The sequence below is a fragment of the Labrus mixtus genome, chromosome 16, assembly GCF_963584025.1.
Source record: "Labrus mixtus chromosome 16, fLabMix1.1, whole genome shotgun sequence".
NCBI lineage: Eukaryota > Metazoa > Chordata > Actinopteri > Labriformes > Labridae > Labrus > Labrus mixtus.
Genome location: NC_083627.1, coordinates 21,054,913 through 21,195,442, shown reverse-complemented (window position 1 = coordinate 21,195,442; position 140,530 = coordinate 21,054,913). Strand labels below are relative to the sequence as shown.

The 140,530-nt window shown below is 40.1% G+C and overlaps 10 protein-coding genes and 1 long non-coding RNA gene across 17 annotated transcripts in view; 4 read left to right on the top strand and 7 right to left on the bottom strand.

Annotated features, from left to right (window-relative positions):
• rps27.1 (ribosomal protein S27, isoform 1) overlaps positions 1-772 on the bottom strand; it is a 2,830-nt gene extending 2,058 nt beyond the window's left edge. Inside the window, exon 1 of the mRNA XM_061059094.1 lies at positions 642-772. Within this exon, the coding sequence (XP_060915077.1) occupies positions 642-647 (6 nt within the window). The 5' untranslated portion in view covers positions 648-772. The remainder of the gene's footprint in view (positions 1-641) is intronic.
• A 789-nt stretch (positions 773-1,561) lies between these two features.
• Positions 1,562-6,901, bottom strand: lrrc71 (leucine rich repeat containing 71). The gene is made up of 16 exons (XM_061060305.1): positions 6,723-6,901; positions 6,191-6,229; positions 5,980-6,114; positions 5,509-5,616; positions 5,288-5,363; positions 5,112-5,186; positions 4,909-4,977; positions 3,980-4,139; positions 3,818-3,901; positions 3,621-3,695; positions 3,383-3,478; positions 3,236-3,299; positions 3,088-3,161; positions 2,796-2,898; positions 1,991-2,094; positions 1,562-1,764 (listed from the first exon to the last, which is right to left on the bottom strand). Exons 1-16 carry the CDS (start codon positions 6,790-6,792, stop codon positions 1,645-1,647), a joined length of 1,452 nt encoding a protein of 483 aa, XP_060916288.1. The 5' UTR covers positions 6,793-6,901; the 3' UTR covers positions 1,562-1,644.
• A 747-nt stretch (positions 6,902-7,648) lies between these two features.
• ash1l (ash1 (absent, small, or homeotic)-like (Drosophila)) lies at positions 7,649-39,893 on the bottom strand. Of its 2 annotated transcripts, XM_061060283.1 has the most exons (27): positions 39,752-39,893; positions 38,712-38,809; positions 34,827-35,617; positions 29,427-33,834; positions 25,207-25,876; positions 24,867-25,040; positions 24,652-24,746; positions 23,846-23,919; positions 23,640-23,685; positions 23,286-23,394; positions 22,740-22,946; positions 22,457-22,603; positions 18,450-18,558; positions 18,149-18,298; positions 17,652-17,719; positions 17,172-17,338; positions 16,796-16,948; positions 16,572-16,626; positions 15,924-16,056; positions 14,055-14,330; positions 13,566-13,652; positions 13,347-13,437; positions 12,948-13,086; positions 12,626-12,798; positions 12,333-12,499; positions 11,248-11,731; positions 7,649-10,149 (listed from the first exon to the last, which is right to left on the bottom strand). In XM_061060283.1, exons 3-27 carry the CDS (start codon positions 35,421-35,423, stop codon positions 10,058-10,060), a joined length of 8,871 nt encoding a protein of 2,956 aa, XP_060916266.1. In that variant the 5' UTR covers positions 35,424-35,617; positions 38,712-38,809; positions 39,752-39,893; the 3' UTR covers positions 7,649-10,057. The 2 variants fall into 2 exon arrangements, with proteins under 2 accessions (XP_060916266.1, XP_060916267.1); XM_061060284.1 differs by lacking the exon at positions 39,752-39,893 and having other exon boundaries at positions 11,275-11,731.
• On the bottom strand, positions 27,878-29,420 carry LOC132991500 (uncharacterized). Its single transcript, XR_009676194.1, has 2 exons — positions 28,541-29,420; positions 27,878-28,026 (listed from the first exon to the last, which is right to left on the bottom strand). It is a non-coding gene; the product is annotated as an uncharacterized LOC132991500 (long non-coding RNA).
• A 1,163-nt stretch (positions 39,894-41,056) lies between the features above and the next one.
• On the bottom strand, positions 41,057-47,904 carry rnf115b (ring finger protein 115b). Its single transcript, XM_061059120.1, has 9 exons — positions 47,748-47,904; positions 46,445-46,503; positions 46,225-46,285; positions 45,924-46,135; positions 44,628-44,696; positions 44,451-44,529; positions 44,112-44,205; positions 42,357-42,472; positions 41,057-42,197 (listed from the first exon to the last, which is right to left on the bottom strand). Exons 1-9 carry the CDS (start codon positions 47,823-47,825, stop codon positions 42,075-42,077), a joined length of 891 nt encoding a protein of 296 aa, XP_060915103.1. The 5' UTR covers positions 47,826-47,904; the 3' UTR covers positions 41,057-42,074.
• Positions 47,905-48,837: 933 nt separating this feature from the next.
• scamp3 (secretory carrier membrane protein 3) lies at positions 48,838-59,252 on the bottom strand. Its single transcript, XM_061059119.1, has 9 exons — positions 58,778-59,252; positions 58,349-58,438; positions 56,639-56,752; positions 55,939-56,059; positions 55,723-55,851; positions 53,654-53,813; positions 52,246-52,347; positions 51,947-52,064; positions 48,838-49,835 (listed from the first exon to the last, which is right to left on the bottom strand). The coding sequence occupies exons 1-9, from the start codon at positions 58,829-58,831 to the stop codon at positions 49,674-49,676; spliced, it is 1,050 nt and encodes a 349-aa protein (XP_060915102.1). The 5' UTR covers positions 58,832-59,252; the 3' UTR covers positions 48,838-49,673.
• A 6,382-nt stretch (positions 59,253-65,634) lies between these two features.
• Positions 65,635-70,171, bottom strand: crabp2b (cellular retinoic acid binding protein 2, b). Its single transcript, XM_061060154.1, has 4 exons — positions 69,998-70,171; positions 67,520-67,698; positions 67,078-67,194; positions 65,635-65,966 (listed from the first exon to the last, which is right to left on the bottom strand). Exons 1-4 carry the CDS (start codon positions 70,077-70,079, stop codon positions 65,916-65,918), a joined length of 429 nt encoding a protein of 142 aa, XP_060916137.1. The 5' UTR covers positions 70,080-70,171; the 3' UTR covers positions 65,635-65,915.
• Positions 70,172-73,202: 3,031 nt separating this feature from the next.
• On the top strand, positions 73,203-76,128 carry mrps21 (mitochondrial ribosomal protein S21). Its single transcript, XM_061060082.1, has 2 exons — positions 73,203-73,354; positions 75,555-76,128. Exons 1-2 carry the CDS (start codon positions 73,272-73,274, stop codon positions 75,733-75,735), a joined length of 264 nt encoding a protein of 87 aa, XP_060916065.1. The 5' UTR covers positions 73,203-73,271; the 3' UTR covers positions 75,736-76,128.
• A 6,986-nt stretch (positions 76,129-83,114) lies between these two features.
• On the top strand, positions 83,115-88,879 carry ciarta (circadian associated repressor of transcription a). The gene is made up of 6 exons (XM_061059531.1): positions 83,115-83,339; positions 85,091-85,438; positions 85,551-85,626; positions 85,757-85,835; positions 85,958-86,111; positions 86,528-88,879. The coding sequence occupies exons 2-6, from the start codon at positions 85,091-85,093 to the stop codon at positions 86,906-86,908; spliced, it is 1,038 nt and encodes a 345-aa protein (XP_060915514.1). The 5' UTR covers positions 83,115-83,339; the 3' UTR covers positions 86,909-88,879.
• Positions 88,880-89,646: 767 nt separating this feature from the next.
• On the top strand, positions 89,647-103,113 carry rprd2a (regulation of nuclear pre-mRNA domain containing 2a). The gene is made up of 10 exons (XM_061060364.1): positions 89,647-90,130; positions 95,169-95,298; positions 95,489-95,640; positions 97,115-97,167; positions 97,272-97,398; positions 97,528-97,703; positions 98,187-98,529; positions 99,864-100,064; positions 100,248-100,412; positions 100,499-103,113. Exons 1-10 carry the CDS (start codon positions 89,965-89,967, stop codon positions 102,190-102,192), a joined length of 3,207 nt encoding a protein of 1,068 aa, XP_060916347.1. The 5' UTR covers positions 89,647-89,964; the 3' UTR covers positions 102,193-103,113.
• Positions 103,114-109,091: 5,978 nt separating this feature from the next.
• celf3a (cugbp, Elav-like family member 3a) lies at positions 109,092-139,786 on the top strand. Of its 6 annotated transcripts, none has more exons than XR_009676199.1 (15): positions 109,095-109,537; positions 110,438-110,590; positions 113,525-113,607; positions 126,396-126,444; positions 128,437-128,565; positions 130,284-130,363; positions 131,282-131,425; positions 132,514-132,658; positions 133,896-134,045; positions 134,287-134,346; positions 135,187-135,291; positions 136,033-136,176; positions 136,277-136,409; positions 136,856-136,952; positions 138,904-139,786. XR_009676199.1 is itself a non-coding variant. In XM_061060367.1 (15 exons), exons 3-14 carry the CDS (start codon positions 110,446-110,448, stop codon positions 136,402-136,404), a joined length of 1,362 nt encoding a protein of 453 aa, XP_060916350.1. In that variant the 5' UTR covers positions 109,097-109,352; positions 109,429-109,537; positions 110,438-110,445; the 3' UTR covers positions 136,405-136,409; positions 138,904-139,786. The 6 variants fall into 6 exon arrangements, 5 of the variants coding, with proteins under 5 accessions (XP_060916353.1, XP_060916349.1, XP_060916351.1 ...); XM_061060367.1 differs by lacking the exon at positions 136,856-136,952 and having other exon boundaries at positions 109,097-109,352; positions 109,429-109,537; XM_061060370.1 differs by lacking the exon at positions 136,856-136,952 and having other exon boundaries at positions 109,092-109,537; positions 133,959-134,045.
• Positions 139,787-140,530: the final 744 nt, after the last annotated feature.

Below are 140,530 nucleotides of genomic sequence, written 5' to 3'. Positions count from 1 at the left end.
TCTGCTATTTTAGAGCTTGAAGAACACCACCCAAAAAAAACACTTTTTTAAAAGAAATGCAAACAATTAGGTCAAATGCTGCATAAGGACGAGGGATCACGAAATTATATTTCTCAGTCTGTGTTGCTGGTGGAAGCTATCATGAGCACAAAGCAGTAATATATATATATACACATATATATGCGTGTCTGTTAAATATCTTAATTTTGATGATTCTGTGAAACGAGTCGTCCAGGCTTCAGGCCTACATACCCGGATTGAGTAACTACGCATTTCCATACATCAGCGTGGACTGATCAAACATTTAGAGATTAGTAGTAATGAAACCTGGTCACCTAACTAACAACATTAAAGAAGAGGACATTATGAGCGGTAATCCTAAATTTCAGGGTTATCCGCCGCTGAACTGGCTCCATGTTTGCGGTGTGCGCGCAGCCATCTTGTGTCACAATGCGCTCGCAATGCTCTCAAATGTGCACAATTATTTTGAGTCAAACTGTGACCGAAACCAAACGTAAACATCTAAAACCGACACAGGTTGAATCGCTAACTTCTCGCGTAAATACTGAGCCGCTTGTGAGCTCTCAAAGACTCAATTTAACGGTTAAAATGTGATTGTACATAGGCCTCTCGATACTCACTGGCATGTTGGCGAGGAAATAGCCGCTGCCGAAAAGGAGGCATTACCGGAAGCGAGGGGTTCATATCGGTTGTTCCTTTGAGCACGAACCGGACGTGACGATTTGTAGAAAGCCTGGCAGCCATCTTGGTAAGGTCAAAACTACTATTCCCTTCATCTAGCACACTGAACAAGTGTCGAAATATACACAATAACTACCATTATAATATATATATATATATATATATATATATATATATAGATATAATTTGCAATATTTTTCACATGGTTTGTCAAATGATGCATTCGTGTGTTTTGAAATAGATTTTGTTCAATGTAAAGCCTGACTCTTTCTTATGTTTTGCTCCAATAAACCACTTAGTGTAAGAAATGTGGGACGAAATTCATATTTATTATGAATTCTACTACTACTATTCACCTGAAGTCAATATTAGGCATCAGTAGTCTGAATATGAAAAATGATATGATACTTGGGTATCATCCAAAGTCATGGTCAGTATAAGTATGACAGGAATTTCCTTCTTTGTGCTTCCATTATTTCAGTGCAGCCTTCGCAAAAAACCCAGTTGAAATATGGAGAGGAAAAAGACAATTATTTTGACTCATAATTGATTAACAATTTTTAAAATGTAATTAACCATTTGAAAGAATAATCAGCCAATGTTCACTGTCACAACTGTGAAATATGATGGACATGTTCAATGTAGATGGAGTATTTTGAGCTGATTCAGTCTTCGTCCTTAATTTAAATTCTCATCATGAGTGAAAAGAAGAAATTAGAAAATGTCCTGGAAACAGGTTGTAATAATTAAAAAAAGAACAACGCATCTGGACTTTAATGTGTCCTCCTGTTCAGTGACTGATCTGTTATGTACCATAAGACTTTCAGTGTTTACAACTCCCTTTAATTGTGTTGCAAAAACGGAGACAGAGAAAAAAGTGAATGTATGTTTTTTATAATTTATAGTAGAAATCTGTAAAGGCAGAGGTACATTCTCTGAGCACTAGGCCTCCTGTCCCTCCTCTTCTGTCTGCTCAGAGTTGCTTTTTTCAAGTGGATCTGCAAGTTTCATTAGTTCCTTTATCTTCACATAACACTCTGAGTGTGGTGGGAAGGTGTTTCTCTGAAAGCGAGATCAGAAACATCTTATTTTACATCTCCTTTTCCCCCGCAACTTTATTATCCCATAGATTTAATTAAGCACTGATATATCTGCAGTATGATAAGTAGGTAATAACATTTATATTATAACATTTAAAGGAAACCAAACACAACAGATAAATACAAACTACACATGTTGTGTATGTTATAAAGTGAACTATGTGTGCAGATGCCCCACACAATCTCACCTGCAGACAGAGACGAAGCAGACCTCTGCCTCCTCCTGTTCCTACACTTTGCATCTGCAGTGACTTTAGAACCAAAGGCAGCCACTTCTCTGTGATTCTGTTTCCTGCACAAACACACACCATATAACCATTTTAATTTGAATCTTTACTGGTTATTTAAAGGTTTTGTTCATTCATTTTGTCCGGAGTTGATCAGCAGTTTGTAACAACTTGTTCAAAGTAAAAGAAAATAATCTGGTTTTAATTAATGTAATGCAACATGTAAAACAAACCTCCCAATTTGAACTTCCTATAATAACTAATGACAGTTAAAGAAAAGCACACTATAACATGTACATCGGTTTTAAGTGTGCAATAAATATGTATTATAAAGTGTCCTTACATCATGAACATGTTGAAAATATTTCTACTACCACAATGTCTGTTCTGGAAATACATTGATGTTTAAGGTTTGGGTTGCCCTCTCAAACTCTGATGGAGTCACCAAAGTTCCCAGTGCTGGAAGAACTCATATATTTATCTTAGTGCAATAGTACACAAATAACAACAGGGAATTGTAATTAACACCTAATTTAAGGAAATCAATATTTTGAAATGAATATTTTTGGATATCAAATAACATTTCAAATATATTATTATATAAACAGAATACTTGTGTTCTTTTAAAACATTTATATGTTAAGTCTTTTATCACCAACACTGTCAGTTAACTGTGGTTGAAAATCCCACCCAATACATTTTAATACAAAATACCAAATAGTTCTTAAATTCTCTTTGTTGCTGTCAAACATGTCCAGTTACTGACCTGCCAGGTTGAGGGAGATAAGAGTCGTGTTTCCAGGCAGAATAAGCTCTCCATCCCTGTACTGCGCTGAATGATCCAGCAGGGGGTTCACTGTCTCCTCCACCTACATGAATCAGAGTCATTCAGAACTACATTCTTTGTTTAACCACTAACATGAAACTGCATCAAACAAACCTCAGTCAGGCTAGTACTCGAGTTAAAAGAAAAAAAACGAAACAAACTTAAAGTTAAAGGAGATTTTGAAGTTGTTATGGTACACATAGATTGAGGAGATGAATTATGTCTCTGGTACCTCCTGTACAGGAAGTTGTTTCTCTTTCCCCCCAAGCTTGCCGCCTTTATTTTGAGTCACCTTCACATCAGCTGCTGTGTAGATGTAAGGAGACATAAATAAATAAAAGATCCTGTCTCAAATAAGTTAATAGAACAGAAGTCATTACATTTCTTGTTGGACTTTGGGTTCTCTTTGGTGGCCGCTGGTTTCTCGACTTTTTTGTTGGTCTCCTGCAACGAAACAACAGACTCCATCATATGAGTTACGACTTGGTTTCACTTTTGTTGCCCATTTCAGTTTTCTGGTACGATACCTTCTTTTTGCCTTTGCTGCTGCTCAGTGAGGAGCTGCTGGGATCTGAGGGAAGTTGGTCAGCAGGCGATTGGTCAGAATCGGCCGCAATAGATGACTGCAAAAAGAAAGAGAGAGGATCCAAAATGTTCAATGTTTTAATCTATCGTAGGGGAACGTGTGAAGCTTTTAAAATTAAGAGCATCTTTTTATAAAAAAAAATGTAATATCCAGGCTTAGGATGTATTTTAAACACTTACAGACTGCGCTCTCTCCAGAAGTAGCTTCCTCCTCTCCATGACTTCTTCATGAGTTAGAGCAAAATCGCCTAATGTCTGTCAATGGAAGGATTGGAGGATTGTTAAATAACACATTTTAATGAATTAAGAAGAATATAATACACTTTTTTAGATGCATTCTCTCCCAGTTTCAAATCTAAAATGTAAAAAAAATAAACCTGGGCCAGAGGAGCAGCTCCTGCATCTCCTATCTGGTTGTTTGACAGTGAGAGGAAGAGCAGAGCCCGGTTCAGACGCAGACCCTGAGAGACAAAGACAACACCTAAACAATCATGACAGGAACACACAGGGAGGAATATGGAGTCAGGCTTGTGTTGTACCTGTGCGATATGTGCAGCACCTTCATCGCCGATAGAATTAAAGGACAGATTTAATGATAGGAGGTTCCTGTTGGCAGATCTGGTTGTTGAGAGAGCCGCTCCGATCAGACGAGCGCCCTCGTCTCCTATACTGTTATTTCTGAGGGACAAGTGAGTCAGGCTGGAACAAAGAGAAGACAAAAAAGGTTAATTTTAATAAGATGTGTTGTTGATTTTTTAAAGATGTATTTTTGAGGCTTTTGGGGCCTTTATTAGAGAAGGGTTAATGGTCAGAACTCAGGGACAGAGAGAGAGGGGAATGACATGCAGGAAAGGAACCACAGGTCAGATCTGAGTCTGGGCCGCTCACTTTGGAGGACTTTAGCCTCGGTACATGTGACAGGTACACTAACCTAACCACTAGGCTACTGGTGCCCCATTTCTTCAACATTCTTTATTGGCATAAATACAATAGAGATAATATTGCCAAGTGATAATTACATGAAAAGGAAAACAAAACAAACTACAAAAACGGAAGTAAAAAGTTGTTTGTGTTATGTGATTGTGTGTGTGTGTGTGTGTGTTTGTATGTTAAAAAAATGATAATGTGTGTGTCTGAAGTTTGTGTGTGCGTATGTGTGCATGCATCTTATCATACGGTTCTTTTGTTTGTCTTTGGGTCAGCATATGTGAGAGCGTATTCATTTCTTGTGAGTGTGTGTGTGTGTGTGTGTTCAGGTTCCACTTGCTTGACTCAGGTCACGACTACAGGTGATACATTTAGCAGCTATACTCTCACATTTTGGCTTTTATGCTGGTGACTATGGGAGTTTCTCCTTTTCTCTTATGTTTTTGGATTCAGGACAGTTTTATTGTCAACAAAACTATTGATTCTCTGGTATTTAGGGATGATGTGAGGTAGTGTAGTACTAGTGTAGGCTTCGTCTCACAGGCTGTCTTCAGAGAGAAGAAGGTGGTAGCTCTGCTCTGGAAGAGGGTTGCCCTCCAATGTTACAAAACTGAAACACAGAGGAAGAGAAAAGTCAGTAATGCTCCATTGTAATGTTGAACATACTTTGGTGTCACTTTCTCTGCAACTCTTGAACATTTTCTCTACAAAACAAAGACTTGACAGAAAGCAGAATCCTCTCACCTGAGGTTGGAGCACAGTGGTATTGTGTTTATCAGGGACATTACTGTTTGATCTGTCAGTCCAGCCTGCCAAAAGCTGCAACACATAGAGCGTGAAGACACAAACAAGAAGAAAACAGTGACACCAGAACACTGCTGTTACAAAAGTGCACCTCTGTCTGTCAGCTGTGTACTCACTGAAGGCTCTGCAGTCTGCTAAAGGAGGGAAGTATCTTCTGTAGCACCCTGGCAATCTGCTCATCTACCTTCCATCCTGTGTTTGTTTTTGTGTATGTATATATATATATGACAGATTTGAACATTTAATGCTCAGCAAATAAATTAGAATGTGAAAGAGAAGAATGTGAAATCAGACACAAACATGGCTGTGTATATTTGTCTGGGGTGTTTTTTCTTACCAGAAATCTTCAAGTTTTTGGTGCTGTGGGAGTCTGCATTCTCCGTCTCTATTTGGAGGCGGGGCTTAGACCAGCAAGGTGCAGCACTGATCTGTGACTGGCTGACCTCTGGGACAAGATCGAGCCATTATAAAAAATACAATTACTACACATTCTGACTCACTGTAGATTGATCTCAGTATTTTCTTAATGAACCTAATGTGTCTACCCAGATTTTTAGATTTAGTTTTATTAATATATTTTCAAACGACTCATTCAAATGCCTTTATGTACAAAAAAAAATCAGTACCAAGGTACTTTAGATTAGTCATGAACTAACGTCCACCTCTGTCAGTTTACAACATCAAGTCTGTCATTGAAAATAAACACTCGAAAAAGGTATCCTTTGTTTACAGGATAGAGCATGACGTAAGTGTGTGTCTGCTTGTCCTCTTTGTAAAGCTGTAAAGATCAGGATCAGCTTTCTTTTACCCATGTCCTCTCCTTCGTTTTCTGTGTAGGTGGAACCGTGTTGCTTGGTGTTGACAGCTGGGATGTCCTTTATGTCCAGAAGAGCACAAAGACGAGGAAAGTCTATCTGCACATTCCCAGAGCAGTGATATTCATCTGAAGGATAGCAGGGTTTAAATCATTCTCTGTAACTCGTATCTATTACCACAGGCAGCATGATCATGTTACTTACCGAAGGTCAGAGTGGGCAATTTTTCATTTGGAGTCTGTCCTAAAAACAAAAAGATAGGCTATAGAGTTTATACCAACTAAAGATTTAATTAGTGTGAACACTTGTGAAAATAATTGATGATTGAGGTTGATACCTAATCCCTGACATCTAAAAGGTACTTCAACTACAAGAAGACTCTGTTTTCACTGTTCCCTGTCCCTGTTCAGTTTTTATTATTCAGAATAAAACATCTGTATCAAATGAATGGTTTATCCATTTCATTACCTTATTGTAACAGTGGCCACACTTCTGCTTCATAATTAGGCCTATTTATTTAAAAGACCACAGTTTACATTTTTACTTAGGCTACTCAATTGATAAAGGAAGTATATATTCAATTTCTTAATAACAAATTAATCTTAAATTTGTATTTTAAGTTATCATAGTTTGTTTAAAACAGTTTTATCCAAAAAGCTAACGTTAGCATAAAAATAGTGAAGGGAAGGGCTATCAGTTAATAAAAGACTAAATCTAATAAAACTCTGTATCTAACCTGTGTTTCTCGAGGCTTCATCCTCAGAATGCGCTTTCTCTGTTTTCTCTTTTTGTTTCTTTCTCGACATTGTTGTTCTTTAAAGCCGAAATAATAACTTGTCTAGACTTATATGAGCCACTGTACTGACTTCCGTCTAAGCGTCACTAGCGTTACTATGGAAACCAACTCACGTTAGGTTCATTTCTTACTACGGATCTTCTCGCTTTGTTTGATAAAATAATTATAATAAGATATACACATTTTCAGAAATGTTTATAATGTAATTTGACCGTTAGATTGCTAGCAGTTAAAAAAAAGCACATTAATGATAGCATGCCATTTCGCTAAAATCCCACTTGATCTCGCGAGAGTTTGCAAGACACTGTTGAGCGCAAATTACTGAGAAGTTCATGATTCTGAGATTAAGGTGACTCAAGAAAGTGTATAATCAATTGATTATCTTTCATGTTAACTGGTCTGAATGAGAAGAAGACTGTTTCTTTATGTTTGTATGATCTATAAGAAGCCGAGACTCAAGGAAATGTAAGTAACAAAGGGGGCTGTGTGGTTGTGGAGGTTTATGATTTCATTGCAGAAAAATACAGCCTACAACTTTAAAAGTTTGTTTCCGAAAAAAATGAAATGTTGTGAATAAAACAATTATTTTTAACATCCATTCTTCTTCTACAGAAACAGACTTCTAGGCGATTATCTGTCCATTAAATATGTTTCAAATAGTGACATTAAACTGTGAAAATTTTGTGCAATTTTCTTCGTTTTTGAAAGCCTTCAATAGGTGTAATTTGTTCCCCTTTTCCTTGATTTAAAAACATATTGTCATAACTCCACTACCACCTTTGTTTAAGCAAATAATGGTACTAAAATCATTTCAGTGAGCACAAATCAGGCTTATTTTAGAAATATTGAAAGCATAACACCATGAATTGTATTCACAATAATGTAGTGCTTTTTATTAAAAAAACAAACAAAAAACAAAAAAAACAAATATAAAACAAAAAAGTAAAAACCAACAGCATCATTTTCATGACTTAAGAATCATAATTACAAACTTTAAACGAGTGGAAGAAGTTTTTTTTTGACAAACTGTACACATCACAAAACGTCCGCCAGTCTGCCATTTACAATGCTTGCATCTTATTTTGTGATTGTCTAAAAATAACTAAACAAATCACACAAAAACACACAAATACAAGTACAAGCATCATACAATGACTGCTATCACAAAACGGAACCATTTCCTATTTGAAAGAAAAAACAAAAATAATAACATGATATTGGGCTGACAGCTTAAATTCTGCTTCTTTCGCTGTTTAAAAATATCATAACATTTTTATGTTGGTTTGTTTTTTTAGTGTTCAACACTTTGCAGCAAAAAACAAGGAGTACATTTCTCCTTTAAAAGTTATATTATTAACAATATTCAGTGACAAAAGGTGTCGTTGCTGAGTCACTGTCATGTCCAGATGCCTTCTGTGTCCGTTTGACATTCTTCTCGCTCATGCAGTTCATAAATGAATTTCATTTATAGGCAACCAAAAACTCAGCTTAAGTTTTTATGTCATCAGGACAGTTAAGGTGAGATTTTAAAGACATTAAAAAAATCAGTTTCCTCCGAGCTTAAGTGTCTTCATTATAATAATACAAACGGAAGAAATTACAATATTATCATTATTATAATAATCATAATACATTTAGGGCTGAGTCCTGTACAGTACAATAAAAAACAAAATCCATTTTTCAAGATATTGCTTTTGGAGACACTCCTCAATGTAAAGTGTGTATATTTACATAACTTGGCACTGTACAGATTCCTGTGCCCCCCCCCCCAATCCCACCCCCCTCCCCGTTCTTCTTCTCTCCCTCTGTCAGTGTCACATCCTTGTCTCTTTTCTTCTCTGTCAGTTTGCTGCACTGGGACATTGCAGGCTGTCCCTTTTAAGCAGAGGCATTTGGGGAAAAAAAACTAACAAGAAATCTCATCAAATATCACAATTCTTTTTTAAAACATTCTCCATGGCAACAAGGAACATAGTCTAAGACAAAAAAGCGATCTTCCCCTCCCATTATACAGTATACACCCCCCACCCGTCTCACAGAATATAAGAAAATATGACCATCACGATACATTTCATGTTAAGTATTGTTTTCCATAGTTTTCTTAAAACTGTTAATTGCCATCGAGCCCTTGATTTTTTTTTTCGATTTTTGTTTTTAAAAAGGTATATCTTCAAGAAATCTGGCAGACACACAATAAGTGTGAGAGCACACACTCGCACACAAGGCAGTCAGGAGAGCGCGGCTGTGTAAGGCGTTACAGTTAAAGCCGCTGTCCCCACCTCTGCACGCCTGATTTAGTTAAGCTGGTGAATCAAGTTACTTCAAAAAAGAGGGGCGAAGCTGACTGCCTCACGAGAAGAAAAAAAAAAAATCAAAATAAAACCTCAACAAGACACTTTGACTGACAAAAGCGCACACTTTATCTTCCCTCCCCTCCCTTTACTCTAAAAAAACAAACACACCCCAAAGTCCTCGTCTGTTCCTACATGATTTACTACAGTATAACAGGGAAAAGAAAAGATAGACTTTTTAACTTGCTTTTTTTCAGACTGCATCATCATCCAATACTGAGAGTGTTAGTGTGTTTTCATTATAGATACATTACACAGAGCGTCACAATATCCATGGTACCAAAGTGCAGTTCATCGCCCTCGTTCTCTCTCTCTCTAATGAGCAGCATCTGAGCACACTGCTCAACTTGCATTTCTCCTATGCCATCCCCCCCACCCCCCCCCCCCTGCGGTCTCTCGGTGCAGCTCTTCTCTCATCTCATATATATTTTGTCATTGCAGCTAGGTCCCACTAGGGGGAGCAGTTCTCCAGCATTCACATCCCTACTGACTGAAACCTCCAGTCCCTATTCAGTACCACTTGTTTAATTTCTGTTGCTTGCTAGTGGAATTCATCTGCCCATGTCTTTAATATTCAATGTATTTAAGTGCATGGGTTATTTCTCCTATGTTCATTAAAAAACAGGTTTTGCATCATACTTCTTAAATAAGCAAAAAGTCTGGGTCAGCTCTCGTCTAGTGCTCCTTGAGAACTCTTAAAAGCTGAAATTGCCATGGAGTCAGCACTTCCAAACCCCCTCCACCCTCTCAGAGTTGAGATGATAGTCTTGGAAGAGGTGAACTGGAAGAGGCCCCCAGGGATACATTGTGGTCCTAAATGGTCGGATAACCCACAATGCTTGTTTCCCTTCTTGCTGTCTCTCCACTTTCTGCCCCTCGCTCATAAAACAGAAAGGCAATGTGCTTGACAGGCACTCAGGGATGTTATTTTCTGCCCACGAAATCCCCGAATCCCAGCGTCCGTCGCCGTAGTCGCCGCCCTGCGCCCTCCTCCAGGAGATACGTGACGTCTATGGCTGTTCAAAGAAAAAAAAAAGGCGACACGGAGGAAGTGTTAGGAGCTTAGACGACAGCAGCTGACAGAAAATATGATATCAAAGAGAGTCAATGTAAAGTTTGCCAAAGGCTTTCATCATGACTTAAACCTTGGAGTGTTGAAAAAATGAAACGTCCTACGGGTGTGTTCAGGAGTCACTGTCGGCAGCCAATTGTAGTCAAATCATCCCAAGTTTTTTAATACTACTTCTTTTTTTTTTTTAAGTAGTAATTCAGAATTAAAAATTCTAATTTGATGCGTCATGGGTCATGCTTTATTGTAAACATCACCTCAGCAATTCCTGCAGCTGCTTTACTCTTGGAAGGTTTTTACACGTTAAGGATAAGGCTTGCATGAGTCTACAGTTTTGGTGACCAACACAAATATTCTAAAGAAGAAAGATCAAACACAGCAATGTGTAGTCTGTTTCTCTAATATACTTTTTATACAAAACAAGCTCGGTCATTTCCCTGTACAGCTGGGGGTCGTTTTAATTATTTTTTAAAACTTTACTCAATAGGATGTGAACAGTGTAGTTGCCTGGGACTACTTTCAGCAGTGGATGAATACACTCATGTAGTACTTAGACTGAGCAGAATACTGAACATGGGATTGTCTGTAGGCAGTGCCGATGTTAATCATGAAGAAGGTGCAACACTGTTGTTCTTTTATGTGTTTTGATCGTTGCTTTTTGGCCACAAACTGGAGGTTAAATTCACTGACATAAGCTTCTGAGTGTTGGTGTTAAAAGTTGGTCTACATTTAGATACTTTTGGTTACAGTGTCACAGACTGCAGGAGTGAAACAACAGACTGTAACACTGCGTGGGAGGAAGTGACTTGTACAATGGAGCAGATCTCCCAACTGAAGATCCCATCTGTTGGACTCACAGTGAGAACAATGAGGACAAAATCTGACATGCAGATTGTTCTTCCTCTTTATTCTGTTTAACTTTCAGTTTCTTGCTCTAACGTGAAGAAAACACATAATAGTGCAAAATGGTGAAATCAAACATGTTTAAATGGTGTGTCAAAGCAAGTGATATGAATGTTATCCCTTTGTTTATCTGTTGACCTACCCCCCTGCTTTGTTCCCGGTCCCTCACCATTCTTGCCCGGGGTTCTGTGCAGCAGATCTAGCAGGATTTTGTTGAGCCGCTCCCTCTGGGCCTCCCTCCTTCCCAGCACCGGGTGGTGCAGTGGCGAGGAGGCAGAGGAAGACGGGAGCTCGAGCATCTCTCCTATCCTCTCTGTTGAACTCTCCTCCAGCTCCTTTCGCTCCTCAGTGTCCCGCCCTTCCTCCTCGTCATCCTCCTCCTCGTCTTCATCCTCGTCTTCCTCCCCTTCCTGTTCCGCTCTTCTGGGCTTGACAGGCAGAAGTTCAGGATCCTCTGGCGCCCCGTCCATGTCATCCTCCACTCCTCTCCCGTCTTCTCCCTCGGGAGGGAAGTCATCACCCCGTTCGCAGGAAGAGCCGTCGTCATCGCAGCCTCCTTTGGGTCGTTCGCTCTTCCAGGCAGAGCGGCCGCCGTTCCTCTTGTAGTTGTCAGGAACATAGTGAGGCTGCAAAAATGACAAAATCAGACTTGAGCACGAGCAGTGTTCACAAGTATTCATTATGGTTTCAAACATTCAGTATTTGGAAATGGAAAATAATATCAGAGCGGTACAATAAAGTCTTTAGTCAAGTTTCTGTGTTCATCTTTATACACCAAGTCATTCAACAAACAAAACTTCACTCAACTTTGAGAAAACCACTGAATAAACTGAATAATAAAACACTTCTTGAAGCTATATAGGTTAAAAGAAATGTCTTGAAGTAAGGAAAGCTAACATCACTCTTAAGCATGTTAGCACTGCATTAGGCATAGTAAGCCACAAAAATACACAGTTGCTAACACCTTTGACTAAAATCCTAAAACTGTACATTGGATTTGGTTTGAAACAGCAATAACAAGTTGTGTTAGGTCTCTCATTTGTTTCTGGTCAGCCCCACCTTCTTGCCTGGATACTGTGTGCAAGATCAGGAGCTGAGAATAAATGTGCTCTGGGCTGTAATATTAACCTTCACGCTTAAAATATCTTTCTCTGTTTATAAATCAGTAATAGATCCCCAGAGTGGCACCCCCCCCCAATGTCCTGTCAGGTCCCCCATCGCTCTCACCGAGAAGTCCCTCTTGGGCGCGAGCCGCTTGGGAAAGTGGTTGAAGGCATATGGCTTGGTGCACACTGGGTAGCGGTTACGGTGGATCTTGTAGAACAGGTGAGCTGACTTGTCCAAGCGGTAATCACAGATGTATACATCCTGCTCCTTTACGTTCTTAGGCCGTCCTGCAGGGAGAACACACTTTGTATTAGCCAGCTGAACTGTGATGATATCTTGTATCAGCGGTGTCCTCCTGAATATTTCACATGTACACTCATCCATCCGAGTTTACAAAATATGCCTCCCCTCACCCTTGCAGTAAGTGTAGAGATCGAGGACACAGCAGGTTGCCACCACTGCCTCCAGCGGGATGATCTCGTAGAGCGGCATGCGGAATAACTCATTCTGGTAGAAGCGCCGTGATGGAGAGTGATGCGTCTCATGAGGACGGAAGTAGTGGTGACCAAAGGCAAACCTCTCACCCCTTCAGAGTTTCAGTGGATACAGAGGAGGGCAGGAAATCAAACAAAATGCAACACAATGAGCAATAATAACAATTATGATCCACAAGGCGTTTATAAAACATTCTAGAGTGAATCTGGTTATTTCAAAAACAACCCTTGATTAACATACTTTTCATTCTTCCAGAGTTTCTCAATTCGGAAGATGTCGAGTTTGTCTCTGTTGATGTGAGACAAGAGACGGTACGACTGTCTGATAGGCTGGCCCTCAGGTGATCGTCTGCTGTCTCTCATTAGATACACACAGTCACCTGCACACGAGGAAACACAATGGAAACATTGAACACATTTACAAGAAGCTGATGGCTTGATAGAAAAGTCTTCTGACAGGTTGAGTATTATGGGAACACTTCTTTCCCTGAGTTTGGAAAGGTTCAGAAAATGGAGTGAGACACATAAGTGATACTTGAATTGAAAATCCAGCCTTCAAAGAAAAAGATCATATAGGTCGAGAGGTTAAAAGATAGCTAATTAGGTCAAGTCTTTAAAGGGGAGAAGAGATTTTGGTTACCTTGATGTAGCAGCAGTTCATCTCTGAGTAGGCAGATGTAGTAGATGGAGCCAGCCTGGGCGTAGCTAGGCTGGGGGATCATGGGAACTTCCTGTAGCAACACATCAAATGTGGGTGAGATTAGATGGAAGGGGTTGGCGATAATTAAAACCAAACACTTAGTGAAATGAAACCTAACTGTACGAGTACAGAAAAATGTTCAAAAGGGGACAGACGTACCGTGTCGACGGGCCGAGGGTCACACTGCTCACACAGGTAGTGCTCTACTTCTGTCTCCAGCCGCATGCAGTCAAAGTGCTGCCACACCTACAATGACATAAACAATTGTTGATTCAGAAAAAAAGCGAGAGCACACACAAAAAAACGAAGGAACATCAAAAAGTCGAGACGAGCAGCAATGTTCTGGGTCTGTTTTACAAGCGCAAACACAATAGTAACCATCTCCTCTATTCACTACTGTGGAGGTTTAAATCAATATTCCTCCTTGTTTTCTTTGTCTAAAAATACACACAAAGGAATGCTCTACACTCTGCTTGACAAAGCACTGCTTAGTTGGGTGAAGTCTCAAGAGAAAGTGCTCACTAAAACAGCTGTAAGCTATCAGCCTGTGGTGGAAACGGCATCTTTTTTTCCTTAGGAAAGTAAAAATGCATCTTCTTCACCTCCTTTGTCATTGTTGTTTCTGTATTTTATCAGTCTGCTTCTTACCATGCACTTTTCACACTGGATCATCAGGCCTTCATCCTTGTACATTCCACAGATGCAACGGATGACATCGTCGTCTTTGTCATGGGAGCCAGGCCCTCCTGCTCCGTGGTGGTGGTGGCCGTGGTCCCGGTCCAGCGAGTCCGAGCTGTCGGCCTCGCTGGCTGTTTCACCAACGATCTCATCAATCTGGACTGCAGCTTCGTGACGAGCACTGTAGTAGGCTTTCCGCAGCCGACACACGTCCCTGCCTACTGATGACTTCCTGCCATAATATTTCTGAAGGGGGAAAGAAGGACGGTTGTTAATGCAGCAGCATTGTTATTTTGCCAAAAACAATCAAGTACAATCAAGGACAAAAACACCTAAAAAACAAGGAGACAAAGAAGACTGTATACAAAAGCAGACTGATGCACATTTGACCCCAGATTTAAACCTGCATCACTCAGTTACTCAGTGAAGACTGACAGACACTGACAGAGAGATTTCATCAACTGCCCTTCAGTTGGAAATGCCACAGCCCCAACTTCAACAATAACCCACACTCCCTTCACACTCTTTCCTTCGTCTGGTATGAAGGGTCTTGGGAGCAGAGTCTGAATCTAATTAAGACATCCACTTCAAACTCCATTGACTGGAAGAGTAAGCTGCTCTGAGAGGTTTCAAGTGCCACTTGTTAAAACTGCTAAGCTATACAGATGTAAATCAAAGGAGCCTGCAACATGCTCGCAGAGGATCAGCAGTCACTGAGTTTCATCCCACTTTAAAGGTGATTGCATGTAAGATGGGGAAAGAGGTTCTAAGAAACAAGGATCCAACATTAGAGACTCACATGTGCCCCTTTAATCAGTCTTATCTAATAATAGAGACCAAATCAAACTGGTCTCCCTAATAACTTTTTACATGAATCTGACAGGCAGAGTTTGATAACATTTAGTTTAGTTTGAAGATCTAAACCTGTGTTTAAACCAGGGGAAACACAGACTAAATGTCCTGTCATGTATAATAGTACCAGTTATTAAAAAAGGCTTTGTGATGCCTGTAAGACAGCACAATTACAATGTGTGTCACTCCACTAATGAAGGACAACAATCTGTATGACTTTTAATAATATCATGAAGGGTTGATAGGTGTAAACAAAACAGAGAAAGATGAAGGTAGAAGAAGAACTAGGGTTGCAGCGGGTCAAGGAAACTGGCAACTGGACATAATAAGACAATTTTTCCTTAAACTGACTTGGGATAGTTTTGTTAATTTTGTGAAGCAATTAAATGGGCTACAATTAGACTGATGAGTATTCAGCAGATTAACATGTTTTGACTGACAACCTTCTAATTATTGTGCAAATGGAATCTCCACCCCATCATGCCCCCCCTTTTGTAAGTCTGTGTGTGTCTCTTTATCTCTTGTCCTGTCTATTGTCTGTATGCTTGTTGTCCTTGTGTTTGTTTGTACTCTCTTATGCTTTCTTCTGGACTTTTATTATTATTTTATTTTATATTAGTTTCTTTTGTTTTACAGTTCGAATGCAGGGTTTTGGTACGTTCCTTCAAACACCACTAATGTTCACACTCATTTCTGTATCTACCTACTATGGATGTTTTGGTTCAAATGGGCTGTTGTGCCATCTAATTGCAATGTGAACATGCATCCAAGAAAAATCAATAAAAATAATTTTGAAATTTTTCCTTAAACCAAGAGAAATGTTTAAAAGTATTAGTTCATGGTTTGGGTCCTAAGTTCAGGCATAGGTCCGATACTTTCTGGAACTTAATTGACTCAAAGAGAGTGAATTGTTCAGTTTTTGGTCACAGGTTGCTAAAGTCCATTCTTAGTTAACAGCAAGGGATCATTAATGGGACATCCACCTACCTCAGCATTGCGAAATACTTTGAGCATGTCAGCGTCGAACGCTTCAACAGTCTTGTAGTGGCCGGTGAGGATTTGCTTCTCGATGGTGCTCAGGTCCAGAGGGTCGGACACCTTCTCATAGTACTGGCTGTTTCTGAGAGCACACAAACACAGCAGGATTAGTCAGCATAGCTAGCTTGAATAAACACTTGATGCTTATGAATCCACGACTATATAGCATCAGGCCACCCCTGGTACTAAAGAAGGGAGACAACACAGAAGTGCAAAAAAACTGCAGTACTTCTGCTCCACCTCTTCACCTGTTACTAGGTTGACCTAAAGTTAGGTTGAGACAGCATTTATAAAGTGGCCATCGCCATCATTTAGCTTTAAAACTAATCTCCAGTGTAGATATTAAGGGGTTCCAGGTGGAAAATGTTAGTCAATGTAGCCAAATGAAAAAAGGAGTTGTTATTGTTTTGACACAAAGTGGTTACTATCAATACACGGGCTGTCACGGCTCAGAAGTGAAGCACAAGATAAAACTGTTACACGATGTGGGTGCTGTACACTGATTGACCAGATAACACCGTGACACTGTTGTCTGGAAAACAGTCGAAACATTATGAATGAACCAGGAAATGCAGGACAGGTGTTACACACTCTTACCTCTTCCTTGACGGGAGGTTCACCAGTGGAGCAGCAAGTGTCTGTCCAGCCGAATCTGAGGTCAGACACAATAAAAACATTCCTGTCATTGTTGCTCAATCAAATGTGATATTATCACAGAGGCACTGACAGACCTCTGTTAGAGATCAGACTGGAGGTCTTACAGAATATTACAGAGAATAGAGGGGGAAATCTACAACATATTTCTCTGCGTAGACACTCACCCTTGTAGCTGGTGATCATGTCACAAATCTCCTTGAAGATGTGTGCGAGCCGAGCAGTGCGTGTGACTTCTGTGTTTTCCTCAGCAGCGGCGAGTCTCCGTGTGCGAACTGACCGGGACGTCTGCAGGGCCGAGAACTGTGTCAGGAACACGTCTGGAAACGAGGAACAAGCAATTATAAATCACATTTTCAAAGGATTTCATTTTAAAACATAAAACAAATATGTTACATACAAAGCAAATAGTTTACAGCTACACTGATCAAAAACACAATCTCAACAGTTCATTCATTGGGACCTGGCTAACATGACATACTTTACAGTCTTTCATGCTTTACTTATCTTCTCTTCTCTTCCCGCCTCAGCCCGTGAACTCACCTGACTTAATGTTGCCGTCGTCTCGGATGACTCCTCCCCAGCGTGTGTATATGGAGAGGCTGCTGGCGTCCCGCTCTCGCTCGCCCTCTCTCTTCAGCAGCTCCTGTTTCTCCCTCATCTTCTCCCAGTTCCTCAGGAGAAACACTCGGTGCTTCAGCACAAAGTTCCTGATGATAGAGGTGGAAGGAGAGGTGTATGAAAAAAAAAGTGTATGTGTGAAAAACTTGACCTCACACTCAAAATGTGTTTGTGTTGCTTTTTATACATTTGTTTTCCTTGTTTTAAGCGTAATGTCAGTCTCTATCTTTCTGTGAATAGTTCTTGGGACAACGTGTAACACTGAGAGCAAATAAGAAAATGGAATCAATTTCTAAAACCTTCAAATACACTGTCAGTAAAGCTGATGCAGTGCATTATTTTCCTGTTTAAAGTTTGCGAGAATGATGTACTTTGTGTTGATTAGAGTGTGTTTGTATTTACCTCTCCCTGTTGGACATGGGCTTCATGAGATGAGGGTAAAACTTGTTGCTGTCACTCGACTCTTCCTCCTGAGGATGAAGACATTTGTTAAAGGCGGGACATAAATTAAGAACAACTTCTGGGTAATCACCTGTGTGTTATTATTACCAGGTAAAAGCCTTCTTCTACAGATTGAAACTTGAAAACATGTTATCTGCTTAAAGGTATTCCACATTACTTTTTTAGGCACCTTGTGGCCCACTTAGAGTACCTCTGAGACACAGAAATTTCCATGCCCTACATAGACGCTGCACCTGATATTCAATAAGCCACAGCCAGACTTGGTCAAAACTTTATTTATCCAGGCCACAGCTTCAGCTAGATGACAATAAACTCGACTTTACAATACAAAACATTTAAAGCAAAACAGCACCAAGGACTCATTCTCCGAGGCAAACTTTCTACACTACTTAACATTTCAAGGTTTTTTTGGCAAGAGAAGGTTCTTTGTCACTCACTCGTTTCTTGAGTTGGTGTTTCGACTTCCTCTTCTCCTTTAGTCGACCCAGCCGCCGAGTCCCTCCCGTCTTCGGAGGCAGGCCGTTAATACGCTGGCTCTTCCCTCCGATGATTCCCCTGCAGCTCTCGGAGCCACACTTACACACTTGCTGTACAAAGTAGAGGAGAGAAAGTGCAGTCGGTTATAAAGGAGATATTGACCTTAGAAAAATGGAAGCAGCTGCAGAGATAACTCTTCAAATGAAATATTCAAAGTGCTATTCAATGAGGAGGTCAGAAGTGATGGTGATGGTGCTTCACCTGCTCTTCTGTGTTGAAGGAATGGAAGTTGTAGTCGTAGGTGAGCTCGGTGCCGCTGCTGATTTCCTTGAGAGCAAAGAGACCGATTCTGTACACGCCATTCACAGACCTAAGAGGGGGAAGTCACAGGGAAGTCAAGTAAGTAGGTGTGATATTCACATTAAATATTATGTCTTTCATTATAAAACATGTTATTCTTTATAAAGATGTCAAACTGAAGCTACTAAACAGGAAAGTTAACAGATATTTCTAAAGATAGGGTCCTATTTGGTTGAATATCCTGTAAAAGTTTAAGTGTCAGCCATGATATCTTTCCTTTGTTATCTCCTTAAGCAAAGGATACACTGGACCATCCTTAAGAGAGGAGAAGAGAAGAAACTTCAGACAATTTCTACTTCCTTTAAATGGACACACCTCTTGGCCTTTCATGAAAACAAGCGATTAGCCATCTTCACCGAATTAAACAATAACTTTTATTTAACCAAGCGTTTGATACATGTGGATACATTCGAGACGAGAGAAGGGGAAGAAGAATGGAAATATTTTAAACATAGCAACCTGCACTCACACTAGGCCCAGTTGCCCTGTACTGTGCCAAAGCACGATTGTCTAAGAGTTTTTTACGCTCCTTTGGCTGAGTTAGTTAAACAACATGGCAAACTGCGCATCAGGGGATAGATGCGCTCTTTGTAGTCCATTGTTGGTAGATTGTAGTTTTTACACAGCAGACCCACTTTACATCTGTAACAGCCACCTGGTGTAAGTGCAGTCCAATTCCCTTATCACCATGTTGTCATTTCCTATTTCTCTTTTTCACACTTTTCCTTGACCCTGTGTGTTTTGATCAATGTCAAAGAAAAGTGGAGCAGAAAGGACTTTTCTACCATACACCTAGGAGTGTTTCCACCTTTCAGTGATGTCACTGCATCTTACAGTCTGATGAATGTTTAAGATCATAAAAAAACGTGGTAAGTTACTTGAAAGGGAATACAAATAAAGCTGCTCTTTAAAGGTGCACTATGGAGTTTTGGTATAGAAATGTAAAAGTTAGAGAAATTTACAGATACTGTGCATGTGTTCATAACTATATACACAAACTGTCCTCGGAGGAAAATTTTGTCCCTGTAACACTGTTTGAAGATAAAATGCTACACGAGAAGTTATGGAGGGGGGTCCGCAACAGTGAAATTGTAACTCTCCTGGTAGCTTTAAAGCTCTAAGCAGTGTTCAGGGACCCATTTTTTCCTTTGAATAAAGTTTGTGTATTTAGTTCAGAAAATATAGCAAATAATTGCTTCTCTTTTCCAACTTTCTCTTCCGAATCTACATAGTGCACCTTTAAGATGTATTACCTGTGTTTAAATGTGACAATCACCAGAATGAACAAGTGTGAATTTATTTCAAGGCCAGGTAAGTGAAACATGTTTATAATTTGTTATTCAACATTTAAAAATGTTTCTGTAAGACGATTAGAAGTAAATGTCAAAGAGGAAAACTCTCCCTGTTCTAACTCGTTGTCAGTACTTTTCCTCCCCTCTCCACACAAAGCAGCGCTCCAGCTTTTCGCCAGTCTTCCGAGAATAAAGCGTTCTTTTCTGTTAGCCGGCCGCTTGATAATTTATTCCTTCTATAGGGGTAAAAAGCTGGTTCAGCGCATTGTCTTCAACCACTACAGCTGTATCTAAGGCCCGGCTGCATGTAATCTCTCTTCTGTGACAAGATGGATGACTCGTCAGGCTTTGTGCTGAAAATCCTCCATCCTTTTGGAGTCTTTTATTTCAGCACAGCCGCTCTACTTTACACACATACACACGCGCGTGCGATTACACACCCACGTACTGTCCAGTTCCCTGGATCATGAGCTGGTCTCTGCCGGAAGTCAGGTGACAATTTGATAGTCCTCTCTTTTTGAGATCTTTGCTGTCCTTTTGAGGGTTTCGTTGTTGTGACACATGATGCAGATTCCCTGTCTAGAGGTACAAACACATCTAAAAAGGAAAATAAGTCTGTTTCCAGTTTTGAAAAAAAAGTCAGTCACAGCCAATGCCAGCTCAGGCTAAATCTCCCGTTGCACTGGATTTAGACATGCTGTGAGAACAAGCCCCCTGGAAACCAGTGAATTGTTTTGGCGTGGTGCAAGGCCTTTAAGCCATTTAGGTCTCTGAACACTGGCAGGACTGACTGAGGTGATCTCATCAGATTACCACCACACAACCACATTAAGGAGGTTGGGGTTTGGACACCGAGCTTTCTAATTTACAATGAAGTACACCTGCTACATGTGTCCCTTTTAGAGCTTGTGTGAGATACCCAAACTAGGGCAACATAATACTGCTGAACATACTCTGAGACTACTTATCCCTAACTTGTGTTTAAGTGGCTCATAAAAAAACATTTCTAAATAAAACCATATACAATCAAGGCCCAGTTTACAGGCATTAAAGTAAACATACAGTGGTTTATAGCTCAAAGATAATAATGTGTGGTAACTTATATTATTACCCCTGTTATGTGATAAAAATGAGCAAGCAGTCAGAAATAAAGCAGCTACAGCTGCAGGACTTTTTCTGGCTATATTTGAATCCTAAATTATTCTCTGCTACAAAATCTGTCTCTATTTTCTTGTACTTCCATTATGCTTAGTCTGCCTCTTACAGAGTAAGACATTAGCCAGCCCACCCCTATCATCAGGCTCACAAACAGATAGCAATTAGCTGAAACCATTTCGGTAATAGGCTAGTATTTTCCAGTTCGTTAACCATAAATGACGGAAGGATTTAGAAAACAAAATACAGAATTATCAAGGTGGAACATTTTCCAATCAGCTTCTCCCACTCTCCTCTCACAACAACCCAACAAGACTCCCAGCTTCACGTGTTTAAAACTGTCTGCCTTTTTAATAAACTCTGAATGTCAAAGTACCCGATAGACTTTAAAGGCTCCCTGAGGAGATTTTAGAGGACACAGATGCACGAGAGCAAATGCAAATGATAAAATAAACTGTCCTACCAATTGTGTAACAGTACTCCACTAAACTACAGGGGGCAGTAACACCACAGTGTGCTGCAATGAAGCAACAAAGATGAGACTGAAAAAGACTGCTAGCTAGTAAACATGAATATTAACAACTCTTAAGTCTAAGCGTTATATGATCCTCAATTAGAGATGACTTTTTGTCTGCTACAGCTCATCTATCGCCTCTTGAAATCACTCAGCATTTAACAACACGACCAATCACAACTTGCATGAAGTTACTATGTACTAAAAGATGCACACACATCTGTTACAGATCACAAGAGCCACAGATTTTTACAAAACCACCATTAGCTTTGCTGCTAAAGTCTTCTTCTCATTTAACTTAGAAACAGCACAGACACATGTCCTTCTGGGCAACTTGATGTGAAATAAACAAGCCACCAAACCAAAGTTCACATCAGAAAAGTGCCCTGCAAACATCTACTTGTCGGTTACATAGCTCGTTACAACCATGTATTATTACCCGCAAATTAGGGATCATGGGTCATGATTTTCAAACAGTAATTAATTTATACAAAATATTTTTGAAGAGTTAATGTGACTATTATGTCATCTATCTGCGACTGGATGTAATGTTATACTACCATCTGACAGTGGCTGTTGGTGAGAAGTATTTGCTATTTGCCATTGAGTAACAAAAGAAGAAGAAAGCATTGGTGAAAGATGCCATAAATGGATTTTCTAATGTGCAAGCATAATGGAGTCAAACCTCAAGGACACACAATGTGTTTTGATGAGTGACACTAATTTTGTTACTTTGTTTATATAAAACTCCACAGGGCACTTTCAAATGTGACACTCTTCTCTTACTCTACTCCTAATTGAGCCTGGCCCAATTATCCGCCCCCTTACAACTTTGTGGAAACTGCTCATGCCCGTGCCTGAGAGGGCTTAGCCAAATCTGGGCTTTGGTGAAAACCCAGAAGCCACACACAAGACATTAGGAGGTTTAAAGCTGCCGTGACACCCACCACTTCTGCATCTCACAGTTGGGCTCGCAGCTGTGGTTTATGAAGCGTGCCTCATTGCCCATTCGGTAGCTGTCAATCACCATGCCGCTATCCAGGTTCAGACAGTACTGGCCACTGTGGGAGAAGTACTGCTCCATCATACGACTCCTGAAACGTCACAGAGGAGAGAGGTGGAACATTAATTTTTATATCTGGATCACATCTTGAACTGAGGAAGTGAAACAGGAGTATTATTCTAAATGACTGACAGCTGAAATCTTATTTTGGTATGTTTCTGACTCACCTAAACTCCTGTTCGCTGACCACCTCTCCCAGGTACTCAATGATGAATTGTCCAGAGCGAAGTGATTCTTTGGTGCGGATACCCCAGCCCTTGCCCTCAGCACGGAAACGCTCCAGACACTGGACCCACTCATGTCTCTGGATGTGCTGGTTGTCACACAGATCAGAACATGGGCAGGTGCTGGGAGAGCACTCCGCAAAACTCATCCTTGGGGAACAGGCAATTAATAAAATGTAAGTTGAGGCTGCAATCCTTTTGTCCTGACTCTATCTAACTTATCTTACACATTTATTTTATCACTAAATGAACAAAAACCATTGACATATATACAAGCCTGAACCTAAATACCTGGGTTTAAGTATCAAGAGAGTATACTACACTGGAGAAACCTGTTTCATTTTTTTTTCTTCTTCTTTTATTGTATGTATGCTGTTGTTTTTTGTTGATGTAAAGCACTTTGTGACCTTTGTCTGCGAAAAGCGCTATATAAATAAACTTTATTATTATTATTATTTAAAGACAATATATGCAGGCATTTGCTTTTACCTATTCAGGCAATCATCCAGGCAGCCTTTTTCAGTCTGGTCCTCACGAGGTCTACAGCTGCATGTAGTTGTTTCATAACCAGAGAGGGGCTTTACATCCACATAGACATCTGTGACACAAATGGGGGATTACCATTTAACATTTCGTTATCCACACTATTATGAAGTGTGACTAGCTGTGAAGGCATTAGCTGCTTTTTGTTTCTCTTTTATATCAAATCTAACAGACAAAAAAAAATAATGCAAGCAACAAAGACAACCACAGCAGTGCAAACCAAGACATGAAAGCACATGAACTGATCAGGCCATAAATTACATTCTGGCTGCGTCACTGGAACAAATACTGGATACTTACTCGATCTGATCTTTTTATAAAGAGGGACATCAGGCCTCTTGTAAAGCTGAAACACAAAAAGACAATAGTTTACATAAAGGGTTTTAAGGACATATAAAAAAAAGCCTAACCTCCAATGTGGCTGTACCTTGCAGAGGACTTCTCAGTAACTTAGAGCGAGCATGAAAAAACTCTCAAAGCTCTTAGTGGTCAATATGATTAATCACCTGATCGTGTTTCCACAGCCATAAGATGTCGTAAGGCAACTGGAAGTCAATGCGCTTCTGTCTCAGGTACTTCCCTTTAAAATAAAGGAAACAGAGGAAATGAGGGTAAGATTAATAAACTTCAAAACATATACCTAAAAAAGAAAGAGGGTACTTTTTGACCAAATACATAAACTTTTTATATATGATGTATCTAAATGAGTCACATGATCTAAGTTTGAGTCCTCAATGACGCATTTTGTGTTTACCTGCTTATAGAAGCTGAACGTAGAAGCCTTTGGTAACTTTCTAGTTCTTAGAAAAATAGTTGATGAGTAAAGCCTTTCATTTGGCCGAAGTTAAAAGAGCGTTTGTGGCTTTTACTTTGAGATGTCATATAGAAACTTGGGGTTGCCAACATTTTCTGCACTGCACATTTCAACACTTATATTACTAATCACTTCAAAGAATTTACAAGAAAAGGCGTCATGATACTGTTTAATAGCTGTAGAGAGTTTATTTTGTTCCTGCTGCTACTCAGTGCTTTGACCCTGCTGCAGCTGCTGCAGCAAGCATCACTTTCAGATAAGTATTGTAGCTTTTGTAACATGTTTTTTTGTAAGCAAAGCAATGGGCAGGTCAGTGTTCATGTCATATGATGAATGTGTAACCAATCTATGCCAGAACTTTGCAACACCGACAGCAGAATCATAACCAATGATCATAACTTATAAGAGCAAAGGAGCTGGTTGATAAATGAGGTTGTGATTACATGTTTGAAAATAGAAGGTACAAAAAAAAAAAAGTAATTGAATTTTACGACTCACCGACATGTATAGGAGCTGGAAACAATCCATGCTCGTGCTCCCCTGGTATGTATTCAAGCTTCTCTTTCTTTAGCTGCAGAAGCTGACTCCGGGGGCTACAAAGGGTTTGAAATGGTTAAATGCTAATACAAGCACAACCACTAAACTGAGTGTTGTACATTGATATCTGAAGTTAACAATTATGAGGGGGGAAAAAAAAATAATGATTGACTTACTCTTCAGTCTTGTACACATCGGAGTAAAGTCCTGCTTTCTGAAACTTCTTCTTTGGGGGTCTGGCTGGTCTCTTCTCCCGTTGGGTGGTTATGGGCATAGGTGGAGCTTCTTCCCTGGAGGCGGTGACTGGAAGTTCAGGGGAACAGGGGGCATCTGGCTTGCTTTCCGTTGACCTAAAATAAGATCCATGATTTGGTTTCTTGTGGTGATTTTACTACATAACTTTTCCTTTATATATCAGTAGCGACTTTAAACATTCCTGTGAATCTTGGTGTCAGACAGCCAAGATTTTTGCTGTATAAAGACTAAAACACAATAGTGGGATAAAAACTTGCTTACCCATGAAATTGCTGGAGCTCGTCCGGGGTAAGCCAGCTGATTCCTGTCCCTGTTTTGGACCTTGCCACCTGGCTGCCCAGGATCTCCTCCCTGTCCGGCAGTCTCTCCTCAGGCTCTACTACTTCCCCGTCCTCTTCCTCCTCTTCCTCCTCTTCTTCTTCTTCCCCATCATTCTCCCAGTGCTTCCTCTTCTGACCTTTTTTACGCTGTCCCTGGACCACCGCCTCTATAGCATCAGTCACAGTGTCCCCCTCCCACCCTCTGCCCCCTGCTGGCTGCTCTCCCACTCTGTCTTTGTGCCGGTTCTGATTCAACTCAGGCACTGGGGGTGGGGATGGCGGCGGGGAGGGTAACGGATGTTTCCTGGGACGTCCCGGGCCCCTCTTTTTCACCATGTTGTTTCCTGTGCGAGCCTGCCTCTGCAGCTTTTTGGCACGCAGGATTTTGTTGACGTGGTGCAGGCTGTGTTTGGAAGGCTGTGCCCGATGGGAGTGGTGAGACAGGGAGGCATCCAGGCAATAGTCCTGTGAAGGGGAGAGGCAGGAGGAGGCAGAGTTGTGGGAGTGAAACAGGGAAGGTTGGTGATGGTGCTGCTGCCGATGATGCAGAGACCCTTCAGGCCCTTCAGGGGTTGAGAGTGCAACACCTCTTGTCTGGATACCTGAGGGCCCTGGTGAAAGAAACAGAAAATAAATGTCTCTAATGTAACATTAAGTATGATTTCTTGCATTTATAAGTTGCATTGCAAAAGAGACAGTTGACACAGCCAACGATCAGTAAACTTTGTGACACTCTCCTGTAATTTAACAAAGTGATGAAAGTGAACACTGTACACCGATATTTATTCATTAACAATAACAATTTGACCCTCAGTTTGGGTGTAAGAAAATATCAGTAGTACCATCTGTGTCAAATTGTTATTGTCTTGGTGTCTTGTCTTGGACATGTGACTGCAGGAGCTGGGGATTTAACCTCCAACCTGACCACTGAGCACAGTGACCCCCAATTCACAGCATCTAAGTGGGAAAATTAAGCTAATTATGTGACTAATCAAGGAGAACAACCATTGCCTGACATTTTCCTGTTCCATATTCCTGTTGTAAGTGAATTGCTTGTGCAAGGTGGGTTATCATGCATGGTGTGCAAACACTGATTACATAACAGTAGTCTCGAAACACAAGTTTCATTTTCATTTGTAGAATGAACAAAACAAATATTCTGGCACTCTTTTTTATGTTACACTTCATCCTCAGCTTTCTTTGCAGTCCCTTTTACCTCTGCATCACCCTCTACAAATACTCTTCTGTCAGTGTGTCTATCTACTTCCATCACTCCTCACTTGTCTTGTGAGGCAGCCCAGTCCCCACCCTTGGCCTCCTCTACCTTAATGGTTCTGTCTGCGACCGCTGGGTGACCCCATGTCCTGAGCTCTAATCCTGGATTACCCTGCTGTTGTTTGAACTGCATCACACTGTGTCAATTGGGACCTTACAGCCTCCCATCACACTTACTTGCTTGCAAATACACAAGAGTGGTGCGATAGATTTAAGTCAGAAATTCCAAATTACCAGTCAGATACATCATCAGGATCGCCCCATGAAGTAAGAACTACAGACTGGGAAATTCAGAGGAACTTCAGTTGTTGGAGCTGAAAACCAATATGGCTGCTATGTGCATCAACATTACATTTTAAGCTGTACACTAGAGTGTTTATAAGCAACTTATGTCTGGCTCGCACTGCAACATCACACACTTTAGGAAAATCCTAACAGCATAACATGCTCACACTACAAGATATGAAAATCTTGGCACATCACATACTACAGGATTTCCTTAAGATTATCGTGCCTGACAGAGTAACGCACCATCTCACATGACCTCATGTTAACAATGGAGCCGGTGGTTAAATGTGCAATTATAATGCTTTGTGCAGAGAGGAAAACCCATAAAATAATAATAATAAAATAATTTTGGGTGAAGAAATGTCTGGGGAGACGCGGACAACATGGGTTGTATATTCTTCAATGAGAGTTCGAGGTACGATTGTAACTGTGGGCATTACAGTTGTCAAGTGCACCTGTGTGAGTTGCCTCCTACCGCCGGTCGCTAATACTACACTTATTACTGTCCTCCCTCGTCTCGCTCGGTGATTATAGTCACACGCGATTGTCGGGAAGGAAGAATTAGATCTCAAATCGCCCCGATTACTCTGCAGTCAGAGCCAGGCTTAATCTTGTTTGTGTAATTAAATCAATCACAGCAATAGTATAGTGCAAGTTCTATCTGTGGTCATGATGTCACTGTTACTTAATCAGAATCAGAATCTGGGTTTATTGCCAAGTACATTTACACATACAAGGAATTGGACTTGGTGTATTGGTGCTAAACAATTAACAAGGAAATAAAGCAGATTACTGGGAAAACTATCACCTAGTGTGTTGTTATCGCCTGCCTGGTATTAGTTTACAGCACAAAGGTATTCCTGGAGGCGTCCATGTTTCTTGCTCGACTGGGAAATCTGACTTCCAAGGTAATTGGAACGTACCATAGGTACTAAGGTTGTCAAGAGTATCAGAACTGATCATTTTTAAGATATCATGTGCTTGAAATGATTCTCTCAATATATTTTTCATTCAGTAATATCCAAAATAAAGAAGCTTGAAAAAACAGATCTACTTTCAGATTTTTATTCAAAAACTGCCACGTGGAGGCAAAGCAGCAGTTGTTGACAAACCTACAACAAAGCTGTGATGCAGAGAACTGCAAGTCAATTCTGATTGTTACAGCGATTATGTTCATGGAACACTTTAACATGCCACACTTCCATACAACCCGGCAGGGAAGTGACAGATTTCTTTGTATTCAGCCAAAGCCACACTTCATCCTGCCCGCATTGTGTGGCATTTCTGTTTTTCTAGGAGCTACCCTTCTGGTAGCTTTGAAACACTGCCCAATTATTGACAACCAGTAACGTCCCAATCGGACAAATAAAATAAATAAATAGAGAGAATAGACTACTAAAGGGTCACAAGCTATGACTGAGATGTATTGTTTCAGTTTGAGTCAAAACGTAATTTTTTAAGGATATTCTTATTAGGTAGTATATTTTTTAAGTAGTATTCTCTTCACATACACACCTGACCTACCGCTGCTTACACAAACACAAACACACACACACAAATGCAAATAATTTTTAGCAAGGGAGATTCACTTACTTTGAAAACTCAAGAACATTTCGGAGGCCCTTTACATCAGCAACATGGACAGGCCTAGGCCTCACCATTGTGAGCTTTTGAGGGAAATGTCTACTAAATATAGCATGCTAACAAAACACTCCAACCTCTTGGCTCTTGCAGGAATGCAATATCAAATGTGGCAAACAGCAGCCATGCACACTCACACAGGAGCCAGTTTAAATCAGAGCACGTTTCGTTTTTGTTTTTTTTGCCATGCCCGTAACCACTAGTAAGAGCTACCAAATGTCAGACGAAGTGTGCACAGGGGATGTCATCAAGAGGGTTTTTTTTCACTAGAATAAGTAGTCTGTCAGAGAATATATGAGTTAGTTAAAATGAAAGTACAGATTATTTCCATTGCTGTTTGATCCAACCACAACTGATGTGTGCATGGTTCCAGTTGTAACCACGTCACCATCTCTCAGTTCTATAAAGGATTTTCAACAAGCTTCACTGTGCAGAGATCAAACAAGATTTCAGAGCCCCCCTGCTGTGCCACATGGCCATGTCTAAAAGAGTTATTGCCAAAATATGCAGTCCTGGAATCAGCGCTGGATCTAATTGATTGCACACTGTGCCAGTTTCACCAAAAACTGTGCCGAGCCATAAAGCTCATCTGACAACAGCCAATCAAATTCAGGCACACAACTGTTGATACGGCTACATCTGAACTATTTTTGGAAAATGAATTTGGTCCACAATTGACTCCCTAGCCTTTGACAATGCTCAATTTGATTTGTGTCGAAAGAGTTTCCGTTCTAAAAGATCCAGCATATAAAGCTTCATATATGCTTTGAGATAAAATGCAATGAATTGAATGCCAAAGAAGAATCAACGCAAATAGCTCAATGCTGCAATTGTTACTGGTCACAATAATGTCTTAATTTCCATGGGAATATTCCCTTTATACCAATGGATGATCTGATGTAGGCAGCCCTTTTACACAGATTGATTTTAAATGTTACTTGAACAAATTGAACTTGCCTAACTCTCTCCTTTCTGCTGATGTTGAGCGGTCCTTCCTCATTGGCCGGTCTATGCGGGAGAAGCTGGAACTCTCTGCAACCACCTCGGTCTTTCTGCCCCTGCCCCCCTTCGGCGTAGTGCGGGTTAGAGCAGAGGCAAAGAGATTTGTAAGATTGGGAGAATCATGCGCTCCAGGCTCGACATCGTCCGTTGGTGTGAGGGGCTCCTCGTCCTCGCTGTCTGAGCAACCTGCTGGGTCTTCAGCCCTTCCATCTGAGAAGGGACCCTGGCCTGGTGCAACATGACCCCGTGAAAGTTTAGAGTAGTCTGCTTTAGAGCCGCCCATCCTGAACCACGACTCTACTGGGTGGTGGCCTTTGGAGCTGCTGCCCAGTGCGAGTCTGGAGGGGCCTAGGCAGGACATGGAGCTTTCTTTGCGCTTGTACCTTTCTGCAGATGAGGACGAGGAAGAAGAAGGGGAGTTGGCAGAAGTTGTAGCAGGTTGCTTGCTGGCACTGGGGCTGGAGTTGTCTCGTCCAAAGCGGCATCGCTGTAAAGATTCTGCCATTCCTAAACTGCCAACTCTCTCTCCTTTCCCTGTTGCTCCACTTTCAGGAATCCCTGCTCCAGCCCGGCTCCCTGATCCTCCTCTTGCCGTTTCCTCCCTGTCCTCCTGGGCGCAACGCTCTCTGTGTTTGTGTCTGTGTTTGTGTTTGTGGTGCCAATTGAAGGACAGCTCAGAGGACATTGGCGGGAACAGGACAGGAGACCTTCCTCCTCCTAGGTACTCCTGCCTGAGCAGCTTGTGTTTTTTCTTGTGAAATTTGGAAGGGTTCAGCAGGAGATGTGAGGGGTGATGATGATGCATGTAGGATGTTGGGGGAGGAGGGGGGAAAGAGGGCGAGTGGTGAGAGTGGTGGGAAGGGGCTGTATGAGGAGCCTGGTGGTGTGGGTGGGGATACATAGCGCTTGCTGGGGGAAAGCCTCTGTAATAGCCCAACCCCAGGGGCCCAGAGGAGTAGGGAACGCTGTAGGATGGGTGGTAGAAACCTCCGCTTGAGAGAGGAAATCCAAGCCCAGGTACAAAGGGAACCTCTGACATAGAGTCCCTCAGTTTGGGAGGCCTCCCACGTTTCTTCTTCATGTCTGGTTTACGAACATAGTGCAAGGGGTCACAGGAGTATGCAGGATGCGAGTAGAAGCTGCCAAAGTTAACCCTGAAGATGGTAGGAAGGAGGTCCCTGTGTAAATAATGATGTGGAGGAGGTCCACCTGCGCCTCCTAGACCACCACTGGCCCTGCTCCCGACCCCCGGCCCTCTACTTGTTCCTGCCGCCATGCCTATTCCACCACTGAGCCGGTGTCCGATGGTTCGGTGTGCTATCCGTATTTCACTCAGTCTCACAACAATCTCATCCAGCTCTGCGAGGAAGTCTGGGTCAAGCCGTCGAGAACGCAGCTGCAAGTACTTCTTCTTACGTTTTCTTTTCTGTCTCTTTAGTTTGTCGTAGCCGGGGCACCCGTGGCTGCGACGTTTACACTTGTGCTTATGTTTCTCCTTGTGTCCTGTTAAGGAGGAGGAGGGGGCTGCTGGGTGAGGTCTCCGGGGATCAGGGGACGACCTTACCCCGTGAGGTGACGGAGAGGGAGAGGGATGTTCCATGAGCACAGCCGAGTGTCGCCGCCTGCCTCTGGAATTGAGGCCCACCCCCGGGCCCATGGTTGAACCCATGACCCCTGGCATTAATAATCCACTGCCCACTCCATGTGGCATCCCGATTCCACCTAATCCACCTGCCCCTCCTGCTTTCTCGCCCCGATCAGAGGTGCTGTTGTTGTCCGTTCCTATTCCACTGTCGCTTGGCACCGTCTCCTCACTGTGTGACTCACTGACTGGTGACGGAGTGGCTTCTTTTAGCTCGCTGAGGGGGGCAGGGGAGGTGGGATGGAGCGGCCTGGGAGGGGAAAGCTTATGATAATGGTAGTGCTGCCTGTAATGGTGGTGATGATGATGATATCCACGGCAAGATGACTTTTTCTGGGAAGCTGCTGAAGCCATAGATGATGAGCTCAGCCCTTGGTTGCGTGGATTAGGGGCTGAGAAGGTTGGGGGAGGAAAGGAGAACGTGCTGTGGCCATGATGGGGGTTAGAATAGTGAGAGTGACCTGCAAAGTGCACAGAGCCGGGCTCCACAAAGCTGGCATCGCTGATGGGACTGTGGCCTCCACTTGACTGTGAGAGGGAGGGGGAGGGAAAGACCTCTGAAGAGGAGAGCTGGTGCTGATGATGCTGGGACTGTAAATGATGGTGATGGAGGGGGGAAGTGGCGTTTGGGGATAAGAAGGGGTCTGGTGGTGGGGTTGAAGCATTCGACAATTTTGGTTTACGGCCCCTCCTTTTCCCCATATATATTGTGCCCTTTTTACTGACGTTAATTTGTGGCCCTAGTTTTCCCCCAAAAGAAGCAGCCAGGGATGATAATGACTGGGTCGCAGCTTCTGCAGAGCCAACGACCCCGCTGGTGACACTTTTAGGGGGTTCCTCTGTTCTTGGGCCTAACAATATTTGACTGAGAATGCGCTTCCGTTTTACACTCTTCATCTTGTTGATCTTGCCTATTATAGTTTTCATGATGAGCTGCCCGTTTCCTTTGTTGCGGAATCGTTTATCTCCCATGTCCCCCGCCTCAGGAGCTAACGTGGGAGGCTGACCCTCCTGGGGCAAGGTAGGAGGAAGGCGCTTCGGGCGTCCACGCTTTCTAGGCATTGGTTTAGGGGGGTTGAGGTCCACCTCTGGGTGAAGAACGGGTGGGTCCTGTTCTTCTTTGGACTTCAGCAAAGATGAAAAGACCCTTGAGGGAGCAAGCTTGTTAGGGAGGCACCCACGGGCTGGCGCGTCAAGTGTTGGCATTTTAGACTTTGGCCTTCCCCGTTTCCTAGGCTGGGGTGGAAAGAGCTGTGACGCTGTACTTTGTGGCACAGGATTTAGTTTGACCTTATTTGGATTTGGAGGCCTGCCCACAGGTCGTTTCACTGGCGGCGACTGGACTTCTAAGCTTGAAGATAAAGGCAATATGGTATTGCTCTGCTCGAAGGGATTGTGTTGATCTGTTCTTTGACTCTGTGCCCTGTTCATGAAACGGGACCAGCGGGGTTTCCTACCCCTACGTTTTTTAAGGGGTTTGCTGTCCTGCTCTTCCGGAGAGTCTACAGAGGAATCAGGAGAATCATCTCTTAGAGGCGTTTGTGGGCCCTCTTCACCATCTAGCTCCGGTGAAGACGCTCTTTGTCTTACAGATTCAGGGGAACTGCTATTCCGACCAGGACGACTTCCATCCAGATTGGGACTGCGCTTACTCGGACTAGAGCTCTTCCCCCTTTCTCCTCGCAGTGACTGGTTACTGGCCCCCTTGTCTTTTCCTTCAGACTTTCCTGATCCTGTTGGAGGGGGGGACTTGGTTAAGTCTCGGGGGCTGTCTCTGTCCTGCTCCACCTCACTTGCGCTGCTTTCCTCTGCCAAAGGTGGACTCTCTCGTGCGTGATGCCCTTGTGAGGGAACAGGGGAGCCCAGGTGACTCAATGCACTCGCCGTCCTCTGCTCAGCTGAGGCGGTGGAAGAGGACAAAATGGGACATAGCGGTGAAGATGAGGTATGGGGTGGGCAGTGAGCTGTACGTGACTGTGTCTTTGAAATGCCACTGTTGCTGTTGTCACTGCTGCTGTCCTTTGACATGGCTGAAAGGCGGTTGTTGCCAAAGGCGAGTGCGGGGCTGCTGCTGCGACTACTGCTGTTGCTGTTGTTTAAGTTGTTAGTGCTGCTGCTACTACTAGCTTTCCCTGACCCTTCTGTTTCCTCCTTTCTCAGCGGTGTCAGAGTTGGTGAATTTTCCATAACACTGTCTTTGTTCCTAGAACCATAGGGCCGACCGGGTGGTCGCGAAACAGGAGGTGGAGGAGAAAGGTGTACCATTCTCGAATATGTGTTTCTATTGGCCATAGCCCTGTCTCGTTGCTTGGCTGTGGGGGCCATAAAACCAGAGCTTGGGATAGGAGGAGTTGAGTCCATCTTTCCAGATTTGGCTGGCTTGGGGGTCTTTGATGGTGGACATGTTGCTATGAGTTGAGCTAATTTCTCAGTGACTGTGGGTGCTCCCCAATTTTGAACACCTTTGTCCTTGTCTCTCTGACTATCAGTGCTGAAGGTGTATTGAGGAGGTTTCACACCATCAAAGCTGGGTTCCTGTGACACAGGTAGTGGTGGGGAAGTTGTCCGGGGGTTGGGTTGTGAAGCTGATGTTTTCTTCCCAGAAGAATGTGATTTGCTGTCTGGTGGAGGGCGGTGAAGGTTTAGGGGCCTCTCAGATGTGTTTGTGGATGCTTTTGTGTCTGGCTTTGCGTCAGACTTGCTATCCGTCTTTGGTGGACCCTAGTAAAAGAAAAAAAGAAAGACAAATTCTTAAAAAGAAGTCATAGGAGGTATCCACAAAACAGTATTTATTATTACCTATGTTTATCCCATCCATGAAATCTACTTTTTTTTTTTTTTTTTTACAATTAATTGATGATTTTGTTTTCTGCAAAGTTTCAGGAAGTTGTAACAAATACTTTTCATTGAGATAGAAAAGCAGCAAGTTTATACACATCTAGGTAGCTTGAACCTGCAAGTGTTTGCCATTTTTGAGTGATTATCACCTAAACAATAATCAAAGTATTTTGGGATTACATTACTTTCAATTAGTTGACTTATTCATTAATTGTATTACATCTTATTCTGAATCTCATTCCGTTTTGTCTTTAACATATTTTTTTTATTTGCTGGAGTCCACTGATATTAAGACCAATGTGAGAATGAGACAGACTAGCAGCTTTAGAGCTAATGCTACTAAAACTAAAAGCAAAATCCTAACCTCAAGACCCAGTGCTAAAACAACAAACAATTAATCAGAAATAGGTTTTTATTTCCCTTTTATAAACTGCAATTCATCAATGGGATTCTGTGTCCAATGCTTCCTCTCTGCCATACCCATAGGGGAAGTTACATTCGACTCAATAACACTTCAGATCAGGGTCAGATTGGGGACAGAGAGGGAGAGCTAGAGAGAGAGGGAGGTCGTGCAAGGGAGGGGGGAGAGGACATGGCCAGGCAGAGACAGAGGACAGACGACATACACGGTGTGAGATTGGAGGGGGCGGTGCATGATGAATAGAGACAGGCCAACAGCGGACACAAAGACTAAAGAACAATTTATGCTTTGCTCTTTATACGTGCAATAATATGGTGATTACTATGGTTACGTTGTCATGGGCCATTGCTTTACGGATGACTGACTATAAAACTATTTAAGGAAGTATGGTTAATGTACTGAGGTATGTACACAATGTCAAAATAAATAAATTGTTGATGATTTCCCTCCTTACCTTTTTTGCTGGAACGTTCCCATTCACTTGTGATGTGGTTGTAGTGCTGGTTGGAGTGGGAGCAGGAGGGGGTGGAGTTGGAGCTTTAGCAGAGGGGGTTGATGATGAAGATGATGGGGCTGGTTTGCTGACACTTGCACTCTTCTCCTTCTCTTTTTCCCTGCTCTGTATTGCACTCTGGCTTTGACTGCCCGGCCCGTCCCCTGACGCTCCTGCACGGTTTCCACGAGAACCGCCTCCTCCGCGCCCCGTATGCCTCACGGTGGCCTTGAAGTTTGGTCGGCACACGTAATTCTCCAAGATCTTTGGGGGCTTCTTCATGCGTTTTGCTTGAAGGCCAATCTTAAGCTTTACATTGCCCTCGGACAGGCTGCTCTCTTTGATGGAGAAATGGGACTGGTCACTACCTGCACCTCCTGGCCCACTAGCTCCTGCACCTGCAGAGACTGCGGTCGCTCCCTCCTTTTCTCTGTCCCTCTTCTTCTCCTCCTCATCTTCTTTCTTTCCCCCACCTCCCTCCTTCTCTCTCTCCCCTGTTTGGGCACCTGAGAGAAGAGGGGGTGGAGTTGCAGTCCCTCCTTGGATCTTGGTATCCATCAGGAATTTAGGGGGTGAGCAGGTTTACTGGGTAGGGGATGTTGTGGTTAACAGGCAGAGTTTTTGTAAGGGGATGGGTTGGGGAGAAGGGGGGGAAAGGGGAAGGGGGATAACAGTTAGGGTGAAGCTCTCCTTGACTGGGGATGGCTTCTCTCCCTTCCTCGGCAGTCCAGCCCTCTTTCTCCGTCCTTCAACTGTCCGAGTAAAAAGAGAAAAGAGAAAGAAGGGAGGAGAGAGCAAAACAATTCCACATTAGTCACCTTCAAACACAACATCAACCACACACTGACAGTTTTGAACAGTGCAATGCAACCAAGAAGTATAAAAATGTCTTTAAGTGAATGATGTTGGAAAGCAGACGGGGGTCAACAATTTTTATCATCTGTTTGGATAGAGGCTGTCCTTCATTCTGTCTGGGTGACTTTTTATGGTTTGTTCGTCCTAACAGGCTATAACAATGTGTGACCTATTTACACAGCGAAGGATCCTCTACCTGAGAAATGTAACCTTAGGCTCAAGGACTCTGAATTGTCCACCAAAGAACTACAAAGCCCTTAAAGTGCAGAATCAATAGTTAATCCCACAGTGCTGCCACATCCTTCTGAGGTGTTACGAGATAAGATGCCAAATGAGCAATCCCTTAAACTCCCTCATTAGCTGCAGTGAAAATGGATGCATGAGATAGAGTCCGACTTCTCATCCCTACGTTAGCACAGCAGCAGCAGAGAGCTGCATGTTTCTTAATTGTGCTCCTTAGAGGACAGAACAATTCAATGAAGTTGTCCACAGCTCCCAATGGCCACTGAGTGATTTAATGCGGATTCGCCCCCAAGCAGGTGCTTTCTCCGGGTGAAGTCATTTGGAGGCAATTCAGAACTGTGACCTCAGCACATTGGGCCCTCTGGGACTAGACAGAGGATCCGACTGCCTTTCCCAGCCTTCGCCAGCAGCAACTGCGAGTGAGTGATAGAGCGTCAACGTGCCGGCGGTTTCTCTGCGCCCTACATTAACAGAGAGCACTAAAGGAGCTACTTAATGGAGCCTCTGGAAAGTCATGCAAGTCGTCACATCAGCTAAGTGTCAGACGCAGAGAAAAAAAAACTGAATCAGCCCTACACAGAGTCTTAGACCATGTTTGTTTTGGATTATGACTCTGGAAAACAGTAGTAGAGATTTTTTTTTGTTGAACCACACAGTAAATGCAGCCTGACTTTTGGAGTCTGGCTTGTAGCTCCCCCACGCCCTCTTCTCCATGTTTTCTTCAATTACTCACTCCATTTCGCCTCAAAACTGTAGACTCCCCCTCGCTACACATACCACACTCACATCACACCTCCCTCTTTTCTTTAACACTCCATCAATTTCTGTGTGCTTTCACCGATTTCTTAGAGCTTTTCCGTCCTCTTCCTGTCTCTATTTTGCAAACTTGGACAGCCGTAGTAACAGCACACAAACTAAAGTCACCGTGTTCCTGCTCTAATCCAAAACACATTTCACCCACCGCCACCCTCCTAACTGTTCCCTGTGCCCTTCTCCCACAGTGACAAATGTTGCCCTCATTCCTTTATACTAAACACTCACAGATATACCAGCCGCTTCCGCTTGCCTAACAGCAGCTATGCCAAAAATAAGCAACTGTAGTACCTTACACTGTGGGTGCTGCTGACACAAGTCTAGAGAAAAACCTCCTGCCGTGTCAAAACAATCCTCTCACCCAGGACATTTACTGGCACATGTTGTCTTCAAATGATCTGATAATCTGTCGAATAACGGAAAGAAAGTCATACTGAGAGACTTTAATAGGAGCGCTACTAGAGTTAAAGACACATATCAGTCATGCCTGTCTGATGGTAGCTTTTACTTTAAGAGTAATACTTTATGTTAACATACATTGCTTTTGGTTATGTTAAATAAATGTTAGATTATTACAATATGCCTCAAAAGATTACTCTCTGCTTTACAGTGATGCAACATCATCTGTGTTTTTCTTTAACGTGTTCCATACTGTAAACTTTTACTAAATCATTTTGCGACATCTCACAGGATCCGGCACAAATTGTACAGCTCTTTTCATGAACTAGTATCTATACTGATATTTTTCTTTTGAATCTGTGCTATTCACTTTATTCTTTGTGTTTTAACAGTAGGGGTTCTAATGTTTACTTTGTTTCCTACTTTTTAGTATATTTATATTATTACCATATATGCACAAAACACACTATACACAGATTCCTTGTATGTGTTAACCTTCTGGTAAATAACCCCTGATTTGAAAATTCTGAACACTAGGAGTTTAGACGGTTATAAACAGGAATAACAAATGTCGAATGTGAAACAGAGAATCAATAATCAATATCAGGCCAAGGAGCTAAGAAATGGCAGAGCAGGCAGGAACGTAGTAAACAACTTCCCGCGCCCCCTCCCATGTCTTATCCCTTACTCCCTCCCTCCTTTCACTCCCTCCTCACTTTTGCACACGTTGTTCATAACTGCTGATTTCCCCTTGGCCATAGCAATAGTATCCAACCCGCCCACCCCCCACTTATTCACATGAGGGCTGGCGTCTGCCCTCAGAGCGCCGTGTCATTTCCAGGGCTTTTACTCCATCGGCATTAGTTTAGAAGGGGTGGGGGGGAGGGGGGTGCCAAATTCCTTTACTACTACCATTAGTTTGTGTGGTCTAACAGAGAAAGTGCACAAACCTCATGACAGACTTTAACGAAGGGGACAGTATTAATGTGTGAACCTCGTAGGTCAACGAATTGCAGCAGAAGGCTTCAAATACATGGGAGCAGAATGACAGGTGTCAGACCAGCAGCACTGTGTGCATTCTTTAGGAGTCCAGGAAACTTAGCCGTAATCCAATGTACAATTTGCATAGACAATCTCAATTAAGTACACATGCCCTTGTGTTAAGCAAAAACAGTGGTTGACCAGCGGAACAGACATAATAACGCTGTCTGCTTCCCGTTTAGTCAACACTGCCTCTCAAGGGGAATAACACGCGAGTCTGTGAACGCATCACCTTCATTTTCACTTTTAAATTCACCCCTGATTAGTCATGTTTACGGTCTGAAACGATAGAAGCCCCGGCCTTCAGAGACTTGCTTTTTGTAGTTTCTAAAGGGGGGATGCAATGCATGCAACCGAGTAATGATTTGCAAACATATACTCATGCGTAAACATCTACAGGGTCGACCAAACAGCAACAGGGAGCAGACTGTGGTGAATCTACACTGATGTCAACAGCAACAATACTACAATCTACTTTAAATCATATTCACTCACCTCTGTGATTGTCCAGAAACGGTGATCACATTATTCCGCCGTGTCCTCCCTTCGTGAGTATCAACGTGGTGGCCACATTGTTTTTTATCTTCCAAGCACTGAATTGCGAAAACCAAAACATGGGGGAAAGTGTCAGATTCGGACTATGTTACATTAGGACCTAGATTCAAAGTGTATGCCGTTTTATTACGCGATAATCTGCAATATGTCAATTTTATTCGATTGCACAACAAACGTATTATCGGTCATAACAAGGTAATAATCAAACAAATCAGTGCCAATGCACACGGAGCTATTGACCGCCAACTATGTGTGATTGTTGCAACATTTAATACACAAACTTGTGACAGTGTAAGTTGTGTGCAAGCATGCTCAGCATACCAAAACACGTTTTTTTACGTATGACATGCTAGTAAAAGGTGAGGTTGTACAGTAATGACACTTAATACAACCCAATGCACTGAGAAATGCTTGTGTTTATTTTGTAAGAAGCTAGTAGCTACCACCCGTCCAATAACACACAGCTTCTGCTAACGTTACATTTTGTATCAGCGGCTAACCTAGCCATCTATCAGAAGCCTTATTTATCCCTGCAAAGCTTTAACTTATACTGTATTTAGGTAGTAAAATAGTAGTAAATACGCACAGCTTTCAAACACTTTGTGTAGACTAAGTGAATATATGACACAACCCTGTGTAAAGTGATGAACATAATCTTACATCTCCGTAGACACTCGTGTTACTACATCTCAGCTACAGCGGCTAACGATGTACAAGCTAAGTCAGCTAAATCAGAAAAATAAAATCCAACGTTGGTTCAAATGCAAAAGGCACAATGTATATAAACTAAATTCACACGCAAAAAAATAAAAATATGGCGAGTTATATTCCAGTGGCATAAAATATCAGATGCAGCGCCGTGTAGGTTATTAAAAAAAACACTAACTGTCAACAAAATGGCGGCTGCGTTGAATCAACAGAGACCCCGAAATGGATCTCCCTCTATTTCTTCTTCGGTGGTAAAAATCCTTTTTCCTTACAGCGAGTGGTATCCGTAATATCTCCCGAGATGCTCCGAAATCCTTCCCGACACACCGTTAGCTGGGCCTGGATGTGTCAGCACGGGCCTCTCTCGTTAATCGGGCCTCCATGTCTGCTCAGCCCCGTATCGCTACTGTGTCAGTACAACACGGGGAGAGGAGGGGGGGAGGCGGGGGAGGGAGGGGAGGACGGACCGAGGAGGAGGGCGGAAGAAGGGAGAGGATGAGAGGAGAGCAGAGAGGAGAGCAAATGTCGGTTTTTGAAATAAAAAGTCTTTGAAATAAAAAGAGTCTGTGTTTCTTTATATGACTATTTTCAGTTGCCATTGACAACCGTGTTTCAGGCGGGTCCGGGAGTGTGTTCACTGTCAACTGTCAACACGGCGATGCTGCGTTCAGCTGCTACGAAGAACAGCGTCAACATAACGTTAGGATAAGGAAACAGTACAGACAAGCATCCACAACCCTATAAATAAATAATCCTGGGTAACACTTTATAATAACCATCATCTATAAAGGGTAAATACATAGTTAATTAACCATTAGTTCATAGTTATTTACTGTTAACAAACAATGAAATTATAGTTAATAGTGTTTGCTTTATAAACCAATTATTGATCATTGATAAAATATTAATTATCTATCTAAAAAATATTTATAGATGCTTTACAAAGTATAATAAGGGATTATAATCTTCAATTCCAACTTTATAATAACCATCTTAATAATGCTAATAGACGCTTTATAAAATATTTACAAGCCACGAACAAATAATAAATAAATAATAAAGTGTTACCTAATCCTGTTATCTTAAATGATAAAATTTACATTATAATAGTTAGGCTAGGCTTCTGTAGCTATCCTTGTTTTGTTTGCAGATTAATTTGGACTGTCTGCTTTTTGTGATGCGTTTTTGGATGTTATTTGGATGTTGTCTATTCTATTTTGAAAGCTGTGTTTCTTCATTTGTTCTTATTTAGTTGGGAATGTTTTATATTAAAGAATTGGATAGCCTACTGTTTTTAACACCATGTGCTATAATCCATATTGGTTTAATTAGACTAAATAAATCAGTCGACAAGCGTTCACTTAATTAACATTTAAAGGAAACATGGATTGATGTAGGTAATTCATCTCAAACAATTGCAGAAATGTGATTCAGCAAAAAGATAAGGCCTATAGGTATTCCAGGTGACAGCTTATATACTATAATAAGCAATCAGTGCCTTTTTGCATATAGGCTGTCAGTGTATTTTGGACTTGATGTTGGTGAAAATGAAAACATGCAATCTGAAGGTGGGAAAATATTTGATAAAAGTCATTGCATAGCTTTATTGAAATCTTCAATGCATTTGATGTTTTTTAGAGGCAAAATATGTTCTTGGTAAAGTTTAAAAGCCTGACACTTTCTATTCTATTAGGGCTACAACAGCTTACATAGCCTAAATATAGCTCAAATTTATTAATTGCCAATAGTAGGCTATTCATAAAATGTCAGAATTAGAAGAAAACAAATTCTCCAGCTTGCTTGTGTCCGACCACAAATCCCAAACTGTCAAAAAAAATCCTTTTAGGATGGTATAAAGCATAAAAAGGCAGCAGACAATTTTCTATCGGTGTGTATTTCATTCTGACGGGATTAGCCTATATTTTACTGAACTGTACATTTTCTGCATATACTGACAATTATTCTGTTACAATGGAAGAACTGTAATCTAACAAACCGTTACAACAGTGCTGACTGCAATATGTGAAAATGTGCACAGAAAAGCTTCAAATATGTACTCACTGAAACAAAAGTGTAGTGTGAACCCCACTTATTAACCTATTGGTATGTAGACCAATACAAATATATGTGAAGAATATATAGGCCTCAGAGATAAAGGAGGTGTAGAGGTCAAGGATCACAGGGTAAGCCTTCTATAAGCTTTCAATAAAGAGGAAAATAAAAAGACCACAAAATATACTGCTTTAAGAATTTCCTTTTACCAAGAACCTTAATGCATAACTGTGTATCTCCATCATTTAGAAAACCACTGGCAGCTCAGTGCTGAGTAGTAAGTGACATCAAAGTCAGTCATTCAGACATCCACCTTTGAAGCAGTGTAGCGAGAAGGGCACTACACCTCCATCGTGCCGAGGGGCTTCTATGTGTTAGTTAGAAAATGAACATACTGGATGAGTAAACATAAAGGTCCTCAGCAGAGAATGGAGTAAGAGTCGCAGCAGCAAATGATAACTGATGCATGATATGCGTTTAATTCAAAAGCAGTCTCTGTGTCTCTTGAAAAGCGTGAAGGAGGTAGAGGTGTAGGCCCTTTTCTTAGCTCGCCTGCCTCTCCTGTTGCTCTGTCCGGATGAAGCGGGCGTCTTGGGGTTCTGATGTGGGCGGGAGGCTGTTGTCGACACCGTCAAGGCTTTTACGGCACACTGGGCAGGTATCATGCTGTGACAAAGAGAGACAATGTATTGATTTGAAGTCAAAAGCTAACGGCATTGAAAGTTGAAGCTCAGCTAACAAAAGGTTTCTGTGTCTCTGTGAGTGTGACATGTCAAATCCAATGTGCGTACAAAACCTTTATCCACATCCACGCCTCATCCTCACCTGCTCCAGCCAAGGCACTATACATTCACTGTGGAAGATATGGAGGCAGGGAAGCTTCCTGACAGATTCCCCCAATAAGTACTCCTCCCTACACACCGGACACTCCAGTCTGCAGTCTGAAAAAACACAAACAGGTGAAACAAGACGATTCAGAAAACACATTCATGAAATGCACAATGAGTCATTACTTCTGATTTCTGAAGGCATGTTGAAGTTTTTAACTCAATTCTTTATTCAATATCAAAACATGTATTAAATTCTTAGATTGAGGAGAGAAGAATACATATTTCCTGTCTGTATGTATTGTGCTATCATTTCTGTCTTTTTAGCTGGTCTTTAGTCACCAGGAGCAACATGATTTACTGACACATGCTCCTAAATATGCAGGTCTCCTCTTTGCAATAAGGAGGAGAAAATAAAGACATAAGTGGAGGGATTACAAAGGGGAAGTAGAAGAGATGGGAAGCAGAGTTAAGAGCAGGAGGGGCATGATAATGGGTATAAGTAAAGGGGAAAATGAAATATAAACTAAAAGAAAACAAAATGTATGCTGGTTAAAAACTGAAACTGAAAAGGAAAGCATACAAATCATTGTTTGTAACTCGAAAAAAATGTATAATAACATATTGATTCGAATTTTGAGAACTAAAGGCAGTTTTATCCAACCTCTCGCCAGAGAAGTTTGGGGTTTGTTCTGCTATTGGACTCCAAAGAAAAATAACCTAATTCACTCGGTTCTCTCATGATTACAAGCGAACTCCTGCACACTCTCTAACTTACAAAAATACATTTATTGGCAATGTTTCAGCAAACTTAACTGCTGTTGGTCCTAAAGCTACAAGCAGAATGTTTCGACACAACTTAAATAGTTATTTCTAATTTGAGTCTCCCCTCTGACAAGACAAATAGCCAATCATAGTATAGGCTTATCAGATGTACAGCGTGGCCCTGGCCACCCCTGGCTCTGCCCCTGGTTCAACCCAAGACTATGTGATTTCAGGCGCTACAGTTGAAGAACCGGACGCCACAAAAAAGTCCAGCTTGTGGGACAAAATAAGAATCTTAGCTCTGCTAATCAAAGTAAACCATGTTATGATGTGAAATGAACAAAAGATTCCTCCCTGGAACAGTGGATGAATCAAACCAAAATCCCAAACAAACCTAACTGCTGTTGGCCTTAAATCCTGAGTTCAGTTTGACAGGATTTCTATCTAGTGACAGAGACAGCAAACAGAGACAGTACAGACTAAGTGACTGCAACGTGATATGATGAACATGATGAAATATACCAAAGAACTAGTTGACAGTAAAAAGGTACTACAGAGGAACATGAAGAATATTTAGCTACACAATGTGTGGTGACTAGTGGTGACGAGAGAACACACATGAATACATATGGATACACATGTCGCTGTTGTCCTTTCCATTTATTGTCCAATTACTTGATTAAATTGTGTTTTACAACCTTGTCTTAATTGTTCTTTATGAAACATCCCTGCCAATAAAGCCAGTATATCAAATTAAGAAAGAGGAGAGGGAAAGGTTGAAGGAGGGGAGGAAAAATATGAGGAGGAAGACGAGGAAATATGTGAGGAAGGAAGACGAGTAAAGGTAAGAACAACAGAGGAGGAGCCGGCACATCTCCCCAACCAATAAGAGAGGAGGATATAAGGAGGAATGAAAAGGTTGAGCAACACAAAATCAAAGCAAAAAAATGATCACGTGACGTGGTGTTTGCAATGCTGTGAACACTACCTGTCTGTTCCTGAGAGATGCAAACTGTTGGCAGGGATGAGATCATGTTCTTCTCTGCAGGAGGGGGGCCAGAGTTCTCCAACTGTCCTAATAACTGAGTGAAGAACAAAACAGTGTGATAAATATGTAAAGAAATTAGGAAACACATGGGCAGTGAAACAAGAGAGTTTCATGTTGACATAGAGAGATGTGGATGTGAAAACAGACTGAAAAAGGAGATGTAGAAGTAGTTATTCTTCAAAGAGGGCTGAGAGAGGGGGAAGAAGAAGAAGAAGACACCATGCTCCAACTTATCATGAGGCCATATGCAAACAAACCAGCACCTCTGATGTCACTGACCTCTGTGATGACAGCATCCAGACCTCCCTGACCCCATGCATAATCTCCAGGGTTTCCATACAACTGCAGCATACTGGATCTGAGAGAAGAACAGGAAGAGAGAGAGAGGTTGGCACAGAGCTATAAAAGAAATCAAAAGTCAATGATGCAAATCAAAAAAAGTAAAAAGGCGTTTACAGGGCAGCTGGTGCAGCACCCGGGTTTCCGTTGTTGGCAAACAGGCCAGACAAGAACTGCTGCACGATCCTGTGGAAGGACAGAGAAGGAAGAGAGCAGAGATTCTCCGCTTTAGTGAGCTTTCACAGCAGTGAATTGAGTTGTTTAAATTCATGCCGTGCCTTTTTGATTATTATGGAGTTAGTGAATCAAATGATACATACAGCTGTTCTACTCAAAATAACAAAAGCATACAACTGATCACGAGTGTCAAACAGCTTAAAGGGAATCTGAAGAGGACGAGTCCCATGATCACTTTCATAATTTAAGTTTTTCTTATTAAATTACTACACTAGGGATACTTCAATTTGGAAACTTGATGGATTTATATTATGCAATAACTGTATAACCATGTTGCCATGTCACAAAGTAACTCAATTTGAGCATGGGAAAAGTCATTCAGGTGAAAAATATGCATATATATTTTTTACACACATTGATGATAACAACCACTCAACACCAATTGATTTTACTTTTAGTTTAAGATTACAACCCATAAACCTCAGACTTGGCAGCTGCTTTGTCCCGACTACTACTACTGGAAAAGTTAGAGTCACGACCTCAGCTGGAATCACATTTTTCCAATAAAGACCAATTTGTCAAGAAATATGTTTAAAGGACACGCATAATAGTTTTCTTTTACTGCATGTTGTTAAATCAACAATAAGTTTATTAAATTATGTTACATTCTTCTTCAACATCAGTTCTGATGGAGCTGACATTGTCATCCAAAAACACTAACCTTTAGCAGTCAAGATACAAACTTGCTTAGCAAACATACTCTAAGTTTAAAATACATCACAAAGAATTTTGAAAATGTCTGTGGTATTTTTGTTAACGGTTTATAATAAATAGGTACTAATAAATGAGAAAATACCTAACCTAACCTCTTGTCCTCTTTTCATGCACCTTCATAAATGCCCTGGCACTTGTAGGCTATAAATATACTATATAGATACATAAAGGTTTTGAACTGAATGTAGAAAAACGTTTTTTATGGTGTAATCTAACCACGTTGAATGAACTTTTATAGACTCTGATAAATGTGTTAAAAATAATCAATCCGATGTTTCTGTTTGCAGTGAAATCATGAAGCTGATGTGTATCTACTGGTATGTTTGTTGGTGTTAGTTTCTCAGTCCACCTTTTATCTCCATGCACTTTCTCACAAGACATGAACATTAGAAATGTATAACACTTTACACTGTGAGAGTTCAGCACACACTGGTGATGTTTCTGTGTACCATGTCCACACACCCTTCCACTGCAGGCCTCTGTTCAGGCCTGGACGGCCTCTCCTGCTCAGGCGGGGAGGAAAACTCTTGTTCTGTGGCCTCGACAGCACCGGGCATAGCTTGAGACGGACAGCTCTGACCTGCAGATATATGGTCGCCGTCCACTGGGTCTGACTCTGAAGAGGGCGGATTTGACAGCAGAGCCGAGCGCTCCATAAACAGCAGCTGCCATAACTTTGGAGAGCGAGCACAGAAAAATATGTCAAACAAAACGCCTGTCAAAGACGAGTGTGTCTATTAAAACGCCATGTTCAAGGACATACCTCTGAGAACAACGAGGAGTTTGAAACTTCGCTTGAGGATGACGCACTGTCCTGCAGGAGACTAGACAGCAAATTAAACAAATCTGTGTTACTGTCAAAGGAGAAAAATGAGAAAACATCATTAAAGACTGAAACTTTTCAGACTTGCTTACAGTGTAATCATACATTTAAATGCCTTTGAGTAAAAAACATTCATATAAACACCAAAGCTGAGTCCTACCTGGAGTCTTCTGCCACCTCCTCGATGAAGCCCGAGTCACATGTGGAGCACACTAAATCCTTTAAGAGAAAAAAACAAATGCCTTTCCAAAAGAATGTGGACACTTGGATGCTAAAGTGTTATACCACCACTGCTGCTGCTGCCTCTATTATTCTAGAAATATTTGTATTACATGTTATACCTGGCACATGACTTATTTATTTTTGCAGTTTTCATTAACAGTTATGATGTGTACTGTAGGAGAAAATGTAGGCTATAATAAGCGACAAAAGATGCAAACTTTCTGTTTTCTGGAACTGCTCTTAACCCCGAGGTCAACAGGATGCACATGCTGTCACTTTAAAAGGGAGAAAAGTTTTTTTAACCGTCTCCACAAAACCATTTTCCAACCAAAAAGAGATAGCCTAGATCAATCACACAAGAACAGTCAAATGCTAACAGAAATAAGAGATGCATCATAGTGTCAAAATGGTAAAGCTAATTGTTATTACAATGTCCAAGGACAGGTTTGATTCCATCAAGGGACCTCTGTCTTTTCATCCTGTTCCTCCACATCATTTATTGTGAAATTAATCACACACAAAAAGGGTAGCAACCAAAGGTATTTGCACATTAAAGTATTTTATGTTAAGTCATTACAGCACAGCTTCATCCAGTCTTTCTCTTTCCCTCATATAAACTCACTCGGTGTCACTATCACGCACATGCAAACACACGTGCGCTTTGCCCCCATCATAACAACGTCGGTGCGTAATCGTGCCAAGAAAAGCGTCAGCTGCGCAACTAATGCAATCACAACAAATTGACCAACAACAAAATCAGTTAACGTGAAAGACTAAAGAGACACACGAGAAAGCATTTGTTCACAGCACCTATTTGCGGCTGTGTGGCATGCAACAGTTTAGTGAGCCCTCTGTGTGCGGCTGCTGGTGAATGTGGTGACGCCCAGACAGACCCTTTTACGTCTCTCACACGCAGTTGACAGTAGACAACTGGACACTAAGTCGCCTGCAGTGGTGCTTCTAAATATGGCAACGTGAATCGCCAGATTTGACTCTCTCTCTCTCTGATATGAGATCTTTGCTCGTGCTTTACGCACAAAACCACCACCAACATTTGGACATTTGGATACTTAACTGATCCCAGTATGTTTGATTTTAGAACAAACTGTTAAAAATCACTATGTTTAACTTCTTTGAGAAATAAGGGAGCTCTGAACATGTAATCACACACCCCCCTGGCCGCGTGGATGATCCCCACAGCAGCATGTGTGGAATAAAAACACACTCTTAAAATGACTCACCGGGAGTTTGGGGTTAGTTTCACATTTACAGCAGTGACAGAAAAACCGGTGTTGTGGTGTGTCCGCAGCCTCCGCCATCTTCACGGTGCAGCGCAGTGCCTGACGTATCTACAGCAGCCCATAAAAGTCTCACACGGTCTTTGTGCGGGTCAGAGGAGTCCCGCAGGGTTAGGTGCCCTGCACAAAACAAGCCTAATTGCAAATGGAAAATACACATCATCGATGTGCAGGCAACACACTCCGTACATTATCGTCTTATTAGATAAAAGATTGTATATTTTCAGACTGATGCTTTACCTGTTGATTCAGGAGCAGACTTGCTTTGGTCACTGCTTAAAATATAATGCTGTAAAAAAGAACCCAACCCACAACTCAAAGAAGGAACAAGTTGTGAAATGATGAAATAGAGGATGTAGTTCACTTCAAGTTTGTACGATGTCACCAGAGAATGAAAATATCTAAGAGGCTTTTTCCAGTACAAATGTATTGATTACACGGGAACCTCGTCCACCTTAGAGCAGAAAACAACCAAACGGTTTCCTAGCAACGCTACAATGTTTGTCTGTCTACTAGTTTAAGATAGGGTTTTACTTTTATGTTAACATTTCTTGAGTGACTTCGACAAATACGACTCACATGTAATCTAGACCTAGAAATATCCGGTTTTGGTGTACTATTTAATATTTTGCAATACATTTACAAATGAAAAGAACCATGTTAAAGCTTTAAATAGGCCTACCTACAAAAAAAATTAAAATGGCAAAAAAAAAAAAAGATTAAAAAAAAGACTGCCATTTACCTCCAAACCACGGGGGGCAGAATTTTACTACAAAGTTGTTCAGCTTTACCAAAAATCTACCGATAGAAGAATGAAATGTACAAGAGAATTTATAACGTAATTTAGGCTATATATCAAATCACACCAGAAACAGAAAATATGTCTGGACTTCTAAAAGTTTGACTCTTTTTTAACAGGATACACAGAAATAAAGTAATCCAGCTGAACCATTTCATGTCAGTTTTTCTAAATTTAATTTACAAGGTGATCATTAAATCACCATGTAAATTAAATAAACTGTAGCAGACTGTGTACGCATGACAATATATTTTATTAAAACCAAGACAGTGACATGTAATAATCATAAGAACCACAACAAACACCAACAGAACAGTGACAGATTGTAAACCAAGCAACAAATGTTCAGAATCTTTACAGTATGAGCGGTTTTGGCAACAATGTAAATTGGCATTCTCATTGCAAATAATAATAATAATAATAATAATAATAATAATAATAACAGAACAACTTGTTAGTTTTTACATTAAAGCAACAATGAAAACAAGTGAAGCTGCTCAGCTACAGATCAAATATTAGAATGGCAACATTTCAGTGCTCAGCTTTATACTTTGTCTCAAACAAGAATCCTCAAAAACAAAAACAAATGTACAGTGGAGTTTTTTTTTTTTTTTAAACGAGGAACATCTAACCAGGCTTCCCCCCCCAACTTGGCACACAGCTGTTTTTCATACAAAAAAAGAAGCATTTTCCCTGCATTCACTGACACAAACTGCGCAACACTTAACACAGCTTCAGCATCCTTTTGTTTTCACCTTCCAGTTTTCTGTTGATGTTTTTCTTTTTCTTTAATCTAACTTGTTTTACCTCCTGATTTTAGTTACCTCATGGTCTGGCAATGCTTGTCCTGTACACCTTTAGAAATTAGACAACCCCACCTCTGTCTCATGCACGTGCCCTGAAGTTCTTCTGCTCCAGGGGTAATTAAGGTTCCCCCACCATCAAACTCTAATCAGCTGTTGGGTAAATGGATACCAAGGTCATCCTCTATCAAGCTGAGAGGGCCCTCCTCTTCCTCTTCCTCCTCCTCCTCCTCTTCTTCTTACCCTACCAACCCCTCTCCGTCTTTTCTATCGAGGTGCGGTGAAGGCCCCCTGTGCAGCGCTGGTGGCGGCGGTGGTGGCGGCGGTGGTGGCGGCCTGGCGCACAGCCTGATTGGACATGACTCCGGTGGCAAACTCAGCCTGGGCCTTCTGGAAACTGGCGTCGGTCTGCCTATAAAGACTGTGGACCTGAAGAGAGGAAGAGCAGAGGGAGCTGACACCTGATACACGCAGACGTTCTTCATCATATCAATCACACTGAGCTGCTGAAAAGGATACGCAGAACACGATAGCTTGGCGTTTGTTATCTACAGAACGCTTTGTGGCAGGTGGACCACCAGGGCACCTGGGACTCGCTGGAATACAGCTCAACAAGTCCTTCTTCCCCTCACTTTCTCCGACCTCCTGGATCATGTCACTGTATCTCTTAATTGTCGTCCATTCATTATTAGCTGTGTTGAAAACATCTTAAAGCACAGTGCTCATAAATATTTCAGTAAATTGACTTAGACCTTCTGTACATGTCCCTGACTGATTCTTCAAAACAAATCATTACTTTAGCTGGATTAACAACAACGATACATTTTTCTCATACTTTTGAGAACTATGCCAAGGTAAACAACTAATCTCCAAAGTAGCATACCTTTGATCAGACATGTTAAAGCTCCTGTGAGGAGTTTTCCATCAGTTGTAAAACAGACTGAAGTGAATATTGCTGCATCTTAATGAGCTACAACAGCAAAAGTACCATAAGGAAGAAGATTGACTTTGATTTTTTTCTCTCCCTAAATCGGTATCGGCCCTAAAAAAAAACCTCATATCGGTTAGGCCCTAATTGAATGTGCTGCCTTTTCTACTTTCTTGTAAGTCTTTTTGTGGTCGTGCACCATCCCTTTATAGAGCACGAAGGTTTGACCTCAGTGACCCTAAAAAGTGTCCTCCCTGTCAGAACATCACTGAAGCAGAAGTATAATTAACACTACATATTTACATGGTGATGTTTTTAATTTCATATTCAAACTGGTTGTAAGATTCCTAAGTATGCTAGCAGATCACTTTGGCAAGGAAACACCTTACCGTGGTTCATGTGCCTGTGAGAAGTTTCATAATCAGCTCAAGCTTTGTAGTAATTAGTCACCAAAGTATAAAATATGATGAAAAACTCATGTAGACCAACAGGCTTTAATTAAAGAGAAGTATGGCTTTCAACAAGCTAAACTTCAGCATTTTAGATCAAACAGCCAGAAAGCTAAAGGGCGGATGTGTTCAGGATTTAAAGATCATTTCACTGAGCTGCACAAGGTGAAACAACTCCATATTTATATGTCATACAGGTTTTTGTATCTTGCTTGGTCATAAGAAAATATTGAATAGGACACAGAAGGCTCAGGGAAACTTTTCTTAAAAAAAAAAAAAAAGTGTGATATAAAAAGAAGCACAGATTTGATGGGTTCAGCTTTTCATGACCATCATAAATCAGGTGCAAACCATCTTTAAAGAGGACATATTAACGTCCCTCTCCACCTTTTCAAACAGTCCCCTGTGGTCTAAGTGAAACATCTGTGCTGTGCTTTGTTCAAAATATAACATGAATCAAGCACCAGAGGAGGTTTGTGACCCTGTATAAACCAGCTCTCTCTGAACGCTCCGTTTTGGTGTGTGTGTCTCTTTAAATGCAATGAACACCCCCCCCCCCCCCTGAGTTTTCCCCGTAGACATCACTCCTCTGTAGAGAGAATAAAAATGGCGGACCTGAGCAAAAGTTTTGTTCTAGGCTGGGGGTGGAGTCCATGGGTGGAGATATCAGGGGAGGGGATTTTTTTTTACCAGAATCCCACTGTGACATCACAAGGAGAGCACATTTGAAACAGAGCATTTTACTCTGTGTTGTAAGACTTATGCAGACCACAAACAAAGGACTGGATGGGTTTATTTCACATGTTGTGGGTCAGTAGACTCTCAGGTTACCAAATATATGTTCAGAAACACTGTAGAAGAGGATTTTTTATAATATGTCCCCTTAAAGACAAACCTGCACACTGTAGTCATTGTGTTTATGGGGATATAAATATAACCAAAGTAAGACTAAAGTCAGGAAGCTAGTGAGTATTCAATTTCACCAAACTAATCTCAAACTTTGTCCTATTTCTTAGTTATATTCTTTGGGATTTCTGTCTTTATAGTACCACTCTCCTGTGTATCAGTTAATACAGGTATCATACATCTGACAGCTTGTTAAAAATACTACATTCATTTGTTTTTTATTAGAAATATTGTAAATCATTTAATGAGTTTTTTACCTTCTTCAGCATGAAAACACCGATGGCGGCTTGGGCCGTAAACAGGACAGCATTCATCATCATGATGGCACCGACGGGAACGCTGGTCTTCAGAGCAGCCAGACTCACAATCCATCCACTAATGAGGGAGACAGAGACAGAGGTTTAAAAACACTGTGTGAACGCTGGCTGCTGTGCGTTTATCTTTTCTCTGCAGGTACGATAACCTCATACAGATATGCTAATGAAGGTTTTGAACATAAATACTCTGAACTGGGATGAGTAATGCTGCACAGGGACAGTTTAAGTATTGGTCCTACCTGAAACCCCATCCAGGGATCCCGATGGTCATGATGACGTAGGTCACCACTTGGGCAAAGAAAACGAAGAAGAAGACAAAGAAATTGAAGGAGCTGTCACTCCTAGAAGGGAAGAGAGAAAATAATATTCATGAGCAAAACAAAGCAACAACTTGATGCTATGAATGAATATATGTTTGTTAATATCACTCTTCTCTGTTACGTTTACTTTTAAGTTTATCATCAACTCTTTTTTCTCCAGACATATATATAGATATATTTACAAACTTAAAATTCAGCAGTGTGACCATCAATCAATCACTCTTTATTCATCTAGAACCAATTCATTCAACATCTCAAGGAGGAAAAAAGAGCAGGTCTAGACCTCACTCTTTATTATATTCCAAACTTCAGACTGCTGTTTCAAGGAGCCATATTTACATCCCTGTGATGTATCGTCTTCAATATGAATGTCACAGAGGCGTAATGAGGGGCTGTAGTGATCCCCCCTCTGTATCGTCACAGAGGCGTTACAGGGGCGAGACAGGATCAGCTGAGTCAGCAGGGGAGCGCAGCGCTGTGTGTGTGCATGTCTGACTGTGTGTGTATGTGGAGCTCCCGCTGTGCCGAAACACGGTATGAACTCACCGACTGGGACACATATTACGATATCCCGGAAACAATATGAAAGTAAAAAGACGTAAGGATGGCTGAGCTTAGCTACGGAGCTGTCTCTGAAACGCAATCTGAAAAGGGCTTTTGCTAACTTGAAGTAATTTAAATATATCCACTTAACACATGACTAGACTGAAGCTGTAATTTCACAATAACTTCAAATATATGTATATATATATATATATATATATATATATATATATATATATATATGTTGGTTAATTTTACAGGGACAGATGCAGTGTACATGGAGAATTGAACAACAAGTCTCCTATGCACTGCCCCACAGCATCTATAGCTAATGCTTTCCAAGGCCTGTCCCTGAAAGCCTTCAATATAAAATATAAATAAAATATAGAGAGAGCTAATCTGTGTTACATTTGGTTGACAGTTATAAGAAGTTTAAAGACTTACCAGCATGCACATAAACAGATACTAACCCCACACAAATTTATAAACATATAATGAAAATATCCAAATACACATATCCTTGTATAAACATAATCAAAATTGTGGCAAATCCATGATTTTACAACCCATTATTTGCACAAGGCAACAGCCTTCTTTTCTCTCTGATCCACATCCCTTGTTTCTTAATTCCACTTCCTCTCCTCTCTTATCAGTTTTAGTTCCTTTTTAATCAGGAACAGAGTTTCTGGCTCCAACCGTCTATTTATCAGGTGAAACACACACATAAATTGATTCCCTTTCCATCTTCACATTCAACGTGCTTAAAACAAAGTAGTACACACACCTGAAGGCTTTGTACACAGGTCTGTACCAACAGACAAAGGAGCAGGGGGTGAAGAGGAGGGCCCAGAGGATGGCGAGGCCCAGGCCGACACCGCCTGAGGGGTCCACGCAGAACATGGCCAGGGAGGAGATCAGGTTGAGGAGCAGTGTGCAGGTGCAGACTGGATTTCAAAATAAAGGATCAAAGGAAGAAACAGAGTGAAAAACGCTGTTAAGGGATCATTCTACTGAAGAGCACTGCAGGGATTTGAACACAAATCAAACCCACGGTTTCCTCCTCTAAAGAAAAAGCCAACTTGTCAGACCTTTTGCTGATGCAATATTACGCTAATTATTACTTCCTGCTGCTGCAGTCAGAGTTCGCTCTTTTGGTTTTCCCTTGTTCCAGTCAAAATACGTTTTTAAAAACTAGTATGCTCAATTCATTTTTTTCTGATAAATGTTATAATAAATGTATAAACTTTCATTCGTAACAGTTATAAAAGGACTGAAATATGACGGCCCCAGACCAGGGGTCTAGGACTGCTGCCGGGAGTGTTCTGCTCTAATTTGACAAAGAAGGAGTATAATAACCATTGAGCTTTATTTACTTTTGCAGATGGACAATTATCTAAGTAGCTCATAAATGTGTAACCAGCAGCATCAGCAACTTTTAAGATACAGACATTTTAAATAATAATGTTAAGTAGAATACTGAGGGGGGCAAAAGTGCATTTGTTCTATTTTCTCTTTCTCACTGTGCTCATTTTCTGCTAACTTGCAGGTTTTCTTTCTCTTCCTTATTCTCTCTCTTTCACCAACACTTTCAAAATAAGTATGGTTTATTTAAAGCTAAAGTAGGCAACATTAGCCCTTTTCACAATCGTGTCATAACTAAGCTCAGCCATCCGTCATCACGTCTTTGTTGAAACATATTGATTCCCTGACGGCGTAATGTTGGTGTCTCAGTCTATGAATTCACATTGCGTTGTGCCGTTATGGTACACACACACACACACACGCACACGCACACACACACACGCTCCTCTGCTGACTCAGCTGATCCCGTCTCGCCTCTGTAACGCCTGTTACTACCTCTAAAGACAGTAAAAAGGGAGGATCACTTCGTCCCCACATTTTGAGTCCACAACTTTTAGATTAAAGGTGAAGCGTCACAGGGACCTAAATATCATGGCTAGAAACAGAAGTCTGAATAGGGCTATTATTTTGTTTTGTTTCATTGCATGATCAAAATCTGCAATATTATACTGAAATGTTCCTTTAAATAAATGTGTGTCTGATCTGTCTGTGAGCACCAACCGCTTTGTAATTAGGTTTTTTTCTTTTTTTTTTAAATCATCCTGTCTGAATCAAACAACCAATCAGGCATCCCTCTCCGTCTCTGGTGCTGAAACTACAGCGGCACCACCTGTCGCTACTTTGGTAATTTTAAGGGATACATATTGATCAGCAAGTCCCACATACTACATAGAGCAGATAAGTTACATTGACAGCAATTCGCTGGCGTGCTTTGTGCATCATTTGGTGGGCGGGGCTTAGCGTAGTGATATGAGGTAGCAGAGAGAGGCGTTTACAACTGGAATGCTCATGTTGCTTACTACCACTTCCAATCATATTAGAGCCTGGACTTACGCTTGTAAACATGAATGTAAACTCAAACAAGATTTATCTTAACCCCCCCTAACTTTTATCCAGCACGTAACTGACAGAGTGTGGAGAACTTAGTTTGAACAATTTGAGCTGGCTCTGGAGTAAGAACCCCGGTGGACGACAGCTGAATCAACTGATTCCAGTTTGCTCTTGGTGAAGTCGCCCACCTCGCAGTGAAGTGTCAGAGTCTTTGTACAAACATTCTCGCTTGTTCTCAGTTACAAGACCCCTGCCTTCCACTAATAAAACTTAAATGTTAACAGGTGTAGATTTTAGAGTCAGTATATGCAGAACAGAGTATCTTTACTGAAGCCGTGAGAGAGCTTTTACATCTTTTACTTACGTTACATGACAGTGGTTTTGCCACAATAATTCTGGGAATTCACGCCACAGCAGTTAGTAAGAGTAACAGGAACTCACACATCCAGAAGTAGTACATGAGGCTGACGATGCGCTGGAAGCGCTGCGTGATCTCTACATTGATGTCCTGGTAGAAACATGGGCCCACAGGGCAGAACGCTGGCAGCGGGGGCCAGTTATTCTGACGGGCTGATGAAGAGAGGAACAAAGAAAATGTCACAAGCAGTAATCTCTTTAATGACCTCTAATCATTTATTTGACTCCTCCTTTTCTTACAGGCTCCGGGCCCCAGGCTGTGTGACTCCAGCTCCCTCTCTCTCCTCTCCAGCTCCCGGGCCTTCTTCTCCAGCTCCTCCTGCTTCCTCAGGAGCTCCGCCGTGGTTGCATTCACTGCAGTCTTAACACAATAAGACAGAAAGGTAAATGATGCATCAAGAGTCACGACCGCATGTTACGTTTCAAAGGGGGGTTGAATGGGACTATGTTAAGGACCTGCTGTCAGAAGAGGGTCACAGAGGAGATGCTTTCAAGGTACATTTCAAGGAATTTATGTTTGCAGTGTTATCTTGGTGATGCTTCTAGAGAACAAATATCTATTTTTTTTTAAATAAAATCAAGTAAAAAATCCGACTGATGAAGATCTGCCCATCTCTGTGACAGTCCTTAATAACTCATTTAAATAGAGTGCTTTCCTGTTGACAGTTTGGGACTTTTTTTTTTAGGTCACCAGCTGTACACAGTGAAACTAAGAGGGTTTATTTATTCTAATATACATAAAAACACTTTCTATTACACTGAAAGACAGAGCTTGTACTCTTTATAATTAAAAATGTTAAGATCCAAAAAGAGTGAGTACAATCCTATTGTTCTGCTCCCAGCTGTCACTGTATGTACTGATATCAATGTCAGAAGATGAGATTTGATAAAAGGTGCAGCAGCTATTTTTATTTTTTGGATAATTCAGAGGTGGAGTTACCTGGGAGGTGTAGGAGCCATAGTTGCGGGGCTCCGTGGGTGTTGTCCTGCTGGGTGGGGTCTGTGCAGGTACAGACGGAGCAGAGGGAGAGGTGGCTTCATACGGTGGTGGAGGCTGGAAGATATGTAGTTAAGAGAAGCAAACATCATACTTCAGATCTTGCTGTTCAGAGCTTTGGATACACTGTGTTGTGTGTATAAGTATAGTGTATATTAAGTGTTATAAAAATAAAGCTGAGTTGAGTTAATCTAGCGTCAAATTGGGAATCGTCTCATAGAAAGCCGTGCTAATGAAAGGGATAACGCAACTGCTTACAGTTACAGTTTTTTATATTGATGAATAAATGAAGCTTGTGTGTTGCATGACGCCTGTGTTTGGTCACTTAAAGTCCAAGTCTGAGTCTAGTTCCTGTTTCTACTTTATTTGCTGATTGCCAAAACCGACAGCAAACCGCCCATGACAGGGTCTATAACTTAGGCCCAAGCTGTTTCCTAGCAACACAAAACTCTACAAACTAAAACTTGAGGTGTAGCAACACAAACATTTCTTCTTTTGTGTGTGTTTGATTGATTCCTACTTTCATGGCAATTTGTGTGATAGCTCAAACTTTCCTTCTCTGTCTTCAACTGATGGTTAGAATGAAAAAAAACTCTCAGTGGACTTTTTTAAAATGACCACAGTACAAAACAAGCCACGATAATCAGGATGTTTACATCAGAGAGGAAATATTTCTCATCTAATTTCATGTCATTGATGATTTAATCTTGGCTCATTCCAGACATGTGAATTAATTAGGGATGCACCAATGCATCGGTTTAACATCATCTGATATCAGTCCTGTAGATTACGTCAATATATATCGAGTTTTATCACTTTCATTTTGGCAAACTAGTATACCTGACTGCTGTTTCAGAGAAGATGTATTTTATTTGGCAGATGAAGTCCCCTGCTGGACAAACTCTGACCTGCTTTACATCTCAAACATGAGAGAAAATGTTGGCAGTGTGGGACTCTTACACCAAAAGAAGTAATGAAAAAAAAACATGGTGTCGGCACAGCAATCAGCTCAATTATTATTTTAAACATCGGCGATCTTGATATTCAGTCAGGGCTTCACTGGAATGAATGCCATGATGTGTATTTTTTTTAAATGATTCCAATAACAAGAGATAGATGATGTGAGAAGACATTACAAAACACTCTGATGTGATCTTTATCTAGAACACACTTAACAGCTTAATATCTCATTTGTTTGTAATTAAGTCAACAACAAACATTTTACAATATTTTTTAACACCTCCTTGTATTTGTTATCCGTTTATTTGAATTCTTTCATTTAAAAAAAAAAAAGCTGACTCTGGAGACAGACAATAATAATTCAAGTAACTGCTTTAAAATAAAGGCAAAGCTGCAAACTGTTGCATCAAACAATGGCTCAATTTCACTGAGATTGTGAGAGATGTGCTTATATCTTGTATATTTCTGAATTAATTTGTATAAATTAAAACGTCCAAAGCAAAGTTAGGCTCTTTTCAGACATACAATTTATCTTATAAGGGGAGTGGATGATCAATGCATGTCTATGGACCGTCCTCTTATGTCTCTTAAAGTAAAACATGCCCGGATTAGCAGATTTTTTTTAAATAATTTGTCAAGTACTTAATCATCTATCTCCCCTTGTATTACTGAAATGATTGAAATACTGCTCACCCCGGTTGTTGTAGTATTATTATCAAATGGGTTATACAGGTCCAGTGTGGCATATCCTGTGTTGCTGCTGTGTTGAGTCACTGCAGGATCCTATAACACACACACACACACACACACACACACACACACACACACACACACACACACACACACACACACACACACACACACACAAAGAGTTATTGATTTAATCAGCACAGTAATAACTTCGACTTGCTGTTACATTCATTCTAAAAACTCGGTTTCTTCTCTACCATTCTCTGTTGACAGAAGCTACAAGTGGGGACAGATCAGAGAGGCCCCTCAAACGTCACATGAGCGACAACACGCCTGATATTACACGGAGCCACAATCCATGGTTTTCATCCATTAAAGGCACCATGACGGTCTGCTCTGACACGGCTAATGGAAGCTGCATAGCTCACCCACCTGGAAAGGGTTGTGGTCTTCCATCGGCTCTGGAAAGCTTGTGTATTTTGACATATCGATGGCTGGTCGTTCAGGGGGAAATGGCTAACGTCATGTAGCCACCACTTTCTGCTAACGTAAACCGGTTGTCACGGTGAGAATAAAAGCAGCTGTCGGCGCTCGTCGGGGAGATCAAAGTGCTGCGTTTGTTGTATTTTCTAAATGTGAAGGGCGGGCGGTGAAGTCTGTTTATCTAGTCAACTAGCTTCCCGCCCCTCCGATGAGCATCTCTCTCGCAGTAATAAAAAATAAACGCAGCCAGGTTGATGATTGTATTCCTCTCCAGTCTTTGGCTGTGCAGGGGTTTTGGATGGAGGCTATACGTTTTTGTCGCCGGTTGGGAGAGCGGCTCCGTTATTTTCTCGAGCAGGAAAAACAACCGAGGTACAGGAAGTGTCGAGCAGAAGATCCCAGGTCATGTGACTGCTGCTGCGGCAGAGAGGCACGTGGGAATATGATGAGTACAAGGGGGCGGGGCTGACAGTGTGGTCCTTCAGCCTCCCTTAATGTCTTCATAATATACATCATCCACCGGGGATGATGATAAAACCAACAGAAAGGCTGTAAGACTGCAGTTCCGTTAATGACCACTAGAGGCAAAGAGCGAGTCAGTCAGTCCCCATGTACTATAAAATTCCATATTTACATAACTAATGAACATGTTATATCATGGTCCATGAAATTGTATTTATCAATAAAGCAATTTTTTCCTTTGTAAAGAAACTGACTGAGTCTTTTTTTTAAATAACTCAAATATGCATTCACGTTTTATTGCATCCTGTAATTTTTTCAGAATTAATATAAAAAAGTATTTAATGTCTTATTTTTGCTCTTTGTGCTGTTTTTTTTTAAATATCTTGTATGTAAGGCCTTAGATCTTTTACTTTGAAATATTGCCTTTTGGATATTTTATTTTAGGCCTAATAGTTTGTCTTACTCGCGGTGCATTGTTGTGTTAGCATGCTAATGCTAGCGATCTTTATTATGCTCGTATCTTCACACTGCATGTAAATTTACCTGAAATGAGTGTGATCTAGAAACACAGTTAAGCAGTGAGTACAGTATGTTATTCTTCTTTTCTCTAGTCCCTCAATTAAACAACTTTTATACGTGAGGGGAGGAGTCAGCCGGCCGTCCGGGCGATGTAAACAAACTGAAGATAGGACTCTGAAAACTCTGAAAACATAACAGACAGTGGGACTCGGGTGTTACACCCATTGTAGACAGTCATGACTCACAGAGTTATTTTCAGAGGATATACTTGATTTATATTGCATTTAAATGTGAAAAATCGCATATTAAGACTTTAATGTTATATTTATTTTAAGCTCTAAATCTTTTTAATGTTCTGCTCCTAATTGTGTAAAGAACTTTGAATTGCTCTATGTATGAATGGCGCATTATAAATAAACTTGCTTTGCCTTGCCTTACCTAAAGTAATGCAAACGTTACAAGAATGACAAGTGGTGGGTGTTGATAGCTGTCACCTAATATAACTTGCCATTTCTTTTTTGTGTCTTTTGGAAACGTTTTTTGGTCAAAATGTCAGATCAAGTTTGATGTGTAGTTTGGTTGAATGTAGCCTACATTTAATGTAGATCATTTAATTTAGTCACTGGTTTAGCTCAATCGGTAGAGTAGATTGGATTACATAAGATGTTTATTGCGATTTGCACAGGTACAGGACAGTAGATTTTAGTGCATATCTCCTTGAGTCAGCTCTACAAAAAAAGTTAAAGTATAATAATAGAAGAAAAAAAAAAGACAAGAGATTCTGAAGTCCAGAAAAGAAGTTAAGAAAAAAGTATTTTTCCTCTCCATAGACAGTGATTTTCTGTATGAAGACTCATCATTCCCTGTGATTCGGCCAAGGATGCTGTAGTGGTCATATTTGATGATAATGATGTTACTGTCCTGGGTTGAGACACAGTTGTATTTGTGCAGGGAACAGCGTTTTTGACTGGAGGCAGAAGCCCTGCAGGGTTCCTGTGCTGACTGTGAGCTCAGTAAAGACCCTGTTTACCATCCTCACCATCTGTGGACTGTCTATCAGGAAGTCCAAGATCCAGCTACAGGTGGGTGTCAGTACTCTAATCTTCTGCACGCTCCAGGTGTTTCATTGTGGAGTGCCAGGGCCACCGCATCGCCCACTGATCTGTTGGGGGCGGTGGGCAAACACATGTAGGGGGTCCACAGTGTCCCACAGAGTTGATGGAGTGCAGAACCAGCTTCTCCAGCTTCTCCAGACACTTCCTGGCTACTGATGTGAATACAACTGGCCTGAAGCAACTCATTTTGGTTGTGTTTGAATTTATAGGTACCAGTACTATAACAGATTATTTAGAGGTGAGTGCGTTGAAGCTGTTGAAGATGTCTGTGTACACCTCTGCCAGTTGTTATGACTCTCTGTGCCACTTCATCAGAGTCTGTAGCCTTGCAGGGGTTCACCTTCTTCAAAGCTGGGCTGGCGACCTGCATTCTTCCCCATGTAGTGCAGTCTCCTCTGGATTACAGTGGGACTTTAAAGTGTTGTCACTGTTCTGTCTGTAGAATCTGGCATATAATCTGCATATTGGCAGGATGGAGTCACAGACTTCAGACCTGCTTGTATTAGGCCTACTCCTGATTGCATTTCCTGCCACATGTTGTTGTCCATGAGCAGCTTTCTAGTTTTTGTGAGTATGTCCTTTTATGCAGCTCTGATGGACTTTTATAGTTCATACCAGGCATGCCTTTATACTTTGTGATGTCCCCTGACTTGAAACCTGGTAGAGTAGGTGTCCATAATACAGAGAACACAGCCTTTGTTGCACTGGTCACAGGTTTCGACTCCTGGTCATGTCACAATATGATGCATGTCATACCCCACTCTCTCTTTACATTGTCTTAAAAAGATTCCCCGTTTCCGTCCAGTAGATGTCCCTCTTGTGCCTTAGAGGAATAAATACATTTCACTTCTCTGGTCTCAGCTGACTGTGATTTTTAGGACAAATGTGGGATTTGAGCCTCAGGTAGCTGTTACGTTTTTGGATCTCAGGTAACAGAAAGGAAAGCTTTTTGAATTGAATAGGCTTCTTTAATACCTCTTTATAGTCATCTTTACATTTAATTATAGTTGCTCAATGCTATTTTCATTGAACATGTTGCTTTACCAACAACAGTTATAGATATAGAGAGTGTAGATTGATGCTCTAATTGTTTTTCTGTCATTGTTTGTTTGTTTGGTCAATTTAGTTTTCTCTCATATAATAAGGCATCTTGTGTAAATGTTGAGCATCATTCCACCTTCAGTTTATGTGCTAAATGCCATTGTACAATCCACCCAGATCTCCTTTCAGTCTGATCTTCTGTAAGTCACATGGGGTCACATGGGTGAGAGGAGTCATATGATTACATTAAAGGCATAGGTTGGAGTGTCAGTCACGCACACATACAGTTCACATACAGCCCTAATCACACATATCATGTAAATTCCCATGTTACTTTATGATCTGAACTTCATACATACAGACTGCCTATTCATGCATAACTAGGCACATGTAAAGTGATAGCCTAATTGATATAAGGAAATTGGGGTTGACATTAACAAAACTGGATTTTATGAGGTAAGTGTTCAGGCCAATTGATCAACTCTTTATTAAAGCTGTATGATGTTTAAGCTAAGTGAAACATTCAAGCCCAGGGCTTCACTTTTTTCTTCTTTACAGTTTCAGCACTTTGTCAAGATGTAATGCTCCATGTGTTTTCTGCATCATTTTAAAATCTTTGTTTTCTTTTCTTTTCTTTTTTACAAAGTATAGACTGACATAATTTTTTGTTAAATTATGGAGTATTTAAAACAGAGCTCATAATGTGTTTGTACAATGTTTGACTGCACTCAGTTAGTAAAAATCAAGCAAACTTGGCATTGGTTACTTCATAACATCAGCTGATAAAGTAAAGCTTACCAATTTACCAGCCACAGCCAGATCAGACCCAGGAGTAAGAATGAGTTTGCTATCTGTTTTTTATCTAATTCCGTCTTATTCATCTTCCTGTTCTGTGTAAAATGTGTGATCCATCTAAATACAATGTTTTGCCTCGTAACCATTTGTCAGCACAAGCAACCAAGCAAATGTTACTTAATAAAACCAGAGTCCACTCAAAGGATTGAAGGCCCTGTTGATGTTGACCTTAGCTTTCCACTGACATCCTTCACCTTCCTTTTTGACCAGAACTACTTTACCAGATGAAACATTTTGCTTTTTGTTGGAATTTATGTTTAAGAGGATGCTAGGTGTTTATTGATGCAAGGTAATATTGCACACATTATTTTTCCCTCAGGGAAAACATACCTCGATTCTTTAGAAAATTAGTCCAGGCCGTTATGAGCAACTAAGAAGGATTGTAAATGTAAGTCTCATTTCCAGTTTATATTAAAATTTGCTTTGTTTAATTGTTGTAAAGACAGCACAAGCTCATAAGTTGTGTCATCTAACTGAACTGGCACACAGCATTTGATTTGTTAAGCCTATGTGCCTGGGAAGCATCGTTGTTTTCAGTCTGACTCCTGTGACTCATCATTTCCTTGTCATAATATGTTCGGATGGCCCGGGTTCAAATATTGGTGCCTGCAGGTCCTAAAACCAAAGCATTCCTCAATCAATTGAGCAACGCAGGCCTGCCTCAGGAATGAGTTGGCATAAACATTGTGTATGTTCAAAGTGACCCAGCTAAAAAGCAGGGTGCGGCTAGTTTGGACTTGCTCCTATGGGGCTAACAGCCATCAGTCAAAGGAATCATTTGTTCCATGCCAATTTTCTTACTGAGCAAATAGCAAGGAACTTTCCTTCTCCTCCAGAGTGCAATTAAAGCACTGTGGTTGTGATGAGAGCTTACACAATGATACTGGTTTTCACTGAGGCCATTGAAAATACTTTCTGCCTGTGAGACATAAACGCAACATGAGTGGCTGACACTGACTTATTGCTCATCAAAAGTGAAAATAACATGAACAGACATACTGTAACCTACTTAAGTCCTGACTGTATGATACGTTGTTGTGGATTAAACCTCCAATATATTTAAGAGTTTTCAATGGCATAGAGAACTTTTGTTTAAATACTCCTCCTACACTCTGGGTTATTTTAAATTCCATACCATTTAAATATTTCTCAAATATCTGCTAGCTATAGTTTCTAGCTCAGCACATTCAGTGAGCTTGCTGTTTGAGCTAGCTAGCAAATGAGTAAACTAGCTCAATTACTTCGTCCCTTCTTATTAAACCATTACTCGAGCTATAGCTTATCATGACCCCTCACAAAGAGAGAGGTTTGTCGCTTCATGTAACATTTTAGATGAGTTGTTTGCACATCCACCAAAGATTCTCAAAAATAAGTGGTGTTAAAATTAACAAACATTTGAACACATAAAAAAAAATCAAGATATTTTGTATTACAAGTTCCTAACTAGCGACACATTGGCCAACGTAAACAGCAAAGTGTTGCTAATGTTGCTAACACCTCTGTAACTTTGAAGGTATCATGATTTGGCTGTGAGTGTTTTCATGGATATTGATTTCCATTTACAGTGTCTAAACATGCTACTTTTGAGATAACCAAGCTTGCTAACTAGCTCATCTGTATGCTTTAAGGAGAAGGGACAAAATATCTGAGCTAGTTCACTCATAAGCTAGCTAGCTCAACTAGTAAGCTCAGTTTGAATATGTTGAACTGAAACATTACAGAAATAATTAGTCATTGTTTTTTCAAATTTTCTACTTGTTGGTCCAAATAGGCTACTAAAATAAAGCTGGAGATCAACAAAAGATCTGTAAAAAAAACAACAACCATGTATTTGTATTTAATCAGAATGTAATTAAAATGTTGAGTACAGAACTTGTGCAACTTGAGTACTTCCTTCACCGCTAATGCAGAAACACACAATTACCCACAGGGGTTATTGAGAACATTCATTCTTCAGGAGGCCATTCCTCCCTCTGCTCGCTCAGCTCAGTGTGCATAAAGTGGGACACACTTCACAGAGGCGCTTGTCTGAAAACTGTTTGAAAAAACCTGGAAAAACCATCACTGCCTGTGAACCGTTGCAGCACTCTTCTCAGGAAGTGCCAAGAGACCCTGAAGGTCTATTTTTCACAGCAAGATGAAGTCTTAACCATGCGGCTGAGTTTGAGTTTCTGTAAAAGATACAATACAAAGACCCTGAATACTCATTTTTAAGCTAACGGTGCTTTCTTTGTCTTCAAATTTCAAGTCTGTTTGTATATTTTGTTTGCTCCCACTTTGTTGAAGAGTGGGGTTTTGAGAGGCAACAGCTGCAAATCTCTCAGCACACTGTAAGCAGAGGAAGCCACTAAACACTTTGTACCTGGGTGCAAAGCCAAAGAAAAAGGGTGGGGGATTTTTTTTATTGAGCTCATTCTGTAAGTAGGTACAGCTGGAACTGGGAGCATGCAAAGTGTAACCTCTCTCGACGCTATGAAATCTATGAAATCATTTTCTCATGACCACCCCTCTTTCGTTTTTTTTTCCCTTTCCACTCCCTGTTTCCCTTTCATCTTTGCCAAACGTCTCTTAAAGCAGAGTTTGTGGAATAGGAATTGCCTTCTGGGGTTTTTGAACTTATTGACATCTTGTTAAAAAACAAAAAGCACACAGAGGAAAAAGTATGGATTGCAAGGAGAAACGGAGGGAGGAAAGGGTGGGGAATAATCTGGAGAATAAGAACGACACGGTGATGTAAAGTGATATGCTGATGGATGACAAGGGAAAGGGAGGAGACAACTTTCAACACGAGTGAAGGAATCAGCAAACATTGAATTCATATAAAACAGTTTATTAACATCTGGGAAAGGGTCTAGACACTGCAATACAGCTTTTTTAAAAAAGGAATGTGTGAAATTTATCTATGATACATAAAAAAGTCGGAGCAGCTTTGGTGTTTCAAAAGCAACCTCGTACATTTGAAGCCTTTAACACAGTGTACTGTGCGAGTGAGCTCTGACCAACATCTGACTGGAGAAGAAAACAAAAGGAGTTAATGTAAACCATGCATGAGGCACAAAACCGGAGGATTGTGAGAGAGACTTGAGGACATTTCCTCATTCCCTTCCATAAACTCTGGTGCAGACAACATCGCCAGCAGTCATTGTCTGAAAGAAAACATCAACAAGGAAAAGAGTTTCAACATTTGGTACCATTTTGCATTAAGGTACGAATTATAAATGACTTGTATTTCATCACAAATGGAATATGTTACTATTTATGAAAGAATGTACTGATGCTTAGTAATGATAACGAATGATTAAGAACTTTCATATAGTTGTAAATGAAGGGAGTTTTTGTTGCCCAGTTTGATACTCTGACAACTTTAAGACTTGTTGATTCACATGTTCGCTGTTTAGATGTTCAGGAAGTTATTCAAAATCTGCTGATACACATAGCTCTCTCTTACAATATAAGTAGATGGAGAAACGTCTTTTTTGTTCATAACCTGACAAGTCAGGAAATTGTATTTTCACTTTTTTTGGCTTCTTGGTCATTCTAGCTTTGTAGCTTGGCACACTTTCCCAGTGGCTTGGTAAATGCTGGAAAGGGGAGCCAAAATGGTGGCTCTGCAGCCAACAGTTAAATTACATTTCCAATGTTCCCAATATTTTCAACGAAGTATTAACGTTGGGAAGATGTGACCTTTTTTTCCTCAACTTGGCCGTTTGTAATTTTGGTCTTCAAACATGAAATGAATGCAACTTTTTTTTTCTGATGATCACTTTAATTGAAGCCTCACAATATTTTGGTTGACAGGTGAACTTTTGGTTTAATGATAATCAGCAAACTAGCATGAAACAGCAACTGCCTCTTCAATCTCCATTAAAAATTATGATTATTTCCAGAAAAAAATATCAAGAAAATGTTTTTTTTTAGAACTTGGGATGCTAAAGAACTTAGGATGCTACTTATTGTTTTGTGTTTTAGTAAAAAGGCTGATTGGTGTTGTTGATTTAAGGTCTTCATTATGCATCCATCATACATCTTTGTTGTAGCAGTGGCAGCGGTTTGATGCTTTAGGTGGGTTTACTCCTGGTTACCTAAAAGTTTTGCTAAAATATGGCTCATAAATGACCAATGTAAAGTATTCTTTACCAAACCTTAAAGATATATAACGCTAATTAAATAGTTCTCAAACCATCACAGCTTTACTCCTTTCTTTAAATAGTATTCATTCTCCTAAAGCCTTATTGGTGCTGTTTGCTTAATATTTACCAGTATCAGTTCTCCATCGTTGGTCAGCTCTCGGGTCCATGATGTCTTTGGCCCCTCCCCTTTCTGTACTGTCTGTTCGCAGCTGATCTTTGTGTCTGTTTCCCACGTAGGAACACTCTGCGGAGATTATATAAGAACAACATTAATAATGGACACAATTTAAGTGCTTTGAATTTTTTGTGAAGTTTGGGTTTCATCATAACTGGTACTCTTTGTGCTCTTCGTGTCAGAACACTTTATGGACCTGTCAGAAACGATGTCCTTCACCACTCGCTCAGCATGAACAAATGAAGAACAGATCCGTGCATTATTACCAGAACCGACTCTGGAGGTTCACTGAAATTATTTCCACATGCCAGTTATGCTGTCCTTGGCCAAGCTGGTATGCTGCATCTATTATCATTACATAGGAATGTTATATGAGAAGTTCAGGGCTGTGTACCGTGCAAGGACGTCCATCCACTGTGGTCTCACTGAAGGACTGACCCACAGTGAAGGAGACGTGGGTGGTGCGGACGCTGGTGGACGTTTTGATGGAGAGACTCTCATCCTGTTGGGTGATTTCCACCGCTGGGCTGGACGCTGCTGCTACTGCAATCTTTCTCAGGAAGACATTCACACCTGTTCACACACAAACAGAGGTCATAAATAACACATTAAAGAAACATACCAATGATTCTGAAAGTTATAGCTCAAGATTAAACAAAACAGAATTTATTATTAAAACTCACAAAGGTCAGACCCTTCAGTCAGTGACTTCTGAGCACAATAAGATAAGATAATAAGCACATATTTTAACTTGTTGTTCTTGCTCAATGGCATGTCTCTTAACGGTGTTCATGTTTTAAATATCTTGTTTTTAACTTTGTAAAGCACTTTGAATTCCTTTATGTATGAATAATGCTCTTGAATGAACTTCAATTGCCTTTGCCTGCCAAGCCACTTACCGAGCTCTCCTGCCAGCAAACTTCTTCCAAGAACACTCCATCCCTCCCAAGCCCAAGACCCCCACCAGCTACCTCTGCACCACCTCTTGCCAGCTTTCTTAAAACACATTTTTGACACCTAAACTGTTTTAATCTGCATCACATGCAGCTGCAGGCAGGGAATGTTTAAAATGTGTTACCTTTCTTTGCATTCTATAAAACTATGGCATACGATCTATGAGTGTCAAAAATCATACAGCAGCCCTTATAAAAACAAGTCACAATCAAGTTCATGTCACCCTTTCTACAATGTGCATGTTGAAGTTCCCATAACAAAGATGGGAATGCAGCCTCAGAGTATTCAGAGCAGGCTGTGCTGCTGCATTCCCAAACAATAAAAACTTAGATTTGATTTAAATGTGATTAATTTATTTGCTTAATGACTACGCATGCTGACATCTTTTTGCAATTAAAACTTTAAGCAAGGAAGTCAATCTACAAAAATGTTCAGCATGGTATGTTTCAGAAAGTGGTTGCATTAATAAGAACATGAGTTACATGAGTTACAACATGCAAAACCACCGGTATGTTACTTCAAACCACTAATTACTGTTCTAGTGTTTAACACATCGTTCAACCCGAGTTAAAACTCCCCTCATCATTGGCTCAAGTTAAATGTCCATTGAAGCCGGTTGATGCCTCTTAACACACATGTAATTTAAGCCTGAACAAAAAAGTTAATGATGACGTCAGAGCTGCATTTTGAAATCATTTGAATACAAACTTTGCAAAAGCCAAACAAAACGAACATTGAAAACTTTCTGTGGTTGCTTTGTTTTTGGACATATTTTGTTTTTCTTTGTAGTCTGAAGTAGTTGTGTGTCTCTTTGTTGTTGTTTAATGAATCTGTGAATTGGTGGTATTTTATGTTTATTTCCTTTGTAGTTATTTAATTGACTCCCCCAAGAAACCCTGTATAGACTGTACAGGGTTATAATGATGTGTTAAGTGGTTTAAAGAATGAAAAGCTTATGTTAACTCCTATTTGCTGGATGATTAGAAATGAGATGGTTTATAAATACATACCAATTTTATCTGCCTATTGACCTTTCAGTTTGTGCCCTTAATTCATGTAAGCTTGACAGACTCAATAAGATCAAGACCACCTACAAATCGGATTAAGCTCTGACCATATTTGCTCATAGAGTCTTACCAGCAGAGGCAACACACACACGTACACACACACACGTACACACACACACACACGTACACACACACGTACACACACAGAGCCATAGCCTGGATTGGAGAGGCCCAGGGAAGTGGAGGAAAGTCAGCCTCAGAGCCGGCTGGCTGCTGGGGCCCATGTCGAGGCTTAGTTCCGTTTACACTGGCTCTAATTACAACCGCATGAGGAGGACCCTGCTTCAGATGAGTCTAATCTAACATTCCTCCACAGGCTATTTGTCTTCAGATTTTTTATGGATGCCACTGGCTGCCCCTCACCTGACCTCCCTCTTTTCCTGCTCTCTCTCACTCTTATACAACCTCTTATAGCTTAGCAAGTCCCTCTACCCCCCCTCTGGAACATAGACAAACAAGGCAGGGGCAGACCAATTAAACCACACAGAGCCACTTCAGACCACTTTGGTTCTCCAGTAGACCTCAAAGCCAAGTGGATTTCCGGCTGACAATGCCACTCTGAGTCTGAAAACATGATTGACAGGTCTTTGTGCAGCTGATGCTTCCCCTTCCTCCCTTTTTTTGTTCAGTGCATTTTAACAGTGTGGCTTGATAATTATGTATCTGTAAAGTTGCTTTCAAATTAAAGGTTTTTGCATGAAAATGTTGAAAAAAGGTAGAAAAAATGGGATGCATCCCTGTACTGTTGGGAAACTTTTTTTGCACTGAAAAAAAACAACTTTTTTTTTTTTTACATTTTCAGTATACATTTAAAAAAAATGTATCTATCAATACATGCATCTATTTCTTACCCAGTGCTTTCAAAAGTTCCTCGAAATTTACCGAAGACTTCATCGTCCATTTTCCTGAGAAATCTGTGATTTTCTTCTCCATCTTGATGCTCCTTCTTGCAGAGGTGACACTTTTGCAGACTGGAAGTGGTCTCTATCAGTTTCCGAGCGTCTGTCCGCCTCAGTTCGTTCACCGGTTTGAAGCCGTCTCCCCTGCCAGCATCAGTGCCTGCTGTGATTGGCTGATAGCTCGTCTGGACCTGATGAGAGCCAGCCAATCCCGAGGCTGGTAGCAGAGAGGGACTTTCCCCCCCTGATTCCGACTGTAGCCTCCACCTCTGTCAGCATGGTGAAAGATTTAGATACGAGCTGGAAAATGTGCTTCCAGTAAGAGCTTTGGTTTTGCTCGGATATACTTAGTAAACGTGCTAATTGTTTGTTTTTTTTAGGTTGGTGTTAGGCTATTAGACTCAATTATTTATCAGGAAGTTCAGAAGTCACGATGGGCTACAGGTTGCCTTATCAATAAAAACATGAATTTATAACAATTGTACTTTTTTCCATTAATCCCAACCTCAGGCAAAATCTGTGAAACCAGATATCAGGGTAACTTTTCATCACCAGGGTGGGGAAGGGTGTGTGTGTGTGTGTGTGTGTGTGTGTGTGTGTGTGTGTGGGGGGGGGGGGGGGGGGGGGGGGGGGGGGTTGCTGCAGGCAACCATGCAGGGCAGGGTCGTCATCGTTTTCATTCTGATATTAAACATTTTGAGAGATGAGACACGTGAGGGAAGTTTAACCATCGCAATGCTACAGTATGTTATCATGTTCATTCATCCAGCACAGACTCCTCATGTCTTCTCGGAATTATTTTTCTGGATTTTAAGTCACATGGTTACAGCCCTTTAGGTCTTCTTTCTGTTGTAAACACAGAAATAAGACACCACTAACCTGCACAGAAACGTCAACAACCTCTTTACCTTAAACATTTGAGGACTAACACTATAGTATCTCTCATCTCTCTCATCTTCAAACACACACACACACACACACACACACACACACACACACACACACACTCGGCCAAGATTATGTCATCAAGTCTGGATCACAAGGGATGCCTCTGGAAACATGATGCAGTGCATTCAGCCAACAAAAGGAGCCATGATGTTATCAGTGCTGGTTGTCTCGGCATTCCTCCCTGTGGCACCATCAGTACTGTACCCTATAGGGTTTCAGCAACATGGGAATAATCCCCATTGGGTACTTTATAAAGAGTACGCTCATATAAAAGCACTTTTGAATGCTAATTAGACATACCATAGAGGCTAGTATTCACCGCTGAGTGACCTCAGACTGAGACGTGCAGAGGACATATGTGGCTCAGGGATGAGAAGAAGAAGAGGAGAATGGACCTGATGAAAACACAACACCGGAAACCACTGTCCCATAGTTATCACAACGGATGTGGTTTCATAAATCTGTGGTTGCCCTGAAGGCTATCTCCCTTTGTAAAAACTAGGCTTGCTGCTGATCCCTGTAATGCAGAAACCCGGGTTAGGGTTAAACAAGTAGAAGAGAGAAAGAGGAAACAATTTACAATGTTTGAGAGTGTCATTTATTTCCATGTCCACCCAAGAAATATGTGATATAAATCTAACAGATAAATAGGAGGTAGTTATGCACACATCACTTAGATTCAGGGCAGTGCAAAATCAGCAGACTTAAGAAGAAGATAAGCCTGCACACTTGTTCAAACGCCAGAAAGAGTTTTAATTGATCACAACGTTTCGACCAGAGGTCTTCTTCAGGTGACCATTTTTGAACAAAGGAGGGGGGACCACACCCATATATATGTCAAAACCAATAGGTTGATAGGCCCTATGTGGTCAAACATTCAACACATCTATAATGATCACCTTTCAAATATAACATCAGGAAAATTACACAAAAAACATACAAAGGCAAAATATATATTGTCATAACCTTATTTACCACTAATAGAAAATATGTTGTATAAAAACATCAACAAAGACAAATCCAAAAACCATACAGCATTAATATGTGAAGAGCAGTAAACACATCTGATTTGTTTTTATTACAGATGTTCATAATGATTACATGTTCTCATTTTGTAATTTTAGATTCATTTTGATATATTCAGATGTGCGGACAAGTTTTAACAACATACTGTACGTATAGTGATGATTTAAAGCAATCATCACCATCCAGACTACTCCTGTTATCTCAACAATTTAAGATGTAAGTCTAACAGAAGATTAATAATAAAAGGAGCAAAAGTAAAAACTAATAAAAAGGTTAAAATAAAAAATAAAGCCTACAGCAACTTTATATGTTAACGTTTTTTCACAATTTAAGAATCATTACTGAGTTTGGATTTACTTTTTAAATATGTATTTGAAGACTTCACCCACAATCAATCTGATGATGGTTTAAATGTTGCCAGGATTACATTCAGTGAACATACAAGTGTCACATTTGATTTGGAGTATATATTTTGATATATAGGATAAACTTCATCCAGTGAAACACCATGTTGAAAAGAATTGCTGAATAAAGCGCCACCTAGCGTTAAGTTGTAACTTCTCCTGCTTTAGGGACTTTATGAAGGCAGTAATGTTTTTAGATTCGGCCTCAGTTTTAGAATAGAAAAATGAAATTGGAGAGACAGGCCAGACCTTATTGTTGAATTAGTATATCTATTGTATAAAATCGAACAGGCTGGAGGATTAGTGGGGTTTTCTGTGTCTGGGATGCCATTACTTTTCAATTCAGAATAGTGTAAAAACAAAGATATGCTACAGTATTTGGGCAAAGGAAGAAGGCACAATGTAGCCTAATAATGACAAGACTGAGTTTAGGACACTGTGGCTTTGCTTGTGATCTGGCAAAGATAGGAAAATACGAGGATGGACTATGCAGAACCGTAAAACATGTGCAAAGGGTTGTAACCTGGTTGTAACCTATTCACGGAGGAAAAATAATAAATATACATTGCTGTGTCTTTCATTAAATTACAGACAATAACACTGGAACATATACTAAATTCGTCTGAGCATCAGTCACAGATTGCGCAAGTAGTCCTGGACTTTATATCTTCGATAGGAATCATTTTCTCATTATTTCAATTATTTAGATATTTTAAAACAATACCATATATCAACTGAGGAGGCAGCAGTGTGCCGCAAAGCATGTAGTCTGACGGAAATACAAAAGAAGAAGAAGCAGAAGCTACTGTTTCCAACCGGACAGTTATAGAGCAGACACCGGTCTCATCATGTCGAGGCACCTTCGCTTCATCGCAAGAACTGTGATGGTCCAGGACGGCAACGTTGATGCGGCGTACAAGACTTTGAACAGGTGAAAACACTTTTTCAGATAAAACATAACGTACGTTCACCGTCATCCAGAAAATGATAACCTAACATTAGCTACGTTAACGTTAGCCTTCCGCTCAATGTCACAGAGCTGCGGCTGCGCAGTGTCACCTTACAGCACAGCCTGAAGATAAACCAGATAAACGCTTTATTTTCTTATGTTTATGTTTTGTGGTTTTATGGTTTTATGGTTTATTTAGTTGAATCCAAAGCTAGAAGCGTTTGAATTTAATGAAGTGGTGTGACTATCTGGACGTTTATTTTTCCCCACAGGCCCCATAGGCTGTCCGACTAAGACATTATTCATAATAATGTTGTTATTATGAACAGTTCTTTCCTCATCCGTTTACCTTCTTGTTTTTTTAACTGCCTTTTTTACGTGTGTACTTCTTACTTTATTGTAAGTGTAAAACACAGACTGTAAATATCATAATATATATATAATATAAGGTGTTAACCTTGTATAATGCATCCATGGTGTTAACCCTCACACTGGTTCTCAACTGGTGGGTCACAGAGCTGTTATCAGGGGGTTAACAATGTGTGCCAATGTTTGTTTTACCTTTCTTTGATCTCTCCTAAGGTTCTGCATTCTAATTGGTTGATTTTGATTAGTTGAAAATAACATTTGGGTCCTGATTAGGGACCGGTATCGTTAGGATTTTATCGATACCTGTATCAACACCAGTTTAACTCATCGATAGTCTTATTGATACGACTCTTCATTATTTGGTGCAAACACTAAACACATGACATGAAAGATGTCTAATGTAACACATCAAATATATAACTAGAAATCTGACAAAAACAAGGGATTTGTTTATGTTTTTGTTTCAAGGAAACATTTTTAAATATTACTGTATTTTAAGTTGAAACACGATGGAAAAACAGATTATGCCTTTTTCAATGCACTCCCCAGACGGTTTAAGTAACGTCAGAAACTCTGAAGGTAGCATATGGACTCTTGTGGTTATACATGGTTTTATCATTTCATTAGGCCTTTAATGTGTAAAAGTCTACAGTGTTCTCTGTGATGCTTCTCGCAGTACGTCCAAGCTTTTCTATCATGCAGTAAAACGCTGATATGTTAAAGTAAGAGCAGTATTTTACTGAGATCAAACACATCATGGTGCTGATTATTAATTTGATAATAGGATATCAACACACATTGCTCTCCCACAGTTTTAGAGAGAGAGAGACAGAGGGAGAGGAGCGCATTCATGCATGTGGAGCAGACGCCACGTGGAAAAACGGTCATTTTATCCTGATGTTAAGCTGTAGGTAACAACCCTCAGGTATCACTGAAGTTAATGAACAGAGTCTCTCACAGTGACAAAACACAGTGACAGCTTTCGCTTATGACCGATCTTCCCCCGGCTGAAGAGGCGTTGTCAGAATCATGATTCACTGATGTGTTAATTAATCATCAGGCACATACCATACATGTGTAGCGTGTTAGGAAAACGTTTTTTAGGCACATCGTGCATGGCACGGGTCACATTGTGCCACAGGTGTTTCTGGTGTTTTCTGAAGCAGACTGTAGTGACGACAAGCGTCTCTGTGCAGAATACTACATTTCCTTTTCTTTCCTGTAATTATTTTGCAACAGACACTGATGTACGTCGCTTTGGATAAAAGCGTCTGCTAAGTGAATTGTAGAATTGTAGACAGAGACACAGACATCCTTCTGATGCTCGTATATTTAATTTGATTTCAAACAGAGGCACGTGCCCCTAAAATGCACAGGAAAAGCGAGCTGCAGCTTGATAATAAACGTGAGTTTTGGGCTGACAGCCAGCACTTATGGAAAGCCTTTCATTAAATAAGATTTACGGATTTGGGTAGCCATCCCTATTCCCAAGTTTCCATGAAGGCGTTGGTCCTGAGGCTATACCAGTTGAGAACCAGGGCTTTATTGTACACATTAATGTCTGTAGAGTAACTTCAGATTTTGATGCAGCCTTCTGCCGGTGCATTGTTTTTCAACTTGTGGTGAATTTTGAAACCCTTTGTAAAGATTTGCAATCTTTCACATCTTGTAATGAGCTTTAAATATATAATGTTTTAACCTATCAATAATTCAGAAGTTGAGACTAGCAGCTCCTCCGTTTGTTCTGCCTCATTTAGCCTATTCCTTTATTACAGTTTTTTTTGTAATATAACCAATGTCTAACTATCTCCAGGATTCTAACTCAAGATGGAATTATTGAAACAGTGAAGCGCAAGCGCTACTTCGAGAAGCCCTGCCGAGAACAACAGCGGAAGAACTTTGAGAACTGCAGGCGGATTTACCACACGGAAATGGCCAGAAAAATAGCCTTCATCTCGAGGACAAACAGAGAGGATCCATGGCTCGGCAACTAGGAAAATAAAGGTGGCGTGATGAAAGAGGAGGATATCAGTTGACTGGGTGTGACGGGGACCAGCATGTGGAAGACACAATCAAGATCAACACCATGTCACTGTCACACATAAACGGACTGGGAGAAGAGGCTTTAATGCTGCTCCATTGTTTCACATTCAATGGAAGTAAATCTGCCTTTATTGGCCTGTCAACGTTGGACAATGTGAATTTTCCTTTCTATAACATATGGCAGGAGAAGAGCAGTGCTTGCAATATGTTATAGACACTATTTGTACTTTTTCATGGTTGTAATAAGCAGGTTAATTAAAACTTGTCTGGCATTTTGTGTATGAATCTTCCTTAACGGATTGCCAATGGAAAGCTAATAAATTTGAGACAATATCTAAACCTTACATGTTGAAAAGGTATTTATTATAGGTAAACTTATAAACACAGATGTTTTTAATGTGCAGCCTGAAGAGATGGCTTGTCTACATACAAGTTTAAGAAGTATTTAGATTTTATGGGTGTCAAACTCACATTAGGTCGGGGGCTGGATTTGTTCAAATGAGACCTGTGGGCTGCACTATTTTTGCCAACATTACTATGACTCAACACATGGATATATATATATATATAAATATATGTATATAGGCTGCTGGCTGATTACTTTATTTTATTTAATATAGGGTACTTGTAACGATCAGTGAGCACATTTACACATGAAAATGTAAAATTGCATTATGCAGAACAACAACAAATCTGATCACGTCAAGCAGAAATCATTGTGTTATTCTTGCAACATATTTTCATTTTCATTTTACCTTTATTTATTCTCGAGAAATCATTGAGGGCAAGCCCTCATTTACAATGACGTCGAGAGTACAATTAAAACGAATAAGAGACAACAAAGACAAAATACATAGATTATAAGACCAGAAGAATAAGCAGTAAGCAGGTAACTACAGTTAATAACATTTACACTCATGAGTACAGTGAGCTGTGATCAAGTTTTTAAATTGACCCATGGTAACCATTGTATTGAGTTTTAATGTGTTTTGTATTGTGTTCCAGGTGTGTGCAGCACAAAAGGTGAAGGATGTTTTCCCAAAGTTTGTTTTTACATGTGGAACCGTTAACATTAGCCAGTCACTTGATCGAGTCTGATACTGATTATCAGCCAAGATTAATAAAGAAGTGATGTATGCTGGTAGATTACCTGCAAGTGATTTATAAATAAATAGCAGCCAATGCCGTTCACGTCTAACTGTTAGTGAGGGCCAACCATCTTTATCGTACAGGATGCAATGATGAGTGGAATATTTGTCACCAGTGATAAATCTGAGGGCGGAGTGATAAACTGTGTCTAATGATTTTAGGGTGGAGGCAGAAGCATGTCTATAAATGACATCCCCGTAGTCCAGAACAGACAGGAAGATGGCTTCAATTATTCGCTTTCTACTCACTAAGGGGAAGTTCACTTTGTTTCTGTACAAGTATCCAATTTTCTGTCGTAGTTTAGTGGATAATGTATCGATGTGAAATTTAAATGAAAGGGATTGATCCAACCAGATGCCAAGATATTTATAATGAGGTACTCTTTCAATATTGTGACCTTCCAGAGTTGTTATATGCAAGTCATTGTCTGTGGTATTTCTGGCTCGTGTAAAGAGCATGTATTTAGTTTTGTCTGCATTCAGTAATTATTTTAACTCAAGGAGTGCATTTTGTAATTTGTGAAGTGCTTCTTGTAAAGTTTCCATTGCTAAATGTGCAGTCTCAGCAAAACAATACAAAACTGTGTCGTCAGCGTAGAGATGGGCCTTACAATTTGTAAATACAGAAGCAATATTATTAATATAGATCGTGAACAGCACAGGAACCAATACAGAACCTTGTGGAACCCCTTTTGATAGTGGTAAGTATTCAGAGCGATCAGATTGTACAGTCACACATTTCAATCTATTAGACAGATAATTCTGGAACCATTTAAATGAGGAGTTGTCAAAACCAACATCATGTAGCCTCTGCAGGAGTATGGTGTGATCAACAGTGTCAAACGCTTTAGTTAAATCAACAAAGAGGGCAGCACAGTAGTTCCCTTGATCAACAGCAGATACAATATTATTTATGACAAAGGTAATTGCTGATGTGGTGCTGTGTTTTTTTCTGAACCCAGACTGGTGAGGACTTAATACAGAATTTCTTGAAAGGAATGATTTTAGTTGATTGTTGACTAATGTCTCCAGGATTTTAGAGAGGCTGGACAGTTTGGAGATCGGCCGGTAGTTGTTGAGTTTGTTTTTGTCGCCGCCCTTATGCAGAGGGACAATATGTGCTGACTTCCAAACCTGAGGGACAACTCCAGTGGTGATTGAAAGATTAAAAATATAGGAAATTTGTTCCTTGATTAGAGGGGCACAGAGTTTTAAAAATACGGCTCTAGATTATCTTCTCCCCTTGCTTTCTTAATATCTATAGAGTGGAGAGCCTCCATTACAGCAGAGGAAGTGAAGGCCTGTATAGTAAATTTAGGGGAATGGTTGTGGGAAGTAGGAATATGAGCCAGCGGCCGGATATTAACAGTGTTTCCAGAGTACAATGTTTCAAACTGACTCCCAGAAGCAACAAAATGGAGGTTAAAAGCACGGCAAATATCTGAAGTTTTATTTGTTTAGCCTTCATTTAAAATAACATAAGAAGGGAGCGATGGGAAGGATTTATTTTTGTTTATATTCACTGCTTTCCAGAATTTTGATGGGTTTGAAGAGCAACTAGAAATCAACTCCTGGTGACAAGAGGTTTTAGCTTTTCTCAGTGAATTTGTGCATTTATTTCTGAGTTGTCTGAATAAAAGCCAATGGGCTGCTGTGCCTGTCTTTCTTGCTAATATGCCCAGGCTTTGTCCCTTTCCTTTAAGAGTAATGATAATTCAGTGGAGAACCATGGGCTTGATCTATCTTTAACCCTTAACTTTTTAAAAGGTGCATGCTTGTCAAATATTCAAGTGCATGATCCACATCAGGTATTTCAGATGTTTGACATATATTACTGTTCACAATGTCATTAAAAAACACCTGTTCATTAAAATTTCTGAGATTTCTCTTGAGTACAATCCTGGGCTTAGATTTTGCTAGTCTAGCACTCCTTATACATGCCAGAGGACAATGGTCACTGATGTCTAGGGAGAAGACCCCAGAGGCTGTAATTTTGTCCCTTCTATTGGTAAAAATTAGATCAATCAATGTTGATTTTGAGGGATCTTTCAAATTAGGTCGAGTTGGTTCAGTTATGATCTGTGATAGATTTAGACTGTCACACATCTCCTTTAAGCTCAATGAATCATTTGACAACCAATTTAAATTAAAATCACCCAAAACCAGGATTTCTGAAGTACTGAACTGAGAAAACATTTCTGTTAATTGATTAATAGCACTGGGATTAGCTGATGGTGGTCTATATACACCTAGCACAGTCAATGATCTGTTACAAGAGATTTGAATTTGTAGAGCAATACATTCAAACGAGTGAGGTATAGATACGGTATTTAAAACAGTAGCAGATATAAAGTCCTTTACATGTATAGCCACGCCACCTCTATGTATAACCATGTCCCTCTCTGTCTTTTCTGTACAAGTTGTAATTATTTATTGCAACTTCCGAATCATGGATACTCTTTTTAAGCCAAGTTTCTGTCAGCACAAGGATATCTGGGTCAGTTTGTGATACAAGAGTTTTCAGATGATCTAATTTAAACTGAGCACAAAGACTTCTCATATTTAAATGCATAAAACCTAAGCCATTTCTTGACTTAAAAGTCTGTGGGTTAAATAAAACTTGCTCAGAGTCACAGGAGGGCCCACTAGCAGATGGCAATGGTTTCGATTTAATTAGAACTAAGTTATCCTGGTTACAAAAACTTGTGCAGGGGAGGAACTGGCGGTGCTTACGGACACTGGTGATGAGTACAGGGATGCTAAATACTGGAGCAGAGAGTGGAAATGGAGAGCAGAGGGTGTTGATAATAGAGCTCACCTGAGAATCTAGATCCTGCCTAATTTCAGTGAAAAGAAGTGGCTTCATACACCAGTAGATGGAGCTAGGGAGCCATCTGGACGATGCCAGTGGTAAGGAGAGAGAGTTCCGGTCACTAGTGTCCAGGTGTGCAGAAGGGTTAATTCATTTTGATATAAAAAAGTTATATTTCAAATGTAAATGTTTTTTGGCATTCACTATGGATATGAAGAATGATTGGCCATTATAGAAATCTGATTGGTCACCCCAAAATCCTGAACTACCATTAGCTGTTTGCCTTGTCAGGGGGGCGGGACTTGCTGTATTACAACAGGCTGTTTAAAGCTTTCTGCTCGTTTTAAAGTAGCCTACTTCATTTTGGTAATACTTTAAATAGTGACTCTGAACACGTCTTTTTTTCAATACTGAAAATAATTAAGTGAAGAAGATTTGAATACTGCTTCCCTTTTTAAATGTTAAACTATACACTGTTATTTAACATGTGTTTAATACTTAAATGTAAGTATTGAAAGTGGATATTATAACCCTTTCTATCTCCATTGATCATGGGTGTGTGTGTGCGTGCACATGTCAGTGGCCCAGTATAAAGGTCTGGCTCCGCCACTGATTACAAGTGGACCTCTGCGTGACCGAACAGCCTGTGTGTTATCTCGTGTTCGGATCACAACAAAATGTTCTGTTCTTTACAGTCCAAAGATCTGGTTTTAAAGGCGCAGCAGTATTTTCAAGGGATGTCACGCTGAACCTTTTTTTTTTGTGATCACCAGAACAATTTCTCCTCTGGGTAAAGTAAAAATAAACCATCTGTACATAGAATCAGTTCATGTTAATTTGACATTCTTGTTTTTACTATAACCAGGGGTTGAGTCACTCATGAGATACCCGTTGCACTCTAATAGTCTGCATGTGAGGAGCCTGTCCGTGTCGTTTAGCAAGTTTTCTTATCCGCTCTAGCGCCCCCTTGTGCTCACCAGAAAGTAAGCATTGTTAATATCAGCCAAACTTTCATTTCACACGATCAAGACAAGAGACTGTGAAAAGTGTGGACAGAACTGAAGGTGTTCAGCTGTGTGCCTGTGTCCCATTTCTTTGATCAAATGTTGGCAACTTGTAAGCAAATAAAACAAAAGAAATACAGCCCCGCCCCCTTCCATCTTTCTACAAAGTAGACTAGTTGTTCTGTGACACCCCCTCTGTTTTTGGACAGCCTGTTCTCTGGGATTACGTAATGCAGGAGCAGCTCGTCTCTTTTATGATGTTACTCCCTGTTGGCAAGATAGTTCAAATTGCCACGTTGAATTTATTCATATTACCCTCTTTCTCTTTTTTTTAACAAGATGGGTGAATTTTTTTAATGCAATGTAATTGATAAAAAATGCATATAAATAAGTAGGCTATATGTTTTAAATTTCACCCTTCTCCAAAAAGTGTCTCGTGAGCCGGATTAAAGCTGCTGTTGGCCCGCGGGCCGCACTTTTGACACCCCCGTGGCTGCTGTTGTTGTTCTCATTCTGGACACTCCCACGATCCAGTCACGTCTCCTGCGTACATCTGTCAAACAAGCCTGCAGCTTCACCACTGGGAGCGGTAAAGTGTGCGCACAGGGAAAGTTAAACGTCACACCACCTGCCTGACTCACTTGTACGTGAGGTCACTCAGTCATGTCGATTGTCTGCGCTGTGGCTTGAAAGGAAAAATGGAGCAGTATCATTATTTACACTGAAAGTCACTGACTGTCCCACTCTATTTATTTCGCCTGTTAAGAATCAGTTCCTTTACTTCCAACTTCTTTAACCCAAATAGCATTGGAACATATTGGCTGCTGCTCTTGCTTTGTTGCGGTGACATGATTTGGATCTAAAAAAAAACTTTCACCTAAATAAATTCATAGAATTTTTTTTTTTTCAATAGCTCAATTGTGGCTTAAACCCCTACTTCATAAATAATATAGTATACCATAAAGGAAACTTACTTGCAGCTTGCTAAGCCAAAGCCCCTTCTCAAAAGCTGTCATGCAAGTTAATCATATTTACATATAGCACCAGCCTAAAGATGTTGCACTGTTCATAGTTCTATACAGCTGTTGGTATGTTTGCCTCTGTTTCCATGGGCCATTTAAGCTGATAATATTTATTTCATTGTGATGACATAACTAAATGTTGCTACAAAGACTTGGCACACACTATCAGTGCTAATAATAGTTACATTTTAACACTAAACTGTCGTTTTAACTATAATTAGCCCAAGTTTCAGTCTTGAACAATGTATGATAAGCTGCCTGCAGCGGACTCTCCCTCACACGTTTGGCTGCATGCTTTGTTTCATGTCATGCAAACAACTGATACAGCTTCGACAGTTCATGTGTTTTACTTGACACCATAAAAACCTTCATTTTGTTTTTGATTCAGCTTATCATTAGTTTACAAATCCTCCTAAAACAGCACGACATCGCATATAACAGCTGACTTTTGCAAGCATCAAACCAAGTCACGCTTCAGTGTAAAGCAATCTTATGTAACTACAACATGTGTCCAAATTCCTCTGTGGCCCTATAGGCCTATGATGCCATGTTTCATCATCTAATGCTAATCTGTCTTCTCTATACTGGCCTCGACATGAATAACAAAGAAACTTGAAGTCCTGGAACACATTCAAAGACAAGCCTTTCTTTTGGCTTGATTCACTGAAACCTGACCAAACTTGAGACCCACAGCCATGTGAGTCCGGACTTATTTATTTATTTATTTTAGCTTTGTGCATCAGATAGCCTTTAAGCACGTTATTACACGATGTCAATGCAAGCAGGATGATCATATGGTCAAAGGGGTATGACCAGGGGGTCTATACAAATAGTTAGGTAGTAGTACATGTGTGATATATTTTTACTGTAAAAAGATATTTTGCACTTTGTTACAACCCAAATAATTGTCCACTTCACATATATCTGCGTTTATATACTATCCTCTATTATCAGATAATATGAGTACTTCTTCTTTTTAGTCGTTGTAGATAATATAAACTAAACGTGATTAAGCAGAATTGAGAATAGAAACTAACGAGCTCTGCCACGCATAAACATGTCCTCTGAAGTACTGGCTGATAAAGCAGGACAAATGTATCCCAATTTACATACAAAAAATGTTGTGCACATGCTGTCAGCCCCGTGCTGCTCGTCCTGTTTAGCACACACAGCCACACAGACCACACCACCTACACGTGCCGCTGTTACAGGTGAGGAGGGATCTACGCATATACCAGCCAATCAGCGACGAGAATGCTGCTGATTGGTCAAAGCTGTAAGCCAACGGGAAACGATTGAATGTCCTCGCAGCCAATAGCAGCGCGACAGTGTTTCAACACGTGTAGAGTGAGTCGGGTACTTTTCTAACAGGTTGTACGTAGCTGCACGTAAACAAGAACAGAGGCAGAGCAGACACACAGAGAGGACTGAGAGAGGACTGGATAACAGACCTGTGAATACAAGTCTCTTCTTTGGTACTAAACACTGAAAACGTGAGATACCTGACTCCTGTCCGTGGCTTGTTGTTTTTATCTCGTTTGGACAATTTTATTCTGCTTCTTCTAAAAGGTAAGAGCTCCGTCTACGCACATTTTCTGTTCGTCTTTTTTCTTTTTGCAACAGTTGGCAGTTTTTCTAATCTTGTCAGTAAGAAATTATTCTGTGTTTATTATTATAGTACTGCCTAATAACCTCAGTGGCAACTTTTAGGCACAACTTCTAGTCAGTTAGGCTATAATAAACATTATATTTTTATTTTTGTATTTATAGTGTGTGTGTGTGTGTGTGTGTGTGTGTGTGTGTGTGTGTGTGTGTGTGTGTGTGTGTGTGTGTGTAGGCTTAAGCGCATTTCAAGACACATAAGGACACTGTACAACAATCAACATTTAAAAAAACAACGATGGATAAAATCAGCATACAATAAAAGAAATGAAATGTAGGACAGTGTAATTGCAGTTACAATAGAGTATAACATAACAGTATGAATATAACACATTGTGAGTTACATTATATAACATACAGTACATATTGTATCATTGGTAATAGTGTTAATAATATTGTGTATGGAATAGCAGTTGTTACAGATGATCAGAATATCAGATATTGTCATTGTACAGTATCATGTGAAAGTGTATATATTCGTGGAGGTACTGCAAATTTAAACAATATATTCAGAATAAGTGCAAATCTAAAGGTGCATATCGATAACCTGTTAGTTCCTATTATTGCTTCAGAAAAAGCTTTTATGAAATCGAGAATAAAAAGATGTTTCTATGAAGCATAACTGCAATTGGTGCTTTGGTCCATAAATAATAAAAGTTGTATGTATGTATGATACAACAGTGTCTGTAAAACTATAGGAATCATGAAAGAGAAGATAAAAACAAGATGTGTTATTCATTCAAAAGAGAGGCAACGGGATTGTTATGTTGAGGTAACAGCAGATGAACACAAATATGTCCTTAGACGACTCAAAGGCTTTCCCTGTGTCTGGTCTGGACCGGTGAGTCCATGTGCACAGAGGTGACACACCTACTTTGTGGCACAGCCTGAGCTGACTTGTATACTCGTGGAGGAGAGAGCAAAGCAGGTCTTTGTTTGCTTTCTGACTTTGTGATAATAATTCAACCTCTATTATGTGTTAAGTATTTAATCTGGTTTATTTTTCTTTCGTGCTGACTCTTGGTTAAGACATTGCTCACAGTTTTTGGCATAGACATTGCTCACAGTTTTTGGCATCATGAGAGTGTGCTTTGGCTCTCTTTGCTGGTTATTGAGTTTGGTTTGAGTATGGATATTTTTAGATGTATGAAACTATATAGGAATAGATTACATGTCTGTCTACTGAAGTTCAGAAAAAAAAGACAACACTAATGAGAAAAAGGAAAAAAAAAACATTAGACATGTAACAATAAATACCAATTATTGGGAGAGAGTTTTTTTTTTAAGGCAATTGCAACATATATGAAAAATCAATATCTGCTTAGTCTAAAAATAATGTTGCTGAAAATCTTTTGCACTCGTCATGTGATCTGTGTTTCAACATCTTCTATAAAGCAGCAACACTTGTATTCACAAATATTTGTTGAAGCATGGTGACCTTTCACATTGCACTAAATGTTTTCAGAAAAATAAAACAGGCGTGGAACAAAAATGAATTTGAACTCTTTGCTTAGACACCAACACATGTCTCCAACGAATACTTTTTCTATATTTTGAACTCCATTTGATTTCAATGCCATAACGCTTCCTGATTGATTTTGCTGTACTCCTTCAATTTTCAACTCATGGAATTTTGTTTTGTCTCCCTTTCTCCACAGATGAATTCACTGAGCTGTTCTTCCAAATGGCCATCCCATGACTCACTCCCTTCCAACTCGAGCTTTCTCCACAGTGAGAGCGAGCAGACCGAGGATGAAGCTGACGTCTTCTCAGAGGGAGAGGGGGACAGTTTAAGAACGAGAAAGTCCCCCTCAGGGGATGAGGAAATCTCCCTTTCTAGAAGTTACATTGATTTCCCAGCTCATTCAGACCACCTGAGGTCCAGGAGCGACCAATCCAAACACTGCAGTGACAAAACTAAACTTCCCGGCTCTGTGTCGTCTCCAGTTGTTGCCATGTTTGGATCCTCTTCAGCGACACCAGGGGACTTGGCCTTCGCGCAGAAAGTGAGCACCCACAAACTGATTACTAGATGTGTTTTAAAAAAAATATATATTTGACAACAAAATTGAAGGTCATTTAAAGTATTAAAACAAGTCTTTCTCCTTACTTCCTCAGTGTGCAGATCTGCACAGGTTTATCCATCCTTTGCTTGAACTTCTACACAGACTAAAGGCTGGCAAATTTGACAAAGGTGAGTCATTGAAAAGATTGAAACTCTATTAGCACCTCATCTCAAGTTTAAGTGCATCCAATCCTGTAGTTAATACAATATGAGTACCTATTTGGCTTCATATTTGTTTGTTATATTTCAATTTTGGCAGGTTTATCCAGTTTCCAACAGAGTGTTGCCATGGACAGATTACAGAAGATCCTTGGAATACTACAGAGGCCTGAAATGGGGTAAGTCATTCACAAATAGCAAGCGTTGCATTTTCACGCCTCTGGGAAAGGGGATGTTGCTATTAGAAAACAAAAGAACGCATTTTCAGTGTTTCATGCTTATTCTTTTTTTTTTTTTACAGTGAGAAGCACCTCCACAATCTGCTTCAGATAGAGATGATGCTAAAGATTTGGTTCCCTCATGTGGCATTTCGTTCCCTCCATGCACCAATCCAGACCACCACTCCAAGACTCCCACAGCGCTGGCGCAAAAACCAGCTCCACATTCCTGTTAAGGTGAGCTTAGCATACTGAAGATCAGTATTTATATAGCAACCTTCATACAAGGAGAGTGGTTCAACAAAAGGACAAAGGGATGCATAAGAATAAGATATGTTAAAGTAACAATTACTCATGCCTGATGTTGAATACATATTTTAAGTCCAGAGGGGTGGCAAGGGCCCCCCCTAGAAATCTGATTGGCCACCTCAAAAATAAAGTGTGATTGGCTATTCACCCTGTCAGAGGCGGGACATTTGTTAAAAACCAACCATTAGGTTTTTTTAAATCATGTAGCATATTTTCTTTTGTTTGTAGTTTAAATTGTAAATAAATGCGCGTTGCACAAAGCTGTTTACAAGAGCGTTAGAGGTTTTAAGTTAATACCTTGGTTTGTCATGGCTGTTAATGTAGGTTTTACTTTTCCATTCCAGAAGAGAAAGATGACCTGGTATGACTCTGACTGCTCTGGCACAGTCCCAAACAAGTATAAGCTCCACCGATATGGAAGCTATGGAAGCTGCCAGGCTGTGACTCCACTCAACACCATTTCCACACCCTTACCTGGATTGACTAAAATACTGAAAACTCCAGCAGCAGAAGTAACACACGTACCGGCTGTAAACAGACGCACAGCTGGACACCAGTTCACAGACATTGGCACTTTAATAAGGCGGTCATATTTTTGTAGCAAGATAGAAAGTGAGGATCTGAGAACGCCTGAGATTTTTCTGCACTCCTCTTGTGGCAGTCCAGCAGCACAGGACAGCTCAGTCTCCACAAGCAACAACTTTTCTTTATCTTACTCACCTTAGCTGGCCTTAGCTGAATCCCCTAGCACATGGCGGTGCGGCAGCATGCCAGCAGAGGGTGTGCTTGATTGCATAAGCATAAAGCTATGAAAAGAGAGCCAGTCTGTATTGGCTGTAAGGCATGAGACAGCGTAACAAGAGAAACAAAGTGAGACATTTGTTCACCCCTAAATATCCAGTGTCTGTTTTTCATCACATTGGAGCTATTGCACTATATTTACAGAAATTGTATGCTTGTCTTTAAGAGTATAATTTTTTTACACTTTGACCATGTTAAAGGATGTTGAATATACGTAACACATAATGTGTTAAAGCTCCTGTGCTCCGTTTTTATTTTTCACATCATCCCAAACAGTAAAAACAGGATTCAGTTTGTAATCCATGTTTATGCTTTAAAATGACCTGACCTGGTTATATCTCCTTACATTTGAGCTCTTTATTTTCTTTTTAACATATGTTTGGTTTGGTTTTACATGGTGCTCTGACAACTTGTAATTGGCATTATCCCTCATTTTCTCCCATTTGTAGTCTTAACAACGGCTAGATGAATGGAGAAAATAATTGGCAGCTTAATATAGTCAAATTATTGTTAGTTTAGCCCAAATTCTCATGACCACAGACGATTGAAGTGAATTAAGTAATGTTCAAATTGCGTCCAAACACCTAACTGCAGCATATAGTAGAGCAAAGGCATGCTGCAGCTGCTGATATGTGCCAAACAAACCATTTTGCTTGACCAAGTATCAAGAGCACCTTACATCACTCACATATTCCTTTGTATGTGAATAAGAATAGATGTACTTTCACTTAATATTAAAAGAAAACAAAGTGCTGCACAGGAGAATCAACAAGTATCATGATAGTTGATGGGATGCTTGGCTTGATGTTGATATGTCAGTTACCTTGTTAGCTAGACATGAGTGAACTTGTTTTGGGCAAAAAGGGTTAAAAATGTAACATTTCATTATGCACATGAGGTTGTTTTTTTTTAAATAAATGTATCATGGGTACAATATATTTAATCCTTTGTGGATTGGAAAAGATGTATTTGAACTTTGGATGACATGATGAGGAAATGTTACACATTTTGGTCAAATTAGTGTTTTTAAATATCTTTTGAGGTGCTTTACAGCAACTTGAATTAGAGGCAAAATTGTCATTGAATTCCACTAATTTGAACTTTTATGTTTTTGACTCTGGATGGAATTTCGGTTAAATGCATAAAAAGTAATTTAAGCTTACGATCAGGCTTATTGTTTTCACTAAAAGCTCCAAATGCTGTGTATCGTTATGAGGGTAAGAACGTCTTCTTTGTCCCTTTGAAAATAGTTTTCCATCACTGTCATGCGGTTTCAAAAGTTATATCACTCAGTGCTTTGTTATTTATAATGACATAAGCAATATCATGGAGATTTGGTTAACAGATCATTTCCGTTCCTGAACACATTGTTTCCTTTCTAATGGCATTTGTACGATATTATGTCAATCTTTAAAATCAGATATCATTCATATTGAATGGTGTTTTATTTCTGGTTTGTCACCAGTCAGCCTTACACAATCTTAAAAAACAAGTACAATACTTCTCCAACAGTGGTAAAATCATCTCAACATGTCATCAAACCAAATGTGCCATTGTTTAGATTCGCTTAGGCCTCACCATTAGTCATTTCTATGGGCCCTGAGATGTGTTAATTAAATTAAAATTCTAAGGAACAACGATGTGGTTTAGTGTTGTTTCTGTGTATAATATGCAGAATCCTATAGTACAGGTTTTGCTGTGCTGGGTTACATATTTTTTATTTGTAAAATACAAAAACAAGGTGAAAGTTGAGAAAATGTATTGTACGTTTGAGTTTTTATTATGAAGTTTCTTTTATTTAAAAAGTTCTTTCTTTCTGATACATTGTTGTCATTATTTGTTATTGACTGATAAAGCACATTTTTATGGATTAAAAAAATGACGTGAACACCTAATATGATGAATGTTTCTTGATTTCTGCTGAAAAACACTGAAAGTCCAAACTGATCCATAGTAGGCCTGTTTATTAAAAAGAAAAATCTGCCTTTAGTCTTAAAGGATGTGTTTATTCATCTATTACCAACTCAAGATTTCAATATATTTTATCCCCCTAACATCAGCTGAAGCTCTTATTTACCAATTATTATGGCAGAAAGCAGTTCTATGATGCAAAATGTAAAGTCTAGGTTATCATTTACTTTTTCTAAAATTAGTTAATTGATGCATTATAATTAAACTCTTGAAAGTGTAATTATTTGTGTGGTGCACAGGCTCCATGAGACAGATAAGTCCAATTTTTAAAGAATACTGTGGACCCCTTTCCTTACACTACATTTCTTTGACAGCTATAAGTTACCTTCTTATTTTCAAATTAAGGTTTTTCCCTACAGGAAATAATTATTATCTCATTACTTAGGATGTCTGAGTTTTAACAAAAACCTCCTGAAGCATTGAGTAAGCTACTAAATGTCTCATATCATGAATCAGTAACAATTTGTTGGTTCCTGGATACAATTGAAAAGCAGTATTTTATGAGTGTTTGTGTCTGAACGTTTGATATCGTTACTCTAATCAAATATTTTATATTAGCTTCCCCACTGCTGCACTTATTGAACCAGAAGTAGTTCCCCTGCGTTTCCTGCAGCAGGGGGCGTTGATAATTGTCAATAGCTTCCGTGACGCTAGGTGGCGCCCTATTCACTTGAAGTTTGCGGAAGTGCCCTTCATCGCGGCAACAAGCAGCGAGTAAACAGTCCCACTGAATGTTCTGATAAATTGTCAGGATGTCGCTAGACGCCGAGTTTCAGCCTTGAATGTTTCATGATTTTTACCATTTAGTGTGACTCGGGAGTTCACGTTAGATACTATACAGACGCAGAAAGTGTTGAAAAAAGCTTTAAGAAAATTTAAACAGTACAATGGCAGCTGAACGCTATGGTACCTGTGCTACGTTAAGATGATATGCTAAGCTAAGTGCTAGCAGCGGCTACATTCATTTCTTCTTCTGGGATGATAGAGCGCAGCGCGAGCTCCTTCGGACATGGCTGCAGGAGCTTCCGGCGGCTCGTTCGAGTCCACTATGGACCGGAGGTTCCGATCTGTCACAAACACGATGGATTCAATTCAAGGACTGTCAACGTGGTGCATCGAGAACAAGAAGTACCACAGCCTGATTGTACGACACTGGATAAAGTGTGTGAAGAAATGTAAGTAACCGTAACACGTCGTAAAGTGACAGGTGCTGCTTACGCTGCTGTCTAAAGTGTGATATGTTACACTGTTTAATATCGCTGCATGTTTAAAACAAAACGTGCACTCATCCTAAGTAAGGACATAGCTATCCAATAGTGTGTTGATATTAAATAATCCATGGTAAATAGAGACGTACTGTGCTTTCATGTGAGATTACGTCTCGTCTGAGGAAATAATGTAAATGAGTGCTCCAAGGTTTGCTGAGAAAACAAACTAACTTTCCCTGCTGTAAAGTTTTCGTTAAAGCGATTTTTAACACCCCAGTCCCAATTCCCATTTGTTTGATTTGTATTTTGGTGTTTTGATTATTGCACATTTGTTTAGGACATGTACCCTCAAGTCCCTTAAGTATGGTATCAACTGGGAGCTGCGCTATTATATTATCTTTTAGAAGGGCTCTTTGTTCAACTTTAATTTTACTCCTTTATTATTGTTGTTCTATATTGAAAAAAAGAAATGGATATGGCAGTATAAAAGTACAAGTTGGTTTCTGAATGTCCATGCTGTTTGATGAAAACAGAAGTTAAAGCACTCTTTTATTCTGGTTATTCTGTTCATTAAACTACTCAATTATGTGTTGTATTATTCTCACTCGACTTTTTAGGATGTTAAACAAGTAGTTAAGATATACTCACCTTTGAAATCAATGTAAAGTTGCTCTGTTTTAGTTTATGTTGTAAAGTTTTTTTTTACAGTAAATGAGTTTTGATTCCAGGTCTGTTCATCAGGAACAAAGTCAACCTGATATCATATTTAATGCTTACCGTCTGTTGCTGCCTGTCTTGACAGACATGAAAATCCATGAACTGGGCTTAATTTTGTCTTGGTCTACTCAAATATAAAGACTTGAGCATGGGAATGACCTTTTAGACCTCTTTCCACATTAGGCAGAAATACAGCATTTAAAACAAATTAGCTGCAAAGAAAACATGGCTTAATTACAGTTAATCTAGACTGGCCTTGTACCTTCAATGTAAATGAAAACATTGCTTTTTTTATATTTTCAGATTGTAGCGAATGGCATTTGCAATATGGTTTTTAATTAACCTAAAATGCTTTTTTTTCTGTAAAGTTAAGACAATAGAAAAAATACTGTAATTACTAATAAATCCTTTAATTAAAAAAAACCTCCATGTTATTTTGAAACCGAATATCCAAACCTCAGTTTAGGACCTTGTGTGACATTCACATGAGCTTGAGTTTAGTCTTTATTTCTGCTGTTGTTTGGCTTTGTGTTGAAGCTTTGTGTTCTTCTGAGTGTGAGCAGAGAGCGAGAGAAAGGTGATGGCAATGCCCTTTCTTTCACTGCTCTCAGTGTGTAAATGTGAACAACAGGTTGTGCTTCTTAGTCCACGGTTGCAGTGCGCTTTTCTTCGATGTTGTCCACATGTTTTGCCTCAGTTACGGAGCTGTTGAGTTTATTTCCCAACTGAGAAATGCATTATGTGAGCCTTTGCCACAAGAATTGACTTGTGACTTGAAAATGTTAGAGTTTACTGTTAGGATGTCGTAAACTTCCTGACCCCTGACCTTTTATGAGGCCTAGTCCAGTGGTAATCATTGTCTGTAATCATTGAGGAATTCACTGCACAGCGGTGAAAATAAAAAATACTGTAAAAGATAGAATAACTTAGATTACTTGATTGATGACAATCAGCAGCATATGGTCTTATGAGTTTTATACAACACCTTTATTATAAACATTAATCTATAATACGTGTAAAGAAATATGTCATTAATTGTAAATCAAAAATGGTGTTAAGTAAATTGTAAAGGGCATTGACAATATTTTAAAATGTTTTGTTTTCAGTTGCTCAAAATGTGTGAAAAAGAAAAAAAGCTAAATTTTTCTGTCTCTCTGTAATCCAAACATCTTAGAAATAAAAAAAAATATTAGAAATAATAACTGTTAAGACATCACCTTTGCCCTGGACTCTGATGGATCACTATTGTTAGACTAAGATATTGAAGAAAGTATTTGACAGTGTATCAATAATGATCATAATACTTAACATGTATAGCACTTTTCAATACAGGTAACAAAGTGCCTCACAGCAATAAAAACTATCAAGCAATGGAGGCGCCAATAGCCTAGTGATGAGTGCATGCGCCAATGTATGGAGGCTATAGTCCTCCAAGCGGGCGGCCCGGGTTTGAATCCGACCTATGGCTTCTTCTTGCTGGTCATTATTCCCTCACTCTCTGATTTCTGACTCTATCCACTTATCTATCACAAAATAAAGGTGAAATAAACATCAAAAAGGAATAAAAGAAAACTTTCATTTGGAGGGATCTTATAGACTCAATCAATTATGTACATTGTTTTTACAATAGCTATATCTCTGGTATTTTTAAATTGTATTATGTTTATCCTATCCAACTTTTATAGATTTTAATTGACTAATTCCTACATACCGGTATTTGATTGTTTCCTACTGTATTAACTTTTATTTTTATTACTGTCTTTCCTGTTTTAGTCTTTTTGGATTTTATCTGTTGTCTTCAGTGTCTATCTTCTATTTCCTGTCTGTTCTTTTGTGAAGCACTTTGGGATGTTATGTATGAAAAGTGCTTTATAAGTGAAGTGGAGTTGTAGTTAAAAGCAAACCAGAAATAAAAGCAAACAGACAGGAAGAATTACAGATCAATCAAAATAAAAACTAATATAAGATAAAGTCACAGGGGAAACGTTTTTGTGTGATTAGAGAATTAAAACGAGCGACTGACTCGTTTGAATTCTGATCTCCTCTGACAGCTCTTCCAAAGTTTGGGGTCCTGTCCCCTTTAGTTTTCAGCCAGCAGAGCTCCAGAGGATGTCAGACAGCGACCTGGCTCATGGGGGATAAAAGCTCAGAAATGTATTATTATTACCTAAACTTTTAAAATTTACAATACAGCATCACACGTCAGTTTTCAAGTGTTTCATATCACGGTTAGCGTCTTAGATTATTTTTGACCATGGGACGTTTATGATGACATTTGGATAAATAAACAGAGCAGCGATTAGTTATTTTATCTAGTGTTTTGCTGCATGGGTTAGCGGACACGTCGACGTTTCTTTTTGGCTTAACTAAAGATGTCTTTGTTTTTGAGTAGTGAATATCTGTCAGGTGTCTTTCAGGTGTCGGTTTTAAAGAAATCAAAATAACTTATTAACTCCTTTTCTTCCATAACTACTCATTCTTAAAGCTTGATTTATTGTCAGTCAATGCAGAATACTTTGTTTTTATGTAAGATAACTTTTGTTTCTAATGTTTCTCAGTTTTTGTTGTTCCCAAATCAATTTCCTTGTTCTTTTGCACACACACATTGTTACTGTCAAGGTCGGCTGGTTGATTTTGGTTTTACAGTCAGACTGTGAGAAAGTTGAGCTTTTATCAGATCTCCGAGGCGGCTAGGCCTCACTTTTCACTGCCTCTTTCAGCTGTTTGTATTGTTTGTTAAATTGAATTTCAGTTAGCTCAAATGTTGTTTACTGATTATACCAGTTTGATTTTCAAAAATCACAAACTGAAACAACTGAAACATAAATTCAATACACAAACAAAACCATCAGTTTGCCTTGCAATAACAATGATTCTGTGAATACTTTCAGATTCACGGATGGTATGATTTCCTCAGAGACTTTCTTTTATAGGTTTACCGGTTTGTAATGCAACCTTACAAAGAGCTCTTTGTTTTGTTGTTGTGTTTGTTCCTCTGATTAGAGGACTGTCCTCTAACATCCTTCACAGCTGTGAAATTGAATCTGTTGTTTCTGAAGATATGTTGTGTCACACTTTGGTGGCATTTAAAATACATATAACCCCTCAACATATGTGAATGTATTATTATATTTCTATCACTCTTATATTTGACCACCTTTCACTGTTTGCTTGTTCTGATATCTTTCTCTGTATTTTACTGTATAAATAATCCTGTTAAATAGGAGTTATTTTGGGATGGTTAGTACACTTTGTTACTTTGTGGAGAGTTTCTATAGATCCATAAGTTGGTTCAAAATGTTTGGTGTGAATCGTAGTTATGTTTTCTTTGATATGATATTGATATCATGAATCATTGAGAAGTTTAATTTAAGAAAGGGTGATTTAAGTAAAATATCAACAATAGCATTGATTTGGTATCCATGGACATTGGTATCAAAAGTATTTAAATTAAACTACTCGTTTCTATGTGTGTGAAAAAATGTATGTGTGTGTAACGTGATTAAAGCTCTCTGTTGTTGTCATAAAAAATATGTGTATGTGACATAGTCTGATGTTTGACCAAAATTCATACAACTAATGTCCACTGAACAAATGAAACAGTCCGTCAGGTCAAATGCCCATTGAATGTGTTACACACTGATCAGTAACTACTGTGTTAAAGAAAGTGAATTATTTTATACATCGAAGTTTGACTAACAGTAACCTTTGTTGCTTCTTCCCTTAAATATCATAAAAATTGCATTTTGGGCTGCTTAAAAAATCACATTTGTAATGAAGGTTAGAAGCTTAGAAGAACACAATCAGTTACATCACAAAAATAATTAACTCATTGCTCTGTTACCAGATATATAAACCCTAACCTGAGGTTGTCAAAATGTTCGATACTTAAATACATTTTGATGCTATGTGTTTTATAACAATACAACAGCCTTTATTTTAACAATCGGTAGTATTGAACAGTACCAACGCTTTAAAAAACTTTGAATCATACTAACTATATTTCTTAAAAGGTAACAACATTGTAACCTTATTTTCTGAATGTTGACAGTGTGCAGGAGTGTGCCTGCAAGTTCTTTATATTAAAACCAAGAAAATCCTGTATATATGGTGGCTAGGACTTCAAGTTTTGTTACTATGATAAATCAGGTATTCTTCCTAGAATCGTATTAAGTTTTAAAATCTGGTGACTACCCCACATCAAACTATTGAAACCACCGATCCTTTTTCCTTTTTCATTTGGAGCCAACTGTGTCTAACATAACTGTCTCTGTCTCTCCTCTTCCAGCCGACCCCTCACAGAGGCTCAATCTTATTTACCTGGCTAACGATGTCATTCAGAATTGTAAAAGGAAAAACGCCATCGTTTATCGCACCGCATTTGCTGAGGTGCTTCGGGACGCCTTCTTGCTTGTCAAGTAAGTATTTAGATCGTATAGTGTTTGTATGTTTAATACAAAACTAGAGATGCTTTAGTTTGACTTTCATCCATTGTTTCCCCGTCTGGCCTTTATTCATTTCTCTAACATATAAATAAGCAAATGTCATGACAACCCCAACATAAATAACTCCTGTCTCTTACTGTGTCATCCTCTCTCCTTTCTGCAGCTATGAAGGTGACCCTAAGGTAATTAAATCAGTGGAGAGGATACTGTCCATCTGGGAAGAGAGGGGAGTGTATTCGGGGACACTCATCACCGAGCTGAGGAGTAGTTTAGTCAAAGAAGAGTCTCCTCCTGAGACGCCCGTGGAGCAGAAAAGTAAGTGTAATAACTAATTTCATTTCTCGCTTGCTTTTTTGACATTTTTACGAACACACTTGCAAGTTCAATGACAGTCCAGAGGAGAGCAGACTTTGTTTTCTGTCTGAGCAAGGTGACATTTCATTTCAGCTTTGTTTTTTGCTGTCCTGTCTGAGGACATGAGAGATTAACTTTCTCAGTAAAAATGACCCCGGTGGGGTTTTATGGATGGATGAAAATGCAAAGATGGAGTTGTGCTTCAAGTTTGTAGTAGTGATTTAGTAGTAGTGATGATGATCAGCTGGGAATGCTGGAAATTTAGTTTAAACCTGTGATGAAAAACAACAAGAGCTTGACCCATACTGGGATTCTTGTCACTAATACAGATACAGATTTATGAGAATTTTTAATCTGTACTGAAAAAATACCCCTTTATGTAGTTTATTCACCATTTTACACTATTATGAATATGCAAAAATATACTTGATTAATACATTTGTAACATTATTATATGTTGTCAACCAAACCCCTACCTGCAAACTGCTGGATAAACCATGACACCAATTCTAAATCTAAATGTTTCCCTGTAGGCACAATTTAGCAAACATATTCACTTATACTAGTATATCATTTATTTATTTATTTATTTAGGGCTTTTTTTGCCTTTATTAGACACATCTGGAGAGAGACAGGAAATGTAGGCAGGAGAGAGGTGGGTACACATGCCTCAAAGGGTCCAGACCAGGAGTCGGACCTGTGCCAGATGTGTTGAGGACTGTATCCTCTGAATATGGGGCGCCTGCTCCACCAACTGAGCTAAAGAAGCACCTCAGTTTGTCTTCATAATGAAATAATATTGAGAAATAGATATATGGGGCAGGCTTTTGAAAATAAACAACTTTTATAATAACTAAAGTGAACTTTGACCATTGAAACTGAACCTTTAAATCCAGGACAGTCGCTCACTTTGGGTCCATGACATGAAAACATGATACACTAGATCAAGAATCAAGCAATCAGAAACTCAAAAAATATATATTTTACATTTTTACACTTTCTTAAAACACAAACTCAGTGTTTCGCTGTTAGCATGTTGCATTCAGGGGTGCTCAGACAATGAGAGATGCATTCAGGTGCGCTCAGAAATGGGAGTTGCAGGAACAAAAACTAAGAGGGACAGACCGTTACAAGTTGAAATAATTGTTCAGTCGTTATATTGACTGCAGTCATTAAAAGAAAACACATGAACACTATTATTCCTGTAAGTATCTGGGGCGCTGTCCGACTCCCCCCCCCCCCCCCAGGGCTCTAAACCTAAAGTCTGTTGTTGGTTTATTAGCTCCTATTATTAATTAACCAATGTTTCATTATTCACATGTTTGAAAATGTCTTACATTTTGATTGAATGTACTTGGTTTCCCTAATACTGAATGCTGTGTGTGTTGATATGAACCATATTAATGTGTTCTATCATTTCTCTTGTATTTTAAAGCTCCAGTTGATTCAAAAGCAGATCTACGGTCCAAAGTTGTTGCTGAGTTTGTGGTAAGCTGAACTGATCTCTACTTAGCAGATCTTTTCTATATTATTGTGTGAGTCTGATTTTCATACGTGCCTGACACTGTGGCTGACTGCTCTCTCTGCTTTAGCCCCAGGCACTCCTAGACCAGCTGTCCAAGTACAAGAGATCTGTGGAGGATGTCGACCTAAGAGAGAAACAGCTGGCAGCTATGAGGGTTGACATCTGCAGTACTGAGGCCCTCAGAAAACTCAAAGGTGCCTTCTGAAGTCGTCTTTGGCTGTCTGTCCCACAGCAACATGCATATCCTCCTGGCTTCCACATCAGCATTGTGCTTTCTCTTTCTCGCCTCTAAAGTCAACCTTTCATGATGTTTTTTCTTGCAGACAAAGCCGGAGGAAAGAAGTTCTCCAAGGACTTTGAGGAGGGGAGTGCGCAACTGCAGGAGTTCGTAAAGTTCCTTGAGAACGAGAGTAAAACAGGTCCTCCTCTCTTAGAGGCTCTCAGCAACGCAGATATCTTCTACGAGATGCAGTACAAGGAGGTCAAGATTGTTGCTAATGTGAGTCAACTTCATCGTCTGCCCACAACATGCAGAGAACCACCTTGATAGGGTTGTGAAGATTACGAAAAATAATGTGTCATCAGCGCATTTTTTGATATTAGTGTAAGCTTTGAAATGGACTTGAAGCCACATATTCTAATGTATATTAGACATACATACTAACATACATAAGTTAAACATATTAACTGGGAAATTATACTGAAGGGCAGAATGAAAGAAGTTATCTTTAACATATTCTAAAAACGAAAATTCTACTTTTATATTTGTGGCAAGACTTTGAAAAGTATTTTTATTTCCTTTTTAAAGCTGTGTGGTTTTTCTTTGTTCCCACTTGTGTGTTTATAATATATTTCTGTTTAACTTGCTTACTCTTTACTCTTCAAATAAGCGGATGTGTTTTTGATTTAATTTCATACTGCCCATGAAATCATTTTTATTTAGTTTTAATCATTATTTTCTGATATCTCCTCTCCTCTAAAGGCCTACCAGACGTTTGCAAACCGGGTGTCCCAACTGAAGCGTAAGCTGGACGCCCTGAAGACCAACTTACCAGACCTAGACGAGTCACCAATCCCTTCACCCTCTGCAGACGCCCCATCTCCAACGGGCTCAGAGTCACCTTTTCATGGCATGGAATTGGCTCAACCCGATCCAGATCTCGACGGCTCTGCTATGGATGACGAGGCGGAGCCACCAGCCCCGAGCCCCCTGTCCTCACCTGGAGGATCCCCCAGGCAGATGGAGACCCTCGGGGAGAGTGACAAACTGGAAGTGGAGGATATGGAGCTCTCTGAAGAAGAAATGGAGAGCGGAGGGATTATAGGTGAGAGTGCTATTTGTGGTTATTTCTACTGACGCACGGCATGAAAAATGATGCAGAAACGTCCAAGATAATGAAACTGAGAAATGCCACCAAAAATAGGAGCACAAAGGCAATGAATCGTGCACAGAATCTCTCCTACCATCGCTTTCATATGTCAAGCATCCAAGACCATCCAAGCATTTCTTCCTATCTATTAGCTAGCCAATTTAGCTGGAACGCTTTACTCCACCCACATATTCATCAAATTAAAATTAGATGTATCTTCTTAACAGCCAAATATCTGCCAGTTTACAGATTCTTTATTTTTGGTAAACTTTTTTATTGGCTACAACAACATTTGCTTATTTGATCTCTGTTAGATATCTCTCTTTACGGGATGAGTGAAAATATGACCTTTTCCCAGGCGTTACATGTGCATAAATATGTTAATAAGATATGTAAAATGTTGTTACTTTTGCTCTACTCATATATTCAACAGTATGTAGCTGAAACCAGACATTGTGTTGATTGTTTTGGACATTTTATATAAACTACAGACAATTAAAGGGATAGTTTATTTTGTTGAAGTGGGGTTGTCTGAGGTATTTGTCAATAGTAACTGAACCACCCACAGTACATAATGGCATGGAAGCTAGGCAATACATCTCTGCAGACAGGGCCGCTTGTACCTCCCAATGTAGCTCATTTTTAGCAAGTCTGACATAAATAAATACCAATGTTGGTTTAAATGTACAGTATACTATATTAAAAAAAAATATTGGCTTTATTTTAGCATCAGAGCGCTACTTTGTTTGCAAATGTTTGAGATGAAACACATACATGTTCCTCCGCCCGTGAGGGTCATTTTCCTGTCGGTTAGACATTGACTATTGACAAGTACCTCATACAATCTCACTTCCAAAAAAACAGAACTATCTCTGGAATAGAGAAAATAAGCATCAGATTCTTAGTTACTTTATTGAAACAGCATGCATAATATCTTAAAGCCAGTATCAGTCAGTATGAAAACATCAGTGTTTTTTCTTGGCAATTGTTTGTAAAGGTTTCTGGGAAGAAAATGATTATTTTCTACAGGTAACCTGCATAATTTAGTGTTTCGCAGAAAGCTTATCGACTGTGTCACTGTTTTTTGGCAGCGTATTCCCCTCCATTAATTTTATTGGCAGTGACTCCTCTGGTCCCATAAATAATCTGCTTGTAGAAAAACAAGGGCGACATTAATTCTGTTGTGTAATATCGAATATGAAATAACTTAATTCGTCTTGTTTTATTACATAAAGGGCTAAAACTGAAAGCGTCCACATTGTCTTTCTCTGTCATGTTTTTCTTCTCAGTCGAAGAGCAAATTGAGCACCCGACCCACCCAGAGGTGTCTCCTCCTGTCCCTGTGAAAACAGAGCCATCAGTGGTAACAGAGCAGCCCTTCTCACAGGCCCCGCCTCCCGTAGCAGCTCCCACATCGGCCTTGGAGAGTGTCGACCTGGGTAAAATCGGCTCCATCCTCAACAGTTTAAGCTCAGTCATGAAGAGCTCAGGTGAGTGAGTTTTGAAATGATCTGTAATAAAATTTGACTCAATAATTTAATTTGACTTTTGTTGTTCAAACTCCAACAACACTTTGTCCCTTGATCAAAAATGTACCTAAACTCCCAGCATCCTCCTGTAACAGGTTTATGGTTATTTACTATAAGATGTGAGTATCCTTGTTTGTTTCACAGGACCATTAGTGGAAAGTCCTCCTGCAGCTGTGAAGAGCACACCTGCTGCCTTTGTGGCTCCCCAGGAGGCCAGTTCACTTGCAAACCTCCTCTCCAAGGTGGATGTTAGCCCTGCTGATATCCTCGGTGCTCTCGCAAAAGTGCAGGGCAAAGGCGGCATTGAGGGTGAGAATATAATATAAACCTTTAATGAAAATAATCTCTATTACATATCATACGTTTATTGATTTTTCTCCCTTTTATTTATTTAGGGATCACTTCAGTTCTGAGCAGCCCGGCTGCAAATGTCTCCTCAGACTCCTCCAGTACAGGCAAGATTCTTCCCTCCCCCCCTCCCTCATCCACATCTACATCAGCAGCAGCCACTCAGAGCCCGTCTCTCTACTCTGTTGCATCCATGCCTTCTTCACTCAGCTCCACCATACAGCAGAGCACAAGCTCCCAAGCAACCCCTCAGGCTGCAAACCCGGCCTCTGCCCTGGTCCAGGCTCTCCACAGAGACATGGACTTAATCACAGAGCCAGAACTGTCCTCTTCTTCTCAGAGCTTAGAGTCTAAAATCCACAGCTTCCTTCAGGGGAACTCTGCTTTCAGTACATTTGATCTGGGGCTTCCTTCACAGCCGGTGCAGGCAGGGGATAACCTCAGCCCAGTACCTGGGCCAGACACCCAGGAAGGGACCCCGGTGCGTGACGAGGGCGGAGGCACCCCAACTCAAGATGAAATCATGGACAAGCCTGCGACGGCCCCGTTCTCTTCCGGCACAACGCAATCATCATCTGTCGGAGAAACTTTTGAAACAGCTTCTATTGTGTACCAGAACAGCAGTCAGCAGAACCCCAACCCTTCACAACAGCAGGCTCACCTGCAGCCAGGTGTGGCTCAGAATGGACAGGTCTACCAGCCATACCAATATGGCAAACAGGAGTTGTCAGGGCACGGGATTACTGCACCTATTGCACATTACCAGCAGATTTCTGGAGGATCAGTGCCTGGAGAAAGAGCCCCAGGCGGTGCCAGCAGCACACACACAGTCGACGGCTTTCAGGCGGTGAATGAGAGGAGTTGGTACGGGGACATTTACCCCAAGGGAATCTCTCAACAACCTGGAGGCTACAATCTAGCGATGCCTGGAGAGAACCAGACATCATCACTCTATCCCTACCAAGCAGGGGCAAATCAGAAACCTCCAGAAGTCCAGCAGGGTTCAGCTACATCCTCTGGTTTCTTCACAAGCCCCCTCCCTCCTGTCCCAAAGCTCCCTCCTATTCTTCATGGCCTTGACACCTCCAATGCCGCGACAAACAGCTCAATGATTCCCATTGAGCAGCAGCAGCGGATGCCCCTCCCGGACACGGCAGAGATGATGCGACCCAGAGCAGACAGCGTCATCAGTGGGATGGTGGTCCACGACCATCAACACAAATCCCTGTTTCATCCAGACGATCCGCCATATGATCGAGATCATCCTCGCCCTCCTCACCCTGACGACCTGCGCTACCACGAGGACCCTTGCTATCAGGAAGCTCCTTTCTTTCAAGACGACCCTTACCACCACCCAGAAGATCCATATTACAGGCCGGGCAGCCCTCCACGCCACTACCCAAGAGTCCAAGGCCGCCTCGATCCCCCCCTCTCACCCTCAGAGGATCCTTACTACGCCCACGAGTACCAACACCACAGCCCCCAACCCCCCCACTACACTCCGAGAAGACCACCTCCACCTCATCATCTCGAGATCCGTCATCCTGGTCAGCACCATCCACATCGGCCTCCCCACCCAGCACACCATCCTCGCCCGAGAGGCCCGCCACGCCCGCCGTTCCCCGGATTCCAACGTGGCCCCGATCCGAGGTTAAGAGGCAAACGTCCAGGTCCGAGGGGAGGGGGTCCAGCTGGTCCAATGTTCCTCCCAAAAAGACCCTTTCTGCCCCCGAGGTACTGACGGGACTCGTAGCTTTGAGCTTTTCAAGTCACTGTGGACATCAGGACAGCAGGGAGAGGAACTCTGTGTCCAACTGATGAGAGTGGAGAAACGGAGGTGGGCCTTGGCAGACAATGAAATCCAAGCTACCAGAAGAGAAATGGAGAAGAACAAAAGGATGTTCAGAAAGTTGAGGAGCACGAGAGACAACATGCGGAGGTGTTAAAGAAACCGGAGGTTCTGAGAGAGCTGCTGAGCCGAAGAAAGAAGACAGAAGATGAAAGAAAATAAGAGGTGGATATATATATATATATAATTCACTTTTTGTGTTATTTGCTCTAGTGTGAAGCATTGCATTAAATATGTGAATGAGATACAGTTCGACACAGGTCAAAGTGCGTGTGTGCATGCGGTCAAGTTTAAGTCAACAGGTTCGAGAATTTGACTTTGAAGATTATTTTTGCTAAGAGTAACAAAAAGAATGTAGTCGATGCAACCTTCCTGCTGTTATTTTAGTTTCTCCGTGAGCAGTTTTTACTGCTTTTCTTCCACATCAGCAGTATCTCAGTAACTCCTGCTAAAAACATCGATTTGCTTTCTCACTTTGAGTCGCAAGAACGGAGTGTATGTCATAGACTTTATGTTCCGAGGTAGCATATTTTATGGTAATTAATTTCACTGTTCCAACTTCCGAATGTGATACATGTGAAGCGATGCTCTCTTGTTAGTGCGCAGTGTTCCTCCGGCGATAGTTTTCCGTCTCGTTAAAGTTCCTTGAAGCGGAGCGGCACAATTCAAAAAGGAAGGGAGAGGTGTGAGAGTCATTTTTTTCAGCCTCCCAACACCGCCGCAGAAGAAGTGCATTTTTTTGGAGGGGATGAAGAAACTCGTCTTCAGTTTCGTTTTACTTGTACTGTCTAATAAAATCTGAGTTTGAAAATGTGTGTGTTGTTTTTCTCTTTCCTCTGATCACATTAGAACTAGCGCCCTAAACAGTTAGTGATTATCCGTGCATCAACTAAAACATTATCTTATGTCCAACACCAGAGAAAATAGTTCAGCCTTCTTTCATCACACAACCTTTCTATTGAGGACAATATTTAATTATTAATAGTCAAAAAATGATTTAGTTGAAAGGAATCTCCTTTTCAGTTTCCTATTAAATCTTGAATAGGTTGTTGTTACAGTGCAACATTAATTCAGTTAGGCCTCCACTCTCTGTTTCAGGTGCATTTGCTGCTTTTACATCATGATTAAAATGCCCGTGTTTCCTGCAAAAGTTTCTAAAAAAGTACACATTTGGAAAGGACACAGAATGTTTTATCTACATTAATAGTCAATATGTGCAGGTTGCACTCGAGCCTGCGTGGACTTTACGTTATGACGTGTCAATGTATTATTTCATTTGTCATTTAATGATCTCGTACATTTCCATCGGTTTCCACAGACGAAAGTCAATGAAGTGGCCCTAAAAGTCTCTATTGTCCCCTAATATATTCCACTCTTGAGTTCAGAGGAGACTTGTGATTTAATCTGAGTATTTTACTTTAACGGCTCAAAAGTTAGACAAAGCTTTAAAATTGTAAAAAAAATAGACAAAAGTTTTCCTGTTTGTTTGTTTTTTGCGCACTTAGTTTTATTCAGATTCATGTTCCCCTGAGTCAACATGTAACATAAGTTATACTTTTGTTTCTTTTCTTTTTAGATGTTGAGGGTTTTATTAGGTCAAATGTACAAATCCATCCACCAAATCTGTTTTTAGGCTTTACTTCCTCTGCAAATGTTCATCAAACCTGATCCCACTTTTTTGCTCTGGTGCTGCGGTGAAACATGTTTGTTTCCTTCCTGGCCTCTTAACAGACCCCTCAAATATCCCTCACTCTTCAATGGAAGAGCAGAGTGGCTGACTCCACAGCAGAATTCAATGTAGGAAGAACATTTAAAAAACATTTCTTTAGAACCAGTGAGAGTGATCAGAGGATTACAGAGCGTTTAAACACATACTTGATAGAGTCTTTGAAAACTTTTGTCAACAATCAAATTAATGTTGAGTTCCACACTTCAGAAAAAAGGCAATGTTAAAATCGAATATTTTCTTATGGAGTCCTAGAATGACTGAGCGGATTAGCCAATAAAAGATTATTCTAATACTCCTACAATGTAGTTTATAAGAATAAAGTTAGTTGGTGGCATGCAGATAAGTACTGTACTGTATCTAAGTGCAAAGTCAAGGTACTTATACTTCACTTGAGTATAACATTTTTATACTCCTTTAATTTGTACTACATCTCAGTGGCCTCTACTTTCATTATAATTTTCAGATTAATATTTTATCATCCCTGCTGTCCATTTAAAACCACATAACCCCATATCGTGGTTTTAATTTATTTTAAAAAAGCTTGTGAATTAAATATTAAGAAATATTTTTTATTACATGTCAAATTCTTTGTCAAAAAGCCGAGAGTAGTTTTCTTTATAGCTCGTGATCTTGTAGAAGTTAGTGCATTACTTTTTGGTAAAAGCTATCCAACAATGTAGAAAACGGTCAAAATTAGCTCAAGTTAAAAGTATCTACACAACTAATGTGCAACAAACACATAATAATAACAATCTGTAATATTCATCTAAAACCTCATATATGACAGTCATGACCGTTTTTATTAACAATGATAACTTAAAGACAGTTTTGATTGTAGAACTCGTACTTTTACTTTAGTGAGGATTTTATAGATAGACTTTTATTTGTATTTTTATTTAAGGGCTCGGAGTACTTTTTTTTTTAATCACCGCTGCAAAGAAACAAAATAACCTCAAACGAGACGCAGGACCTAATCACAACCCTATAGATCAGCTTCTAATTAAGACGTCCTTTAATCATGAATCAAGCAGCCTTCTTTGGAGGAGAATTAAGTTTCGATTTTATTATTAGAAATAAATAGAAAAAGTGAAGCCAACATTTAATTTAATTATGTGTACAAACGTGTTTTCGGCGTAATAAAGTAGGGCGTTTTTCAATTACGCGCGGATCGTTGCCAAATTACAAACGTCCCCTTTACAAACAAACAGAGCAGTGAGCACAGGTGAGCACACCGTCGCCAGGTGTCAGTAGATCTTCCCACAAGTACTTTATCAGTCTGTTTTTTGAGAGGAGAGCCGACCCCAGCACAAAAAGACAGATTGTGGACCTTCTGTGAGGGATTAGGTTTTTTTATTTCGCTGAAATTGTCTTTTTTTTTTTTTTTTTTTTTTTTTTTTTTTTAAATAAAATTCTTTACTACTTTACCCAGATTGAGTGTTTTTGTTTTCTGCCCTGAGTGTTTCATACTTACCATGGCCTACTAAAAACAGCTTGTTTGGTTAAATTTGGCAGATTTAACATGATTATACATTTCCCTTTTTAATAGAATAAATATTAATCTTCTAACCTAATTCCTGTTTTCATCCTCTCCTCCCTCCTCCTGTTCTCCTCCTCAGGGATCCAGAGCCACACTTTGATGTGTCTGCTGATGTGATGGGGAGACCTCTTTGAATCCTACTCAGCTAGCAGTGACAGAAACTCCTCTTCATGGTCTGACTTCAGTGCTGTGAATCAGCAGCTGATGAGTAAGTCTCCTGTTTAAAAAAAACATCAGAAGCTGTCTGGCACCAGCAGGAAATCAAAACAATCAATACAAAGCTGGGAGAAGATTAAAGTGATGAAATAGTTTCTCTCTGTTTGTTTTCAGATTTTTGTTTGGAAGGAGCTTTATAAGAAGGTTGGACAGAGCGACCATGTGAGTAAGTACATAAACACTGTAAATATTACACTGTCCTTTCAAAATCCTCTGATGTTTAATTCAAAAAGAATATTTACTGCATGTTTTTAATGAAATAAAATTGTATTGTTCATATAGAAATAAACAAACTGTTGTGTGTTTATTTATTTAACAGTAGATCTGCATCATCATTTCTCCAACTTGTTTCCTAGAGCTTAAACTCTGGGACAGTTTGACTTTAAACATTATATTATTCTCTCATTTTAGAGAAAGGTTGCCATAGTTGGGTAACACAATTATAACTTTTCTACTAAACAAAATAAACCTTTGAATAAAGATGCTTCTTTTAAAAATCACGCCATTATCAGGTGAATTTAGTCCATATATCACCTGTGTATACTTATTAAACCTGTAAAATTCATGTTGTACTGTAAAATATTGCAACCTCTTTCTTGTTGTAATTCAATTTCTTTGAATTTTTTGTTTTCAGAAATGTAAGTTTACCGTCCTTAAATCCTCATTGTATTCTCTTCCTTAAAAAAAACCAAAAAAACAGTTTAAACACTCTTGCTGCACCAAACAGATTTTCTTTCCACTTGTTTGTCTGGTAGAATATAAAGATACTTGGACCTGATTTAGATATACTGTTAGAGATTGTTCTTACTAACAGGGTATATCCAGTAGTAACTCATTGAGACAAACTGGTTCATCAGAAGGAAACACAAATAGTCAGAGCGTAATAAAAAAGAGGGCCATTTCACTGTAGTTTTACTTTTGAAACATGAAGAATTTTGTTCTGAAATTGAGGCTGAACTTTAATTTATAATCTACTAATACATTATTCTACTTATCGTTAATGATCTGTTAACTATATTTCTCTTAAAATGTGGCGTAGAGTCCACAGATTCATTACATTGAGTTAAATTAAAAGTCATATATTTAAAAAACAAAACCTTTGGAAAGCTTTTGTGTATGGTCACCAGATGTCGTTGTTGTTCAGCTACACTCTGAAATAAAAAAATAAAAAAATAAATAAAAAAACACACAATCCCATTTAATAGTCGCACGAATCACGTTTTTGTCTTTTTGTTTTTTGTTGCGCAGATAAGTTTTTCTTTTTGTCTCGATCATTTCTACCTGATCAGAGCCAGATGAAGTCAGCGTTGGCCTCGCCTGCACTCTGGGTTTATATATCGGGGTTGAAGGGCGGAAATAGGATTTAGTGACTGATGGCAGATGGCAGTCTTAACATCAGAGACAAGCCGAGGAGAGATTCTGCTGCTGGGAATAAAGGATTTAACGGAGCAGGCAGAGACAGCGCTGCGCTGAGTTTAAAACATGAACTCTAATGTTGCAGTCGTTGCTTTGGTCCACATCGTGACTCCTTTCAAGTGTCGTCGGGTGTGTGCAGCCTGCTGTCAGGAGGGCTCATTGTTTACATGCTGTCCAGATTTCAGAGAGGGCGTGTTTGTGTGTGTGTGTGTGTGTGTGTGTGTGTGTGTGTGTGTGTGTGCCTTTGTGTTTCCCTGCGAGAATTACGCTCCCTGCATTTTCTAAAACACTTATTAAAACGTGTTTTCCCGCATTCATTCAAGAAGGGAATATTGTAACCATGATGATAATGTCACGAGTTATAGAGACCGATTTCAGCACCATGGCCAGCTCCACGTCGAGAACAAAAGGCGGATTTGCATCCCTTGATGTCAGAGACGGTCTGCTTTTTACCATGCACAGGAAAAACGAAAATAAGACAGAACCCTGAAATACAACACCCCCAGCTCTCTTTATGACCCTATTTTACCTCTACACTTTGCTTTTGCAGGAAATAGGCCACACTAACATTGATTGCTTTATGTTTAAATGAAAGTCAAATATAGTAATCTTTGTCAAAAGGGCCTTTTTGCTTGATATCTAGTTTATGTGTGCGTTACAAGGTGATGGTAATGTAACACCTTAGCAATGGGTCCTTTCTCTGTTCACTGAACTAAACAGCATGCCTACAGTTTATAGCCATTTTCATTGTTTATTTAATCTCTGTTAGTCGATTCAGAAAATGAATGCTAAATGGCGACAAGTGTTTCTCTTAACTGTGATAAGTCATTAAACGTCTTTAAATAAAACACAGGTATTCATTTAGCTGTCATAATGAAAAAAGAAAAACATAAAGTTGATAAATGTTGTTATAGGTCTAATTAACAGACCTTCTATTTCGATGATGGGCTGTATTTCTCTGTTGATGTTATTTTGTTGGATTAATTCCTGTTTAACTTTCATTAAAGGGTTTTCTGGCTAAATAAAGTATACACTTCTCATCAACAGTTTGTGAGATCTTTTGTTTATGTCAACTGCGTTTTAAATGACTAAATCTGTTTGACATCTTAAATATTTACAGGATTGCAGCTATGAACAATAATGTATAATCTTCATATTATCAACAAGGAAAATACTCAGCTAAAATAATTTTAAGCAGCTATTCTCATGTCCATATTAGCCATGATAACATGAGGTAAACTGGTAGTAGAAAAAATGCAGTTGTCAAGATGATTTGATGATTTTTGGTGGCTTAGGGGTATGAAGAGGCACTGGGGGCAGCCTCAGCATTGCTCTGTAAAATGTATTTTCCTATATAACCTGGCTTTAATAATATTAGCTTTATACCCTAGTCAGCCCCAAACACCTTGAATTAAATACCGGCTCCAAACAACACCTGCATTTTTGTTTCTGGACTCATCTTCACTGTTTGTCGCCCAGTATTTTAGCTAGTTTTCAGCATAAGCAAAGATAATTTGAAGATGTAGTATAGTATGTAGTTATTGGCTAATAACTTAATCATGTTACATTAAGAAAATATAGTTGTGGTGCCCCTTGCAATTTTTTTTTTTACATTGTAAAAATTGCCTTATGTAGATTACTATAAAGTAGCAAATAGGCCAACAGTCCCTTTTATGAGATTAGCTTTGATGAAATTTAGGATAAAAACTCCAATCTGCACATTCATTACTACTCTGCAGCTTTTATTTTGTTCTGTGTTCTCACTCCCCCTCCTCCTCTTGCACGCCTGTCACGGAGCTGGTAAATTAGCGACGGTCCCTGGCAGCAGACATCACGGCTCGTACAGCCCATGGGGAGGAGGAGGGGTGGAGCTGAGATGGACAGGGAGGGAGACACCGGCTTACGACGTCAAAGGAGTACAGACACACACACACACACAGACACACACACGCGCACACACAGTCAGAGGGAGAGAGGGAAGAGGAGAGGACAAGCAACCAGACTGCCAATTCCCTACGGTCTACTGAAGGAAGCCTAAATCCATCCATCACAACACTCTTCATTTAGCAAAGCCAAGGGGGGAGATTTTGTTTATTTTTATACGAGGTGTGGAAAAAAAAAACCCAGAGCAAGAGCAGGAAACAACAGACAGAGGTAGAAAACACGCTCATGCTGAATAAAGGACCGTCGCTGGATGTTACTTCTGTCTTAAAGGCCTAACTTGTTACAGGATTTCACACAGATGAACTGAATCATTGAGCTTCAATAACAAAACAACAGCGGCGGGAAGAAGAAAAGCCTTTGATCACGCCGATTCTTTGCCACGAGCAGCACCACAGGTATGTTTTTTAAATTATTCTTTTTCCTCTCTGAACTGTTTTCGTTGTGTTTTTTTGTGTGTGTGTAAAATCACGATCATCGGGGTCATTGTTTTTGTCACACACGTCTTGACAAAGAGAGCTCAGGTCTCCAGCTGTGTTGACAGACAGAGAAGATACACTGTCATGTTTCTGGATGAGGCGGCCTCGAATTCAGAGCAAGGGAGGAGTGTACATGTGTACTATTTACTACAATATCAAACGCATGTTTTTTAAAACCATTTGTATTTAGGTAAGGCATATATGTGTTTTATTTTATAGCTACCAATAATGATTATTGATCCTATCCTTAATTATTGGTTCATGCACTAACGAGAAAAATAAAAAAGTATTTAGATAATAATGTCGCTGATTAAAAAGAGTTTTCCTCTTTATGTAAATCAAACACTTAATAATGACTGTGATTGTCGATGTGATGCCAATTAATATGTCATAATGCAATAAGCCCCCTTTTAAATTAAATAACATATACCATATAGAAATCCATATGAATGAATCTGTGATAGTTAACAATATGCTTACAACGTTAACAAGAATCAAAGGCATTTATATGAATATCTATCGTATAATCAAATGGTTACTTCTGTATTTTATTGTGATTTCTGTGATTTAAAAAAACCAAAAAACAATTCTAAAATCTACAACCAGAACAGGACTTGCATGTCTCAGAGGGTGTGAGAACTATAATTATTTCAGCCTCCCATCTGCACCTCCATCCCCGGCCTCCTGTTTGCACCTCCTGTGCAGTGTGAATTTAAGCCCCGCAGGCAGGCAGGGCTCCTGTCTGCTCCTCCTGACCGCCTCCTCCACTCAGTGTGTGTGTGTGTGTGTGTGTGTGTGTGTGTTTTTATTCCTCTCCAGACTTCTCAATGAAGGAGCCTGACGCAATCAAGCTCTTCATCGGGCAAATACCCCGAAACCTGGAGGAGAAGGACCTGAAGCCCATCTTCGAGCAGTTTGGAAAGATCTACGAGCTGACGGTGATAAAGGACAAATACACAGGGATGCATAAAGGTGAGGGCCGAGGACTATGTGATGTGCTTTTTGTCTCAGGGAGGTCAAAAATACTCTAACTTTTCATAATGTCCTTCAGACAAGATTTGATTCTCCCTGAACATGTGTGAGTTTAAACTATTCCTCAATTTGCTGTTGTCCCACTGGAGCCTCTTTAAAGCCTTAAAGCCTGAAGTTCAGCTGCCTTAATCTTAGACTGAAGTCTGATTCACAACTGGTAGTAAAGTTTATGTCCTCGTCTTTCATTGAAAGACTAAAATGATTCAACCTTGACTCATATCAAATGAAATATAAGCATACTTAATGTTTTCAGGTTGAATCAACTTTATGCCATCCACCTCACCGAAACGTTTGTTTTAATTCAAAGCAAATTACTTGATTAGAATTTGTCAAACTGTTCTTTATTAAAATTCTAAAAGGTAATGCATTTTCTTTTCACATCGGCTAACACCAAATGTCTCATTAAAATCATTCTAAAGTTCAGTGTCCTGACCGAGGACAAGAAGAGGAGATTCTTAGATTAATGGCTGAAGCACTCTTGAACCATAATCGATACACACTCACACCCGGGAGCTTAATGCTGATTGAAATCTAAAAACAGTAGGAAGTACAGAAAAATAAAGCTGGGTATAATGTCCATGAGACCCCCAGTGCATTCTGGGAGGTTTCCCATTATACCCGCTTCTGAAAACTACAATGGAGAGGCAAAGTCCCGCCCCCTTTTTGGGACCATAATACCGATATAATTTGTATGATTGTCCCATTGTGCCATGAATGCAGAATGTCAATGTGAAAGATAATTTAAACCTGTTGAGTAAAAGGATCTTATGGAACCTCTTTTAATGCCTTTTTGACTGTTGCTGTGAGAATCAGATGAAATGTACCAAGGTGGCCATATTAGTGACGTATATTGAATGAGACTACAGGGCGTAGTTCCACAAAATCATTCACTATTTTAAACTCCTGTGATGAGTTTTAACTAGTTATGACACAAAGTATAAATTCAAAATTGAAGCCTCTATTTGACCCACAAAATCAAACTGACCATCAGCGACAACGTTCATGATTTCTTCATGAGTTATTTTTTTTAAATCTAAGCCCCCTGCCCCAGGTCGGGTGTCATGTGAAGTAAGTAGCTTCACCCTGTGGAAACATCTGAGCGTTAAAATAGTTACGGGATGGGATAATACTACTCGCTCATATGCAGGACAAACCAGCAAAGAGACAACAGGAACCACTTTATCCACAGGGGGCGCCAAAAACAGTCAAACTGAAAGTCCCTCACAGGAGCTTTAATTCAAATAAATAAATAGGGAGCTCGTTGTAGCATATACATTTATAACATATGTGTACTTAAATTCAGAATTAAAGCATATATAAGTTATATAAAATATTTGTTTTAAGCCATTCACTATTTGGTGTTCTGTACTTTCCAGAAAGAGAAGGGATTCTGTCTACCGGTCAAAAAGCCAGCTTGTACAGAACTGTAATTATTGATTTGCAATTTTGTAACGGTATAACTAAAAAGTGTATAAATCTTATTTTAGAGTCAAATGTTGCAGAGCACATTCAGCTTTCCAGCAAATTGCCATGACCAAAAAGCAGTTGTTGTAAGATCAATCTCACCATAAGTATTTTGTCAGCTCATAATTGATCTCCTGTGGTGATATCGTCAACGCGTGGTGTCAGTGTCACCCACCACTACCACTGTTCATCAAACAGCGAAAACATGCTTTCCATTTTTGGGAAGTGAAGTCTCTGCACATTCAGATTCCTGTTTGACAGATGGGCTGAAGCTGCTTTTAAAGAGATCTGAGCTCAACCATGATCCTCTCTGTCATTTCTAATGCAAATCTGAGTGCAGAAAACAAAAGGCTTTTATAAACCAGCCGTCATTTGGGAGACGTATAGGCCAGGTGCTATCAGTCCGCTAACACCTATAACACCTATTCTGCATACATTTACATATTCATGACTCGCAGGAGCCCAAAAGGTTAATGAAGCCCTTTCTCTATTATGTGGGATTGCATACATTTAGTTTGACCAGCGTGATATTAAATACTCACTCAGACTGCTTGTGTCTGAGCAATCTCCAGGTATTATGAGTTATTAATCCCACAGAGCCCCACTGCTGCTTCAGGGAAGGAGATCTTACCAATATCATGGTTCCTCACTGGTTTTGATTGTGTGTTCTGTTTCAAGCAGATTAAAACACCTGGCAACATGTGAGGTGTGATTTGGAAACTTTGAACATACGCTGACCTAAAAACTGTTAAATAAAACACATACATCAAACAGCAAATTTGTACTGGGACAATAACCTCCAGAAGCATTTTTCTGCCTGCAGGCACTCAGGGCACATGGCCAATTAAGATTATTAAAACATAACCTAGTACTGCCAATCTGACAGTATTAAAGAATATAAATCTAACATTTAAAACAGACTCATAGTTTGTTGAATTTCTACGAGGGCTGAGTTATAAGTCTCAATTTCATCGTTATGAGCTTTTGCAAAAGATGCCAAACGTCTGGATTTATTGCAATCAATAAGAAAAACATGTAAACAGGCAGTGCTTTTTTTTCTATTACTCATTATGTGTTCTCTTTACCTATTGGATGGAGGCCTGGGTTTAATTGTCATTTGATATCATTTTGATGCAGTCAGGTGAAGCTTAATAAGCGTGCTGCCAGCGAACCTCAGATTAAATGTTGCCAATTTAGTGGTTAAAAAAAAAGCTTATTGAATTTATTCTTGACTGAGGAGGGATATGTTGCAAACACAGGGATGGTGTATAACATGAAGAACAGTAGATAGCCAAAGAAATCTGAGTTATAGCATATATGTACGCTTTAAATTTTTGTTCATTTATCGCACATAAACATGATTTCACATTCTCATATTGTTCAGAGCTAATTTCTACTGTTTGCCTCCAGGATGTGCCTTCCTGACATATTGTGCACGTGAATCTGCCCTCAAAGCCCAGAATGCACTGCACGAGCAGAAGACGCTACCAGGGGTGAGTGTGTTGCTGGGTTTTTGCTCATATTCTATATATACACAACAGGAGCAGAATAACTGGCATGCTAGGCTATCTGAGCGCACGGGAACACGCAGTGACACAAGAAAATTAAACCGAGTTTGACAAGCGGGCCTGACTCCCCCCTTCAGCTGATACGCTGGAATAAAGGTCAGAGGCTGCTCTCCCTCTTATGTTTCATATGTGATGCATCCAGACATATCCATCCAGTGAAGGCATGAGTCATCCTGCAACATGTCACGGGTCCAAACAGACAGCTATGAGGCTCGCTGCTGGAGTGACTTTGCTAGTTCTTATTCTCTCTGATGTTTCTTTCCCTCTCTCCATCTCTCCTTCTGTCTCTCTTTCTCTCCCCCCCTCCCCTCTCTCCATCCATCTCTCCCTCTGAATTCTAATCAAAGTTAAACCTAGCTTTATTAGCATAGCCAGGCAGCAGGTGTGCTGCCAAATGACATTTCCAGGGCTATATATGACATGACAGCCACGTCTCTATAATAACCCGCTATATGAGAGACAAGGCGACAAGGCGAGGAATTACTGAGACAGAGTGTGCTCCCAGCCTCGCTGCTGCTTCCTCTTTTACTAACAAGGCTTTACCCCTGTTTCCTTTTGGTTATTTTTGGTGAAATCTACTTATCATTCATCATTGGTGAATGGCAGCTCGTGACCAGAGTTTTTGAGGGAGGAGTGAAGAAGGTCATGAATGTCTGTGCCTTAGGATTTTATTTCTATATTGTTTAATATCTTTCTATCAATACATCTTTTTGTCTTAATTAATGTAAAAAATAGCCAAAATAGGCCCATTGTAGTATACTAGCACCAACTAACAAAGGTACCAAAGGTAGGTAAATTAATATCATACAAGACTAAGAAAACCAACTTCACACTGGCTGTGTTTTTTTTTGTTTTTTGGGGTGATATTTTGCCCTTCAATCAGTCTAACTGGGATAAGAATAATGTTTTACACTAGAGTTGATTCTTCAGTTTAGACATCTCAAGACCTGAGATTTTCATGCGTTTCTTAGTCTTTGTCACAAGAAATGTAATGGACTAAACTCGGACTCGTGCACATTTTTACGACATTTTTTAGACAACTCTGTTCATTAACTGAAGAAAACAGTCCTTTGTTGAAACCCCTGAGCAGACACAAGCACCATTCCTTTGTGTTGCATTTCATTAATTTAATTTTCAAGCAAAAACACAAAAAACGTTCTCCCACTCCAGCTCTTCAAAAAATGATGATCGTTGGTCTGTATTCTGTGAGGTTTTAGGTAGTTTGTTGTACATATGATTACATTTGATGTCAACTTGGACTCATCTACTTTTCTCAGAATTTTATAGACAACAAAATTCACTGGTTAAAGAAAAGATCCTTCGTTGAAACCCTCAGTTGACGGCACAAGCGAGTAGTTGGCTACAGCGAGTGATTTTAGTTTGAACCTCGTTAACAGAATAGTTGAAGACCAGGTTATTGATTATTCAGCACTAGAACGATTGTAAAGGCAAGTGGGGGGTTTCTGCTGGACGTGGGGTCAGTTTTGATGGAGCAGACTGGTATTAGGGTGGCAACAAAAGAAATCCAATTGTTAGCATGACAGTAGCGCGACCTTCTTGACCTCTCGGAGCGGATCAGCAGGGCCCGATGCCCCCATGGCTAAAGCCCCCTTCTCCCCTTGTGTTTCTACCCCCGTGGCTCCTGTTCTCACAAGCTCTTACCTCTAAGCCGTGAGGACCAAGCTAACCCAACCCCCCCCCACCCCACCTCGGTGCTTCCTGAATCCTTCCCGGCCCTGCCCCCCCTCCCTCTCCAAAAGACGAAAGCCATCTTATTATCTCGGTTCACGCCCACACGGACAAGAACTGCTCTCCACCCCTGCTACCAGCTGTGGTGTAATTGTCATCTAATTGCACCTGCACTGCCAAAGAATAATTAACTTTGGCATCTCATGGCTGAGGCGATACAAAAGAAATAACATGAAAGCAATTATAGGACTGAGGGGAGAGAATGAAAGCACACCTGAAAGAAGAGAAAGCTGAATGATGTCATTAACGCTAGTCGCTGCTTCGTCTTTTTTTTTTTTTTTTTTTTTTTTAGCATTTCACCTCTCTGGAAAGTAAGAGTTGTTCTTAAGGCTTCTCCTCGCTATTATCTCATTCTCTGTGCTGACAATGGAAAAAGAAAAGAAAAGAACAAAATGGAGAAAGAAGTCAGGCAGGGACGAACAGATGGTTGTTTGAGAGTGGCACCTGGCCTTGTGTTTAATTTCAGGTGAGAGAGTCCGTCTCTAAAGTGAGAGGGGGAGGAAGAGTGTCAAAAAGCACATTCAGCTTAGCGAGGACAGAAAGTGAGAGAATGGTGTCGCAATAATCCAGATCCACTGTGAGAAGAAGTGTGGAAATGGAGGATTGGGAAGAGAAAAAAAGAATCACTCCTGAGCTCGTACTCTGGTTCAACCCTTCTCGGACATCTTGTACTCTTGTTCTTATCTCTTTATCTCTGGCCTGTTTGTCTGGCCAAGTCGGGTATTGTGAGCCACGCACAGACAATAACGTCCACTAAGCCACATTAGAGAAGCCATTTTACACACCAAACTCCCAAAAACTAACCTATATTCCACCAGCTATAAATAAATAACTTCCTGTGGGCTGAATGGTGTTGCTTTTGGCTGTTCAAGAGCAGCAGACCTGTCATGATTTACCATTGTCAAAAAGGAGTGAATCAGCATGTACTTCCAGAATTCATCAAAAATAACTGTTTCCCTATTTTTCTATACCGTATTTCTATCCATCTGAGTTTGGTACATGATGTTCTTCTCTGTGGTATCCCGGGTGAAACATCTTTTGTTCTTTCAGCAGCAGCGGCGTCAGTGGCAAGGATGAACAACTGACTATTTCCTGCGTTAATAACTTATCTCAGCTTTCACATTTACTGCAAATAAGCTCATTATACTACGCTCTGAAAATGAAACGATGAGGGAGAAGGATGTAACAGGTAGATGATTCATGTGTTTTTTACAGTGTTCGGTGTGACTCAGATACTCAGACGTATTTCAAAAAGGGGAAAAAACAAGGCACGCACGCTTCCGGAGAAGGGGAAAAACCTTTATTCACTTGGCTAGTTGTTTGTGAAATAACAAAAAAAGTAGACAAATCATGTTGAAACAATCAATGCGTAGCAGCAATAAAGGCCTTCTTCAGGGGGATTTTGCATCCAAGAATGGATATTCAACCATATCAAAGCATTAAATAAAGCCAGAGCAACACAGCAGAGGGAGGTTTCCTGTGGATGTCCAATTAAAATATGGAAAAATAGTTTTAATGTAACCTCTTAGAAAATTAGCAAAAACTTTCTGAGTAAAAATGCAGATTTTTAAGAGCTAAATGTTTTCACATATCCTTGGTTTTTGATGCCTTGATCTGATAATTTTTTGGCTATGGACTGATAGATGTTATAAGACAACACAATAACGTCCCTAAACTTGTGATGGGCCTTTTTTGGCAATTTTTCTGGCATTTTAAGGGACCAAAAAATCAACTGATGATCTTAAAAAAATGATTTAGTTGATTCAACATTTTGGTAATGTTGTTTACCTGCAGAGTTTTACAGGAAAACAATAATTCCAATTAAATTAATTCATGTCTGTCTTGCACATATATGTAAAGCCACTGCCAGTTGCTAGTCCACCAGCGTTCCACCACTTTAACCTTTTCACTTTTCATCACTTATTAACAAGTAAACCTTTATATGTCTAATAAAGAAGCCCGAGTGGACATGCATCAATACATTTTATTAAACTACATTTTTTGTTATCTCAGTATTACAACTAAATGTGTTTAATATGTTTTTCTGTGATAGGCTAACGGGTCAATTTTAACTGTTTTCTCAAGTTTCGAGAAATGAACTTGTTATCTTGGAAAAACCAACGTTGTTATCGACATAACTAGATAAATACGTGGAGATTAAGAGAACAACCAAAATGTCCTCATTATCCTGGAAAAACAGTTAAATACAATGGTTGGATGAATGTTCGCTTAGGGCTTCTGTTGTGTAAGAAACATGCTAGCTGTTTCCTAAACGTAGCTAAGCTAACAAGCCGCTAACAGACTTGAAGTAAGAGTAAAAACTTGAAAGCTGTTTCTATCTGTTCATTTTATTCTGTTTGAAAAACCAAATTGGCCAAATTAAGATAATTGTAAAACATTTATATGATCAAAAAGGGAAAAGGTAGTTGATTTCTGTCCCCTAGCTCATGGGCCCCCCAAAGATCTCCGGGGTGGGTGCTGGGCTTTGTCTGCTCTGAGGTTGTCAAAATTAAATGAGAGGACACTACTGGATAGTTTATACAAATGGTAAGAAAAAGTGTGTGTAGACTTATTCTGTTGGGATTTTATCAATGGAAACGTTTATTGTTTATGTTAATTTAAAGTTTTTTTTGATGGGGTCCTTGGGGGTCCAAGCTTGTCTAAGATACAACTGGGGGGGGGGAACAAAGCTTGGGAAACACTGCCCCAGCTTGATCCTGCCTTACAAAAGACTCACACACTCACTCAAGTTAATATTTTCCACAATGCCTCATCGTTAATTTCAAATGCAATAAATAGTGCAACTGTGCCCCAGTGAGCATGTAGCTGTGTGTGTTTGGTGTATATTAGCATGAGCAGCGGGGGAAGGGAGGGCAGGTGTTCGCACTAACACCGTTTATTGAAGGCTGTGTGTGTGTGTGTGTGTGTGTGTGTGTGTGTGTGTGTGTGTGTGCGTGTGTGCGTGCGTGCGTGCGTGTGTGTGTCTGTTTGCTTTTGTGTTTCTCCGTGGAGAGTACACATCCAAAGATATGGGAGCATGGATGGATGGGTGGAAGTTGTTGGTTTTATTATCCGCTTCTCTCAGGTTTCTTCATTCACTATCTGCCGTGTGTATGTGTGTGTGTGTGTGTGTGTGTGTGTGTGTGTGTGTGTGTGTGTGTGTGTGTGTGTGTGTGTGTGTGTGAGTAAAATCTGAGCTGCAAGGCCTTCTGTGTTTAAGCTGCCCATACGAGAGGAAAGAGCCCTCTTTGAGTGGAACATCTGACTAAGCCTGACATTTACTCAGCCATAAGGACTCAGACGGAGCAGACACAGGGGTTTTATCAATAGTCTGAAATAAATGCATACGCTAAATTTAGCTCTGGCTTTTTAGGCAGGATATGAGATAGGAAGTTGAAGTGCCACGATGTTGTGCCCTTAATGTCTGAGCTGCTGTACTGCTGTAGAAACACATGCACCATGAATACTTTCAGGGAGTTTACACTCTATTATAAACTGTAGACTTAAACATCTAAGTCTCTCGTATTTAAGAACAGAAACATGCCTAAAACAACATTTAATGTGTGAAAAACATAAAGAAGATGATGAGATTTTGTTGACTGAGGCGCTCAAACAGGCTAAACATGTGAGACAATTAACACTCTTTCTTTTCTACCAGGCAGCATGTAAAGCATGCTGAACAGAAGCATGGGACTTATTTGGGGGTCTAAACAATGTACTATATACCTGTTATCCCTTAACATGGACTCAATATTTCACTTTTTTCAAAGCAAAAATCTCAAATTTACTGCAAAAAATGTGACAAAAGATCAAAGTAAGTGCTCAGATTTTGTTCACTGAGGATTTAAAACAAGTCGAACATGAATCTGTTGTATGTAACATAATCTTTCCTCTTAGTCTCTTTTTTTTAAAGCACACATGGATGAAAATGTAAAACCCCATTTAACGTAAAATGTTACAAGCAATGTGACAAAAACAAAACACATAAAAAGACATTAAGTTGATGCTAAGATTCTGTTCACTGAGACTCTTAAACATGCTGACTCTGAACATGTGAGATGTTTTACATTGTCATATTTTCCAGTCAGCCTGGTAGACACAGTTCATCTTTAACTTTTTATTCCCCCTTTTTGTAGAAAATAAATTAAACGATAGTTAAGTTGACAAAACCACCAATCAGATTTGGTTCATTGAGGCCTTAAAACATGCTTGAAATGAGCAGGTGAGATATTAAACCTCTTTTATAAACTTGTTAGCAGTTTAGATGTATAATGTTTAAAATGTTAGTCTCTTTCATAAAGCACATATAAATATGTGAAAATGACATTTAAAGTGCAAATTAAAGAAATATGACAAAGTCCCTGCTGAACATAAACCTGCATGATATTTCATGGGTGTTGAAAGTCTTTTAAAAACATGCCAGCAGGGCAGACATGTTGACTCTGTTTGGATGGCCAACGATGATAAATATGGAGACAATGATATTAAAAAAGAAAAATGACAAAAACACAAAGTGGAAACAGATTTAGTTCACTGAGGCTCTAAACACGCTCAACATGTGAGACATAAAGCTCTTTTAAATACCTGTTAGCACTGTTGAATCTTCACATTGTTGTCTCTTTTTGAAAAGTCCACAATGATAAACAGGTAGAAACAGACATTTCATGTACAACAAGGCTCTAAAAACAAAAACAAAAACACAATATTGATGGTAAGATGCGGTTCACTGAGGCTCTTAAACATGCTTTACATTATCATGTGAAACATATCACAGGGTGTTTTTACTCTTCAGTCTACCTGTCAGCGCTGTAGACCTTTTTAATCTTCTGAATTGTAGTAACTGAAGCAAGCACACACAATTAGGCAGAAAGTGAAATTCACTTAGTGAAAAGGCAGGAAATGTGGAGAAAAAAAACACACAAAGCTGGTGCTGGGATTTGGTTCACAGAAGCTCCCAAACATGTTGAGAAGAAAATGTGAAGAAACTGACATTTAAGAGCAACAAGGCAGAAACTCACACAGTCTAAAAACACACCAAACACACGCGTATACCCCCCCCCCCCCCCCCCCCCACCCCCTCCCCCCATAGCTCCATGTCTGTAAGTCTCGGGGATGATGATGGCAGCAATTAGCGTGCCTCAGAGCGAGTGTGTTCAATTGATGAATCTATCTTTAGTAAAGTGTGCGTTCATGCGTTCATTCATTTACATACACATGCATATCAATGCTGGATGATGATGCACCAAAAAACATCCCATTCTCTCTACGTCACTGTGGGGCCACTGGGATGATGAATGCAGATTGGATTTATAGAGGAGGTAAATGGGTGTGAACTACAGAGAAATTGGATAAATTAAAGTGGGGGCTAAGGGGAGGGGGGGGGGGGGGGGGGGAGTGCGGGGGGAGGGGCGGAGGAGATGAATGAAAGTTTGACATAATGAAGAGTGGGTGGAGAGGGGCTGGAGGTGTATTGAGGCCGTGTGTTTATCAGCTTAAACACAGACATCTGTCAGGGAGAACTGGTGTGTTTTTGGGGGGCAGGGGAACGTATGTGTGTTTGAGTGTGTGTGTGTAAGTGGAAGGCAAACACACACACACACACACACACACACACACGTGACATCAGTCTGTTTCCACAAAAGTGGAAAGAGGCTGATGTCACCAAACTCATCGGGCTCTTTGAACGCCGAGGGAGTCAAAGCGCATAAAAAAAACAGGCTTGAGTCTAAAAAAGTCAATAATGAAAAAAAAGCAAAGTAACTGTACACTCACACACACGCACACACACACACACGCACACACACACACACAAACACACACACACCCACATGAAGAATGGTTTCTGTGATTCACTTCTTTCCCCCTCTTGCTCCACTGAATCGAGTCAAACAAAACTCGACATGAATATTTAACAGTCAGAAGAGTCAAAACAATGGAGAGTCAACTTGTGTGTTGTTACACATTCTCTCTTTGACGTTCACTTTGAAGGTTTTCTGTTGACACGTGAGGAAAAGGTGGCTAAATGTCAGATTTCATATCAGTTTGACTTCTGACAGACGAGCAGTCCCGGGCAGCAGCTTAGACACTGACGGCCGGGTTATTGATGAAATCTTATTGAACAGTACAAGTGTTGCTCTGTCAGTCTCTTTGTGTTGGATTGATTTAGTGACCAGCTGGATTTAAGGAGAAAGCAGAGTTTCTCTCTACGATGCTTTTGTGCGCCTGTTCGCTCATGTATGTGTGTGTGTGTGTGTGTGTGTGTGTGTGTGTGTGTGTGTGTGTGTGTATGTGTGTATCTGTGCGTGAATCGGAAAACATTAATCTGTGCATCTCTGTGGCTTTTGTTCTGACTCTATTTTGCACGCTCACCAACATCTGCGTCGTTTAATCTCGTATTTTTCTTCTTTTCTGAGTCACACCCACGTTTTTTTTTTTTTGTTCTTCCCCCGGGGTGAAAGTGAAAGTTTTCTCAGTGTTTAAGGTGCATTTTCAACGAGGAGAAGGTTGATGGAGGAGCGAGGGAGCTGAAAAAGCAGCAAAGACAGGCGAGGAGCAGAGACAGAGAGGGAAAGAGAGGGAGGGGAGGAAGCAGGGAGGAGGAGGAGGAGGAGGGAGGTGGCAGGTTGATTACGGTCGCAGGTCTCGTTGCCTGGAGACGGCGGGGACCAGGGATGCCGGGTTGCTAGGCGACCGGCACGATGCAGTGACCAGCGCTGTGTGATGGAGCGGAGGGGAGGGCGGAGAAGGGAAAATTGTCTTTGTGCCCCCACTTCTCCCTCAACCCCCTTCTAACACCCCACCCGCCCCACCCACCAACACCCCCCCCCCACCCCCCCCCCCACCCTCTCCCTCCCTCCCTTACACACACACACACACACACACACACACACAACTCCCTGCTGTAAATGTTCTTGAAAGAGCAGGGGAGATGGTCTGTGCAGATATATTTACCATTCAGAGTGGCTGCTTTTCAGGGCGGACGAGCAGAAAGGATTGAGATTGAAGAGTAAAACAGGGGACAGAAATGTGTCACAAACACACACCAACACACACACACACACACACACACACACACACACACATACAAAGCCTGAATCTATATAGATTTAACAACATCGGCTGCTTTGAGCCGCGAGTACAGAGATTATCATCTGCTCTGCTGGCCACAAAAGAAAGGCGAGAAAAAAACATCATCATCCGTACGCTTCACTCACTCAAAATGTAAACGATCCTCTATTTAAAATCCCATCTTCTGTTTATTAAATGAGAATGTTACATACATCAGGGTGGGTGCCGCTCCTCTGTGTGTGTGTGTGTATAGATATTGATGTTTATTCAGAAGAGGGAGGGTCAAGCTTTATAGCGAAAGGGGTCGAGCTGTGATTTGATTGGATAATCTATGGATTTAATATCTCATAATCCTGGTGAAATCCCCCCGTGGAGTCACAGCTGAAAGATTATGTGTGGATGTTGCTTTGACCAACAGGGGACAGAACGATCATGTGTGTCCGTGTGAACAACAAATGTGTGTGTGTAGCTGTCGTTGTAGCGGATCGTATGTGCACGTCTATGGTCGTGTGGTTTCAGACGAAGAGCAAAGGAGAGAAAAATAAATGAAATAGTAAAAACACATTTGTGCTGTTGATCAGACAGGCAGGTTTGTGTCCTGTTGTCTGTGCACAGTATGGGACTGTTTTTGTAAACAAGCCTCAGAGAGAAAAGGGAAGGGTAGGGGAGCAACAGGAGGAGGGGGAGGGAGAGAGAGAGAGAGCGAGCAAATTACAGTAAAGTGTGTATATGTTAGTGGTTCAGGCTTAGAGGGAGATATTTTTCTCTCTGCTTCTGCATCTGCTCTCAAGGCAGCGCCAGCATTCAACAGGCACAAATGCTACCTCCATCATCCTTCTTTTCCCCTCCCTCTTCTTCTTCTCCTCCTCCTCTTCTTCCTCCTCCTCTTCCTCCTCCTCCTCCTCTTCCTCACCTTTCTTATCCTTCTATCTGTCTCCCTCTCAACCTTAAAAGCACCCTTTGTCCTCCTAATTTTTAACCCCCCCCACCCCCCTCGTCTCTTCGGTGTGTCGTTCAGTGCAACCTTGTTTACCTGATGTGCGGTTCCTCATCATTGTGGTTGCCATGACAATGGCCATGCCGAGCGAAGGCCTTCGTCACAGCGACAGGGGCCGGTTGCCGTGCCGATGTGAAGTGGCGCAGCCTTGATGGCCTCCACTTCTCGCTGTTTTTTTCCCCCCCTCTTGTGTATTCTAATTCCAATCTCCTGAGCCATCTGCTGCGCTCCTCCTTATCTCCAGCACCACCTCTGCCTGCACTGTTTGTCTTCCTGCTCTGAAATATGAGCCAGGCGTCACTCAAACATGGTATCAGTCATACATGTCACATTAAAACACTGTGATGAGGTTGTAGCTTCAGCTTTGATTCCCCATGATATTTCACTAAAGGAGTAACCATTTATCTCTGTGGTAGAAAAACAGCTGACCTTTATTGTCTTCTGAGTCTGGCTGTACTAAAGACGTTCAGAACATTTTGTATTTCTCTGTATCTATTGTGCAATCGTTGTATAGCGTGCACACAGCTCAGTAAACTCCACGAGGAAACAGAAACATGTTCCTATTATCAAATCAATCAATCAATTTTTATTTGTATAGCGTCAACTCATAACAAGTGTTATCTGGAGACACTTTACAAAAAGCAGGTAAAAGACCTTACTCTTTGTTATATTACAAAGACCCGGCTTATCCATCATGAGCACTTTAGCAAAGAAGCAAATTAACTGTAGTTTATTTCTTACAGGTTTTAGAAAACAGAGTTTTGGTGTATACTAGTTTTGGAAGAAGTGATCCCACACAAAATGTTTTTTTTATATACTTACATTAGAAAATTTGACCAATGCAGCATCTCAAACCCTGTGATATGACATCTTGTATAATGTTTTCAATTCACCGTCTGCCATCAGTAAAAGAAGAAAAAGGCTGCATCCATCAGGCTTGATTTTATGCGTCCATGTACACATTTATAAAACATTTTTACTTTAAAAAAACGATTTCAGCCCAACTCCTGAAACATTTATTCTTAAAATATGGAATGTGCTTTTGAATGAAAAGTACATATAACATCTTATGAGTATCCTGACTTTAATTCTGAGGTGACAAAAAGCGACAAAACACACAAGTACATAAAAAGTAGACACATAATGGGAGGTCAAGATTTGACTCAAAATATCCTATCAAGAGTTTAACATACACACAAGTACAAATATAAATGTTAAAACAAATGTATAACGAGAAGGAATAATTCAACAGTTAGCCTAAATAGTAAGAATATGGATTTGATCTCAATACGAAGCATGAGAATATACTATATATGAAATATTGCATTCTACACAGGTTGCTATAATATGTCGGCTCGGTCGGTTTGTGAGTGCATGTGGCATAAGAAGTGAGTTATATAGCAGTAAAAGGCCGACGTCATACATTATATGGACCCTTCCTGTGATATTGAAGTGAGTTCTTTTATTTAAAGCTCCAAACATCAGATGGATTGTAGTGTGTCGGACCTGTCAGGATGATGGTGAGCTACAATTGAAACAATAATTACTATTCTGTGAGTGTGGGAGAAGGAGGGCAGATCTGCCTGACTGATTGGATGATGGTTTTGAGACTTTGCCCCCTCCAGCTCCTCCATGGTTTCTTTTAATTGGTCAATCAATCGGCTGCTCTCAGAGAGGAGACGCAGGGTTCCTCTCTTTGCAGCAGGTGTTTTCGGTTGTGGAGACGGGTCGGTGTTTGTGCATGCGGCTCCTGCCATGCGGAGCGTGAACGCAAACTTTGATCAATAATGTCTCCTGGTGACCGATCACAGCAGATCAATCAGTGACACGGGATCAGTGACTGGCTGAAATGTCACCAGCTCCATAATTAAGACCTTCATTAAGCCAGAGTTAACAGAGTGTCACTCTGTAGCTCTCACCTCCTCCTCCTCCTCCTCCTCCTCCTCCTCTTCACACACTCAACCCCCACCTCCATCTTCTCCTCCATATGCCTCTCTCCTTCCCCTCTCAATCCCTCTCAATCCCCATGTTTGCATGTTTGCCCTCTCTTGTCCTTTTTTTTATTCCTTTCAGTGCCTTCTCTTGTGCCATATACATATGAAAGAGACGCGTGGACAAAAGATGCGTGCACATTTTTACAAAGATGTTTTGTTAAGAGCACAAAAATAGAGGAAAGAAAAAGAAAAAAAAGGCGTTTTGGCATTTACAAAAGTAAATTGTGAAAAGGTCACCTAATCCTTGTGCCCTCTGTTTTCTTTTCCATTCTTTGTTTTTTTCATTTCTTCCTTTCCAAACATGTATACCCCCTCCCCCCCCCCCCCCCCCCGTCTCTCTGTCAGGCTCACTCGCTCACTATTCCACTGCTGTGTGCTCCTGTAATCCAGATTAGCCGGCGAGTGTGCTTAATCTTATCACTTCCCCAATCCTGCGTGGGTGTGTGCTTTTCCTGGTTTTGTGTGATAGGGGGGAGAAGGAACGATAGACAGCGGGATTAGAGCAGTTTCTGAGACTGACTTGGAAAGAGGAGGTGGTAGAAGAGCGAGAGAGAATGTGAGATTGTAAGATCACACATATCATCGTCAGCTGTGGTCTACGGCAACAACAACAAAAAAAGAAGGAGAGAAATGAGTTGGGGGATTGAAGGAGGATGGAGCACCTGCCAAATACACTCACATTCATACATGCTGCTAGCTAATGTCACTATTACCTAATATTACAGCATTAATCGTATTTCTAAGGACGTTACATGAAACGGGTAAAAATGAATGTCATGTCTTTTCCAGTTTCAAGACAGTAGTGGCTTTGTTTTTATTTACCCCCTGTTCTGTTCTTGTGTTAATGATCATCACTCGTGTCCTGTACTTAAATTGACCGTGCTGTGTTTTGCTTCTCTTTCCAGATGAACCGTCCAATCCAGGTGAAGCCTGCAGACAGCGAGAGCAGAGGGGGTAAGAGACACCTGTCCCCACCTAGAGACACAGCACCTGTTCAAACAACACCACCACAGTGTAAACAAAACAAAAACCTTTAAGTCCTGAATCCACATTTAAAACATTAAGTTGCAACCAGGCAAAAAGGTTTTTGTTCTATTTAAGTGACCATATCTTTAAGTGACACCATCCAAATCAAAGACATTATCAACTGATGAACATTTCCAGAAACCACGGCAACAACAACAACAACAACAACAAAGAAAACACTCAGATGTCATCGTGGGCTCAACAGCTTCATACTCAAACTACCCTGGATTTGATCATCAGTGTTATCAAATGATGAGAAGTATCCATCCGCCCTGACGTGTAATCGATCAGAATAGTATTACATTTCAACAAATGTAATATTTGTGACCTCCTTTTTTTTTTTTTACACTTTAAAGTCTCCAAAAACGTTAAATTATAATTCTTAGCATTTGCACATTTAAAGGTCCAAAAAGCAGACTTCTGTTTTAAATTTGAGTTGTGTTCGTCCTAAATTTTTGCATATTCACAATTTGAGACATCTGTAGTTTTATATATAAAAACTACAACAGGAGTGATAAGAGACGTTGGCTAATGTCACTTACAGCTATTGTATTAACAATAAATAACATTACAGAGATAATCATAATTTTTAATAATGTTTTTTGACATGATTCCTGCCCCAGTTCCCATCAAATAGATTTTATTCCTGCGTCATCGGCTGTTTAACGATGAAGAGTTTATTTTTGTCAAAATGGAGTTGAAGGATGCATTGCTGCATGTATGCACGGGGTGATGACAAAAACTCTTTGTGCTTCACATTTGACATGTCATAAAGTGAAAATCTGAGGTGTTAGAAATAAAATAAAAGATGGCTGAATGCCACCTGGCTGCTGAAGGTACACGTCCGTGTTTTGTACACGCTCACTGTCACACTGTCTGAGTCATTGTTTATGTTATTAGTGACAGCTGTGTGTTTCTTACTATGATATGTAAAAAAAAACGTGTATTGAAGATCAGTCGACGTTTTGAGGACACATTTCAAGAACTGTCTGTGACAAACCACTAAAAAGAGCCATGTGAAATCAAAAATACACATGTCACACACATTGACGTGACAATTCTGCTCAAACATTTTCCAATTAAGGAGCTTTTTGTTCCCTTTATTTCATCTCAGTATGACATTGAGGTGACAGACACCTGATAAAAAATCACATCTTAAAAGTCTGCTGTGAAAACACAACTTTTCATACAAGATATTAGCACATTTGGCTCTGCTTGATTTTATTTTGAATTATCGTCAAATTATCGATACATTTCATGCTATTGTGCTGCCACCTTTTAATATTCTACACAATATCATACCACATAGGCAGAGTTGTCTCAACTGTATATCATATTATCATCATATTATATGTGCAGAAATCTACCCAAACAGAAAAAAAAGAAAACATGCTCGCTGTGATTGACGCTTGGTTGACAGTTGATTTTCATAGTATGGCAGCATGAATGTTTGGGAAAATAAAAACCCATAAACCCATGAAGCCATTCGTGTTTGGTGAATAGTCTGCAGGAATGTAAAGTGTTTGTTATTTGTAGTGACTGGGCTAAAACATGCAGAAACACTGGTCTGATCCTTTACAGGCGAGGACAGACGGAGCAGCTTCTCTGACAGCACAGAGGGTGACAAACATTTGAGTCACTGCCAGATGCTGTTTGTTTGTTGTGATGTCCTTGTTACTGCCCTCTGGTGGCACTCTGAAGAATAGCAGGCTGACATCTACCCTTGCTTAGTACAGTAGCTGTTGCTGATCTATTGTTAGTCGTGCATGTTCAGTGACACGACACTTCTCCATTTTTTCCCCCCTTTTATCACCTCTTCCATGAAAACATTCACTCCCCCCCCCCCCGCTGAAATCTCATCCACATTCTCCTGTGTCCTCCTCTCCTCTCCCACCATCATGGAAATATCCTTCCCCTTAGAAGACAGGAAGCTGTTTGTGGGCATGCTGGGGAAGCAGCAGACGGACAGCGACGTGAGAAAGATGTTTGAGCCCTTTGGGAGCATAGAGGAGTGCACGGTGCTCCGGGGGCCCGACGGCACCAGCAAAGGTAATGTGTCACAAAAACACATCAGAGAAATGGATCACACGCTTAAATACAACATGATGACTCATTAAACAGACACAGCAAATACAGAATATAACAAACTCTCTATGTCACATCATCTTTTAAGCTTTTCCAAATACTAAACCCTGCATATTTAAATTATTTAGATCAAAAAGAATGAATGAACACGACCAGTATCTAACCTATAGCGTCCTCAAACATCTGTTTTCTGGTCTTTATACTCAGGCCTTCGCTATTGAATACGGACCCCATAAACAGCTGTTTTATTTGTTTATGTTATTTAACGTTCTTTATATTTTCATTATAGTATTGATTACAGGATAAAGGGAACACTTTGCACCTTTATTTTATTTTACGCAGGCACAATCCCCTTCATACATTTATAAAGAGGTAAGCAAATTAAGTAGAAAGTAAAGCAACAAATGAGGGGCCAAAACACACAATACATAAATCTGAATACAGACTACAGAATTGTCCCATAAGTGTCTGGTATCTGTCGTCCATATATTGTAACCCTGAGGAGACCCCTCCTCCCTGTGACTGACAGACGTTCAAGTTGGCGTACATTCAAGATGCTATTTCTTCCGCTGCAATTACCTGTTTAGCTAATTACCACATGTATCATTGGTTTCCTCTGGTTTTGAATGTGCACATATCAGAGTGGGCGTAGAGAGGGGCATTACATCATCTGAAGGATTAGACTTGTGTTGTGAGACCATAATTAAAGCCTTACCTGTCACATCTGCAGACATGTTATCCTGGATGTTTATATGTTTATCATTTTAAAGCCCTTTTTTACATGATTACATGCTGATATTATCATGTTTCCATTTCTACAATGGTTAAACACATCTAAAAGGTGGGGGAAGGTGCTTAATGCAAAACACATCCAAGTTTATTTTTTATCAATATGTAGAGATATTTATTCTCATTGGCATAATAAAATGTTCATTCATCACTATTGGGAAACATCTGATATCATGCAGCCCTATTTTGGGGGATTTCTGCTTTGAAAAACTTGAATATCTGCAATAAGATCTCATTTTTAAGAGTAAATCTTTGTCAAAGTTAGTATAATGATGTGCACTAATAAAGCCTTATCCTCTTCTCTTTTCCTTTTTTAACCAGGTTGCCTTAAGCTTTCAAATATCTTCAATATGATTTCTCCTGCTAATCGAGTCCAGATTGTGACCGTAGCAAGTGACATTGACTGGAACTGTTGGTATTTTAATGAAGCCCTGAGAGTTAAGCCCGGGGCACCTCACCACGGCTTGAATGTAAATATCTACTGTCGCTTACAACGATGCTAATGACATTTGCCGTGTTAATCAAAGTCCGGTGACAGTTCAAACACAGATGCTGGATTTCTCGGCGTTTGGTGCACGAGTCCTGACTAATGGTGCGAGAGGTTTTATGGGTCATGGCTAATGATGCGTTTGGTGGTTTGCCGACTGTGATTGATGAAGCAATGAATGTCATGTGGACCATGTTTAATGATGCCACGGTAACTGATGAAGCACTAGATCTAAAACGGCTCCTAATGTGTTTTTAAAGGGAAGTAGTTTCTGTTTTATGTGTGTGTGTGTGTGTGTGTGTGTGTGTGTGTGTGTTTGTGTGTGTTTGTCTGTCTGTCTTTGTGTGTGTGTGTGTGTGTGTGTGTTGGTGGGGAATGGCGTTTAATTGTGTGTCATTTCTTTTAGGTTGTGCATTCGTAAAGTATCAGAACAACGCCGAGGCCCAGGCTGCCATCAACGCTCTGCATGGGAGTCGTACTTTACCTGTGAGTCCCTCCCCACACACACACACACACACACACACACACACACACACACACACACACTCACACACACACACACACTCACACACACTCACACTCACACTCACACACACACACACACACACACACACATACATACACACACACACACACACACACATAGACACTCACACACACATACACTCACACATAGATAGACAAACACACGCACACACACACACACACACACACACACACACACATACACATAGACACTCACACACACATACACTCACACATAGACAGACAAACACACACACACACACACACAAAGACAGACAAACACACACACATACACACACATTGTCAAACATGTACTTAAACACACACACACACACACACATTGTCTAACATGTATTTAAACATACACACATTTCAACGCTCCAGATTCAGTCATTTAGACACTCAGCAGGGTGACTCAGCTAATAGTCACCACTTCTCTTTTTCTGTCCCCCTCCTCCGCACCTACACACAAAACACACACACGCACGCACACGTGCTCAAGCACACGCCCAATTTCAATTGTTCTATTTATTTAAGTATTGTGAATAACATTCCATTTATTTCTGGTGAATACTACTTTGTTCAGTTCAGAGCTGAATGCTAAAATGTCCTTTTAGCCAAAGTTTTTTGCATTTTCTGCTGTTTTCGTTTTATCTGAAGGCAGACGAAGTTAGAAGAGGGGTGACTTGCAACCAAAGTCTTGAACTAGTACAATAAGGAAGTCGTTTTCAGCATCTCAGAGCCACACAACCAGGACACCCCACTGCTTATTCTTCTTATAAGAACTATACTGAGAGCTGGTGTTAATGTGAAATGTGTCAGACAAAGTGGAGTTGTGTGTGAGACTAGATTTTGAGTTTTTGTCTGTTTCCTCCTCAGGGCGCCTCATCCAGCCTGGTGGTGAAGTTTGCAGATTCAGAGAAGGAGCGGGGGCTCAGGCGGATGCAGCAGGTGGCCTCGCAGTTGGGTGTCATCAGTCCCATGACCCTGCACCTCGGGGCCTACAACGCCTACACACAGGCTGTGAGGAAACAGACACACACACACACGTATAAACATTTCAAAGGGAAATACACACAACAATTCATGAGGGCACCTAAGTGTTCCTTTAAGTGTTGCTGAGAAGGTTTTTTTTTTTTTTTTTTTTAATCCACTTTTGAAGAATTTTGACATAAAATACAGAGTAAATGAGGCTCACATCTTTCACTGCTAGTCCAGAAAAAATAAATGACATGACTGGGGATAGCTGTCAGCAAACAGCTCGTTAGCTATGAATTAAAGTTCTGCAGTGAAACTGATGAGACAAAACTTGGAAATATTGGACTCAAAATGTGCTCCAAGAAATGATGCCAAACTAACTTTCTTGTGACCAAACCTTACTTTTTGTTGTGAAGGATGCCATGTTATTAAGAAGGAAATCATCTTTAATGTCTTACTGGTTGATTTTAACTGTAAAAACTGCAATTGGCCATGTGAAGTAAAAGCCACATTACTATTCTTGTCATTGCTAATTGAGCGTTTACTGCAAATGGTTTCAGACTCAGCTCATTACAAATTGTTCAGCTTGTGATGCTTGAAGAGCTCTGACAACATTTTTGCTCGTGATAATTGTGTTGATTTGTAGTGACGATTAATATTGCAGTTTAAAGTATTAAAAAAAAAAAAAAAAAAAAGAAGTAGAATAAAAATGCACAAACACAACACAGAACATTAAATCGAATCAGGACACCCCTGATGAATGATGTTAAAACCAATTATTATTTTTATTTTAAGACATCATAAGGCATCTAAATAGTGTTGCAAAACCAGAATGATCTACCAAGTACAGTTGCTCTGTCTGTGTTTTTGTGCTACATGCCGAGATGTGGCTGTTGAATATATTGACTCCCATATGAGGTTCAGACTGGAGCCATTGTAATCATAATAAACCTGTTCGATTTTTATGACTGGGGTTAAGTTATCTGAGCTGAGGTAATTAAGCAAATCTAGACAAATATGTCCATAAGTATTCTAATGGGTCTGTACATTTCACTCACAGGGAACATATACTCACAGTAAGAACCCAGACAGATCCCCCTAAACATACCCCACTCACTCTCTCCGTCCTCCAGCTGATGCAGCAGCAGGCTCTGGTGGCGCAGTCGGCCTACCTCTCTCCTGTTGCCACGGTGGCGGCGGTTCAGATGCAGCAGCTCGCCGCCCTCAACCCCAGCAGCATCATTGCCACGCCGATCGCATCCATCACCCCCTCCTCAGGTAATGAGAGGCCGAGATGTCTGGCCCCGGCTGGCCTTGATTAGATTTCTGCTTGAAATATGAGAACAGACGCACCAGGAGAGGTGGACCTAAGAGGACTTAATAACAAACATCTATTTTTGGAGATTTTCTTTATTTTTTTTCTGTCTGTCTTGATGTTAGCTGCGTTAGCGTTTACATTAAGAAGGGTAAGACGGTAGAGTGGCGAGCGAGTCAGAGTTCCTGTTTGTTTTTTAGTCTTTTTTTCCTTAATTAAGAATCCCTTTCCTTTGATTTAAAAGAGCTTTAATCAGTTTGTAAATAATCTTGGCAATGCTCTCTGGTGGATTTAGATTCTGCCTAGTTTGCATATGAGTAATGCAGATTCCTGTTTTCAGCTTACATGCAATACAGTGGACCCTAACTCATATGTCAGCTTCAACATTTGGTTCAAATTAGCTTTTCAATTTCAATGCAATGTTATGTATTCTACAACATCTTTCCTCATAAAAAATGATAAACTCATTTCAAAGTTCCTCAAGCCTTAAGTTTCTTTTTTACCTGGTGAATATTCTTTGTTAGTCCGGCCCCTCTCCCCCCACAAAAAGACCTGCACCCTGAAACAATAACTGTAAACTAATGAAACTGTAAACAACGAATGCACAGACATTCATGTTCCCCTCAGGATAAACTGAAATAACTTTTCATGCCGTGCTTTCATCACCTAAAAAATGTACTTTGCCAAATTCTCTGATTTACGATCACATGGCTGCAAAATTAATGAGATTCTCATCTGCCCTATTTGTAAAATGTGTTTAGGTCCAATCAGCATTTTTTATATATTATAAACTAAGACAGTGTTCATAGTAGCCTGTACTTGATGTTCTTGTACGCATACACAATATTATTTCTTATGGTGGCTACTCATTACTAAATATTTTGTGTCGCTGAGATATTTAGTAGCTTGCAGAGTTCTTTGTTATGGTACCTGTGTGCATCATAAAAAGTGTTCCACAATAGAGGTTTAAAATAAGCATATAAGCATTTTTGCTGTGAGCATTTTAGCATGCTGATGCTAAGCTAAAGCACTAATTTGAGAAAGTATAATCTGACTTCAGAATTGTACTAATCCTGTTAAAAAAGGGGGGAAAAAAATCCAAATCCATAAATACAAACTTAGTATTCTGTTAACAGATTACTTCGTCTTGCTTTAAATTTTGTATCAAGTCAAAACAATTCATATTAAACATGCCTGCAGGTACCAGCACTCCACCCTCAATGACCGCCACACCTGTTCCTGCTCTGCCTCCACCCCTCACAGTGAACAGCTACCAATCCGTGCAAGCTCCACCCAACAGCCAATCAGCAACCGAAGCCCTGTACACCAACGGAGTTCATGCCTATCAAGGTAAAGCTCTAACATGTTTGACTACAGAGTGAAGAATAACTGTGACTGTCATCAAATATTCCTCACAGAGTCTTCCTGTTTTTTTTTCATGTGCAACAACGACAGTTTAATTAAGAGGAAATGAAACCAACCCAAAGCACTAAATGTTATTTAGAGCGTGCTGATCTGCCCCAAATAGCATTTAGGATTTCTTTTGAGTGTGCATATAGCAGTTAGTGATGGTGTGTTTACTCTGCCACAGCTCAGAGTCCAGTCCTGGACCCCCTGCAGCAAGCTTATGCAGGCATGCAGCACTATACAGGTGAGCCTCCCAGTGTACAGTATTATTACACATGTTCAATATATCACCATTTATTTATGAAAATGTCAGAGATGTTCTTGTCCTGCTGCTGCTACTGATGATAAGCTCCATATGTGATGTGAAGTGTTGATGTTTGAGGAAGAAAAGAGTGAATGATTAAAGATGAACATGCAAACAAATAATCTCACAAATATTCCTTTTTGCTCAACTTTATTTATGAATCAACTTTCAGCCCAAACATACACACACACACACATACTGTAGGAAGACACAAACAGAAAATGATGAAAATAATTGACAGTAAGAGAAAGAAAGTGTCAGAAGAAAATTAATTCAGATTTGTTAAAAGTTAAATTAAAAGACAAAATACTCGCCAGGGACAAAGATATTGTCAAATCAGTGATTAATCACTTGGCCAGATTAAAAAGATAGTTAATGTCCTCAACATTATACATCATATTTGACAACTAAATGTCAGATTTTTAAGTGTTTGTTCCTAAAAGTAACCTTCCTGTTTGTAAATCCAGAATACAAAACAGTGTTATGTAATAGAACAGCATGCAGCTGCATTACCTTACACTCCCCTGCTTTCTGACTCTGCATGTTTAAAGTACAAATTTACATCCAAAGTCAAAACATACACATATAGAACAAAATGTAAATAACCCGCAGCTCCATAGAATGAGTCACACGTCGCATATATATGCAAAACTTCCTCCAGTTTTATCAAATCTGTAGGTGGAGATGCAGCTCTGTCAGATGCTGTTTTCAGGAAATATATCTGATTAGTTTCCAGACTCACTCCTGCTCTCTGCTTACCCCCTCCCCCCCTTCCATCAGCCACCTATCCAGCTGCGTACAGCCTGGTGGGACAGCCGTTTCCCCACCAGCCAACCCTGGTGGCCCAGCAGCCTCAGCAGCCACAGCAACTCCAGCAACGAGAAGGTAGACTCAAGAGACCTCACTCAGAACGAGGGACACTGTGGCATCAAGATATCTTAGACAAACATTCCTGTGGTCTTGTCTGGTTTGGCTCACTGACCAAAAATCACACAAAGAAAACCATTTTGCAGATAATTCTGTGTAAATATTTGATTGTGTTTTTTTCTACTATTGTAGGTATCTTGGTTCTCATTCATTTCTGTGTGATTTGTTAACGTATTAGCAGATTAAGATACCCTTTAAGATATTTATAGTATTTTCTTTGAGTCATAAGCAACGACTTGGGGTCATTTTCTAAGATGCTAATTTAAAGCTTTTATCTTTCTTGTTCATTTTTGAAAATATTCTTAGGGCTCTTTTGTAAAAAAAAGTAAAAGAACTCTCAAGCCTGTGTCAAATATACAGTAATACTGGAGCTTAGAGACAGTTATCTCTGCATTGTAAAACACTGGAAAACAAACAGGGTTAAACAGCAATCAGTGCACTGTCAAGAGTCAGAGAAACCTGCCTACCAGCACCTCTAAAGTTTAGATATTAGCATTGATAGGCAGATTTTCTAACCTCAAGACTGCGCCAGGCTAGCTGTTTCCTCATGTTTACAATTTGATGCTAAGCTAAGCTAGCAAGCTGTGGGTTGTAGTTTCATATTTCCTGTACCAAATGAGGCTGGTTTCCATCTTACTCTCTAACCTGTGCTGTCTTGTTTTGTCATGTCTCTATCGCCGTGTCTCTACTTGTGTTCAGGTCCTGAGGGCTGCAACATCTTCATCTACCACCTGCCGCAGGAGTTCACCGACTCTGAGATCTTGCAGATGTTCCTGCCCTTTGGAAACGTCATCTCTGCAAAGGTCTTTGTCGACCGCGCCACAAACCAGAGCAAATGCTTTGGTGAGTTTCTGCCACGGCTGTTGTAACCATTGACAGGAAAAAAAGTTATATTTTGCAATTTAAATGTTTGATTTCTTTCATTCTGTCTCCTCCTCCGCAGGTTTTGTCAGCTTTGACAACCCATCCAGCGCCCAGACTGCCATCCAGGCCATGAACGGCTTCCAGATCGGCATGAAGAGGCTGAAGGTGCAGCTGAAGAGGCCCAAGGATGCCAACAGGCCTTACTAAAGGAGGTGAGTTATCGTGTATTGACCAGGAGACGGGGAGGGGTTGATAGACAGCTGTAAATGTGTCTGCGAGTTAAAGAGACAGAGTGGATGTAATTGGGGGCTCACTACTTAAACGGCTGTCTTTCATGTGGAACTGAAGAAGTCAATAACCCTACAGTAAATTAGCTTTAATGAGGTGGCAGCACTCTCAGAATACCATCAATTTTAAATACTGTGTGTAGAAGATATTCCTTCTTTTTTTGTGTGCTCATAATGTAGGGAAAGTTTGATTGAGGAGTGTGTTTTGACTCACTTTAACTGTTATGTCTAACCAGTGTTCTGTCGCAGGGTTGAATGCTAAATACTGTACCTCATTAATTTTTGTTTTGTTTTACTTTTTCATTTTATTGTTTTTGTGCTGTGCCACATGCCATTTATCCTGAAAAAAAAAACATCACACCACTCTCAAGACCGTCCCGTCCATACATATATCGTGGAGACGTGCGTCGCTATGGCTACGGTTGCCTAGCAACCGCTAAAACCTCCCCCCTTCCTTCTCACTGCGTTGTAAGTTAATTGGCCTGTGTTGGTTGCTGTGGCGATATTTGCCTGTGATGGTTGCCATTAGCATTTTTTTTTTTTTTTGGGCCGTTGCCTTGATTCACCATGCTCAACTGCATGGCGGGTTACTGTGGCGACCATGAACTGTGTTTGGTGCGTTGTGAGTTTCCTCTTATTATTTTGTTCTGGTTTTTAATCCTTGCAAACACTGATCAATAACTGTCACTTTACCTCAGCATCTGTAAGTAATTGATTATCATGACATGCTGTTTCTCTAAGTCTTAAAGCCTCAAAGCTAAGCTAAATTAGCCTGCTGTCCATCGAATACATGGATACATTAGGATTTTTTTTTTCTTAAGACTTTTTGGTTTTTGATTAGTTTATTTTTTTGTTGTCTGTCATGATTATCATTCTTACACATAACTCCCTCTGTTTAGTTGGTTGGTGTGGTAGTTTCGGTGAGTGCGGGGTTTTTGTTTGGTTGTAACTCAATTCCAAGTGACTTTGTGTCTGAACTTTGTTTGGTTTTTGTGAGACTGAAAATGTACTGAACATGCCCCCTTTAATGATTTAAAATGTGTGTGTGTGTGTGTGTGTGTGTGTGTGTGTGTGTGTGTGTGTGTGTGTGTGAGACTACCAGAGGTTGAATACATTTATATCTCTGTGTGGAGTGTGTTGTTTAAAATAGATGTAAAACTATCAATGTGTAAGTGAATGTGTGTGTTGTTGTACCAACTGAGACACTAACCTTACTAGGGAAGGTTTTGGGTAAAGCTGTTTGGTTCCTGTGACACGTGCTGCTGGCTGAGGAACTGCATTCCTCTGTAGGAATTCTGGGACTCCAAAAACACAATAACCAAATTAATATGCATAGCAATTAAATTATAAATCGAAACCTTGTATTAATGACAATCATAACGCACAAAATGTGTGGCATGCACAGGGCATCTGCTGGGCAGAGAACAAGCTGCAAAATATCTTATTTTTTTTAAACAAATGAAAGCTTGTAGATGAAATGCTTTCTAATAGAAAGTGTGTTTTAATATTAAATGTAATATTTAAGGCTTAAATGTATTTCCACCTCCAAACTAACAACCAAAACCTTAAACTCTGCTCAAAATAATGAATAAATCTTATTAAACATTAACCCCATCACATACACCTGGGTGTATAAATATCTCAAGTTATATAAACGGTGTATTTTTGTGCTCTAAGTGATTTTAAATTTTTCACTTTTCAATATAAATTTCTTGTTTTAGTTTAAAAATGTAAATTTATAAACATGTAATTCACTATTCATTTCCATTATATTGGACATCTTGGCTGAATATAAATTAAAAACAATGAAATGGGTCTGAACAAAATCTAAGTTTACTTTATATTAACTGCTTAAGTTTTTTAAAATATTGTCAACATTAATAAAGGTCAGAAGATCAACATTGAGTGCTCTCACAAAAGGTTACTCTTACATTAAGATAAACTGGCTTTAAAAAAAAAAGGTCCTATGACAGTTTAATCTGGAACCTGCAGATGCCCTGTTTGCAGCAGCTCACCTTAACAAATAAAACATTGTGGAGTAATACTACAGTTTTGTGAATGGCATGCTGAATGTCATAAAAATAAATGTAGAATTACCTCCAAACTGTTTCCTTATAATACAAAAAATTGGAGAGTTTATCCTCACCAGCATTCCTACTGTGCATGTTCTGAATTAATTTGCCTGCCAAAAGAGATGACAGACTATTTTTCTGAGAACGTGCATACAATTGCAGCAGTATGACTGTCACTATTTGAGTTGCATGGACACCAGTTGATTTCTGAGGCATCCGTGCAAGCAGTGTGTATTGCAGACACCACTCCACTTCCAAAGTCTTACATATGTGTGTTTCATTGATGTGATTCGGTTTAAAATACTCTTCATGTTCTTTTTTTTCTCTCTCTTTTTCTTCACCTCTAGGAAAAAAACCTAAGAGTTCAATCAAGAAAAACCACTTGGGATGTCCCAGCCTTTTTTGGTTGTTTGACCAACCGTATAGCACAGGAGCAACACTTCACAAAAAGCAGTATCACGTCCATGCGCTTGCAAAACGCAACCACGACAGCAGTAATATCAGCAACAAATAACTTCAACTGAGTCAGCATCCGCAGTATCAGAAGTGCTCCAGATTTCCTATCATTCCACAGCTGGATTCATTTATATAATGTACATACTCTATTGTCGGCAACAAGATCTACATGTTAAGAAAAAGCATATCACTGATGTTATTCTACTGAACAGGGTTTACTGTATAGTGTGATTTTGTGGTCCATGGCGTCAACAGAAAGCCAGTGTGCACAGTCAGAGGCAAAAGAAAATACTATTCTGTATGATTACCATTGGTAATATTGTTATGTAGAGTTAGTTTTATTATTTATACGTAAATTAAAAAACATGGGGTAATGAAACTGAAAGAGAAATGGATTTCCTCTCACTGTACATACCTTGGTTTGAAACAGACTTCAATTAAAAGTTCTCTGCTGCCACTACTTTTCAAATTAACATAGCGGAAGGAAGGGCTGGGAATTTTTCTATCTTGATTTTTTACGTTTAATTTATTTGGTAATCAATTTGATTGGGAGGGGGGGGTGGGGGATGTGAGGATTTCTTTTTTAATTTAAGAAAAAAAAAGAAGAGGATTCCTGTGGTCTTCAAGACAATGAACACACTTATAGAGTTTTTAATTACATAAATGTAACTATGGAAGTAAAAAAAAAAACATGTTTCTTTATTTATTCTCTACAATCGCTGTTTTAAAACATATGTCTTTAAAAGAAAATAAAGTACGGTTTAGAAAAAAAAATGGTGTCCGCTTTTCGTCATATAAGGTATCTATTCATGGGAACTTTTTTCATCATCACAAATTAAATTCAACTCTTGAATAAGAGTTATATTTCCATTAACACACAGCAGAACAGACGAATGTTGTTAGTTTGGGTGTTTCAGGGGAGTTGCTGCCCTCTATAGGCCTGAAGAAGTAGTAAGGAAAGTGGGACAACATCTGGCCTCCATTCTTTCATTTCAACCTGTAGACCAAACTAAGCAAGACTCATATGAAGAAAATGATTAAAGTATTTGTGTGTTTTTTTATTGGGGCTGCATGAATGAATGTCCAATGATCAATAGAAAATATTATGAAGCCTGTACATTATTTTCGCATTATCATGATTAATCATTAATAATCTGTTATCCTGATAAATCATTAATAATCTTACCTAAGCAAGCACCATGACTTTTTGATGACATTGCATGCATAAATATCCAGCTCAGATTTGAAGATGATGGAAAAGCTGAGGTGTATGTAACCACAGCTGGGATGTGTCTGCATTTTCGAGCTGGTCTGATGCGTCCAAACACGCCTCGGCCCTCTTTGGCATGCCTGGAAGTATGCAGGGTGATTAGTGCTACGTAAGAAGAAAAGACGAAGAAGAAAATCAATCTTTTATGATACCAAGTCATTATTCTGTTAACACTGTTGCTACAATTCAGGGGGTGACAAATGACTCTAGGAAACTACAAATCATGTTATGTTTGGGAATCAAATGTA

What these genes read in the sequence shown, in the direction of transcription:
- lrrc71 (XM_061060305.1), bottom strand. Translation starts at nt 6,792, where the DNA reads ATGTCGAGAAAGAAACAAAAAGAGAAAACAGAGAAAGCGCATTCTGAG. An exon ending in CCACTGTGCTCCAACCTCAG is followed by an intron (nt 4,978 to 5,111) that starts GTGAGAGGATTC and finishes TCTGTGTTTCAG; the next exon opens with TTTTGTAACATTGGAGGGCA. An exon ending in TGCTTCGTCTCTGTCTGCAG is followed by an intron (nt 1,765 to 1,990) that starts GTGAGATTGTGT and finishes TCTCGCTTTCAG; the next exon opens with AGAAACACCTTCCCACCACA.
- ash1l (XM_061060283.1), bottom strand. Translation starts at nt 35,423, where the DNA reads ATGGATACCAAGATCCAAGGAGGGACTGCAACTCCACCCCCTCTTCTC. An exon ending in AACTGTGAGATGCAGAAGTG is followed by an intron (nt 18,559 to 22,456) that starts GTGGGTGTCACG and finishes TCCCCCTCTTAG; the next exon opens with GTCTGTGAATGGCGTGTACA. An exon ending in CCCATGTCCAACAGGGAGAG is followed by an intron (nt 17,339 to 17,651) that starts GTAAATACAAAC and finishes CTCTATCATCAG; the next exon opens with GAACTTTGTGCTGAAGCACC.
- rnf115b (XM_061059120.1), bottom strand. Translation starts at nt 47,825, where the DNA reads ATGGCGGAGGCTGCGGACACACCACAACACCGGTTTTTCTGTCACTGC. An exon ending in GAGGTGGCAGAAGACTCCAG is followed by an intron (nt 46,286 to 46,444) that starts GTAGGACTCAGC and finishes TTTGCTGTCTAG; the next exon opens with TCTCCTGCAGGACAGTGCGT. An exon ending in ACTCCTCGTTGTTCTCAGAG is followed by an intron (nt 46,136 to 46,224) that starts GTATGTCCTTGA and finishes CGCTCTCCAAAG; the next exon opens with TTATGGCAGCTGCTGTTTAT.
- scamp3 (XM_061059119.1), bottom strand. Translation starts at nt 58,831, where the DNA reads ATGTCAAAATACACAAGCTTTCCAGAGCCGATGGAAGACCACAACCCT. An exon ending in AAGACCACAACCCTTTCCAG is followed by an intron (nt 58,439 to 58,777) that starts GTGGGTGAGCTA and finishes TGTGTGTTATAG; the next exon opens with GATCCTGCAGTGACTCAACA. An exon ending in CCTGTGTACAAAGCCTTCAG is followed by an intron (nt 52,348 to 53,653) that starts GTGTGTGTACTA and finishes CTTCCCTTCTAG; the next exon opens with GAGTGACAGCTCCTTCAATT.
- crabp2b (XM_061060154.1), bottom strand. Translation starts at nt 70,079, where the DNA reads ATGGAGAAGAAAATCACAGATTTCTCAGGAAAATGGACGATGAAGTCT. An exon ending in GGAACTTTTGAAAGCACTGG is followed by an intron (nt 67,699 to 69,997) that starts GTAAGAAATAGA and finishes GTGTGTGAACAG; the next exon opens with GTGTGAATGTCTTCCTGAGA. An exon ending in TGGATGGACGTCCTTGCACG is followed by an intron (nt 67,195 to 67,519) that starts GTACACAGCCCT and finishes TAATCTCCGCAG; the next exon opens with AGTGTTCCTACGTGGGAAAC.
- mrps21 (XM_061060082.1), top strand. Translation starts at nt 73,272, where the DNA reads ATGTCGAGGCACCTTCGCTTCATCGCAAGAACTGTGATGGTCCAGGAC. An exon ending in GCGTACAAGACTTTGAACAG is followed by an intron (nt 73,355 to 75,554) that starts GTGAAAACACTT and finishes AACTATCTCCAG; the next exon opens with GATTCTAACTCAAGATGGAA.
- ciarta (XM_061059531.1), top strand. Translation starts at nt 85,091, where the DNA reads ATGAATTCACTGAGCTGTTCTTCCAAATGGCCATCCCATGACTCACTC. An exon ending in CTACAGAGGCCTGAAATGGG is followed by an intron (nt 85,836 to 85,957) that starts GTAAGTCATTCA and finishes TTTTTTTTACAG; the next exon opens with TGAGAAGCACCTCCACAATC. An exon ending in AGCTCCACATTCCTGTTAAG is followed by an intron (nt 86,112 to 86,527) that starts GTGAGCTTAGCA and finishes TTTCCATTCCAG; the next exon opens with AAGAGAAAGATGACCTGGTA.
- rprd2a (XM_061060364.1), top strand. Translation starts at nt 89,965, where the DNA reads ATGGCTGCAGGAGCTTCCGGCGGCTCGTTCGAGTCCACTATGGACCGG. An exon ending in AGGTCAAGATTGTTGCTAAT is followed by an intron (nt 97,704 to 98,186) that starts GTGAGTCAACTT and finishes TCTCCTCTAAAG; the next exon opens with GCCTACCAGACGTTTGCAAA. An exon ending in CTCAGTCATGAAGAGCTCAG is followed by an intron (nt 100,065 to 100,247) that starts GTGAGTGAGTTT and finishes TTTGTTTCACAG; the next exon opens with GACCATTAGTGGAAAGTCCT.
- celf3a (XM_061060367.1), top strand. Translation starts at nt 110,446, where the DNA reads ATGAAGGAGCCTGACGCAATCAAGCTCTTCATCGGGCAAATACCCCGA. An exon ending in ATACACAGGGATGCATAAAG is followed by an intron (nt 110,591 to 113,524) that starts GTGAGGGCCGAG and finishes GTTTGCCTCCAG; the next exon opens with GATGTGCCTTCCTGACATAT. An exon ending in ATGGGAGTCGTACTTTACCT is followed by an intron (nt 130,364 to 131,281) that starts GTGAGTCCCTCC and finishes TTTCCTCCTCAG; the next exon opens with GGCGCCTCATCCAGCCTGGT.